The sequence below is a fragment of the Sphaeramia orbicularis genome, chromosome 21 (assembly GCF_902148855.1).
Source record: "Sphaeramia orbicularis chromosome 21, fSphaOr1.1, whole genome shotgun sequence".
In the NCBI taxonomy this organism is placed as follows: domain Eukaryota; kingdom Metazoa; phylum Chordata; class Actinopteri; order Kurtiformes; family Apogonidae; genus Sphaeramia; species Sphaeramia orbicularis.
The window spans coordinates 48,878,558-49,022,736 of record NC_043977.1 but is presented as its reverse complement, the minus strand read 5'-3'; the positions used below and the strand labels follow the sequence as shown (position 1 = coordinate 49,022,736).

Sequence of the window (144,179 nt, the reverse complement as noted above, 5' to 3'; positions counted from 1 at the left end):
TTATATGTTAACACATTTTTACCACCAGTCATTCCAATGTACTGTATTTACATGTAATTATGGCTCTTTTGCCAATTATTAGTCCATTAAAAATATCACTGTGTTAATAGATGGTTTTGATAACTGATTGTTTGATGACTGGCCTTGGCAGGCAGTTATGTGGCTTTCAGAGGGTTAATTAAACAGGAAGTGTGAACCTATGTCTTCTAAATGTCATTTAGCTTTTTTGGGGGGTTTGACAATTATACTTCCATTTAGTGTAAGCAGTAGCTCAACCACTACACTTAACTTTTCTACACCTTCTGGTCACTGGTCAAAATAGGCTCCAAAAATTGGCATTGGCGATCATATTGGCATTGGTGATCTATAAACCCACTTTGGTATGAATTAAACCAATAGTTTTGTTGTTAGAGTGTTAACCAACAAAGAAACAAACAAACTGAACCAAAAACATTACCTCTTGCCTCCTTTTGCAGGGCGGGGTAGTTATCACAATAGCTGGTCTGTCTGTATAACTTAGCTGATGTTTGCATTTATTACCTCGCCCCTTAAAGGGGAGGCAAGGGGTACTGTTTTGGGTTCAGTTTGTTTCTTTGTGTGTTTGTTTGTTCATTTACTTTTGCGGCAAAACTAGTGGTTGAATTCATACCAAATTGGGTTTACAGATTGCCAGTGACCCAGAATAGATGTGATTACATTTTGGCAAAAGTAGGTCAAAGTTCAAATTTTATTAATGAATTTTTAAAATCTTTTTTTTCCCCATTTACTTATAATGGCCGAAATTTGTCTATGCTGACATTAGCACCTGCACAGACATGATGACATCAGCTGGATCGATGCCAAAATAAGCTACAATATGTGGGAGGGGCGGGGTTTATTGTGCCTGGCTCCACTTTGGAATAGATTATAAGGTCTTTCATAACCCTTAGCCTGCTGATCAGTTCAGCTACTGCTAATTAATGTGTTCATAGATGGCCTAAGTTGACAAAGTTAATAAACACATGTGTTTGTGTTTCCATTTATCAAATGGCTAAAAAGACCTGATGGCCTTATACATGATGGCGCTGGTTTGTGTTATGGCCCGTGTTTTCACTTAGCATCATGAGTTTCATCCGACACGCTTCACTATTGTGAGTAACTCCACTCATTCCCCTTCCTCCTCCCCCACATCTTTCTTAGTTTGACTCCAGTGAGAAAAGAAAGACAAATATTGTGTGTTGTAAGAATGAATCAAACTCTTTGGGATCCATTATGCAGTAGATGCTGTGATCAATAATGTCACCAGATTTCCTGCTGAGTCACCTGCAACACTAGAGCCATCAAGCCAGTTGGATGAGTCACTGCATTCTCAAAGTAAAAGTCATGACATGTCAGAGTGGAGATCCAAAAAACTTCCCTTATTGGATCAAACAAAATACAATTCAACTACAGAAAAATTGTCAAAAATAAGCTTTTTAAATGTTGTGTGTAGCACATATGGGAAATAACAAGAAAAATTAATTTTCTATCACTTAGGATGATTTAAAGTGAAATGTTTTTGGTTTCCCAGTTACAATAGCAAGCCACTGAAAACACAAAATTTTAAATAATACAACATAAAACCCTGGTTTGACAATAAAACCACCATGTATCCTGCTTAAAATGAAACAGAACTAACATCAAGGTTGACATGGGTTCCTGCAGTGACTCAGTAAAGATGGATGGATTCTCCAACCGCTGAAAGAAGTCAGGTTAGTACATTTAAAATAATATACAACCCACCCTGGCTGTATGGAGGGAACAAAAGCTCAGGTTCCACATGGTGATGCAGGAATAAAGCCGTAGGTCATAACCTGCTTTTCATGAGGACTTGACCCTACAATCACCCCCCTTATGGGTAGGGGACGCCTAGCCTTACAACTTGGACACAAGGATGAGGGAGATAAAGCCAAACTGGCCAGAGACGCAGTGTTTTGGGGGCAATGAAAAATAATTTCCTCCTGAAAATGGGGCCCTTGGGATCCAACTCAGCCTAGAGCAGGGGAGTATGAGCCATGCAGGAGGAATTCCAAGGCGGGGTGACTGAGAACATCAAGGAAAATGTCAAAGACAGACAGTAGCGTCAGGCTGTTTATTCAATACCTGATTCAACCACACTATGAAGGAATCCAACATGCAAATTCAAAAACCCTGGAGAAAGTGGAGCATGAGTCATCAACAGGCATTAAATCCCTAATGAGTGCTGCAGAAATGGCAACTGGAGCAATGTTTTATCAAAATCTGTGGAAAAAAACAACTCAGGGAATATAATATAAAATACAAAAGCATTTTGAGACTTGAGAATTCTGCCAAAAATGAGTCAGCCCTGTAGCCTCTGTCTTAAAATGCACAACTTTACAGTAGAAATAAACCTGTTTACAACCCAGTACAAAAACCATTTGGGCCTTTACACTTAATTTCTCCATTCATGAAAACTGTATGGGTGGTACTTTTGTAGATAACTCATCTGATTATATTGCACTAAGGCTCACAAGTTACATAGAATTAAGGATGTGGACTCCATCTCCTGCTGAGTCAAAAATTCTACCAAAAGTGTAATAGATTTTGGAATGCAAATCTTCCGTGAAGTTTACTGGTACTTAAATGCAACTGCATGGTGTGGAATTATATCCACACTAGCTAATGTTAGCTTTGATTCGATTATCGGATACCACATTTGTTTATGTATTATTTGACATTACTGTTATAAAATACAAAACTGTATGAAATTACTTGTTGGCATTTAACATAATATAGAATGTTATTCAGGAATGTGTTTTTATAAGCAATTGTAGTTGAGTATAAGAGATTAATCCACTAAGACTATCAATGTATTTTGTTACTCAAATGTTTTATGACATTTAGTAGAACTTGATTAAAATCCCCAGTCATATATCTTATCTTAACATAGCTATGTTTGCCAGTGTTACAAACTTAGCAGTTTTCTTGATAGATTTGTCAGTTTTCCAGATCCTAGAGCTGACACTAAAACTCTGAGTAGCTGTGTGGTTTTAGTTCAGAGGTTCCACTAACATGAGTGTAAATCCACCAGTGCAGTGATGTTTTCCAGTTCATGGAGACGTTAAGCTGGTGTTTAGAATTAGCTGCTCCATGACCCCTCCCACCGGCTCTGAAGACTCCCATTCCTGCACCTCTGGCCCTTTTGTTCAAATATGGTCACTTCCAGCACCATAAAAGCAACCTGGGGATAGCCAAACTGCTAAGTACAAGTTTCAGACACCAACGGTTGACGGTTCGTTCTACCGTCACTACCATCCATGTAAGTGATGATGATATAAGCCTATAGGTCAGACATATGAAGGAGCTGTGAACTGCTGTACACAAAACCAATCATTCATTCAATTTATTTGCCAGGGAAGACCTTCTTCTTTGGCTTTTTCAAGGACAGGGCTTTTCCTGCTTTTATAAGTATAAAAATATAAGTATAAGCCAAAAGATGAGTGTCAAGGACCTGAAAACAAAGTGGATTTGATGGCAGGAACTCAATGGACTTGTTTAGCCAGTTTTATTTTTCAGTGGTAGGACTCTCTCTCTCTTTCTTTCCTTTACCCTCTGTCTTTAACCCCAGCTGGTTAAGGCAGACAACCATTCTCCAGGAGTTGTGTGTATATATATATATATATATAGCCTTGGTGTCAGTTTCATTCATGTAGTGCTGAATCCTGGAGCGTCTCAGAGCACCTTTCATACTGAACAGGCCTACACCATACACTACTTTATAGCCTATTTATTCTAATAATCTTCCCTCTATGAGCAGTCCTACCTGCCCACTCTGGACTTGTGGGCTCATGGCTGGTGTCTGGTGCTGGATCTGCTTTCTGACCCTGAGGAGCTACAAGACAAAGTTTCCCAGTTATGTGGCGTCACATCATACTATTATTTAAATTGCACCGTGACCTGACATAACATGTCCTTGCATACGGTTAGTAGCTCTGTACTGTAGCTGTGGAGCATATACCATCTGTGCTCTGTAGGCTGTGGATGGTCAGCTGTGTTCGCTGTTTGAAACATGGGTAATAGAAAGAGCAAGGGTGGCGCAGAGAAGGCAAGAATGAAAAAGAGGAAAGCTCTGGGAGCAAACGCAGCCAAATGTGCCAAAATCTGCAACTTTTTCACAAAAACGACCTCCCGGTTGGAAACTAATGAGGACGATGAACCGGTAAACCACCTTTCAAGTTAGTTAATTATCAAGTCAGTGAATTGTGTGGCATTGTGGCGTGTAACATAACGTTATGTCATTTAAATAATAGTATGATGCGACGGCACATAACTGGGAAACTTTGTCTTGTAGCTCCTCAGAGTCAGAAAGCAGATCCAGCAGCAGACACCAGCCATGAGCCCACAAGTCCAGAGTGGGCAGGTAGGACTGCTCATAGAGGGAAGATTATTAGAATAAATAGGCTCCAATGAAGAGGATGGTGTAGGCCTGTTCAATATGAATTGTGCTCTGAGATGCGCCATTATTCAGCACTACATGAAAGAAACTGACACCAAGGCTTTGCAAAATAGAAGATTTGTGCTGAGAATTCTGACCATTTTAAAATGTGCTTTAGTGTCAGAAGCAGAGCCAGGAGCCAGTAGTGATGAGGGGATTGTTCCTGTCAGGATGGAAGGAAAAGGTGAGCTGTTGGAACAGACTGTGTGAACAAGCATTAGTTCCAGTAAAACCACTTTCTAGACCCAAACCATTGTCCTGACCTATTTTATTTTTTATTATTAAAAGTGAGACAGTAAATACACAAAGCCCACAACTGAATGGCAATAGCATAAAGTAATATCAAATAAGCCTGCATATTTTGCCAGTGTAAATATCTTAATTAGTGAAGTAAGTCCAAATGTCTGTAGATATTATTTTTTATTGTGATCCAGGTGCAGGCGAGTCTAGGGAAACTGGAGGAAGTGTGAAAGGGAGAGCAGAGTCTACTGATGACAGAGGAGCAGCTCAGCAGCAGAACCCTGAACCACTAGGCACAAATGAGACAGATGAAGATGAGTCTGTTGTTAGCTGTGATTGCTTTGCTCGCCCTCAGTCACAGGATACACATATATTTTTTTCTTATCATCCTCATCAAACCCCTAATATCACTATACCAAAAGTTTTCAATAGCAACGATGGAACAAACTGCAAGTAAGTTGTGATGGAAATCTTTTGTTGCAGAGGATACAAAAATAATAGTTATTAGAAAAAGCAGCAAGCTTTTTTTTTTATTATTATTACTTTTTTATTCAATATTTTTATATATTCTTTTATTTCATTTCAAACATTTTAAAGGTTTGGAAAATGTTAACGCTTATAAGAACAAAAACATAGATTCTGTTGTTGTGTTGTGAGGAATAATAATGTTGGAGATGTTGATGTGCACTCACTGTTGAAATAAATCCACATTGTGAAGCAACCTTTACTTGCGCTGAATTGGAAATATTTTAGAAAATACACTGAATTACAAGGCTTTGCAGAACAGTGTGTAGACCTAACATGTAAGGTTATAATTCCATGATTTTAATAATAATTGGTCGTGATCTAAAGTGGGCGAGTCTGAGGTATGAAACTCCAGGGCTGAAAATGAGTCTCAGTCCGGCCCTGTACATATATACACACACACACACACACACACACACACACACACACACACACATATATATATATATATATATATATATATATATATATATATATATATATATATATATATATATATATATATATATATATATATATCTCCCCTGAATATGCAAGTAAAAACAGCTGAGGAAACATATGTTGTATAGTCAGGTATATATTTCTAATTGGACATACCCAGCTTTTATAAGACTATATTGTCATCTGGTCCTGTTTTCATGTTCTTCGCATTATATTTGTCAAGAACCTTGAGTCATTAAACTCCAGTTTATTTGCACAATGGCAAAAAACTGAACTAAGTGTCCACCATCTACACTGACATCCTGTTCTTGTATTCTTGTTAAATCAGACATTTGACACTTGGGGGGAAAAAGGCAACAATGGAAAACTATTCCTCCTTCCCATTGCTTTGTTAGGAGACAGTGATTGGTGTTTTTACTGGGCATTTGCTGTTTGAGGTCAGCAATTATCTGTACTGTTATTGTAGCTGAAAACATAACTGAGCAAAAGAGACTAAGAAAGAAAATGCAAATTATGTTCCCAGATGTTTTCACAGAAGAACATATGTATATTAACTACATGAACTGTTTTGATGCACTCATAATACTGTTTTCTCTAAAGGAGAAGAGACACAGAAAGATCCTGACCTTTACAGAAATCAGCACATCGTTCTATTTGTGCATAAAGTTTTCCACTTTCCCAGGCACTGTTTTCAGCCTTCAAAGAACACTTGAAAAGGTAGAGCTATCTCCCCATTTACACAAGGCCCAAAGTGGGGCAATGTGGTTCATATTATTTGATAAGCATCCCGTATTCTCAAAGGTATTTTAATGGCCTGTAGCTGGTGCTTTCATGGTCCTGGCGCTAAACTGGCCGGTGACACTTTGGGAGCATGCACATGGCTGATTCTGCTGGTTCTGGGCTAAAACGGCCCGGTGAGATCTTTATTGCAAAGTGACACCCAGCGTTTAGACATCACTCTGGAGGATGGAGAGGAGTTTTCCTTTGTCCCAGACCACTGGTATTCATTATGTATCTTCTTTTCCATGTGTGCGTTTATTTTGGGTTGTCTGTGGATCTCAATGTGAGGGTTTGTACGAGTGTGTACCGATGGCATTCGGCGGGGACACGTTGTGTATTGTTTTAGGCCGTGTGCTGAGCCAGCTGTCATGGACGGCCTTGGCCAACAGTTTCCTCAGGCCTCTGGGTTTCTCAATGCACAAATGCAGCCTGTGAGGTCTTTGGCAGCTACGTCAAACCATACACTGATAAGTTTAGACCAAAAACAGGGTCTCGCTACACAGGTTATTTCATAACACCAGCATAAAGATTCATGTGAAGTCCAAGGGCCACCCAAGCTCTGCTGTCAGTAAATGTACACAAAGAATAGCAAGAAAAAAAGACTTCCAGTGCTTAAAACTTCCATATTATATTTAAAGAAAAATGTTTTCAAAATGTGAATAAATCATGAATAAAACACAGAAGTTAAGCTGATAAAATACAGATACGAAAAGGACAGACTGGCTTTCAACAGAAAATTGTCTGAATTTAAGAAAATATAATAATAATTCCAGCTAACTGAGTTACATTTAACCAGTGATTTGTTAAAACAATGATTCATATTAAATCCCAGACACCACATGTGCAACTTCACTTTGCATTTTAAGAATATGAAGTCAGTCCGGAATAACTGTGATTTTGTTGTATAAAATAAGCACAGCCAGATAATGTAGGTGTACATATTAGGATATTTGGTGCATTGTTTTTTAATTGAAAAATTATTAAGATTTTGAAGACATAATAGTTTTGATTATCTACTGAAATTAGCAATTAGCATGTTACACAGGTAACCCTAATCCAATAGGTGGTATAGTACATTACTAACCATGTTTGCATTAAACCTCACGTAAAGTTGAACTGCTCTTTTGAGAAGTTTCCATGTGTTTCCATGGCTGCATAGTGCCATCAGAAACTGACACATGACCTTGATAAACAAAGACAAGCACAACTTTTTCATCTAAAATGGATGGGGTTTGGATTTTTTTTTTTTTTTTGGATGAGACAGAGGGATTATCTAGTCTCCTCATCCACAGACACCTGTTGTGCTACCAGACCTGTTTTAGGCCTGTATCTAAGAAGACATCAGAATTACATCAATAGCTTAGTAAAGTAAAAAGCTGCATAACATTACTGACAGTCTTAATATGTTTGCTAAGTTACCTCTTTGTTGATGAATTTACCAACATAAGCAGTTCTGGTAAAATATTGTCTTCTGTCGATACTGGAATTCAATTTTGCCAAAATAAATCTTCCAAACTGCTCCTTTAAATTACTTTCATACACAGTAAGATATGTTGCATCATAAAGTCAAGAATTCCAAAATAACATCCAGCAAGTGTCTATGCTAACACTCTACCTCAACATTTATTCACCACCATGAAGTTAAACTAAAGTAACTGCACAAATTCCCAGCAGCACCAATGGGTTATGACCAGTAAAACTTGCCTTAACACAAATTTCTCAAAACATTTGCTTTCTATGAAGCTTTGAAAGGTTTCACACCAGCATTGTCAGGTTTGGATGAACGTCTTTCCAGTCTCCTTTTCCCATCCTGTCTCCGGCGGCGTACAGCTGCGTTGTTTGCCTTCATCAAGCTACGCCACAAAAGCCAAGTCTCACCCTTCAGGGGTTTGAGTTCGGCTCATTTACAGACATCAGAGTTTGTTTGTGTGGATGAGTTATGGACTTTTGTGGTGATCACAAAGGCCTGTGTTGTGACTGTGAAGCTTCCACTAAACTGTCACACAGCAACTTCTTTGTTTCAGCAAAGATTTTCAGGAGGTGGTTCTTTACACAGCAAACACAGCGATGGTCCAGCGGTTGACTCCCCCCCTTCTGTAAACCTGCTGTTCCCCGTGGACATCCTGGCATTGGGACCGACTCAAAGAGAAACCCCGGATCCAAACACTAGGCTTTTATTGAGATCTGGAATATGTACTTCTCACTCTGGAGTCCCTGGTTGATATTGTGTATGTGTTGGGGAATAATTCTTCTGAGAATCCACATTTTCCTTTCCTCGGGGGAAATGCGAGGTTGGGGGGAGTAGGGAGGGGTGAGAAACAAGTCATGTTGCGGTTTTTCATGCAAAATCCTGATTTTCTTTGATGTGTTTCGAAACTGTGACAGTGCCCACTCTGAGTAGCTCCTCTGGTTTGATTTTGCCCAATGTCTGTCCATAATTTCCTTTTGTCTTTTATGTCTGAGAAAATGTGTTGTGGATTCCCAAGCTGTAACATATTGTAAATTGAGTGTAAAATGACAGAATCAGCTGAATTATGAGGATTGATGCATCATGATCTAAATATGCAGTTCGTGCAGAGTGCAGATTTGGCTAGCTTTTTTTTTTCTTCTTTTTTTTTTTTTTTACAGAAATCTCTGTTCCAACATGAGGAAGATGGAACCAGGCGGAGCACACTGCTGAAGTATTTAGGCCCACTTTTGATCTTTATACTAATGGATCAATGTGCTCAGTTCAATCCAATCTGATCCAGTCCAGATAAACTTTGTGAATAAATTCACCGCTTTGAATCTAAGGTCACAACTGATGGGAATGGTAGTTAAACATGGCAAACAATCTCCTTCAAACCAAATGCTAATTTAAATATTCCTACTTACTTGGTGAAAGATAGCATTTTTTTTTTTTAATTTGGATGATTCATTGACTAAAATTTCCTATGTGTAAACAGATCAGAATATACCTTGAAATTAGTATCTTGTGTCATTAAAAAAAAATCTTAGTCTATTTAGATAATATTTGTTTTGCTTATAATATTCTATAAGATAGTATAAGTATAAGATTTATATGCACTCATGCTGGAAGGTCATTTGTTGATGTTAGCTAATTTCATTTTCAAGCTAACAACTGCCTCAGTTGCATTCATCCATGATAACATCCAGCACAAAGGTCAACTCAAAAGGCACATTGACACCTACAGATTCAGACTGACCAGTTAAGCTATTAGTGCATTTCTTTGGATGAACAAACCAGGACAGAACCCATGCAGACAAAGGCTGCTGTTTTGAAGCCAGGAGTTTGTGCTAAGGTCACGGATACAGAAGAGACAGTATTAGGGAAAAGAAAGGTAGAGCTGTGCTAATGCTAGATGCTAACATACTGACATCCTACAGTAAGAGAGAATTTCATCAAACCTTTGCATAAAAAATTGTTTGATGATCTTGTTCATTTAATCCCAATTGGAGTCAAGCTGTTTGACAGGAAAAGTGTTTAATTCAATAAATGGAAGCTTGCAAAAGGAGGAATACTTAACAAGTAGACATGCGTTAGAGGGTCCAAATAGAACCCATCAGTCCTAAATGAGAAAACTGATGCAATGTCCTTGGAGATTAGTTTAATATCAGTCTGTGGGAGTCAGGGCTTTTGGAGCTGCCATCTAGAGCCCGTCAGTGGTTTTACACATTACATTACGAGCTGTGACCTTTGACCCTCAGTTTGAAGTAACCTGGATTTGACTACATTCTTTTATTTGTTTTTGTATATTTAGTTTCACAAACTGATATGTAAATCAACTTGTAACAAATTTAAAGTCAGTTTGACTAGTGTGAGTTAAGGATCTGTCGGCATAGCTGTTTGATCATACGCTCTGATTGTGGAGGGGGGTGGGGGGTGTTGGGGGTCATATGAAAGAGTGAAGAAGCTGGAAAGGCAGAACAGAGCATCAATCAAACAGCACACACCACTGATGACCCGCCCCCCCCAGTTCAGGACTCTGCCCCCCCCCCCCCCTCGCCCCAGCCATTTACCCTTTTATCCCATCCTTCCCGTTCAGTGCATTGCCCTGTCTGTCTTGTCTTTGACATTTTTGTTTCATGCGAAAGCCTCGGTGTCCAGAAGGAACAGATTTGCAGGACGGCTTTGATCCTTTTGTTATGATTCTTTTATTTGCCTCAGCCACATCCTTCCATCCTTCTCTCCACTGTATTCACCCACAACATGCTTTGAATTAGGCCACAGGATAGGATGGTAGGAGAGGAAAGGAGATAGGCAAGGGAGTGAAGGCTACAAGATGCACATATGAGGGTCCTTGGACCTGAATATGACCTGAGACACATCGATGGGTTTGTAAACACACAGAGGATGTGGATGTAGATGTGTGTGTATTCACTAGAACTTTACTGAGTGATGTACAGCATAATAGTTCCCATAAGTCTAATTAATCACATTTCTATTTAAGAAATGGCTAAACAAACTAAAAATTATCATCAGTATGAGGAGATAACAGTCCTTGACATTACCAGTGGGTGTCTGTGATCTTGTCTAATGTGAGTGAATTGAAAAACTCATTGGAAAACTCAGGTACAGGACACATCAGTTATGCCAGTATTGGTGGTGGCACCTTACAGTACATTACATATGGCTGTAAAAAGAGTAGAAGTCTAAACAGCTGTGATGTTTTTTATGGATAAGTCCACACTACCTGACTCAGACATGTTTTAGAAGAGCTGAGTGGACTGCATCCGTCAGGACATGTGGGATTCACATCACCAACATTGAACACAGGGACCTTGACATGTTTCACTACATTCTTTATGAACAAGGTGAAAAAATATTAACAGAGGAGGAAAACAAAGCAAGTAGAGGCATCAGCAGTGACATGGACAGAGACAGTTACACTTACATTTCTACATATTTTCACAGTCTAATACTTCAACTTTTAAATTGACAGTAATGATGTTTGTAAGTGATGGCTGGAATGTGCAATGGTTTTTCAAAAATCCACACACAACATTTCATTTTAAATTGAAGAAATGCATTTTCATTATTAATATAACATTACGCAATATAATAAATACATGCTACTGTACAACACTGGTATATAGTGCACCATACAGTATTGTAAGGATAGGACAGGAAAAAAACTTGATGACAAACCATTAATGGGAATCAAACCTCGTCCAGTGATGTGTCCTCTGATGTCCTGTTGGAACTGTAGAGACATATGTTCAATAGAAGTTACATATAATAATGATCATTACAGTGTTGGTGCTATTATCAGACTGTACATGAATACTTATCAAAAAAAAGAAGACAGATATTAAATGAAAATATGTTCTTGGGTCTGAGCTGTTCCCAGATCAGCAAGAAGTTTGTTCATGTTGACAGCAGTCACAATATTAATTTATCAGAAAAGTACATCATGTCAAAAAGTACTTTGTCTACTAAAGCTTAAAATTTCATCTTTAATGACAACAAGGTACAATAAAAACCTCCCATGTGTAAATCATACAGATAGAGGTTAATAATACATTGTTGGTTCAGCAGGAGCTGAATGTTGACCGTGTATTTTCTTATAATTACAATAACAGCATAGGGTGGGGTGGGGGGGTTTGTCCTTTCTGTTATGAATGCCTCATTTAGAGGAATAACTTGTTGTTGAGAGGGTGGTTGTTTCCCTTTTTGAACAGAGGCTATGGACAGTAGAAAACACAAAGCCACAGCTGGATGAGTCTTTCTATCCATGATTAGTGATGACAACGTTTCACCAGTTTCTATCTTTTAAAAACTCAGCTACACACTAAGCACAATGATGAAGGGCATTTTTTTTTCTTATGCCTTCTTTGTAACTTGTGTGTTCTGTTTTCAGTGTCTATAGATATGTATTGATATAAAACACGCACACCTGCAGCAACTGAAAACCCACACTTTGTGGAAGATAATGACAACTGGACACACTTAAGGGAGTATTTTTAAGGTTTCAGAGCAAAGAACAAAAACTTTATTGTTTTCTAAAACATATCTGTGTGGAAAAAAGTCATCCATCTGGAACCACAGTCATTTCTAAATTCCTCCAAAAAATGTATTTAAAGTGTGTTGAGGCTTAGACCTGAGCCACATGTGGGGCACATTGGATAAAGTAAACACATGTAATTCACACGTGCACACACTCTCACACACAATAATGCATATACAGTACACTCAAAGCCTTACAAACAGTCTGTATGGATGTTGTACACAGGATGGTCTCCCAGTACCAATCTTCATATTTGTGTGTATTTTTGTGTACACACATGTACACCCACATGTGAACACATACCCTTTCATCCTTGAAATGTGGCGCCCATTACCATAGGATGTGGATGTGAGCTGTGATAAATAAAGCAGGATCAGAATCTGAAAAGTTTATGTGGTGCTTTACAAAAAAAAATGAAACCAGAGCCAGCCTGTTTCTACCTCCTCCTTTCAACAAAGATCAAATGAAACAGACAAAAAAGCAATCATCACTCCAAACAATAGAGGCCTCGTTATCGCACACAAACACACATATCATCCAAGCACCTGCAAACGTGCAATTATGCAGCCATTATATATACTGTAGGTTGGAAATGAAAAACCATATAATTAATATTATCCACACCTGATTGCATATATTTACATAAAAGATACTTTTAACTCAATTTAAATAATTAAAATGCAGAGAAAACCTGACATGTAAATGAAGTTGAACCATTGAAACTAAACAAAATAGGAAATACAGAGGGTTAATATGACTCACATTAATATTTACTATCAGCCCTAACTTGATTTTTTTTTTTTTTTAAATCAAAGTGGCTATTGCCACAGTACTGTGGGACTACCCTCTCATTTGTTTATTACCACAGAGCCAATCAGTGTCCTCGTTATATCATGTGTGGTCTGGTAACTTGTAACCTGTCACCCTGCTGCCACAGCACTGTGGCAATAAGCATCACACCTGCCATGTGCCTAACCAGTTACAGGAAAAGGCTAGGGTAACCAGTTACCAGAAGCTGGTTTGTGTGCCTATTCACACTTTCAGTTTCAGTATACAGGCAAACAACATGAAACATAATGACTGTTTTGCCTCATATGAGGAACTAGCCTGGGTTTTTGATGAAGATCAATCAGCCATTGGGACACCAATCAGACTGCAGAATTCGGATCATTTGATTGGCTCTGTGGCAGTAGAAAAACCAATATTTCATGCTACAGTACTGTGGCAGTAGCCATTGCCTTTTTTAATAGTCTTGCATTAGCAAAAACAAATTATTTAAAATGTTTAATTAGTTCTGAAGCATTAATTCTACCAATACATGCAAATAATTGGTGTAAAGTACAGTTGTGACCCATTGAGACATTCAGAGGCTCTGTAGTGAATGTGGAAACACCATCATCTTGTACAACATTGTAAAACCTATGGAGTTTGGTAAATTACAGTGGATGGAGAGACTTGGTCTATGTTCAAGTTGTTGATATCTATTACTGAAGAAAATCCCCTTTGCTTCAGTTTTCTCTGCTGTGATATCATGGCCTTTGAACTTACAGCTGTGTAGTGGGAAAATATTTGCCTTTCACAGAACAACAGACATGATGAAAAGTTCTGATAAGTCACTTAGGAAAGGTATGATGTAGAGAACAATTCATTTGGAAGTCTCCTCAAAATAATTCCTGGTCTTTAAGGGTTTAATTAGTGCAAATGCATGTGTTCTTGTGTCAGAAGGCTTACCAGTGTATTTTAAAACCCCTGTTTGTTATGAAGGAAGTTCCACATGGCTGAGCATGTACAGCTATAGCATCTCTGATAGATGGTTTTAATCCATCACAGTTAACTTGGAACTTTTATTAACTTTACCAATGGGACACATATTTTGACACTGCAAAGCTCAGAAAAACAAACATCCAATGATCAAATCACACCCAGCAGACTGTGTTCTCTTTGTTCAAGTATTTCTATGTTTTGTTTTGTTTTTCATAAATTATTAAAATCATTTGATATGTTTAGTTTTAGACAAGTTTAGACTTGTTTATGGTGAAAGGTTTGTTTAACTATATGGTAAAATAAAAAGAAAAACCACTTGATATCAAGTCTGTTAGTGTCCTTAGGCCACATTAGTTTATTTAACATTTTCATATTGGATTATCAGTTAGCCTGATTATTAGCTTTGTGCATTTTTGTATTAAACAACATTATGTTAGCCTATATTAAGTAGCAGAAGTTACACTACACAGCTCAAAAAACGTCTCCACATTAACACAGCCAATATTCAGATCCTTCCACTGGATAATTACTACAGTGATTGATGTGTGAGATGCAACTAGTAGTTTAATCCTTTAACTGATGCAGTAGATTAAACATCAAGTGTGTTTAAAGGTGCAGGAGACTTTCGTGACCAATTTTTCATCAAATCTGTAAAACCTCAGTCATAGCCTAAGTATCACGAATCCGTAAGTCTTTCTGTGATTACTCACCTGAATCTCTTGCATTATGGTGAACAATTTCGAAGTGCCATTCACCATAAACAAACCCTTTGTTTACAAACAGAGCCAGGAGGTCACTCAGGCATCTTTGGAATTTTGTCGCAACGTGCATCGTGGGAAAGGGAGGTTCGCGCAGCCACCTCACAGCGGCAGCCGCTACAGACACAACATGGAAATGGTAGGAGCTCCCTTCCCTCTATGCATATTCCTCCAGCCATTTCTGCATTTCAGCCATTTCCGCGTCATGTTTGTTTCATCCATATAATACCATATGGTTTTGCTGCCGTAGCCAGACGACTGCGCGAACCTCCCTTTCCCACAATGCACCTCACGACAAAATTTCTATTCGAGGGGCTGTTCTTTCAGTGCTGAATAGACCAGGTTGTACCTCGTCCTTGTGTATTGTTTGGTGTGGATATAGGAACCCAGAGAGTGTTTGGGTTCGCTTCAAGGACCGACCTCTTGGACCACATAACATGGGTGATCCAGATGCAGTTGGATTCAGGGGATCCGTGTGGGTCACATTAAATCAGTGTTTCAGATTAGAGTACTGCAAACCGAAACCAGCCCGATGAGTCGGGCTGGGTTCAGACAAAAAGGAGTGCTGTTCTGGTTCGGTCCTTAATTTGCAGTGAACATTCGATGTTTTAAAAAATACTTATCAGATGAGCTAACATAGACCTACTTCATTTCATGGTGTCAGTTGCTTTTAAAATACATTTAAACCATAGAACGGTCTTTGGTTCTGTTTCTGTAGTGGTAGTGTGATGGAGTCATTTCATTCAGGTTCTGTTCACATACCACAAATGTGTAAACCAGTTCATTTAATGACAGTCTATAACACAAATATGGGAACAGCTGGATTTAACTGATCGGGTACGGACACCAACATTGAAATGTGGGTCGAGTTTGGACAGAAATTGAGAGACAGCAGCGGTATGTGGAGGCACAGGTGCTGTGGCTTCATGCCATGGTTCACAATGGTATGTAGCCGGAACCAGTGCCTCTGAACGGCACTCCTAAGTTTTTATCTGAACCCAGCCCAACCCGTCAGGTCCTGTCAGTCTTGGTTCGGTTTGCAGTAGTCTAATCTGGATCACGGATCTACTGAGAACCACACTGGATCCCCTGAATCCAACTGAATCTGGATCACCAGTGTTACGTGGTCCCAGAGGTTGGTCTGTGAAGCGAACCCAAACACTCTCTGGGTTCTTCTATCCACACCAAACAGTAAAGTTCTCAGTGACTGTGGGATTTCTGCAGCAGTAATCCTGCTGGTTTTCAAACAACACAGCTTCATGTCCCCCTACCAACACCACGTATTTCCTGGTCTATTCAGCACTGATAGCACAGCAGCCAAATACAAATTGACCAATAGGAGAAGAGCTGACCTAAGGACATGCCTTTAAAGACTGCCCCCCCCCCCCCCCCCCCCCCCCCCCCCCCCCCCCCCCCCCCCCCCCCATTTGCCATGAATGCATAAAGAAATAGAAAAAGGACAAGCAGAAATAAATATGCGAAACAGAAATAAATAGAGGAAGAAAATGCAAAAGAGGGAAAACTGAAGAGGTAAATATAACTGTGAATAAAAAAATGCCAATAAATTAATAAGATGTCAGATGAGATAAATATAGAAATAAATAAGGAAAGAGATAAAGAAAATGTAAATAAAAAGCCATGCAGAAATAAATGGGTGAAGCAGAAATAGAGGAAGAAAATGCAAAAGGGGGAATATTGAAGAAAATGTAAATGAAAAACAACGCAGAAATAAACAGGCAACGCAGAAATAAATAGAGGAAGAAAATGTAAAGAGAAAGCAATGCAGAAATAAATAGGCGATGCAGAAATAAAGGAAGAAAATGCAAAAGGGGAATACTGACGAAAATGTAAATAGAAAGCAATGCAGAAATAAATAGGTGATGCAGAAATAAATAGAGGAAGAAAATGCAAAAGGGGAATACTGAAGAGGTAAATATGACTATGAATAAAAAAAGACAATAAATTAATAAGATGTCAGATGAAAATAAAATACAGAAATAAACAAGAAAAGAGATGAAGAAAATGTAAATACCCCGTCTCATACGCCCCTCCAGGTCCTCACATTTATCTTTAAGCATTGCCACTTGTGTTTTGAGCTCAGTCACCATTTCTTGCATTTCCACCACCTCGTCTGACCATGTTGACAGCCCCTCATGAACCTCACTCATGTTAACCTTTACCAGTTCAAGTTCTGCCCGAACAGCATTGGTGTTGTTAGTGATTTCATTCTTCATGTCCCGCATTTCCTTCCTCAGATACTCAAAATCCTCTGAAAAGGCGTTTTTCATTTCTTCTTTAATCACAGATGAAATGTCCGCTTGCAGGGAGGCAAGGATGTCCTTTTTGATCGCTATGGGGTCCATGCTTGTAGCAGGCTGAGGCTGGTTATCGTTGTTCGAACTTTTTGCCGCTGCTGTGTTGGGCCTTGTGCTCAAGCAGGCCTCGTATTTGAACTTGCGCAATTTTGAAGTCATAGATGAGATTTTCCTCGAACTTCTTACTATGCTTCAGATAATAAGCAAGTTAGGAGAATCTTTCAAGCCAAGTAGGTAATGTAGTGTCCTTAATTAATGAAATTTAAACGAAAACGTGCAGGAGCTCTGAGAGGTGCATCTTCACTCCATCACGCTCATTAGTGCCCCCCCCAGGTTTTACAGATTTTTTGAAAAATTGGTCATGAAAGTCTCCTGCACCTTTAATGAATAAAGGTTATGTGGTCTGATGAGTCCAGACTGACCCTGTTTTAGAGGTGGATGAAGTGATTACCCATCATGCCTTGTACCTACAGTCCAAGCCTGCGGGGTCAGTGATTACCCATCATTCCTTGTGCCTTCAGTCCAAGCCTGTGAGGTCAGTGATTACCCATCATGCCTTGTGCCTACAGTCCAAGCCTGTGGGGTCAGTGATTACCCATATCATGACTAGTGCCTACAGTCCAAGCCTGTGAGGTCAGTCATTACCGATCATGCCTTGTGCCTACAGTCTATGTATTTGCCCTTTTTGCTTCTGCGGACTCAGCATTTCTTCATCAGCTGAAAGAGAAGCCAAACAGTTGTGTTTCTTCTACAGGTTTTTATCCATTTGAGAAAAGCAGAGCAAGGTCTCCTCAGAACAATCAGATCACTGACGTGTTGTACGTGACTATACACTGCGCTTTAAGTCTGTTTAGGTCAAACTGTGACTCTGATCAAACTCCAGACTCTGCAGCTGCTTTAACTGTTCAGACTAAAGCAGCTCACCCATCCAGAGTGAGTGTATGAGAATACATGAAGAGGACTTGGTGTGGTCTGTTCTCCAATGATCCCCTGATGCTGTTACAGCCTCCCCATTAGAGCAAAGTCCACTCATTTTGATTTGATCTGGAATATCCTCAAATATTAAAAATCTCTCCTTTAGCCCCATTTCTGTCACATACCCGAGAATAAATGAGGGCTGTGTAACTGAAGTCATTCATCAGTCACTGCATTTATTAAATTTCTGAGTTTTTCTGATGTCTCTAAAAACTGTAGCTGTGACGATACCCCCAGTCAGCATCATACTACTACTGCTTCTATTCAGAGAATGCCTGGATTCATTGTGTCCCTGAAAGACAATTCTTGTCCCAAACAGAGGATACAGTCAATAATATGCTTCAGAATATTTCCTCTGACTTGTGGATGCTGATCTCATATTTTCAGATGCACTACTGATATTATTTGATGTGCAGAGCCACAGTCATTCCATGTCCCCTTACTCCTTTTAAAAAGTAAACAGCCAGAGAAGTACTTGTGCTCAGTGTTAGCAGCTCATAGTTACTATCTTTGAAATGGCAAAATCTCTGCTGGCCCTTGTTAGAGGGTCTAGTTTGGGTGAAGGTTGTGGCCTCACCATCAGACATTACATAAGCTTATTGAAATAATACCACTGCTAATGTTTACCATAATCAAAGCAAAAGGTTAGAGGTAAATATTACAGCTGCATATACTAAATCAGAAGAATAAGAGTGTCAATGTGCAAGCTCAAATACTTTTCTTTGTGCATGTGATTTGGGTTGAACAAGTCCAAGACAAGGTAAGATAGAGTCTAGTTTTGAACCAAGAAATAACTTCTTAATTGTACACAACGGCTGCAGTTATAACATATCTGTCACAGTAGATTTCTTTAACATATTTTAGCTACTAAAAGATAAAATAAATTGGAATAAATACTGGTTTCCACAGGAAACATGTCTGTTTTGTGTAAGTTGTGGCCTGAATATGTTTTTTAAAAAAAACCTTTGTGCAAAATGGGAAAAAAGCTCATTATATTAAGTCTTATTTTCACTTGTTCAAAAATGGTTATTGCTAAGACTGTAATAAACTTAGTTTAATTTGAATTGATAAAAAATAATTGACCTCAATCATAAAATTATTCACACTATTTAAACCAATGCTCACATACATTTGCTCAAAGTTACAGAGAAATAAATATTTGTGTTCACATTTTGTCTGAGAGGATTCAGTGTGAACTAAAAATGAACTAAAAAAACCCAAAAAACTAAGAAATGGCTTTTGTCATTTTGACTTCAAATAAGTGCTTTTTATTTTTAACAATTTAAAAAGACAAACATTATACATCAGTTATTGCCAACTGTGGCTTTATACTCCATTTCATCCCACATGTGTGAACAGTAAAATAACTGCACAGTGTACTAGGTCCCTGAAACATTTGTTATAGAATTAATTCTTGAGTTTGTTTTTATATTTATAATTATTAATTATGTCTATTTTAAGGCAATTGTCATTTTAGGAAAAAATTATGCTCTTTATATCCTCTGCCTCAAAATAACCTTGACTAGGCATCAGAACGTGTAGGTAAATATACAAAATAAAAATTGCTTATGCATCAGTTCACTCATCATATGTAATATAGGATGGATAGTTTCATCAGGGAAGGAAACCCCCGGTTTACTGGCCTGACTCCCCACTCCAGTCTCTGCAGAATCGAACAGATGACTTCTAGAAACGTAAATCAAACTCCTCTACAAACACACACACTTGCACACACGCACACATACACACAGACACACACACCGGTTTGGTTTGGTTGTACTCTAGAAAAAGCTGTGTTGTCCTCTGTGGAATTCACTGAGGACAGGATGTTGGCTTCACGGTCACGCAACACTATGCTCATAACAGCCTACGCGATCTATTCCCATTCCACATGATATCATTGTGTATGTGTGTTGAGTGCTAAATGCTGCCAGGCCACAGTAATATCTGCAATATCAGAGGTTAATGACACATCCTCTGTGTACAACTGTTCATGTTCTGTCAGAATGACTTTTTTGCTCTGTAAAATCAAATTGTACATCGTTGTCACTTTGTTTATAGCAGTTGTATGCAATGAGATTTTTCTTTACATCTGAATTTCTTTGTCTTTGAGTTGATGAATGGAGTTGTGAGTGTGACACATTCGTGTGTCTACAAAGAGACACTGCTGCTTAAAGTGCTGATTCATTGTTTTTCAGATCATAGTTCACATACATAAGTATTGTGATGCAGTGCATGTTTAAATGTGTTATACACAGCCCAACTATACTGACTGGTGTGTGCACATTCTGTTCATATCTATTGTGATAAATCACATGGTAATATGTTCCATTACAATAAATCACAAAATGAAAACCAAAGAATCAAAAAGTGCACTGTAATCTAGAAACTCTTGAATCTGTGCAGTCTATTATTATCGTTACCAAAACCAGATCTTCAAGCATGTTTTTCAAGTTTTTTCTCTCTGCCTCTCTCTGCAGATGTGAGAAGCTGCTGATCAGTGGAGGAAATGGTCGATTTGATGTGGAGTTACACCGTGGCTTTCACATCTGAACCTGTACACCAAGGTTTAACACAGCAGCAGGTCACAGATTTTTTATTCAGTTGTATGCCCTGATGTGTATATTTTTGTTTTTTAAGCTACATGTTGGTCATAATTTCTAATATACTGTATCTCACAATGCCATTGTAGAATTTTTGTAGAACATTGGAAAGGCCAAGTGAGAATGTACAGAGAAAATCTAAAGAGCGATCTTTCAGAGACAAAGTTAGCAGAAATCGCAGATGATATTGAAAAGACTGTGAATGACATGGAAAAGGCTTATAGTGAATTCAGAGAGTATAATACGCCTTCCCCTCTAATAAGGCGCAAAATGGACTCTTGTGATGCAGTAACGAAGGACATTATGAAAATCATTAACGAGCGACTTGCAGCAATAGATGGTTATGATGCAGAAAGAGAAAAGCAGCGCCTCCATCAGCTGTTATCACATGAGTATGCAAGATCCATATACGGTACTGCATCACAGTCAGATTTCCACTCTGAAACATCCAGTATTGCTGCCAAAAGGACTGATGCAGCCACTGAACTAGCTGTAAAGGAGGTTCAATATAAAATGACACAAGAAGAAATTAAGCAAAGGGAAAAGATAAGAGACTTGGAGGAAAAACACAGGAGGGAATTGGATGTGCAAAAATCTGAATTAGAGCGTTTACAGGCTGAAAGGGAAAGGCAAGCTGCGCGTCCATAATTAGAAATTTACAACAAAGAAATGAAAACAGACATAAACTACATGACTTTTCCTATCAATGACAACCCTGCACACCTAGCACCAGTGCCTTCTACAGGATCTCATCACCCACTTGTGCAAACAAATAATGCATCCATTTCAATTATCAACCCTGCACACCAACCAAGTCCTCAAATGGTTATACCAGCACCACCTACAGACATTTCCCAGCTGACACAAGCTATCCAAGACAGCATAATCACAAACAGAGTTCCAGTGCGAATGCCCATGATGTTTAGTGGGGATCCAATCACCTACATTGAATGGAAAGCTTCCTTCATCTCACTTGTGGACTGTAAACGCATTTCACCCGCTGATAACTTACATTGGTTAAAGAGACATGTCACAGGCCCAGCACTCAAATGTTTAGAGGGCACATTTTATCACAGTGATACAGAAGCATACCAAGACGCATGGAAAAGACTTGACCAACGCTATGGTCAGCCCTTTATTATCCAAAGGGCTTTCAGAGACAAACTGTCAAAGTGGCCAAAAATCCACTCTAAGGATGCAGAAGGTTTAAGGACATTTTCGGATTTTTTAACAGCCTGTCTCCAAGCAATGCCACATGTAAAAGGTTTAGAGATACTTAGTGATTGCGAGGAGAACCAAAAGTTATTGCATAAAGTTCCAGAATGGTTGGCAGCACGTTGGAATCGCCAAGTCACAGTTGCTCTCAGGGAAGGTAAAGATTTCCCCTCTTTTGAAGATTTTGCCCAGTTTGTGGCTCTTGAGGCGGAAATTGTATGCGATCCAGTGACTTTTTCATATGCATTACAGTCATGCAGTTCATCATTAGATAAGGCAAAGACAAAGGAGATTAAGCCAAATAGATCTACAACGCAAGTCTTTACAACGCAAGCTACCATACACACAGATAAAACAAAACCAAATAATACAAAGTTAAAGGTACCCTGCATGTTTTGTAAAGATTAAAGGCATCAGTTGCCAAAGTGCACAAGCTTCTCAGATAAAACACTTGAAGACAAGCAAACATTTGTTAAAGACAATAAGCTGTGCTATGGATGCTAAAAGGTAGGCCACAATGCCAAAGACTGTCGCCATCGTCACACTTGTGGCATCTGCAAAGGACGGCATCCTACATGCCTGCACGTCGAAAATCATAAGACAAATAAAAGGAGCCAAAGCCCCACAAACACAACTCCAGCTACAACTAATGATGCTACAGCAGCCACAGCTCTAAATATGACAAAGGTGGGTCAATCAAATAGCACCTCTATGATTGTTCCAGTTTGGGTGTCTACAAGCCAAAGCCCATCTAAAGAACACTTAGTGTATGCATTATTAGACACACAAAGTGACAACACCTTCATCAGCGAAGAAATAAGCAACAAGCTTCAAGCAGACACTTATCCAATTAAGCAAAAACTAACAACAATGGCAGGAGTTCACACTGTGGTTAAAAGTCAAAGAGTGTCAGGGCTGCGTGTGAGGGGTTATAACTCAAGCATTTACATTGACCTTCCCCCATCATACACTAAGGACTATATTCCATTCAACTATGACAATATACCCACCAATGAGACGCCAAGGCAATGGCCTCACATGTCAGAAATTATTGATAAAATACCACCTCTCTTGAGCTGTGATGTTGGACTCCTCATTGGATTTAACTGCCCAAGAACTCTCGCTCCAAAGCAGGTTCTACTTGGAAAGGATAATGAGCCATTTGCAATCCAGACTGATCTAGGGTGGAGTATCGTCGGTGGCTCCACACCAGAACTCACTGAAACTGATACAAGCCTGTGCCACAAAGTTACAGTCAAGGAACTTCCTCTTGTAACACCCATAGACATCGTAAGTGTTCTTGAGTCAGATTTTAAAGACACTAAGACAAGTGACAAAACAGTCTCACAAGAGGATCTAATTTTTCTGGACAAACTAAAGGAAGGAATAAGGAAAAATGAACAAGGACACTGGGAAATGCCTTTACCATTCAAACAACGCCCACGCTTACCAGACAACAGAAAGGTAGCAGAAATTCGCCTTGAACATTTAAGGAGAAAGTTCAACAAAGATGACAAACACAAAAGAGACTACACAGCATACATGACTGACATAATTGAACGGGGACACGTTGAAGAAGCACAAGGTGAAGGAACATCATGGGATTTACCACCCCAAAAACCCCACAAAATTACGTGTCATATTTGACTGCTCACCAAAACACAATGGTATGAGTCTCAATGAGCATCTTCTCCAAGGGCCAGACCTAATTAACAATCTAACTGGCATCCTCCTCAGGTTCAGGCAACATAAGATTGCTCTTATGTGTGACAGAGAAAATGTTTCACCAGTTTCACATCCAAGTAAGTGACAGAGACTATCTATGGTTCCTGTGGTGGAAAAATGGTGAAACAAGTGCACAGCCCCAAACGTACAGAATGAAAGTACACCTGTTTGGTGCTGCATCATCTCCAGGGTGTGCAAATTACGGACTGAAATACTTAGCCAAGGAGCACTGTCACTCACACCCAGCAGGATCGCAGTTCATGGAAAGGGACTTTTATGTGGATGATGGAGTTACAAGCACAAACACAGTGGAAGAAGCAGTACAGTTGGCTCAGGAGGCCAGAGAGATATGTAGCAAAGGTAACCTCCGTCTACATAAGTTTATTTCAAACAGTCAAACTGTTCTGCAAAGTGTCCCTCCATCAGAATGTGCTGTTAGCACAAACACAAAAGATCTTACATTTAAAGACCTACCACAAGGGAGAGCTTTAGGCATTCAGTGGAACATTGACATGGACTGTTTCACCTTTGACAACACACAGAAAAACCAACCAGCAACATGCCGAGGTGTTCTATCCACCGTTGCATCAATTTATGACCCACTCGGATTCTTAGCACCTTATGTGTTAAATGCGAAAAGAATCCTTCAGGAAATGTGCCAACATGGGATTGGTTGGGACGACCCCCTACCAGATTCATTAAAACCAAGATGGGAGAGTTGGCAAAGTGACTTCATAAATCTTGAAAAGCTGAACATACCTCGATGCTATTTACCTGCAAATTTTGGGCAAGTTAAGGCAATGGAGTTCCACCACTTTTCAGATGTGAGCTCGAGTGGTTACAGGCAGTGTATTTATCTGAGAGCCAGCAATGCTAAGGGGGAAATGCATTGCTCTCTTGTAATAGCAAAAGCTCGTGTTGCTCCCACTAAACTGACCACAATCCCCAGGCTTGAACTGACCACAGCTGTGGTTTCAGTTGCAGTCAGTAACATGTTAAGAGAGGAACTGTGTCATGATGCAGTGAAGGAATATTTTTGGACTGATTCGAAAGTGGTGCTAGGCTACATAAACGATGCTCGTCGTTTCCATACTTTTGTAGCAAATCGAGTTCAAAGGATAAGACAAAGCACCTGTCCTCAGCAATGGTTTTACGTGCCCTCAGAAGTGAACCCAGCTGATGCTGCATCGAGGGGTAAGACAGTCAAAGAGTTAATGACTTCTAACTGGTTCACTGGCCCCACCTTCTTGTGGGAAAAGGAACTGCCCACACCTGGATATGTTGAACTGGATTTGGCCATAGGAGATCCAGAAATTAGAAAAACACAAACAATGTTAACTAAGGTCACAGATGCTGCTAGTCTTTCTGAACGCTCATGCAAGTTCTCCTCATGGTCTAAACTAGTTAGGGCTGTCGCACGTCTCCTAAGAAGGGCCAAACATAACAAGTCAAGTGCACCAGCTACTGTAAGTGAACAGGAAAGTGCTGAACGTGTAATAATCTGTGACATGCAAAGTCAAGCTTACGGAAAGGAAATAAAGCAGATAAGTAGAGGGAACCAACTCCCACGTCACAACAAACTGTACAAACTGGATATTTTCATTGATACAGATGGTCTCCTCAAGGTGGGAGGGAGACTTCAGCATCTACAGTACAGGCCAAAAGTTTGGACACACCTTCTCATTCTTCGCATTTTCTTTATTTTCATGACTATTTACATTGTAGATTCTCACTGAAGGCATCAAAACTATGAATGAACACATGTGGAATTATGTACTTAACAAAAAAGTGTGAAATAACTGAAAACATCTCTTATATTCTAGTTTCTTCAAAGTAGCCACCCTTAGCTCTGATGACTGCCTTGCACACCCTTGGCATTCTCTTGATGAGCTTCAAGAGGTAGTCACCTGAAATGGTTTTCACTTCATAGCTGTGCCTTGTCAGGGTTACTTAGTGGAATTTCTTGCCTTATTGATGGGGTTGGGACCATCAGTTGTGTTGTGCAGAAGTCAGGTTGATGCACAGCTGACAGCCCTATTGGACAACTGTTAGAATGCATATTATGGCAAGAACCAATCAGCTAAGTAAAGACAAACGAGTGGCCATCATTACTTTAAGAAATGAAGGTCAGTCAGTCTAGAAAATTTCAAAAACTTTGAATGTGTCCCCAAGTGCAGTCGCAAAAACCATCAAGCGCTACAACGAAACTGGCTCACATGAGGACCGCCCCAGGAAAGGAAGACCAAGAGTCACCTCTGATGCTGAAGATAAGTTCATCTGAGTCACCAGCCTCAGAAATTGCAAATTAACAGCAGCTCAGATTAGAGACCAGATGAATACCACACAGAGCTCTAGCAGCAGACACATCTCTACAACAACTGTTAAGAGGAGACTGCGTGAATCAGGCCTTCATGGTCAAATAGCTGCTAGGAAACCACTGCTCAGGAGAGGCAACAAACAGAAGAGATTTATTTGGGCCAAGAAACCCAAGGAATGGACATTAGACCAGTGGAAATCTGTGCTTTGGTCTGATGAGTCCAAATCTGAGATCTTTGGATCCAACCGCCGTGTCTTTGTGCGACGCAGAAAAGGTGAACGGATGGATGCTACATGCCTGGTTCCCACCGTGAAGCATGGAGGGGGAGGTGTGATGGTGTGGGGGTGCTTTGCTGGTGACGCTGTTGGGGATTTATTCAAGATTGAAGGCAACCTGAATCACCATGGCTACCACAGCATCCTGAAGTGACATGCCATTCCATCCGGTCTGCGTTTAGTTGGACCATCATTTATGTTTCAACAGGACAATGACCCCAAACACACCTCCAGGCTGTGTGAGGGATATTTGACCAAGAAGGAGAGTGATGGAGTGCTGCGCCAGATGACCTGGCCTCCACAGTCACCGGACCTGAACCCAGTCGAGATGGTTTGGGGTGAGCTGGACCGCAGAGTGAAGGCAAAAGGGCCAACAAGTGCTAAGCATCTCTGGGAACTTCTTCAAGACTGTTAGGAAACCATTTCAGGTGACTACCTCTTGAAGCTCATCAAGAGAATGCCAAGAGTGTGCAAAACAGTCATCAGAGCTAAGGGTGGCTACTTTGAAGAAACTAGAATATAAGATATGTTTTCAGTTATTTCACACTTTTTTGTTAAGTACATAATTCCACATGTGTTCATTCATAGTTTTGATGCCTTCAGTGAGAATCTACAATGTAAATAGTCATGAAAATAAAGAAAATGCAAAGAATGAGAAGGTGTGTCCAAACTTTTGGCCTGTACTGTACCTGCTAATGACTGTTTCAAACACCCTACTGTAATCCCAGAGGAACATTATATGACCAAACTCATAACATCCCACTGTCATGACAAAGTAAAACACCAAGGAAAGGTATTCACAATGAATGAAATTAGATCCAGTGGCTACTGGATCCCTGGAATGAGCAGAACTGTTGCTTCATTCATCCATCAATGTGTAGTCTGCCGCAGGCTTTGCAAAGCTGCAGAGGGCCAAAAGATGAGCGACTTACCTGCAGAACGCTTGAAACCCTCTCCGCCCTTCACATACTGTGGAATGGACTGTTTTGGTCCATTTGTGACCACAGAGGGAAGAAAACAACATAAAAGACATGGACTTTTATTTACATGTTTTTGTTCCCGTGCTGTTCACATAGAGCTATTAGAGGACTTGTCCACTGATACATTTATCAGTGCTTTAAGGTGTTTTATTACAATCAGAGGTGCAGTCCGCAAAATCCACTGTGACCAGGGAACAAATTTTGTTGGTGCTCACAATGAGTTTAAAGCAGCCTTACATGAACTAGACAATCAGAGACTAAGTACATTTCTGTCCCAACAACAATGTGACTTTGTGATGAATGCACCTCATTCTAGTCATGCAGGGGGAGTGTGGGAGCGTCAGATAAAAACTGTTAGAAGTGTACTGAATGCCACTTTGTCTCTTGGTCATGGTAGAATCAACGATGCATCATTAAGGACTTTGTTCTATGAAGCCATGGCCATTGTTAACAGCAGGCCTCTAACTGCAGACAACTTAAATAATCCGGACAGTTTAGAACCACTTACACCTAATCACCTGCTCCAAGTGAAATCGAATGCAGCACTACCCCCTCCTGGCTCATTTCCAAAAGAGGATCTCTATGGCAAAAAGATGGCGGCGGGTGCAGTTTCTCGCAGAGCAGTTCTGGTGCCGTTGGAAAAGGAAATATGTCCATAACATTATTTCAAGGCAAAAATGGCACACACCAAAGAGGAATCTTAAAGTTGGTGATGTCGTATTGGATGTGGATGAACTTTTACCCAGAGGTGAATGGAGACTTGGAAGAGTCTTAAAGACTGTCAGCGGAAAGGATGGACTTCTACGAAGAGCACAAATCTCCCTTGGAGATAAAAAACTGAATAGCAAAGGTCAACGCTCTTGTAAGCTCTCAGTTGTTGAGCGTCCAGTATAAAAACTAGTCCTACTGTTAGAAAGTTCTTAAGGTAATCACTACATATGGATCCTTTGTGTTGGTGAAAATTATTCATTGTTTTCTGATGTAAACTAACATTAATAATTTTGGTGGGAGTGTAAATAACCCTAAGTATAATTGTTGAATTCACTTCTGTCTTTGCGTTTTGGTGCATTGTTTGTGTTTTGACTACGTAAAGGGTAGCTTCCTGTTTCGACATTGTCGACTTTTATTTTAAAAAGTAACTTCCTGTTTTGATGGCGCAAAGAGAAAAAATGGTTTTATGTGTTAGCCGCCCCTCTGAAGAGGCACAAGCTCTTACGGTGGATTTAAGATTTACTGCTATTAAATCAAGAAAAAAATCACCAGTAAAGCGTCATTCTTCATTCGGGAGGGTATGCTACACACACCTTAAGCAGTGGAGCTACCCACAGAGCTATCCAGCCACCTGTGCAGATATATGTAGTATTACCTACCGAGCTATTTGCTGATTGCATTTCTGAGGAAGGTCTTGATTCTGTTCGGGATGTGATGTTTACTCCTGTGGGTGGTGCTTGGGCACAATTTTTTGCACCCTGAGGCTCTCCTGTCTTGTACTGCAGGGGGTCTACTGCACACATGCCATTTGTAAGGAGAGTCTGGTCGTTTCTCAATATCAAGGTCACAGAGTACGGTCTTGCGAACTCGGTGAGTATGGCCTTGGTAAGGACAGTCCTAGAGAATGGACTTCCTAAGAACGCGAGTCTCTCTGTAATTGGAATGGCTGTGTGCCTGTGACCTTTCCTCTCTGACTCTGCTGTATTTCTGCTATCGGCTCCCTAACATACTTCCCTCAATCCATCACAATGTTGCTTGATTTGATTTCAGTACATTTCACTAATATTCACATGTAATGCACATGTCATTTACATTTATTAAACATTTTGTATATTTTTCAAAACTGGAACAAATTTTGTTGTATCCCAGCTTATGATAATAAAGATGTATTTCTCACTATTCTGCCTCTCATGCGTGTTGCAACATTATATCACATAGTCTGGTGATGGTCATCTACTCAATAAAACATTCCTGAATTAAGATGCACAGAAGCCGCTGTTGCATTCAAGAGTAGCATGAGGTGCATCTTGGGATATTTGCCATCTGAGTCTACATGAGTCACCAACCAGTGCATTCTTGGTTTGAACTAGCAGACAAGAACAACATCCGGGTATTCCATGCCTTCTTGGTTTGTGTGAACTTTGAAATGGAACAATACCTGGGCCCTGACTGATGACGTTTCATGAGATCTGGAGAACAGAAGAATGGATAAGAATGTGCATTGAGAAACGGCCTCTATTACGGTAAATGGAGAGCCCTGGAGGCAGATCTTTGCGCCCCAAACAGGAAATGCGTCACTTGACTGTCACTAATGACCAAAAACATTTTTAAACTACACTTGAATGCAGATTATACACGGTACTCATATGCTGTATCATGTATAGCTCGTTTATTTAAATATTAATGTTTTAGTAAAATTATTTGAGGTGATTCCTATCGTCGTCTTCTTCATGTGAGACAGGTGGGGTGGCACCTTTACACCCTCAACTGACGAGCTGCCACCATAACTGAATGATATTTACTAAGAATTCTCAGGGTCAAAGTAAGTGACTTTTTTTCTTCACTGACCTTGTTTGTTCTTCTCCAAACAGATCTTTGGTGCAGCTATTGGCAGCACAAACCATACAGAAAATAGAAGTGATTTATGCTTTTTATCCCTTGGCCACCTCTGGCCAGAAGGGTATTGTAATCGCTTTGTCATCTGTCTGTCTGTCCATTCAATGACATGGACACATTTTCTGAAGAATTCATTGAGATATCTGCATCAAATTTATACTGTGGATGCATCTTAGCATGGAGCGGAAGCCCATCAAAAATAGGTCATCTTGACCTACTTTTTCAAGGTCAGTCACATAATTGCTATATTTGGCCAAGGGGTATCAAAAGTGTTGTGCATATTATTTTACTGTTTTTCATCTAGAAACAGAGCTAAGCTAACAGAGATAAAATGTAAACTATCAGCTGACGCAGAACGTGAACATTATAAAACACAGTTATATTGACTGACTGAGTTTGTGTTTGAAAGGGAAGTCTTGATGATTCTATATTAATCGAATATATACAGAGTGTCCCATAAGTCTCCATACATAGGAGACATAATACATTCCATACATATATGGTTCTAACATGTATTTCTTTATATTTCTTCTTTATAGTTCTTCAGCAGACACGCATTGAAATGTGTTCCCGACAAAATGGCTGTCATATAGAGCATATTATATAAATAAAAATGGTTTATGTCAAGAAACGTTTATTTTTCCTATGTATGGAGACTTATGGGACACCCTGTATATGCGTCTGATATGTGTGTGTGATATGTGAATAAATATGAACGGATCTGTGTGAAGTTTCAGTGACAATGTGTTGAGATGTAGCACTAACTCACTGCTGTTTGGTCACTTTAAGTTTGTCAACTGGCCTGTGCTGACAGTGTGAGATATGCAGGATAACCATCTCACTGTGAGCTTTCACCACTAAGGACCCAACAGAAACACAACATCAAAGGATTTACTGATCAGTGGGAGTTTATCTACTATTAATACTAATCTGAAGATTTCTGTGCACAGTCAACATAATTTCATTTCTCTTTCACTGAGGTCAACTTCTCTTCCTCATGGACTTAAATGTTCTGACAACAGTGAATCCATGAGTTTAGCTCAGTGTGCACTGATGAATCTTAATGCTTGTGCTTTACTTCCATTGTCAGTGATATTCAGTAGGTGTAAAATCACACAGTCCATAGATGTTGTTTGTTACAATCCTGTGTCATACTGTGGCTGTAATGTCTAGATTTTCTTCTCGAAATCTAATGTTCATTCTTTTCATAATCACTTCGACCAATTTAAACATGTAACACACAGCACATCAAGAATGTCTTTAAACAGAAACTTCAGTACATTTCACCCAAAAACCAGTCTCCTGATATTTATATTTTGCATTGTGTCGATAGAGAAAGTGCGTCACTGCTCCCCCACATCAAGTAATAGAGTGAGTTGGTCTACTACTGACATGTCGTCTCTCAGGGGAGGCCAGCCCATTTTCCATGCCCGCAGGTTTCAGCTCTGCTGTAAGGTTCCCAAGGCCTCAGGAAAATGCAGTTTACAACATTCCCACAGTGGTGGTCACCGAATCACTGTCTTCCTCTTCTCCCCTCGTCTCTCCAACTGGGGTTTCTTTTAGACCATGTTGTTGTCAGGCAGAGGTTTGGGAAGCTGCCCAGTGGTCCTGGTTAGGAGGAGGAGGATGGGACCCCACATCCCACTCACCCACCCCCCTAATCCCACAGCGCCTCCATCCCGCTGTCCATGACAGCTCTGCAGCTTTGTTCCCGGTCCAGGACCCCCAGCCCCCAACCCCCAACCCCCAACCCCTAACCCCCCCACCCCAAGCCCCACCCCCACCCTGACCATAGGCTCATCTCAGAGGCGGAAAATCCTTCCCATGAGCAGCAAGCCACTGAGGAAGTAATTAAACATGGCTAGTTTGGTGTAATGGACGTTCTGTCATCCTGCAATTAACTGATATCTAGACTCTAGGCTCTCGCATGATGTTCTGGCAAAATAAGACTAGTTTGTTCCTAAATAATTGTGTTTTAAAGTCAGAAGGCCAGGCAAGGCAGGTTTATTTATATAGCACATTTCATGTACAAGACAATTCAAAGTGCTTTACATAAAACATCAAAAGCATTATAGCATGGAAGCAATAAAAAGTACAGGCATGAGAAAAACAAACAAACAAACAAAAACAAAATAAAACAAAATCAGATAAATAGATAGAACAGACAAACAGATAAAACAGATAAGCAGATAAAACAGATTAAAACTTTTAGCTCAAAAGGAACAGTGCAGATATGAACTGATGAATAAAAACTCTATTCAAATGCAGCTGCGAACAGGTAGGTCTTTAACTTGGATTTAAATAAACTGAGTGTTTCAGCTGATCTGAGGTTTTCTGGAAGTTTGTTCCAGACATGTGGAGCATAGAAGCTGAACCAACTTCTCCATGTGTGGTTCAGTAAAGTAGTAATGGATGCATTATGTATTTTTTGCACCACACCTAATTGTGTTCATAAACATCCAGTTTAACTGGGGAGAAAGGCTTCAAAATCTCAGATCTGAAATAACCAGCAACAACTGCCTCAAACAACACATTTAAACACTGAAGTCACAGAGACACTGACAAATCAACCCCCGCAGCAGCACATGCATCAGTAACTCCTGTGTTTTATAAGTTAAAGTTACTGTTTTTGTCAAAGGGGTCTGACGGGCTTTGACGAGAACATTAAAACAAACTGGAGTTTATTTGGAGAGAGCCATCTGGTGGCACGAGTTGGGAAAACTGTCTAAATACAGTGAACATATGTTGATTTCTCTATGTGGATCTTTTCCAGAAGCAATAGCTAAAATACATTTTGATTTCCAATACATTGTTTAATTTTGTAAATGCTCTTGTGTTTTGTAACGGGCAGAGTCTGGTCAATGAGATATTATTGAAATACCAAATCATACCACTAGGTGGTACCTCCATTTGTTTTGTGGTTACTTTCAGTGAGCGTGGTGTTGTACCTGCATGTGTACACACTCTGTAGAAACAGGTGTGTGTAGGTTCTGCTTTACTCTACTGTTCATGTATGACATGTACACGTGTGACTGTAGTCAAAGCTGAATCCAGTTTGGAAACAACCACTAAACTAATCTAAACCTGATCTTCACCTACATCTAACATGAAGCTTGTGTAGGAGTTGTGTTATCCAGGGACCGACAACTATTTCAGCAATTATTTTCTAGCAAATATTAATTTGGGAATTTCTTTCACACAGACGTTAACATATAGCAGAAAAGCCGTCAGGTGGAAGCAGATGTCCATTATTTATTTAGTATTTCTCAAACCTGTTTCAATATCGTTAATATTTTACAGGCTCATTCCTATTTGTGGAACCACTACATTTGTCATTATAATTTGATTCCACTGCTCTGGTCATAATGGACTGCTGATGTTTTGCGCTGGTTAATTAGTAGAATATTAAGTACAATATTGTGATCTTTTCCACAGCAGACCCACAGTCCTTTGCTCATTTCCCATCACCAGCATCACTCAAACCTGGTTGACCGGTGGTGGGTAAGTCTATCTGAACTAGTGACTGATACTGACACAAATGGCATCAGTATCATAACTTAAGTGCAATAACAGGTCAAAAAGACCAAAGCTTAGAAGAAATAACAGGTATGACAAACAGAGGTAATGAGGTGAATGAACAGGTTTTCTGTTGCTCTTTAGTCGCTCTTGGAACAGACTCTTACTTTGGATCATGACATGTTTTCTTAAAAGATTACTGCACAAACACAGACAATCTATTTATCCAACATTAGCTTGTAAAAGTCCATTAAATGTTGAACATTAACATTTGCTTATGTGCTGGCAGTATGTTTGCATTGGCCTTAGTTGACAGTGAAAACCTCAGTTTCTAAACTCATCTAATCTGAGCTGTCTACATCTATGTTAACAGCCTATTCACTAAATTCTATGTAGAGGACTCATTTTATTTCTCTGTGAAAACCCTGATCTGAAGTCCTGCCTCTTCCAATTGTGCCACATGGGACCTTATTCTGTAAAAAAGAAATGCATTTCAGTCAGTGGTGAAAGGCATGAGATTTTTTATCCCCCTTAAATTATTTCATCATTTACATGTATGATGTTTGTCAGTTTAAAAGTCACAGTTTGTTGTAAAACTGTTGAAGTATCAGTCTGCAAAAATACATAAATAGAAAAAAAACATACCTGAAAGTATGTTGCTCCATGAGTCTCTGAAGATGTCTCTGGAGCTTCTACAGGACAAGACTGTTGTTATTTTCACTCTTTTTAAAACTTTTTAATCTCCCTCTTAAAGAATAAGATGAAATACTCTGAAGTAACAGTCGTTTGGTTGGTGACATTTATCACATATGACAAGACATGCAGTTCATTAGCTGTTTAATACAAAAACAGATTCTTCCATACTATCTTTACTATAAATTTCCTTGGCTCATAAAATTCTCTTTAAATTATTTTGAACTGATAACATGAGGTGTGTAAACAGTGTCAGTGGCTTGCAGCACTAGCAGCATTTAGCTCTGAGGTGGAGTTAGCTAATACTGTATGACCCAGCACATCCTATATTCAAACACAAATGAACAACCCTTACATACTTTAACTTTAAGTTACCAATAAATTATTTATCAGAGGGGTAGTGTTAAATCTGTATGGAGTTATTTGTAGATTGTAACAGCCATGGCATTGAAAAAGACAGACCTTCAATGGTGGACTTTCAGTATATATTATTGCTTTTATGATTCTTATAACGTGCACCATTTTTACTGTTAATTGTGTATATATATTTCCAATGCACTGTTCTCCTTTTTGTCTAAAACTGTTTTCAAAGCCTCCTTTCAGTTTCTTTAGTGTTGTTGAAGGAGAAAGCCATAGTCCACCCAGTAACAGAACATCACTCAAATGAGAAGCATCTAATTAAGAGCCAAGTTACAGACTGTGACAGTAATTACAGAAGTAATCACTTCACATCCTTCCTGCCTTTGCCACATTTCATGACTACCGGATTCTTTGGAAAACAGTCAAATTAAACCTCATTAAGCCCCTCCGAGGTTTTTAATTAAAACACACTTTTATGAGTAAGACTCTTTCGATATTTCCAACCATATAGCTGTTAACTATATCAATAAAGCTTAAGAAATTCCCTGCATGTGTGTATGCTCTGCACTGATGGAGTGGTTTATAAGGACAGACGGCTTTAATGGAGGAAAAATGCTTCCGGACGTACAGTTGTAATCCACATGCGTCTGGTTAGAGTATGACACAAAGATGAAAAATGATCAATATTTTGTGGCTCGTTCATCCACACCCAGGCTTTCCTGTTCAGTTGACGTGAGCTAAAATGGAAAAGGCTGCTTTTCTTGGACCATGAAACTCCGAACTCATCTCCCCCTTTAGATGTGAGTCATTCTAAGCCTCTTTATGTTTTGACAAATTCCACTGCACTTGTTGTGTGGTAGAACACTTCAAATGGCTGAATACCTGTTAGTGTGTGTGTGGCAGCTGTAAACACACACTGATGTGGTCACTGTAGGAAACTTAAGAGTTCTGGAACGCTTTTGCAATGAGCTCACTCAAATTAAACCGAGGGCTAATTATCAAACGGCAGCAGGAGAAATGCCAGGGCTAGTGCAGGAGAGCAGGCAGCCTGATAAAAAGGTTGATGCCGTGGTGGTGGAACCGTCAAACAACTTACAGGGGAGTTTGGATCGAAACACAAATCTATTTACCACTTTCTCTTTTATACATATAAACAAACATGTTCAGAAAACCCAAATAACAAATTAATGGCACTAGTACGCATGGACGGCAACATGGAAAAACCTTTTTAAAAAAACACTAAAACACTGTGGTCGCTCATGAAAACATCAGCATCCGCACAAAGCTCTGCAGTTCCCATCACTTTGAGCCCTGGTGGCAGCAGAACACTGGTGATTTTAGCAGAAGCTGTTCAGATTTGGAGTTTGTGGGTTCAAATAAAGTCAGGAATGAACAACACTCAGCATTTTACAGCAGACTCCCACTTATTTTAATGAGAAACAAACTACCATAATTTTTTACATTTCCATACAGTAAGTCTTCAAATCCAAGCATTAACATAACACTTGATGAAATATGTCATTTCATGTATTATTTTCTTTTTATCAGCAGTCACCTAATCACTTGGTGTATTGATATGTGTTAAGCTGTACAAAAAAGGAAAGAAATAACTATAAATATATAAAGTGATAAGCTGTCTGAGGTTCACCTTGGTTTATCTTGGAAAACCATGGTTTAAACTTCCTACCTGGTTGAAGTTGGCTCAGTTTGTTCAGTATTATCTGTATTAATAGTATCATATTGTGTAAAATCAATAAACCAATGTATTATTTCATGAAATTATTGCTTTTTTAACAAACAAAAAAAAACAACTTGCTGACAAGATAATTTTTGTCTTTTTAGGAAGACTAATTTCTTGCTGATCAACAGCAATAGCTTGTGTTGCTGCTGTAGAAGAGCAGAGGAGGAACTGAACCCAAATCCAGCATAAAATTCCCTGTCTGGGCTGTTATCGTGGATGTAGAAAACTAATACTAGGAAGAGAAAAGATTCTGTGTCTTTCAATGCTGGAACAGTATTTTCCCACTGAGATCAGAAAATGGCTCAAACATCACTGACTATTGGTTTAAATTCTACATCTTGGGACTTTACAGCTAAAACATAAAAAACTGGGAAAGAGCTTTTATTAGGCAAAAATAGATAATATTGTCTGTGTCTTCAACAACAAATTTGTGAATTTTGTAACTCTTTTCTTCCTCCAAACTGAGGCATCGTCTGTATTTATGCAATTACATTGAATTATTTGAAAGTCTTTACTTTAAGTTTAAGACAAGGCTTTAAAATAAGCGAAGAAACCTCCCTAAAACACAAACTCCATCAAAAATGGCTCAAATGTGAGTCTAAGTGTTTGACAGTTCGTCTTTGCCGTGGCATTGGTCTAATTGGTTGTGTGCATTGACTAAGCTCATGCATGTGTTATGTTTTTATTTTGTGAAGGAGAGTTGTTCTACCATGTACCATGTCTATGACTCTTTACTCTTTTTGGTTGTATGATATTGTGCTGTCTTTCAACAACAAGTTATTTCTCTTTGCTGCTGAAATTAGAATCGTTCCATTACTTATTACATTTCATTAAGTAAACTAAATGTTAATTCTAAAGATCGTGCCACCATCATGGCCATGAGGGCAGTGCCATCCCAAACCAAATATGACATGAAGCTTGACTTAAAAGAGGATGGTTGTGTGGTGGAAACTCCCCACAGGAAGATGGTGGTTTACCAATAATGCAAACGGTCATTGTGTGTCATGTGTGTCATATGTGTTCTCATCATGAAACGCTGGCTTCAATGAGAGGATGAGGGTGTTTGAGGACAAACGCCGACGTCCACAGCTGTGGCAAAACCAGGACATAAGAGTGAAAAGAATGAAGGTGGGCAAAGAGGAAGACATGAGAAAACAGTAACAGTGAAGCAGAGGAGCTGAGCTGCTTCAAAGGAACACAGCGCCATCTACAGACCATCATGTAACAGTTAAGTTTAGGGATTTTATGACAGTCTGGAGAAAGTGATACATACACAACAATATGGAACACATTTGTAGAAAACATCTGATTCCATGTGTGTTGTTTTTTACTCTGTTCTTTAGATTCGTCCCTGTCCTCATCTTTCTGCCTCCACCCACCCACCAACACCCACCCACCCAGGATTCCCATGGTCCTGCCTTTTCCATAATTTTGGCCTCTAAAAAAACACTATATGTGTTTCTCAAGCATTCTGACATCCTGGCCCATGAATCAGCTCCACAATGATACCAGCAGAACGCCCCCGCCCCACGCTTTCACTTTGGATTTTAGATTTCATGACTTCCTCTGGAGGATGGACACAAGTCAGAAGACAAAAGACACAATCAGTCAGAACCGGTATCAGAAACACAATAAATGCTGCTGCAACACACTGGGACCATTCAACAAACAACAATGCCACATGACAATCTAAACCAGTAGTGGCTCATCAATAGAGGGTGCTAGGACGCCGCCCCATCTGTCTCACATGAAGAAGAAGATAATAAGAATTGCCTAAAATAATTTTACAAAAACATTAATATTTAAATAAACGAGCTATACATGACACACCCAGTGAGTACTGTGTATAATCTGCATTCAAGTATAGTTTAAAAATGTTTTTGGTCATTTAATGAGCAGTCGAGTCCTGTGTTTCCTGTTTGAAGAACCCCCATGAACCCTGTCGACTTTCGTTATAAATGGCGTGTGTGCAGTGGACCCCCATCCAGTACAAGGGATAGGAGAGCTTCAGTACAACTTCAGAATAACAGATCTTAAAACATCTTGGAGGAGCATTGAAAATTTGGAAAAGAAAAACAATACATCAATCAAAACAATTAAGTTATTTCATAATTTTAACTTTAACGTGCAGCAGACCCCTGAGTGTTGTTGATTTTTATTATTTTCTTTTTGTTTGTCTTTTATTCTTTTCTCTTTTTTTATGGATCTGATTTATAAATTTGTCAGTTGACTGTTTCTTTTGATTGTGTTTGTTTTAGGATTATAGGTTTTTCTATTAAGAAATGTTAATAAAACTTTGTCATTAAAAAAAAAAAAAAAAAAAAAAAAAAGATAGGAGAGCCTCGGGGCACAAAAAATTGCGTCCAAGCCCCACCCACAGGCGTAAAAATCACATCCTGAAAAGAATCAAGACCTTCCTCAGAAATGAAATCACCAAGTAGGTCTGTTAGGCCCCGTCCATATGACGACCGTTTCAGTTGTATCTGCAAAAGTTTTGTATTGATAGGACTTTCATCCACATGAAATCTGCGTTTTCAGTCACCAAAATCGCAACTTTTTGTACCCGGGTCCCATAAATTTGCGAACGCCAGTTTTGCTTCTTTGTCTGTTTAACAAAACTTAAACTTTTCTAAAATGATGACGTCGTAACCCCACCTCTCTAACCTTTCATCCCGGAAGCAAGATGCCACTTCACAACAACAACAATGGCGGACTACAGTGTAGTGCTAATGCTACAACAGCTATTGAACTTATTGGAAATATTGAATCAAACACATATCACACACATATCAAAGTACACAAAGCCTTCTTACAATTTGTACAAGATGTCATTTTTACATTGAAACAGAGGCAAAATCTACAAACGCAGTTTGTTTAGCTATGTTGACATATTTCTGTTTTATCACATTGGGAGGTACAGGAAGATGTGCAAAAGATTACAGTATTTACAAAGTTTGAGGGGAAAAGAGAATTCATTCATTTTCTGAGCGGATGAATCCTCAGGGTGGGGGGTGGGGGTTCATGGGTAGCTGAAGCTTACCAGCAGGTGAAGGAGGGGTTTGTCTGGGACATTTCGCCACTTCATCACAGGACAGATAACATACAGATGAGAAACCATTCACTCTCACATCTATGAGTGGGTTAGATTAGAGGGGGCACCCTGGAGGAGAACACTGCTGGAAACGTGGCATTTAAATGAAGAAATTCTCTACCATATGATAACAAAATAGATCTGTATTAGGTCTACAGTCAGTTTTTAGTCTTGGTCTCATGACGACATAAATCCATCTTCTTTCTTGTTTGTTTTTCTCATGGCTATACTCTTTTTTTTTTTTTTTTTCTTTGCTTAAATGCTGTAATGCTTCTAATGTTTTATGTAAAGCACTTTGAATTGTCTTGTACATGAAATGTGCTATGTGCCTGCCTTGCCTTTCAGTCTGACAAAAATGTGTGTAATCTCACTGGGCAGTGGGTTAGGGGATCATAACTGAACTTCCGTTGACCAGAAATTGATTCGACAGGAAACTATAATATAATAATATGAATATGAATATTTAACTCAACTAGCCAGAGTGGAAACAATCGCTGTCTGCCATTTAAATAAATCGAGGCATGACATGCTCAATTTGATCCAAACATTGTTTCAGTGAAAGGTTGTATTGGGGGTTTTCATTGATAATCCTCCAAGCAACAACATGCAACATATCATATTTTAATACTTCAGAATTTTGGAAGGAAATCCAGCTCCATTTTCTTCCCGGCAGGAAACTTAAGACGATGACAACTGTTTTAGTTCTTAAACTGAGGACTAAGACAACATTTTAAAAGATGATCATTAACATGATTATTATTACTATTTTTTCTTTTTAGGTCACCTGTCGATAGGCCATGAGTTGTTGTGGAGGTGCTGTGTCCGGCGTCACCTTCGTCATCACTGTAGTCCTTATTAGATCTTCAAACATTTTCTCTGTTGAAACTATTAGTCTTACTCATTTCAAATTTCATTTGTAGTTTGCTTGGGACAATGGCTACGAAGTTTGTACAGTTTTGAAAAATTTGGATTTCTGAATTTTATTTTATTTTTTTTTTATAACCTTTTGTAGTATTACAAATTTGCCTTTACTTATAATGGTCCATATTTTGATGACTTATAACATGGATATGGTTTGAGATATCAATATAGTTACTATTAAGCACTGATAGGAAGTAATATATAGACTTTCATTTATAATTCAGTTAACCTCCAGTGAAAGTGAAGTCAGGGATACGACTTCATGTGATGTTTATGTTGAAGTTAAATCAGAATATAAACTCAAAAAATATCTGTTATGTGAAAACCTTGGCTACAGGCAAGCAATTTGTAACTTTAGAAAAAACAACAAAAGGATCCCTTAGGTCACCGGCTGGTACACAGGTTTGGAAAGAAGTCTGAGAGTCTGTCATTTGTGCTGTAATGGTTGTGTGGGAGATAAACTCCATGTTTTATTTGAATGTACTAATGTACAGTTTGTTGAATTAGGACAAAAGTATTTGCCAAAATACTACTTGCAGCATCCATCAATGTATAAACTTATAACGCTTCTTCAGTCCGAACAACCTAAGACAATACATAAATTGGGTGCCTTTCTGAAAAGGGTTTTACCTCTTTTTCAATGAATTTTGTTATTGTTGAATGTACTGTATATTGTTCTTTTTTTCTGTTATAATATGGTGTTTGTGCTTCATACCATGTATTTGGTGATGAGCAAAATAAAATAAAATGAAGTGAATGAAAGTACCACCAACTTCTATTGGGAGATTGATCTCCTGCATCAAAACCATAGGACTCTAACATAGCGGCAGAACCTGACAACCTCACAAATTCAACTCATTAATTTTTGATAGAACATGCCAGTGAAATACAGGGACATTGGGCCTTTTTTGGATTATATTTTGTTGTGATTGTATCATAATGTAAGCTCAACAACACTGTTAAACTCAGGGGTATCAATCCATCAAACTGGCAAGAAGGAAGCTGAAACAAGAAGAAATAACTGTCTCCCGCTCAGTAAGATGACAAATGGAACAGGAAGTGCGGACGTTGATCTTACTTTGAAAGAACCATTGTGCTTTTTGGTGGAAAAAGCCTCTGTGAAAAAAACACATCTACAGGAGAAAATATAGACTTATAATACATTTACTGTATGCAAATAAAAATAAACAAAGCCAATCTGCATTGACATTTTAACAAGGTAAACAGTACAAGTGTATGAGACAAAGGCTGTGCAACATATGTACAGAAGAACAGAAGGTGCAACAGACTTAGAGAAGGCAGCTTTATGGCTAATAAATACACTTTTACACTTCAATTTATTCTACATATTCCCTTCAATTTTAACAGATTGTCAGTGCTACAACAAAACAAGGTTTGTTCATTTTGATTAAACAGTTGTAGGTTCCTTCTAGGCAGTAATTATACACAAAATGTAAACTTTACTCTTACCAGAAATGGCTCATTGAAGAGTTTTTTTCTCTTTGAAAACATCAGGATTTCCACTTAAATATTCTACAAGTAGGACTGCACTATTTAACATAAAGACAGTGGGTGACAGTGCAGTAGCATTTATCCCAGTGATCTACAGTGTGAATTTAATTCTAGTGATTGTTCACAATGTCTGAGTGGTCATGAAAGGCTGAAACAGCTGAGTTAACACTGACCATATTCTCAATTGAATACACAGCATATTTTTGGTCTTTGTACCTAAATACTCAATGTCAATGTGGTTCTTAAGATGGAGAGTGTGATTTAATAAAGGGCCACAACACCTCTAGTGATATAGGATGTAAAATATCACATTTAGAAGACACAAACCAAAACAAGCTGACACACTGATAAGATGAAAAGCATTTCAGTACATTACAATACTGACATTAAACTACTGTTAGCTTCCAAATGCGGTTAAGTTATTCTGATAATGATTCATTTAGGAAATAATCAGGATCAGTTTTGATGAAGCAGGAAGTTCTTGATGGGTTGTGGTAGAGGTAATGAGGGTATGTGGTTCAGACGGTGTTTGCCCATTACTCGGCGGATCTTGATTCGACAAAGATTTGTCAACCTGCGAGGACATCCTGGAAACAACAAGAATCACACAGGGTTTCCATGACAACATGTCATCACACAAAAAGACTTCACATGACCAAACAGAATGGTACACTATACAAACTATAGAGCGCACATAGTGTGATTCATAAATTTCAGTTCTTCAACCCTTTAAGTGATGCAGTTGCTTCTCATTCCTTACACATCCATCAGTTTGATAGAAGCATAAAGATTGAACTGTGTTTAATGGATAAAGGTCATGTGGTCTGATGAGTCCAGACTGACCCTGTCACAGAGGAGGATGAAGTGATTATCCATCATGCCTAGTGCCTACAGTCCAAGCCTGTGGGGTCAGTGGTCTGATCTGGGGTTTGGACAGATGTTCAGGTCTGGTTCAGTAATGTTCTGTGTCTAAAACATTAGGACAGATGAACCTGAATAAACTGAAAGAGCAGGTGTGAATATCAGTGGGTTTTTCTTAATGACACAAACGTGAAACAAAGCCAAGATTCAATGACCTCAAATTGTTGAAGAGGTTCAGGAGTCCACAGGAGACCACAGCCTGTCCAGACCTGAACCACGTTTAGGATGTGATGGTGAAAACTTTACACAGTGGTCTGACTCATTATCTTCAGTACAAGACCTTGACACAAATTAATGCAGCGCTGGATGGAAACAAATGCTTGTATTAGTTTTGCATTTCAGGAATGACGCCATGGCCAATGTGTCCTGTAATCAAAGCAAAGTTTAATGAAATACTGTGTCTGAGCAGTGTCATCACTGTCACCATGTGTTTGGTCCTGGAGAATTTTGTTAGGTTTCTGTAAATTGACTCAAGAGTCTGGTTTCAACCGGCTCTATATGTAAAGTGTCATGAGATAACTTATGTTATGATTTGGCCCAATATAAATAAAATGTGATTAATTTAATAAACGATAATCAAAGAAATATAAATAGAAGAGTAAACAGAGACTTGTGTTGCTACTTTTGCCTTGACAGGATAGTTTAAGTTTGCATTAACAGAAATACTGATGGCTACACATGAATTTTGGTTTGGGAGAATCTCTACAACTTCAAAAGTTTGTAAACATTACTATTTTTTGCCAGAAATCCAATTTCTTTCTCAGGAAACCAGATGTGTAATGAACTGTTGACAGTGTTGTCACCATGTGCTAAAGTATCATGAACCACTGTTACCTTCTGAATTAAGAACATCAACACAGGGCTTCATATCTCATGAATTGGTTTCAACTCATGTATGAGACCCTGGGGTTTTGAATGAGTTTTGAAGATCAAAGCCTTCACAAATGCATGACTTATGCAAATGCATCCACCTACTGTCGTGTTGCTTCATCTTCACTTACAAAATACAGGAGTCAAACTGAGATATTGCAGCGTTAAGACTGGTGAGGGCAACAGGCTCAACAAACTAGTGAGGAAAGCCTGTTCTGTGGTGGGACTGGACCTGGCAGAGACTGTACAACAGCAGCTTGACTTGAATTACATCCTGCTGTAAACAGACTTCTTGCATCTTGGCAAAGTCACCTACTGCACACTGGCTACTTTGTATATTTTATTATTATTATTATTATTATTATTATTATTATTGCTACTACTATTTATGTCATTTTTAGTCACTTTAACACATTTTTACCTCCGCTAGGAGGTATTGTGATTGCTTTGCTTTGTGTGTTTGTGTGTTTGTTTGTTAGCAGAATAACTCAAAAAGTTAAGGACGAATTTTCATGAAATTTTTAGGAAATGTTGATACTGGCACAAGGAAGAAATGATTACATTTTGGTGGTGATGGGCAAAGATCTGTCTTCGAGGAGGTCTGTGCTCTCCGAGTGCTTTTCTTGTTTTCTGTTGAAATTGTTCATCATTATTTTATATTATATTTAATTCAACTACTTTTCTCTTGCTTTGTAAAGTGAATAATACTTTAGTTTATTACCTCCGCCAAGGAGGTTATGTTTTCATCTCGGTTTGTCTGTTTGTTTGTTACCTCCACCAGGAGGTATTGTGATCACTTTGCTTTGTGTGTTTGCGTGTTTGTTTGTTAGCAAGATAACTCAAAAAGTTATGGATGGATTTTCATGAAATTTTCATGAAATGTTGACACTGGCACACTGGGGGGGGGGCAGATCTGTCTTGGTGGAGGTCTGTGCTCTCTGAGAGCTTTTCTTGTTATATTTTATGTTCTCTTTACTTTGTAATTGTATTTATGCCTCTTGTTTTATGCTGCTGCACATTGGAATTTACCCATTTCATTTAGCAGATGAAATACTTGCAGAAACTACACAGATACCTTCCTGGTAATTCTTCTTGGTTCAGCTGGACAGGTGTAGATACCCCACAGATACTCCGAACTGTTTTTTGTACCACGTAATAAGAATGTTTCTTCTTCTGGCACTTTTTTTCAATGATATTACAACTCCTCTAAATCATTTCACAATCACACAGGACATGTTGTCTTCAACAGTTTGTTCTTAAACAGCCAACAATGAATAAAGAAGCTCCTCCTGTAAGCAGCTGAATGCAGTACTGATGATCTATGAAATGGCTTTATTTGAGCCTGTTGTACTCACTTCTAGCTTGGAGGAAGACACCAAGTGCCTCGGGATCCACCTTCCTCCGGTTGGAAGCCTCCAGCTGTGACTCATTCCAGGGCACGAGGGCCGGGTTGGCCCCGTGGTCAAGCAGCAGGTGGACAAAGGCCACCTCACATCCGTGTCGCAGGACAGCATCCAGCAGGCAGGATGCCAGGCCGCGGGTCAGAGCCTCATGGCAGACGGGCCCGGTGTAGTTGAAATCAGGCTGAGCGCCGGCCTGGAGCAGCAGCCGGAAGCAGTGGAGGTGGTGATAGGCAGCACTGATGTACAGTGGACAGACCACCAACGTGTTGAGGGTCCGCGCACTTAAAAGGAGGCGGGGACCCAGCTGGTGGTCCATGTCTACGTCAGCATTGTACCTGCAACCACCAAACTCTGGTTAAGGGTTATCTTTACTCAGTGGTGGGCCGTCAGGGCCTGCAAGGCCTTCTCTGCTGGCCTAAAAAATATCTGAATCACAGACTAATGTTAATTATATTTTGTCCATGAATACTTATTAAATAATTCCAAATGGTCTGTCTGCTTCCTTTCATTGCTTTTCCCCTGGTTGTGCTACTTGCTGACATGTATTTTCATATTAAAGCATTTAACCAATCACATTTCAGCCATCATTTGTTGCCAGGCAGGGTCAAAGTCAAAGAAATCTGCCTGGAGGCCTTCACAATCAGTTCTGCATGCCCTCTGGCAAAGCATAAGTGTCGATGAAACTGCTGCTTCAACCAATCAGATTTTGAGCTGGCAACACCAAGGCCCTCTAGCAGGCGTACAGTAAAGTCAGCGTATTCACACCCTTTGATTGGATAGTCAGAGAGTGTACCAGCCCAAGTTAGCAAACCGCATCTGCAGGGAGCTGCACGGACAGAAATACAGTTGTGTTGGTTTAATAGCTGTTTTGTCAAAACACAATGGCTGAAGGAGGAGAAGAAATGGATTTGGTTGTAGATTTATTGTCAAACCCATTTTCAAGACAGACTTTTCAAGAAAAGCTGGACATTGTTAAGAAAGGTCGCACAATTCCGAAGCTAGCAGAGCTGGTCACAACCAGGAAAAGGATTTGTCCTTCACTTTCACTCCACTAACTAAGACTGGGACCCCCGGTACCTGCATGGATAATCTGTACAACAGAGTAGTTGAACTCTTTTTGAGGAAAAAAAAAAGAGGATGGATTTTGTGTACAAATAATCAGAATTTTTGGTGAGTAAAATGTTGCTATTTTCCTAAATAATATTGCAAGTTAATGAGGTTATTATTGATGCTTCTTTAAGCCTCAGTCACAAAGCATCGTTCGTACGAATCTCCCGGTTCGTACGAGTTCTGGAGTTCGTAGACATTCGTAGACATACATGGATGGAGCAGTAGTTTCTTACAGCCGTCTTACAAAGTCAGTACAGCTGCCATTCAAAACACAAGAGCATCTTGAGGCTGCCGTGAGAAAATGACGTAATTTTGAGTCGTACTAACACTGCATACAGTTGTCACGGTCTTCCTAAGGGTGCCTTGAGACATTCCTACGTAGGACCTACAGCCACTTCATGAATTATTTTGTCGTAATGTCAATGTACGTCAGCCCTACATGAAACTCATGGTGCTCCCAAGTCGACGGCAGGAAGATCTTACAATGTTTCAGTCCGACAACAGCGGAAGAAGAGGGACGTTCTAAAGCGCTTAATAAAAAACAACTTAACGTAGTTTAATGCCCCAGAACAGTGATCAATCATCACCAAAGTTTGTGTGGATATCTGTAGTCATGTCCACTTTCACCTCTGTAAAAAAAACTTAACATAGTTTAATCTTAGAGTATTGTTCATTCATTATTTCATTCATTCATTTATTTTCTGAACCGCTTCATCCTCCAGATGGTTGTGGAGGTGCTGGAGCCTATCCCAGCATTAGAGATGTCAACGTATAATTTGGTGATTATAGATGCTCTTTTCAGACATTAAACGATGTTAACTTATTTTTACGTTAAGGCTTTTGTGAACGTGCGTTTTCTGTGTTTGGGGATCGAGCGCTGTCCGTGGTGCTGAAATCACACATTACTATGGGAAAACTGACCTGTACTGAAATTAGGAGTCATAATAAGACATCAAATTAAGAAATTTGAAGTAGAAGGTATAAGAAGAAAACAAGGATACACATGAATAATGGAGAAGTGAACGTTAAAAACTAACTGTCCGACACACACATCCATCACCCTGATCATAAATCGTTCGCACGGTGTTCATAGCCATTCGTAACAGCATTTGTGACTGAGGCTTCATGTGTGTCGCAGCTGTAGCTGCAGTAGTAGGAGACTTGTGCACCCCGGGTTTGTATATTCAGCAAAGGCATTTATTCTGGCTACATGAGTTATCTATCTGCGATGCAACGGCTCTTTATACAGCATTTCTGCATAATAAGATGGTTTTTATAACCATAAAATAGTTATTGAGGGATGGATTAAATCAGACAGAGCACTACTGAAGGCCTAGGTGTGAAATGCACGGTCTGCCACTGTTTTTACTGCACCATAGGTGATGATGTTTGCCTGTTTGCACTGTAAATATGCGACTTACACCATCAGCAGGTTCAAGAAGAAACAGTTTTCCCCATTCAGAAAATAACTGCAGCCTGATAATGAGCCTGTTAACATGCACACTAATAATGTAGGAGCCATAAGCACTGTGTGGTTTTTTTGGTTTTTCTCTTATTTGTGTGACGTCATGATATTGGCACCTGTTACGTGTGGCACTGTGGGTGTGGTGTTGTCTATTAAGTCTCTGCGCTCACCTGGGTGTGTATGTGGCCTGGATCATGGCGGCGGGGTGAGCCTGGGGAGAAACTTTCTGTTGACCGTCATTATCATCGTTATCACCGTCACCGTTGTCTTTGTCACTGGCCATGAGGGTATCTTTGCACAACTTTGAATATACAACGATTGAAGTAAGTGCTTGTTTCCTATGCTTGTGATATGGATAATAAACCTCAAGAACATTTGTAATGGTGAGTCTGACGCGTCTTCAGTGTAAACCCCCATGTCTTAGCCTGCCGCAGCGTTTGGGTTGTTTTTTAAGCTTATACGCCGCAATATTTTGTCAACAGAAAATCTTTGTTGAAGCGTGGATCGCCGTACTTTCGTACAACATTTTGTCAGATGCTTGATAACGTGGTGTCTGTAGTAAGTTGTAAATGAAAGACAGGGACGCACATGGGATCCTTGTTCACGTCATTCATTCACAAATCTGCTGCTACGATTCACATTTCATTATTCCACTTGCCTCTACAATAAGGCATTGTATGTTTTGATACATGTTCAGCGTGTTTGTCAATAAAGAGCGCTATTCCCTGGCTAGGCTCAGTAGTACTTTCACACAAGGTGATCGTACTGGTTTTGTTTCTTTTGGGACTTTGGCTAATGTTTTGGTTCGTGTGTCAAGCGGGTCTGCAGATTTTTGATGGAGATCCTCTGCAATATCAAACTTTCAGAAAAGCTTTTGAACATAACATTGAAGGAAGAACTCAAAACCATAAGGACTGTTTGTATTACCTTGAACAGTACACTAGAGGTCAGCCCAGGGATATGGTCCGAAGCTGCCAACATCTGCCTGCTGTCCGTGGATACGCCAGAGCCAGAGCACTGCTTTTAGAGCATTTTGGAGATCCATTCAAAGTAGCCTCCGCCTACATGGATAAAGTGTTGTCCTGGCCCATGATTAAAGGAGAAGACATTAAGGCTTTGAAGGCTTACAGTCTTATGCTACAGGAGTGTTGTAACTCAATGGGAGATTCTGTGAGTGATCTCAATGTGCCAATTAATATGCAAACTATTGTGAAGAAACTGCCTTATAAGCTGCAGGATCACTGGAGAAGTGTGGCCTGTGAGGTACAGGAGAAGTTTTGCCGTACAGCTACTTTTTGCGATATTGTTGACTTTGTGGAGAGGCAAGTTAAAGTAGCAAGTGACCTTCTATTTGGAGATATACAAGATTCACCAGGAACAGCAAGAAAGGACTCTAAAATGGTTAAGTCACGAATAAGTCCAAGGCCCAGAGGAAGTAGTTTTGCCACAACGATTGCACCTGTGGAGAGAAGAGTGGAACCTGTGAAAAGAGAGAAGAACTCACCTGTAAAAATCTGCCTATTTTGTGGAGCTGGTCATTCTTTGGATGTTTGTGTCCTTTTTTCCAACAGAAGGCAAAGTGAGAAGATGTCTTTTTTGAAGGAACATAAGATGTGCTTTGGCTGCTTGTGCATTGGCACATGAGCAAAGATTGCAGAAAATGTTTGGTTTGTCGATTATGCAGTCTCAAGCACCCTACATTGTTGCATGACCACTCTAAGGTTATAGACAGAAGAGTTCAGTGCAGGCTAGTGATGGCTCAGAAATGGACAGAGGAGGTGCTGTGGTGTCTGTTCAGACTAGTGGTTTGACTGGGGCCGGTAAGATGGACTGTGCGTAATTGATTCTGCCTGTTCAGGTGAAGTCCAAAAGGGGACATGAGACCCTGGTCACTTACGCGTTCTTGGATCCAGGGAGCACTGCCTTGTTTTGTATAGAGCGACTCATGAACCGCCTGAATCTGTCCGGTAGGAAACTTGGAATTCTGCTTAGAACAATGGGCCAAGAAAAGGTTGTGGACAGCTACTTGCTCTCAGATTTGGAAGTTGCAGGATTGGATTCGAATGATTACATCGATTTACCAGAAATCTTCACTCAAGGTTGCATGCCTGTTCATCGTGGTAATATTCCACAGTCAAAGGATCTCCAAAGATGGCCGCACCTGAGATACATAAAAACACTGGAGATTGATGCTGATGTGAACCTTCTGATTGGCACAAACATTCCTAAAGCACTAGAGCCCTGGGACATGGTTCGAGCTGTGGATGGTGGCCCATATGCCATCCTGGGTTGGACAGTGAATGGACCACTCCATGGTGAATGCCAGATCAGCACTAATGGTTCTCAGCCTGATGTTACAGTGAACCGGATTTCGGTAGCAAAGCTTGATGAGCTTTGGGAAAAGCAGTTAAAGGTGGATTTCCCTGAAACTGTGCTGGATGAACAGCCTGGTCTGTCCAGGGAGGATCAGCGCTTTACGGAGTCGGTATCAGAGTCATCCAAGCTTATTGATGGGCATTACACAATTGGATTGCCAATAAGACAAGGAAATCTTAAAATGCCAAACAATAAGAGAGTTGCAGAACAACGTGCACAAAGTCTGAAAAGGTGCTTAAAGACCAGTCCTTTCGCTCTGATTATGTTGCTTTTATGTCTCGGATGCTTGCTAGTGGTTATGCAGAAAGGGTTCCATTTGAGCAGTTACATCGTTCCGATGGTAAGGTGTGGTACATACCACATCATGGTGTGTATCACCCTAGAAGGAAAAAACTAAGGGTTGTGTTTGACTGTGGTGCCACATTCCAGGGAACCTCTTTGAACTCCCAGCTTCTTCAAGGTCCAGATTTAACGAGCTCACTGGTAGGAGTCCTCACAAGGTTTTGTAAAGAACCTGTGGTGCTCATGGCGGATATTGAGGCCATGTCTCATCAGGTCAGGGTGCCAGCTGAAGACTGTGACCTGTTGAGATTTTTGTGGTGGCCTGATGGAGACTGTGTGCAAGAGGTGGTTGAGTACAGAATGAGGGCACATCTGTTTGGTTCTACGTCCTCCCCTAGTTGTGCCTGTTTTGCCCTGAGGAAGTGTGCTGAAGACAATCAGGAGCACTTTAGTCCTTTGGTCGTTAATGTTCTACTTCACCATTTCTATGTTGACGATCGTCTGGTGTCCGTTGGCTCTGAGGAGGAAGCAGTGTCTTTGTGCCAAGAGCTTCATGCCCTGCGCGCTGAAGGTGGTTTCAAGCTCACAAAATGGATCAGTAACCGGCGCACAGTGCTGGCTGCTATTCCTCTAGAGGAAAGGGCCAAGGAAGTGAAAGACCTGGATTTGGACAGTGATGCCTTACCTGTGGAGCATGTCTTGGGTGTTCAGTGGTGTGTCCAGTCCGACTCGTTCAAATTTAAGATCATACTCAGGAATCGTCCGACTACAAGGCGAGGAATTCTGTCTGTTATTAGCTCCATCTATGACCCACTTGGTTTCTTGGCATCTGTTGTTTTGTCCGCCAAGAAAATCCTCCATGACCTTTGCAGGAGACATTTGGGATGGGATGATCCTCTGCCTTCTTCTGTTGCCAGGGAGTGGATGGCTTGGTTGGAAGACCTCCACCATCTCGAACATTGGGAGGTTGTAAGATGTTTAAAACCCTTGGATTTTGGTGACCTTGCTACTGCTCAGCTCCACCATTTCGCAGATGCGAGTGAGGAAGGTTTTGGGACAGTGACCTACCTGTTACTTTATGACAAAGGTGGCAGAGTTCACTGTGCATTTGAAATGGGTAAGGCACGTGTCACTCCGTTAAAACCTGTCACCATTCCTCGTATGGAGTTGACTGCTGCAGTAGTGGCTAGTAGGATGGATAAGTTGTGGAGGAAGGAGCTGCAAATGGAACTTAAAGAGTCTGTGTTTTGGACAGATAGCACTTCTGTTCTGAAATACATAAAAAACGAGACCTCACGTTTTAAGATCTTTGTGGCAAACAGAGTGTCAGAAATACTCAAGCTGTCAAACGTATCTCAGTGGAGGTATGTTAATACATCTAACAACCCTGCAGATCTAGCTTCCAGAGATGTGAAAGTAGAGCTATTTCTAAAGTCTGGTGCATGGCTCAGTGGTCCTGACTTTGTTCTGGAACCTGAGTGCAGGTGGCCTACAAATACAGAAATCTTGGAAGACCCTTTTGTTGTGGATCCAGAGGTTAAGGTTATGACAGTGAACACAGTACAAGTTAAGCAGATGAGTCCATTTGAGGGGTTCATGGGCTACTTTTCTTCCTGGCTCAGTCTCAAAAGGTCTGTTGGTTGGTTTTTGAAGCTTAGGACTTTGCTGCTGTCTCTAGCACAACAGAGAAAACATTTGAAAGGGACTTTGTCCAAGTCAGAGCTCAGTGGTGAGCAGTTGGAGAAAGAACTTAAGCTCCAGATGGAAAATGTTAAAGGTCAACTGCTGAACAGTGTTCTGTCGGTGGAGGACTTGGATGAAGCTGAAATGGCTGTGATTCGTTTCTGTCAAAAGATTAGATTTTAAGAAGAGTTTGATAATTTGGAGAAAGGAGAGTTGGTGAAAAGAACAAGTCATCTCTACAAGCTGGACCCAATCCTTGATGATGGTTTGTTAAGGGTTGGAGGTAGACTCAGCAGAGCTGCTATGCCAGTTGAAACAAAACATCCAGTTATCCTGGCTAAAGACCTTCACATCTCCCATCTTATTCTCAGTCATGTACATCAAGAGACAGGTCATGGTGGACGTGATCACATGCTTTCCCACCTGCGGCAGAAATATTGGATTCCTGGTGCTTGTGCAGCTATTAGAAAGATTTTGGCAAAATGTGTCATCTGTCGTAGATTGTCTGCTACACCTGGATGGCAGAAAATGGCTGATCTACCTCAGAGTAGAATAACTCGTGACGAGCCTCCATTTAGCAGAGTTGGTTGTGACTGTTTTGGTCCATTTGAGGTCAAGTGTGGTCGATCTGTGGTCAAGAGGTATGGGCTTATTTTCATGTGCTTGGCAATACGAGCCACACACCTTGAAGTTTTGTCATTTTTTGACACCGATTCCTTCATCAATGGTCTGAGAAGATGTGTTGCAAGACGTGGTCAAGTTCTGGAAATCCGTCCAGATAATGGTACCAACTTTGTGGGTGCTGAACATGAATTGCGAGAGGCCATTGAGAAGTGGAACCATAGTCTCATAAATGACACACTGTTGCAAAAAGGTGTGAAATGGGTTTTCAATCCCCCAGTTGCATCACACCATAGAGGTGCATGGGAGAGGTTGATTAGGTCGGTGCGTAAAGTGCTAAACTCTGTTTTGAAGACTCAGACTTTGGATGAAGAGGGTTTGGTAACTGTGCTCTGTGAAGCTGAGGCAATCGTGAACAGCCGTCCAATAACAAAGGCTTCTACAGACCCTAATGACTTGGAGGCGTTGACCCCTAACCATCTACTACTCCTCAAGTCAAGGCCGTCGTTGCCACCTGGAGTGTTCAACAAAGACGAAATATATGCTCGCCGTCGTTGGAAGCAGGTGCAGTATATGTCAGGTTTGTTCTGGAAGCGCTGGGTCAAAGAATATCTTCTCGGACTTCAAGAGCACCAGAAATGGAATAATATTAGAAGAAACTTCGTTCCTGGAGATGTCGTAACGCTTGTGGGTGATATGGCACCACGAAATTCTTGGATTACAGGAAAGGTTCTGGATACTGTTCTGGACAAAAATGGCCTGGTGCGTATTGTACGGATTAAAACCCGAACAAGCGTTTTGGATTGACCGATCACCAAAGTCTGCCTTCTGCGGGAAGCAGAGGGGCAGTGAAGATCCTTTGGGTTATAACTATGGACATGATCTTTTTCCCTTTGTGGAATATGAGCTCTTTTGGACATATTTTGTCAATTTGGACTCTGATTGGACTATCTTAGTATTTGTCATGGTGTCTGTCTCCTACAGTTAATGGTGGTGGTTAATTATTGCTGTGTAATAATTATGGGGCCGGAATGTAGGAGCCATAAGCACTGTGTGTTTTTTTTGGTTTTTCTCTTATTTGTGTTACGTCATGATATTGGCACCTGTTACGTGTGGCACTGTGGGTGTGGTGTTGTCTATTAAGTCTCTGCGCTCACCTGGGTGTGTATGTGGCCTGGATCATGGCGGCGGGGTGAGCCTGGGGAGAAACTTTCTGTTGACCGTCATTATCATCGTTATCACCGTCACCGTTGTCTTTGTCACTGGCCATGAGGGTATCTTTGCACAGCTTTGAATATACGACGATTGAAGTAAGTGCTTGTTTCCTATGCTTGTGATATGGATAATAAACCTCATGAACGTTTGTAATGGTGAGTGACGCGTCTTCAGTGTAAACCCCCATGTCTTAGCCTGCCGCAGCGTTTGGATTGTTTTTTATACGCCGCAATAAATACTCCAATCATTACCTGATTTCTGGAGTTATCAGATTATTAGTGATAATGTGAACAGTATAATCTGATCTGTTTTATCAGATAACAGCAGTAATCTGATAATGAGAAATCAGATTAACACACCTGGATTTCTCCCCAAGACACCAATGTCTTCCTGCATGTATACAAGTTAATCTGATTTATTTCGTGCATTTACATCTCCACACAATTAAAATAATAAAAAACGGAAGTTACGTAGTCAACATGAGCAGAAGACAATAACAGGAAGTTTAAGTCTACCATCACTATGTACATATGTACGCTGAAAGAAATCCAATATGGACTGAAATGTCTAAACCGGGGTTTTCGATTATCGCATTTCTTAAGTGCATGTAAACACGTCAGATCTGATTATTACAATACTCTCATTACACCCAGTTATTTTATGGTCATGTAAATGGGCTCAATGACAAGACATCATTGATCAGATTACAGTTAAAACATTAACTCGTAGTGTGAGGAAGTCTGTGGGTTACACTGGTGAGTAAGTACCAGTAGAAGTGTAACCTGCATGCCTTACTTAGCACATTCTGATGAGGAACTGAAGCCCAGTACCTCAATTCAATGATAAAAGTAGGGTGGTGGTGAGTAGCAAAAAACTAACAGTGGCAAAGTGTAATTAAATGTGGTCAAAATACTGCTGTTGTCAACAGAGTCTGATGGTTTTGAATAAACCAATACATTTCATTCAGCTGAGGTTTTACTGTAATATCAACAGTGTTTGGAATATTAGACATATCACAACCTGAAGAAGGTCAGTGTGTCTGTGTATTTCTGCACAGCTTCATCATGTTGTCACGTGTTAAAGTGAGATGCTAATGGTGATTAGCATATCAGGGCATTTACAGTGTACTGTAAACCATCTGATTATTTTCAGTTACCGTACTTTTACAGTATGGTAATTCAACACAGGATGCTATGAAACTAGGTGGTTTGCATGTTAACTGCAGTTACTGTCTCTGCAACACTGACATCTTCAACATAACCTTAAAACTGTTATTTCTTTATATTTTGAACATAATTTGAGTTATTTTGTTAATGTTATTCTTTTAACCTCATTCTGAAACAAATCATAACTATTCGCTTCTATACCTTGTCACAACTCAGGTGGTTCTGTTAAAAATCAGTCACTTAATATAAATTGTGTTCGGTCACATACCTCAATGTAAAAACACCACTAAGAGAATTCACACTGGTAATAACATATAACTAGAAATCTGTTACCACTTTTGAGTCTAAATACAAGAAATGGTGTTTGTTTAAGATGCTCATTGACCCCAGACCGTGAACCTCCAGACTTCAGACAGTTCTACTGAATTCCCCGGATGAGGTCGAGTTCCCTACCTGATGAGTTCCTGCAGGATGTCTAGTCGACCCACTCGGGCGGCATGGTACAGTGGCGTACTGCGGTGGTGGCGGCTTCCATTCGGGTCAGCTCCGGCTTCGAGGAGTATGCGGACACAGTCCAGGTGACCATTAACAACTGCGACGTAGAGGGCAGTTTGACCTTTGACATCGACCAGGTCAACCTCTGCCCCCTGAGCGATCAGGTAGGCGACACAGGCAGCGTGTCCTGCTGTGGCTGCGATCCTCAAGGGGGTGCAGGGCAGACACCCACAACACCACACTGACTTCTCATTGATCCGCCTGCACCAAGAACACAGAGTATTTATCAGTCAGATCCACAGAACTGGTTCCACACTGTGCATTTAATAGTTACGTTAATGAAAGTGCATGTATTTTTTCAACAGTCAGGGCCCATCAACAGTCATACTGTGTTGATGACAGGTTTCCAGAGGTTTAGGAACATCACTGCTGTGTGAGATTCATTTAATTTACAACTGTAGCTGGTGTTGGTCACAGTAGAACAGTGTCAAAGTCATTTTAGTTCATTTTAGTTCAGTGGATTTTTGTGGGTCTATTGTGACTCAGTGTCATCTTATTCACTGTGTTTGTCTTTGCAAATTGCCTCACTGTCTGAAGCTGTCCTCCTGCAGCAGGTTCCTGACGGTGTCCAGGTCTCCGACGTAGGCAGCATTGTGCAGACGCATGTCATCCTGCTCCAGGGGTTTATCACAGAACTGCTCCTGAAGCCATTCCTTCAGGTTTCGACCTGGACAGAACACACAGACAACAGTTCCATCAAAGCCCTTTAATGAACCTGAAGAAATAATTTAGATTGGACACAAAACAACCTATTATTTAAAAACATTAACGTCAGGGTGCAGCTTTATACTGGTTTATCAAAGTTTAAATGGTCACAAAGGTTTTCCAAATAGCTGAGAACTAGCAGACCAGGGCTTTGATTTACTCTGTTTACTCTCCTGGGAGTAAAACCTTCACCTAAAAACTTAACTGTGATTTTACAGGCTGATCTTAACTTGGAGTCATAGGTTATGTGACAAAGAAGCCAAGAGAAAAACAGCTTTTTCCACAAAAAAAAAAAAAAAAAAAAAAACTGAAATAAAATAGAACGACTACAGTCCAATGAACAGAAATGCATTTTGTTTTTCCGGTGCAATAATAATATTAGTTACATATTATATATCAAATGTTTGATTCCTAATATGCTGGTATTCAGGCTCTGTGTGTGAATAGAAGACGGGAGTTTTTTTCAACATATTCCATGTGACTTCAAATCCATGTATAAATGTAATACAACGCTGAAGAAATGTGCTCCTTCTATCTTATTTTAGTACTTTCATTTAAAAACAAACGTTTCTTTTCCCCAATAGATTACATTCTTTGTTGAACTAGGCTTCTCAATCAATCAATCCATCAATCAATCAAATTTTATTTATATAGCGTCACATCATAACAAAAGTTATCTCATGACACTTTACATTTCGAGCTGGTCTAAACCAGACTCTTTTGATGTCATAACTACAAAATAAGGTGTCTATTTTTTCATTACATTTATTTTTTTCAGTTAAAGCTACAGCGTTTGACAGTTTTTCACATCGTTGAACAATGCCTGCGTACTGTGATCCAAACTGAAAGGATGGATGTTTATGCATGTATTCCTTTCCGGTGTCAGGTTGTAGAAAACGTTCTCCATTGTTCCCTGATTTTGTCCAATCACAGGTGTCTTCAGACACCTGGCAGGTCATCTGTGGTTGTAAGATGTAATTATTAATCACTGATCAGATTGTGTCTGACTTTCAGCCCCTATCTAAAAAGGATGCTTAGAAAAGTGGCTTCACTTTCCAATACTATCATGATCTGACATCAGACTGATGTGTCTTTATATTTAGTCTTTAGTCTGATTTAGGTACAGAGGACAGAACTGAAGGGCTGATTTAGTCCAATTTCAGCTTCTGTAGCTTTAAATAAAAGTTCAAGTAAATGAACAAATCACAGATTTTGGTTTGTATTAAAGAAAAACTTCCAGGTATCCTGGAAATAGTGTTTATATATTTTTACTGATTCTCCTCTATTTTTTTAATGTGAATTTCGATAAATGAACTTGACTTAAACATCACATAACTTTTGAAAAATAACAAACTAGTCCTGGGTTTAACTGTGTTTAAATATTAGATCTAAGCTCCAGGTGTCACCTTATACTGGATCATATGAGCCTGTAACTACCTGATAGGGTGGAATCATCTGTCCACAGTCTGAGTGGACAGGATGGAGTTGTCTGTGCAAGGTCTGAGTGGACAGGGTGGAGTCATCTCTGGGTAGACAGGGTGGAGTCATCTGTCCAAGGTCTGAGTGGATAGCTGGAGTCCTGGTGTCCACTGAGTGGACAAGGTGGAGTCATCTGTCTATGGTCTGAGTAGATAGCTGGAGTCCTGGTGTCCACTGAGTGGACTGGGTGGGGTCCTGGTCTTGACAGTCTGAGTGGACAGGGTGGAGTCATCTGTCCACGGTCTGATTGGACAGGGTAGAGTCATCTGTCCACGGTCTGAGTGGACAGGGTGGAGTCATCTGTCTACGGTCTGAGTAGATAGCTGAGGTCTGGGTGTCCACTAAGTGGACAGGGTGCGGTCCTGGTATCGACAGTCTGAGTGGACAGGGTGGGGTCATCTGTCCACGGTCTAAGTGGACAGGGTGGAGTCATTGGGTGGCTGTGACTCAGGAGGTAAAGCGGGTTATCCAGTAACCTAAGGATTGGCAGTTTGAATCCCGCTCTGTCCTAGTCATGTGCCGTTGTGTCCTTGGGCAAGACACTTCACTCACCTTGCCTCCAGTGTCATCCACACCAGTGTATGTGTATGAATGTTCGATGGTGGTCGGAGGGGCCATCTGGCGTGGAATGGCAGCCCCGCCCCAGGGCTGCTCTGGCTACAGATATAGTTTAGCACCATCAGAGTGTAACATGTGAGAGCGAATGAATAATGGAGTAATAATGTAAAGTGCTTCGGGTACCTTGAAAAGAGCTACAGAAATCTAATCCGTTATTATCTGTCCACTGTCTGAGTGGACAGGGTGGAGTCATCTGTCCACGGTCTGAGTGGACAGTGAGGAGTCACGGTGTCCACTGTCTGAGTACAAAGGGTGGAGTCATCTTTCTGCTGTGAGTGGACAGGGTGTAGTCATCTGTCCACGATCTGAGTGGACAGCTGGGGTCCTGGTGTTTACTGAGTGGACAGGGCGGGGTTCTGGTATCAACAGTCTGAGTGGATAAGGTGGGGTCATCTGTGCACGGTCTGAGTGGACAGGGTGGAGTCAGTTATCCATAGTCTGAGTGGACAGAATGGAGTCATCTTTCCACTGTCTGAGTTAGGGTGTGTGTGTATGGGGGGATTGGGGTGTTTACCTGCAGCCGTGGCCCCTGGCAGGTCGGACACGGTGATGAGCGGAGGGAGGCTGATACTGGGAGGTTCGTCCACATCCGCCTCCGGACCCTCCGCCATGGCCCCTAAACCCTGAACCGTCCACCTAAATAACACTAGTTAACAACTAACCAGCCAACCAGCTAACTAAAACAGCGTTTAGGCAGATTACACCCGCACCACTTCACCCACGGAAAGGCTCCACCGACACCGAACAGACGGACACGGACGTAAACAACCGGCCGCTGCCCACCGCACTGCGCTGCTTCCGGGATAGTTTAAAGGGACCGCACATATCCACTGAGAAATCCACGGACCGACCCGGTGTTGGTTGTATCTGTGTGCGTTTTGTGCTGAAGGGTCCAATATCAGATCATTCTGTCCTGAACAGAGTCACAGTATTCACATTAAGACCCGTTAGTAAAACTGCTAATAGGCCTATACACAGTACACACTGTATCTATACACTGTACTTACACACTGTATTTAACAGATATTTGTGACTGCATTTAGTTAATAATATAATTGACAGATACATCCGCATGATCAGATTATTATCAAATATAGATTAATACCCTGAAAAACACCCAGAACATCCTTAAAATGAAAGGACTTCAATTAGGAAAGATTAGATGGTCAGAAAAATCCTCTGGAAGCTGAAAACAGTAAATTTCTTCAGAGTTTGAGTTTTAACTACAGTAAAATGATCTGTTCTCAGAAAAAGAAAATGTCAAATGTGGACAGGATGAAATTTAGCAGTCTTCTAAATCAAAGACAACTGATGTGGACGGATAGAAAATGATAGAAAAACTGACTGAAAATGGTAGAAATCTGACAGAAAGTGATAGAAAAACTGGCAGATAGAAAAAGACAGTAAATGCAGAGGCCGAGGTGTGGAACAGTGTTCTGGGCTCTTCAGAGTTAAAAGTGTAATAGCAGGTATTGTGAGTTCTCACTGTGCAATAAAATATAAATATTTTAACATCATATTTGATATTTTGGATCATTTCTAAATGGTGTAATTTGCTTATAAAACTTTCCAACATAGAATATAATATCATACATAGTGTATTGTTCAGAATACACAATAGTCCTTCACAGGACATTTCATTTCATTTATTTATTTATTACATGGAATACTTTTTCTTAGTCCTGATATGTAAGAGCATATGAACTAATTCACTCACCTACAAAAACGTGTTTACATTAAATTAACCCTTTCATGCACTGTCCACTTCAGTGGACAGTTCTTCTCCAGCTGTTCTCTTGTATATTCATGGGTTTTGTTGTTTTAGTTCCATATCAGCCAACACAGTGGACGCTTATACACCATCCCATACACTGTAATTCAAATCATTACTGTAACTTTACTGTTCTTGATGAACCTGATCTGCGTTAACATGTTTAAGTGTAAATCAATTGTTATTTGTTAGACAAGAAAGGGTTTTTTTGCATATTATCTCCATGAAGTGAGTAATTACTAGCATTAGAATATGTTAAAATGTGAGAAGACATCAGATTAGCAGCATTAAAAATGTTTTTATTTCATTGTTTTCATATCACTTTCTGATATTGGGTTTTAAACACGTTTCTTTACTTCAAAAATTAAATGCATGGATATTTTTGTGACTCCATAGAAAAAAAACAAACTCGATCGCATTGTGTTTTTTCATGGCTAAACACTGAAGAAAAAAAATCTTGACTAAGGTTCTCATAATTCGTGCATGAAAGGGTTAATAAACGGTTACATGCAGACACTGACTGATATTTATGATAGAACCACTGTTTCCCAGGAACATTTACTGATGGTTTGACTTCTTATTTACACTGAAAGTCTGTTGTTAAATGTAAAGGAATTTCGACTGTAAAATTTAAAAATCAGGCTAATGACACTCACTGCAATAAATGAATAAACTACGTGAAACTACTCACTTCTGTTACTGCTTCTCTGTATGCGAGTAACAGGACTGAGTTTTTAGCATAAGATTATTATAAACATGAAAACTAAATAACCTCATTCTGCACGTGGACACTGAACAGACTTTAGTCATTTCCAGGAAAGTCTTGTTAAAGTAAAAAGAAATAATGTAAGTAATCTAAGTCATAGTTAAAAAAAAATAATTAGAAAAATACAGCAAAGGTGATAAAAATTAAATAATAAAGCTCACTTTTACTAGCTCACTATGGCCTTCAGAAGATCCAGGTGATGTCACTTCCTGCTGATCATGTGACTTATAGAATATTGAAAATATGAAAATGGACTGAATAAAAACCCAAAGATATCACTAAAATGTGAACTTAACTGAAATATTAGGGATTTCTCATCGAAGAAACACATATTTAAAGCAGAATTTGGACATAGCAGCATAACAACATAAAAACAGTAGTGTGGAGGAGCTGGTGATGAGGTCTGCAGGCCCCTGTGTAATCCACACCAGAGGCCTGGAGCTGTAGATCTGTTCTAGTCAATGACAGATGAAGCAGAGACACAGAGTCCGTCCTCTTAAAATAGACGTTGGACCGGTGTCGTTTGACCTCTGACGTGGACGAGTCTCTCACATGAGTCAGTTTCATGGCAGGAGATCACATATAACGAGTAAATGTTCATCAACTTTTCACTGTCAAAACACATTCTCAAAGTCTCTGGAGTCATCACTGACGTGCTTTATGTGTTTTTGTTGTGTCTCATATTTTTGTCTTGTTATGTCTTTTTATATTATTTTTGTCTTTGACTTCATTTTCGCTTTTTTGCATCTTTTATACCACTTTTGTGCTTTATGTTGTTTTCACCATGTTACAATTTATACATTGTTTTTGTCTTGTTGCACCTTGTTATGTCTTTGACATAATTTTTGCCGTTTGGTCTTTATTAAGCAAGGCGTCTCCGCTACATGCTAGATTAGATTAGATGATTATACAAGATTAAATTAGATTAGATTGAGATTAGATCAAATATAGATTAGACTAGACTAGATTAAATTAGATTAAATCACATTTAGATTACATTTTATTAGACCACATTTAGATAATACTAGATTAAATTACATTAAGATTACATCAAATTTAGATTAGAGTAGACTAGATTGAATTAAATTAGATCAAATTTAGATTAGGTTAGTTATGTCATATGGTTTTGGTGTGGTCACCACCTCCGGAGACACTTTTCTTCTCTTTTACTAATAAATTGAGATGTCATTCCAATAGTCAAAACAGTTCCACAGCCTATTCTGGATCCCGAGTCTAAGTTTGGGAAACACAATGTTCCACCACTAATGTGTGTTACAGTTGTAGGATGTTTGGACACATCGGCCTTTGAACAGCTGGATTCAACTGTGGATACAGAATCTTTCCACTGGTCAGTGTTAATGAATCAAAATATGATCACAAGGTTCATGCTGTGTCAGAATAAAACAAGGAATATGAGTAAATGACAAAAATGAGCCACGTTACAGAGACCAAAAAAACCCAAAGGCTGATAAAAATGTGTGGGCCTTTAGGATTTTAGGATTAGTGGGTTCATACAGACCCTAACCCAGTGAACAGAACAGACCCTGTGGTCAGTCATTAGTTGAAACCATTGTCCAAGTCCAAATCCAACATCAACTGAGGCTTTTTACCAGTAAAGAGGCGCTTGTGTCTTATGTCACTTGTTCCTGGTGGAAGAACAGCACAGGAAAACCTAATGACAGACAACAATAGAGCAGCCTTTTCCCTGAACCTGCTGTGGTTTTAATCCACCTGTGAGTCTGAGACCTGCAGCTTTTGTTATCAGCAGGTGGACAAAATCCTGTTAAATACTAGTTAAAAGGAGCCCCTGATACGACTAATACGCAGCTGTTTAATACACCCTCTAATTTAGGGCTCTTAAACACAAAGTGAAAGTTTAGAAGAACAAACAGGCGTCCTTCAATGTGATGTCGCTGTTTGAGTCCAACACAACAGTCTTAACCCCAACTCCTCATTACACCTAAAATATCAAAACACAAAAACACACTGGTTTATTGCAATATAACCATTTATTTCACTCCACTACAAAAGTATAGAATTATTCAAGCTATTATACAATTTATGAATATACATAATATACAGTTTAAAGACATATTGAGGTGTACTAGTTACCTCTTCTTTCCTTTGCCAGCTTTCCTGTGAATTGTAGTAAATGTTCTATATTTACACCCAGTGGACCAAGTATAATACTGACAAAACAATGGATTATCAGCGGATCACATGACAGAACATTTCGATTGGTTGGGTAGTTTTTGTGAATCTAAATGAACAGATTTACAACAAAAAAACATCATCTAACACGTATTTAGAACATAACACGATGTAGACATGTGGTTTTTCAAAAGATGTGATATTGTTATTATTATTATTATATTTATTATCATTAACAGTAAAGTCACACTTGGCAGAAATCTGGAACAAGATAACGTCAAAGTAAAAAAAAAAAGCACATTGGAAGAATGATGTGCATTTAATAAAAATCATTTGAATCTACTACCAGAGTTAGCTTTTTATTCAAAAACCAGAAACAGCAAGTTCATCACTGTGATTGGTCACTGGAATTGGATGAAAACAGAGGAGGTGTAGTTTCTAGTAGGATTTATTGAATTCCAACATAATAAAATGTAAAGTACTATGGAACTTTTTCCCAATGATCCAAAATACTGTGTATTGAAGCTTTGATTCAGATTTTGGTGAAGCTTAAATGTCTGGACTTTGTTTCTTGTGGCCTATTTATTCCAGAGGTAAATATTGATGGTGTGCATGCATTAAGGTAAATGCTTCATTACATTTAATTCAAAAGTTACTCAATATTTTCATTTTTATTCATAGGCCACAGTGTAAGGATTCACAGGTAATTCTCCAGCTCCTGATGTTAATATTCAATTCCATCAGGTCTACATGGACATGTCATTCTACTGCCATTTTAATCCACTATTCCTTCACATTAAATACATGTACAAAGACATTGACTAGCCATTAATATGTTTTCTAATAATTCATTTTTCCACATCTCTACAGAAATTAAGGTTCACACAAGACGTTGCCTTAAAACGTAACAACAATTTGATCCCAAAAGGAAAGGTTAGGCAAATCCTAGCATACAAATAAAATGGAGCAACCACCACCATAAAGAGCTGCACAAATCATCTTAAAAACACAAAAGCATTTTGAGCTTCCACATTCCCTCATCTTGACGTCAGTGCACTTTTTTTTTTTTTTAAGGGATTTTGGTTTCTTCTTGTCTGAAATAAGATTATGGCAAGTGATTTTGATGGTTATTTTCGACCACATAAAATGTGATTAATAGGTCATGTGAATTTTGAAGCTTTTATGTCTTGAAAAAAGAGGTGATAAGTGGATAAATGAGACTAAAGAGGTTGTTTACAATATATCCCACAAATGATCCAGTCACTATTTCACCTTTACAGCCTTGTTGTTAAGAGAACAATCAAATTAAAGTAGAGCGTTGTCACTGGAACAATGGTGAAGCATGTGACTGCTGTAGATCAGCGTGTCAGTGTATAAGCCCATGAGGAGGACCCAGGCATTCTAACACTTAGTTTTCTTTCTGCAAATGGTTTTCCTAAGTAATTCAAAGGTTTTCTTTTCATATACTTGTCAAAGTGCAGCGGTGCATTGTGAAACTGTGAATGAAATATTAGTGTGTATATGAACAAACTGTGAACATGGGTTTTGTGAAATGGTAATGACAGACAAAGTTCCTGAAAACTGTCATTTGTATTGTTTTTTTGTTTTTTTTTAACAGATATAGCACAACATAACACAAATTTGTCCTCTATACAAACACTCATTAGTGCGCTCAGTAATTCACCTCCACAACAGTAGGTGGTGCTGTGGGTCAAACTGCAGACAATATGGCATGTTCTTCCAAATCATTTGTGCCAAATCGACAGCCCGTTTTAAATGTAATTTCAGACATTAAATTAAATAAAACGACACATTGAACGCTGGGCTCTTTCCCACATCTGATTCAGCCCAGTTGCTTTTGTACATGGCGATGATGTATATTTACACTCCTCACTGGTGATCATTAAATAAATAAACTTAAGAGGTACAACACCAACACTCTGTCAGTAATTGCAACCAACTCCAGTGGTCACTGGCAGTACTGCAGACCCCCCCCCCAAAAAAAACAATCATCAAAAAGCATTTTCCCCACTGAGCACAAAGAGATCTCTCAAAACAGCTATTATCATTATGATGACGATGATGATTATTATTATTATTTTTATTGGTAGTAGTAGTAGTAGTAGTAGTAGTAGCGGTAGTGCTGTAAGGGGCCACAGGTAAATGCTTGTCCAGGTGTGGTGGCCGCATTAATATGAAGGAACAAAGAAGTCAAAGCTTTTCCACCAATGAGTAACTTTCCAGTTGCATTCACATTCATGGGAACTTTTATTTGGAAGTGGTGATTCCGGCAGAACTCGGTACAATACCAATACTTTTATGATGACTCATGGCGTCTTCTACTGTTGTGGACGGTGAACTACTGACGATATTTGGGAGACAATGGTTGGTACAAACGTGGTCATTTTTTTCTTTTCTTCGTTCAGTGTGTGGTTTTTGTACATGCTGATGTTGATTGTGAGTCATGCCACATTAGAAATGTGTAGTGTAGAAGTGTATGTCATGTTTTTGCAGTATATTTGTAGAACATGTTCAGTCCTATGTTCAGCTGGAATCACCATTTACTGACGACAAAAGATGAATGTGAACACAGGGAACATGAACATGAACTACACTTCAATCCAACTAATGATCTTGTGAACATCACAAACATTCATGATGTGTAAAAGTCAGGTAGGAAAAACACCAAGTAAATCTGCAGTAATTGTTCTTTGTGGAATGTGTTTAGTAGTTTTGATGAACGAACTTATCATTAAACACAACTATTGACAGTCAGTTCAGCTCTTTGAGAAAAAGGCACCATTACAGACCAGCAGTAAGCAAAGGCCTGAGGTCAGAGTTCACACCACGCACATGCTCTTATTTCCATGTATATATGTATTTATCTGTCAGTCACAGTAGCCTCATCTGTGGAAACACCACCCAACCTCCAAACCACTGATGGAGCTATAATTTACATTGCACTGATGATGTTTATTTCCAACCTGGCATTATTTCTTCATTTCTGACATAAATCCAGAAAAGTGCATCGTTTGGTTCTATCCTGTCATGTCATAGTAAAAATGTCTTCCCCAGGACTCCAAACAGGAAACCGGTCACCCCTAAACCTTCAGTGTATTTAGAAAAGCCTGTCTACAGAGCCATGTGTTCTCACTTTAGGTTTTGGTTGAGAAGTTGATTCCAGAGACCATTTTGTGAATCTTGTCTTCGTTCCTCAGTATGTTTGCTCTGACTGCACAGATCTTATCCTGCTGGTCCTTGATCAGCTGATCCAGTTCAGCCAGTTCGGACCTCAGAGGCTCCACCACCCGGTCGGTGGCTCTGGACAGTAGAAGTACAAAGAGCTCAGGATTATTACACATGGAAACGTCTAAACAGAACTTCAGAAATTACCTACAGCCACCCAGCAGAGGTACTGACATATATGAAGACTATACGGACATCCAGACAAAAAATCATCATGTAAAAATCTTACTGTTAACTCCTCCTACCAACAAATCAGATGACATGCAAAAACAGGCATTTAACCACAGGATAAGCTGGTCTACTTCTGCCTCTGTCTGTTCGTTTCTATGTGTTATTGTATGACTATAGTGTTGTAACACCTATGTTCACATCCAGACAAACAGAACACACTAACCCAGCAGTAAATCAGTAACTCCCATGTTCAGAGTGGGTCAATTACAATTCTTATCAAACAAGTAGGAGCATTTAAGACAATATGCTAAGCTCAGTTTTAAGCAGAATTTGATTATGACAAACATATTAGAAATATGGTATTTTGTAATACTGCATATTGTAATCATCACTACTCATCCAAGGTTCAAGGTGACTTTATTTATACCCGTGGGTATCTTTCATCCTTCACTTCCACTTGCTAATATATATTCAGTCATTTAACCTGGATGCATTTGGTAAAGACGCCCTCTTCTTTACAAAAACAGAACCTTTCTTTACTTGGTGATGTGTTTTGCAGTTGAGCAGACTAAACAGAAAGTCTAATGTTAACATGACAAAGATGATATATGTGGGTTTGTGAGTGATTCATGGTGATAATATGGTGTAAGAAGGGGGGGGGGGGGTCTCTACTTAAGAATAACACAACCATCTACTTCTTCTTCTCATGTTGGACTGAGGACAGTGTGGATACGACATTAGGTGTTTTTCTACAAAAAAAATTTAAAAGAAATGAAATTTCAATCTGAATTTTTTTTTATGAACACAGCAAATTTTGAATAAACTTCACACAGTTCTTCAAAAAAGTTTGGTTGCTTGAGGTGGCATTAGCACATAATGCGCACAGAAGAAATGGGAATACGTTTTATGAAAAACCTCTAAGGTTGTGAACTCTGTTTGCCACACCTTCCCTGATATTCAGATAAAATGTGTCATCTGTAAATAAGACACAGGTATTTTAAATGTAAAACACCATAATTATTTGCATCTCTGCTTTTTAGAGCCTTATGTGATGTAGCCTACAGCGCCACCTGCTTATAACACAATGCACAGAACAATGGAAATACACAGAACTCACAACCTTGTTTTTGTCACTTCTCTGGAGATCACTTCAAATTTGCTTTACATTTTATGGAAACACAGCTACTGGCATCTTTAATGTGAAGTCAAAAACATGATTTCTTCACATCACTTCTGTCATTTAAAAGTAGCAGTATAAACAATTAAATCATGAAAATAATTGTAATAATATACAAAGTGACAGTGTTTCAAGTGCATTTACCACCCACCTCTGCTCGTCCACCAGGGCTTGTGCATGCTCCTTGTTCTCCCGACGCCAGGTCAGCAGCTCCGCCTGCATGGCATCCATGTCTTCTTGGATATAGTCCATGATCTTCCCCAGAGGCAGCGTACTGCGACACACTGTCTGGATTGATGAACGCAGACGCTCAATCTCCCGCGTCACCAGGTCTCGCTCCTTCTTCTTCGCTGCTTCAGAAACCAGGTTCTACCAGAGAAGGGGTGGGTAAGATAAGATAAGATAAGATAAAAGGAGAAGTAGTAGTAGTAATAATAGTAGTAAATGAAGACTGCTTTTTATGACACTGAAGAGATTCATTTGTATAACCCATTACAAGGAAAGCCTTCACAGACAGTAATGAACAATGACAGATTCACAGTCACCACTTAGAGGTAAAATATATTAACCTCCTAAGACCCAGCTATGGGTTTTCTGTTCACATTTGTGGACAAGAGTTTCACAACTTTATACAAAAAAAAAATAGAAAACTGTCCACTGCAAAGGACATTCCATAAAAATTTTAAAAACTGCATCTGAAAAAACTGTTGCATCATGATGTTTCCAATATAGGCACTTACTTAATAAAAAAACAAAAAAAGCTGGTACTTTGCTGACATTTCCTGGGTCTCAGGAGGTTAAGGACATTTTTTTTGACTCCAGACATATTTTTTCCTTTGAAATTTCTGTCCAGAAATGTTTCTATAAATAGCAACCCATGGGTTAGGGGATAAAAATAATGTCATTGTCAAGCACACCTACAAATTGCAATAGCTCCAGATGAATTATTCCACCAGACTTTAAGATGGAAACTTTATTAGGGCCAAGTCTGAATGTGATTTAGAAATGACAAGTGATCAATAAATAATATTATGATGTTTTTAGACACCAGTGACTTATGAAGATCACTGCTGCTTGACAACAGTAAACACATACAAGAAAAGAAAAGCCCAACAAGGCAATGTCAGTCCATAGCAAGACAAAGTCCAAACCTGAGTTTTTTCATACTAAATTAGATGTATGGTTACTATCTTTAGATAGTGACCAAACTACAGACTAAATATTACATTTTTGTTGAGACTTTTTAAGGTGGTTAAAAGGGGTAAGTATAAATGTGTGATACCATTGACGACTACTAGATGCTGTTCTATAGGTCATGGCCCCCGTAGATTTACATTAAACTTCTCTCTAAAAACAGTCAGATACAAAAAGGCAACACTCTATTATTTTTTCCTAGGAGTCATTCTGGTGTCATTAATTTTATGAAAATTCTCTAACAATTGTGCTAGTTGTCCATCTTTAAATTATTTCTCCATGAAAGAGCGAATACAAGGCCTTTACTTTTTTCCTAACAGTAAATTATTTTGTTCCATAAATGTTTGACTGTTTTACTGTGTCAGTACGCTAGCATTAGCTTTTAGCTACCACCTTACGCTCTCCCATTTGCACTGTTTTATCCAGATATGGTCAAATTTCGTTTCCAACACTTCTTATTCTTCAAGGCTAACATGGTGAAAACCAAAAGGTAAAGGTTTGGATTCAGAAATGACAGATGAAAAGGACTGAATCCCAGAGCGGTTGATTTATATTCAGTCTAGGGTTGACAGATGTTCCTCCTCTGAGGACCTGCCTCTAGCATGTCAGACAAGAGGATACTGCTGTTTTATGGATCACAAAACTCATTTTATGCTCGGCAGTTGTTTTTAATAATCCACTTTGACTGGGTGGTTAATAACTTTTTTTCTGTCATGTGACAAATGCATCACTTATTTCTGCTTTAGTTACTAGTGAAGCAGAGTGTTACTGGGTAATATTATTATAGTAAAGTTCATCAGGGTCAAAGCCTTAATGGGCCAAGACAGAAACTCAAATGTTTTAATATACTCTGTATGATTTAATAGGCGGGCAGTCTTGTATTAAACATGCTGCCTGTTAAACACACACACACAAAAATCACTTGAGTGTCTATAGACCAAAACATAATAAACCCACTTCAGGAATTCTACCTTTGCCAGCAAAGTCTCAGATTCCCAGAGCTGGAGCAAGGCTGCAGTTAGTGGTTTGGGATTTCAAGGCTAAAAATGTTGGGCAGGAATTCTACCGACCTCGCTGTATATATAAAGATCAAACAGGGCAGGGGGACCGGTGGGTTGGATGGAGAGGGCCTCCAGTGGCCGGGATGAGGCCGGTGGGGGTGGGGGGTAGCTGATGGGGTGGGGGAGTTCCCGATTCCACTCCCTTGATGGCAAAAAGGAGGGGAAGGTATCGGAGAAGAAACTCCCTTGGCAAGAAGCAAACCCAAGGATGTTTGCTCAGCTGGGCTTCACCAGGCTTGAGTGTGACTCTGTGTGTGTGTGTGTGTGTGTGTGTGTGTGTGTGTGCGTGTGTCGACATAAACACACTCCCACACACGTACACATCCACACACAAACACTAAAGTGGAGGATGAGGTGAATGCATGCACACACACCGCCCCCGCCCACACACTTGGTGTCAGTGGTGTTTATTTTAGTAACAGGCTGTGGCAGAGGCTTATTTTACTACAGTATTGAGTAACAACTACTACACTTATGCCTCCTTTCAACTTCAACTCTGGGCCCAGTTTATGCTCGATGCTTCCATGCATCGCAGCACTTGCTTCCATGAAGCAGCAGACATAATGCAAGCAACTCAATGACAGTTTCCTCTTGAAAACACACAAAATGGCAAAAATGTATAGAGCCGTCATATATACACAGGCGGAGAGTGACAAAGTACAAATACTACCAAAATGTACTTAAGGGTACTTTTACCATTTACTCAAATATAAATATCTTTAATTTCTACCTCTTAGATTTTCAGAACACGCTTTAATGAAGTTGAGGAATTATGAAGTACTTTTTATTTCATACAATTACAACACGTTTACAACATCAAGATTAAGATTTCAGCCAAAATGGCAGAAACAAGTGAAGAAGTAAGCAGAAATTGCTAATACGCCTACCCGGTCACACAACACTTTGCCCCTCCTGCTCACTGATATCTTGCCTACCCAGGGATTAATTCTGAGTCTTAACTTTCAGTCTTTTCAAAAAGTTTTTGAAAATTTGTAAAAAAAAAAAAAAAAAAAAAAAATGCAAAAATTGAGAGAAAGGTACATGTAAAGAACATGGGTGTGAAATTTGAAAGGAGTTGGGTCCATGGTCTTTGAGAAATTGGTTGGACAAATTTTCTTAGTTGAAATTAAAAAAAAAAAAAAAAAAAAATCTAAAAATTGACATTCAGACATTAAACTGCACACTGCACATCTCCTAGTGGTAAAGAACGTGTGTCAAATTTGAAAAGAATCGGGTGAATACTGTCTAAGAAATTGGTTGGACAAAAATCTCGGACGAAATTCCTAGTGTATCTATACATCCCTGCATAAAATAAATATCACACATGACAAATATAAGACCAACATGATGTAAAAGGTAAAACAAGATGAAACATTCTGTAAAGCCAGGCTGGAATAACCTTAAAAACTGATTTACAAGCTGAAGTAAAGTTAATGTTCACTATTTTCACTCGTTAGTTTCAGATTTGATTTGAGATCAGAATAATTTAATGATCTTCACATGACGTTAACCCGACATGAAGTTCAGTTCAATTTGCACAAACAACCACTAGAAATGTCCCAGACTTCTTCATTTTCAATGCACTGCAATGTTTCATCATCACGTGGCTGTGCCCGTTGACCCCCCCTTTAGGAAAGTAGTGGCAGACTCTAAATGCTGAACTCAGTTTTCACAGGCCATGTACCCTCTGAATATCCTGATGTTTACATGACATTTTTCAGACACAAATAGAGATGAAATGGAATTTGTGGTCTGCATTTTTGCCATGGTCTATAAGATGTCGCAACACAAAGCTTGTCTAAAGGACATGGAAATGAGCAGGAAAATACTGCAAATGATAATTATGATGAATTAATGTTAGCTGGAAGCCAATGATATTATATTAGTATATGACTATTTTATTTAGGCCTTATTAATATATGTTTATTCAGGATGTGTGCAGTTTCATATTATTTGTGCTATATACTGTGGATGGTCTCTGAAAAAACACCCTCCAACAACTGACAAAAACACAAATTTCAAGCAAACATACTCACATTTCATTAATGAACTCTACGTTGATGTTTAAGTATTTTTATAAATGCCAAATACTGAAGTGAAGGGGAGCTACATGTAGTACCTGAACACCACTATATGACCCAACTAAGACAAGGTACTTTAGTGTTCGTCATCTTGAAAACACAAAAAAATGATAAGACCTTCCACACTCAGGGACATAAAGTCATTTTGCATTCAATTAAGTGCTTCCTTGGATTTTAATGTCCCCTATGAAGGATGTGTAGCTAGCTAGAGGTTCTGGGTCATTGTGGGTTGTTCTGGGTCATTCCTTACTCCATAGGTGAAGTTGACCAATCAGGAGGGGGAGGGGCCTTGCCTCCCTTGTTTTATGGATTGGCTTTTACAGAGAACACATAAATATGCAAGGCCCAATTGCACTCAACCATGCATTTTAAGGGAACTTTAAACAAACCAAAGTGCTTGGTAAGTAATTCTAATTGTAAGCGGCATCTTGCCTGGACAGAATGCCACTCCACAGATGACTTCAAAAATCATTGTTGACTAGTACAAATTTCAGACAACCTCACTCTTTTGCCCGTTTGTGGTGGGTGTGATGGTTGAAACATGTTGGATGGCTGGTCCCTCAACAGTGTGGGTGGTTTTCCACTGGGTGATGTGAGTCCTGCAGCTACACAAACACTGTATGGCTCATTCAGGGCTGGCTGTGGTTTGGTCTACGCTGTGCACACAGGACCCACACTTTCATTCTATTTGCCATCCCGCTGCTACCAAAGGTCCCACCTGCCCCTCCTCCTCCTTCTCTGGTGGAAAATAAAAAAAACTGAAATGAAAACATGACCCCTGGTTCATGTGGACTCTGTCTGGGTGGATATAAATCACAGCTTTATAGGGGTCTCCGTCAGGGTCGACAAGACCTGTGCGCTCTGACTTTTTCTTTTTCTCACCCAGATCACAGAAAAAATATTTAGACATTGTGACCACAGAGCAATGAAAGGTGGCAGAAGGGGAATGGGGACAGGTTTTCCCATTATCTCAGTCAGACAGCGTTGAATGCCACACATTGATAGGGATGACAGCAACTGCAGCTGTTTTTGTACAAAGGAAAGGAGTTTGACTTTAGCATTTAGAGAATTTAGAAACAAAAGAACATTTATTTGATTTGAAAGGGAACATAATCCAGTTTCTGTATTTAACAGTTTCCAGAATATGGAAAAAGCTTGACTGATTACAATTTTGTAAAAGCCAGAGCCTAGATCACAAATTTGAGTAGATTTAGAAGTTCACAAAATCGAATGTTCCATTATCACTACACAAATGTGATCAAGAGATAGAGAGGGAACAGAACGTTACACACTAAAGACAGGAAAATGATCTTGAATATCAACTTTCTTATCTACCAGTGTCCATTTGGAGACAGTGGCGCACATGCCGACAGTCTTTGCAACGCAAAAATACAAAATGATCCTCGAGGTGAGTCAGGGATCAATGCAAAAATGTACACCTTGCAAACATTATACAAATGACTTGAATTCAGTGAAGTATTGAGACATGTTCATGGCCACAGGAATTGAATCTTTCAACAGGACAGCACGTTCTCTAAAGACATAAAATAGGGATGCATCAATTTCAAAATGACAAAAGTCCAAAAAGAACTGCATGACGAAAAAGTCTGAGAGTACAAAGATCAGTCATTGGTGTTCATTAAACAAATACCAATAAAATAAACCCTTCAGTATGTACTGAGTCGGTGTGTAAGAGATGTGGGTGTTCTAAATGTTTCAGTATCAGTTGACCGACCTGATTCTTTACACTGGTCAACATGTCTATTATTCCTGCTTCCTGTTGCATCTCTGTATATTTTTATACTGATCCATCATTTCTTTTCTGCTCATCATTCATATCACCAGGCAACTTTCAGGTAGATGGTTGTTACGTGGTTTTCTATAAGATGTAGACTGATAGTGGATTTTTAAAGGTTAATATTATGATCAGCCTTTGTTGGGAGTCACCACTGATACATCTATTCTGAAAGATCCATCACCTCAACACTCAAATATCCCACAGCTCTGAATATGTACTGCACATCTGAAAGTAATGAGGAAAAAACAAAGAAACAACAAAAAAAGTTTTTCAAGAGTATGGTGTGATACTTGAAGCGGATACTCCTCATAACTCCGACCATATTCCACTAAATACGACAATATGACCTCTGCAAAAGTAATATGACTAATGGAACGCCACAGGGTCATTTCCTTCTGTTTCCACATAAAAACACTAGATGTTTATGAAGACACCAGGGCCAACAGAGAACACTATTTATTTTCATGACAGTTCTGCAGAGAGTATTCTGGCCCTTCTCCTCCATGACTCTCACTCAACAGCCGTCCATTTGTGGCCCACAGGGTTTATTTATACATTACAAACCTTCATCAAGGCTAATTTGATGGGGGTAAAGAAAAAGGGGGAAAGAGTACACAAGAATTCTTATGAAAACGCAGCTGCTGCACAGGGCAGAATCTGTCTAAATAAAAAGGGAAGTATCTTAGAATAATATACAACGCAGCCCAAGGGTCATGACCAGGGTCATACCTACAAATATACAGAAAATTATTTGGACACACATACTGTAGTGAAAAAAATACAGTCACTGTACCATTGCAATATTCCTGTTATTTACATGAGCATATGTATGGAAGGAAGTATTAAAATTAATTTTGGAAAAACAACACGGATACATTAGATAAAGGCTGTCATAAATACAACAAAGCAGGTGTGGAATCCATCCAGGCCCACTTTTGACGAGCATCAGCATTTAATAAGAGGAAAAGCAACAGCTGAAATTTCAGACTTGTCATCCTAACACTAGAATGAGGAAGTTCAATATTTACATTTTTGACCCACTGCATTTTACCATGATTGCCAGAAAAAAAGCAGCTCTATTAGGCTGACCTCTACACCCTTTCATGTGAGGAAGGAAGTCATTATAGTTCTTTATGCAGTTGACGAGGTGAGGGCAGTAATGACGGAGGACTGGACGGAGCAGCAGACATACGTGCACTACCGACCTTCAACACCATACAGGATACCATGAAAGGAAGCTCTGAAACCCCTGGAAACTCAGGAGGTGGATTTAAGAAAATGAGGATAAACCCTACTGCTCACATTACACATACACCTGTTTTCTTTCATTCGTTTGATGTGTGTACATGTCTCTGTTTGGACGCACATTTACTTTAGTTGAAACACTTTAGAATATGGCCACAGTAGCTGTGATTGTATAAAATGACTTTGAAGCAAATGTTTGAAAACTCAAAAAAGCTTAAAGTGTACCAGTACTAGTCATGCTTACGACATTAATTGAGCTTTGACTATAACTTATAAACAAGAGAGGTGCAAATTCAGTAAAATAAATAAATACATACATACATGCGTACATACATAAATAAATAAATAAATCAGCATAAATGTATCACACAGGACCTTTTTATTACATAAATTATGAGTGGGGGCAGAGCCTATGGGGAACAGCCATTGCCGGCCAGAAGGGACGTACCCACGTTGTTTCCGGGTGATCAAGTGCGAGTAAACAAGCAGCAGTCAGTAAGCGAGATTGACTGGTAATGGGACATTGTTATAAGGTCACTATAGGTTTTTTTTATTCATGGAAAACACATATTAACTAGTATGTTGATCTTAACTAAGGTATCAATATACATTAATTGCGTAATTTAACGTTAGATGCTGTGCTAATAGGCACCAGCAGTTAAAGAAGACTAATTTAACTCTCTAATACAGAGATAAGCACTATTTATCAGGTAATTAATGTTTACCTGGCTGCTTTACTAATGGTGTTCGTGTTAATTATTGTATTAATATGCATATCATTTACATTATTTAGTATTATTTAATACAATAATTAACTAACCTAAGTATGGTTTTCTCACTTGCATACCAGTGGTGCTCACTTTAACTTAAATATAGATTGATGCATTATTTATATTCAATAAGTCAGTAATAACCACTACCAGTTAATGTTAAGTGATGTGCATATTTTACATTTAATGTGTTCACTTTAACTACGATATTAATGCATACAATATTTACCATAACACTAGGTAAAGCAATTATAAGCACCTTTTAATTGAGAGTTTACCCCGTATCTATTAACCATTTGCTAATGTGGCTGTGTTAAGTATTAACTGGTACATTACTTGAATTACTTGACATTTTGTTAATGCTTTAATACACACTAACAAACAGTTACAGTTACAAATGCCATTCATGTTAACTGTATTAACTTATAATTCTATAAAAGTTTATGAAGATGACATCAATAATAGTTAAGATAGTGGGTAATACATCATACTTGATAAGTGTCAAGTGGCATACATCACACTTTCAACATGGATAAGTGATTTCAGTGAAGGTGTTTAGGTGTAGTATCTAGTTAATTCAGTTACCTTTACTGTCATAAGTAAAACTGGGCCAAAAGCTGAAGCTTCTGTCAGGCTCTTTAGTGGATAAACAATGGTGAATTCAGGTGTGAGTTATGAGGGCTGACGTGTACAGCTACTGCTAGTAGTGGGATAAATGTGGGGGGGGTGAGGGGGTGAGGGGGGTTATGCACGGGTGACAGCCCAAAACAGTGCATCAATCAGAGTCAGGGTGGCCAGTGAGGGAAGGGATGGAGGGAGAGTATGGATGAATGGAGAAGACCACCCACCCAACACAGACGGTGTCCACCACCTCCCAGCACGGAAAAAAACGTTGGAACCCAACTGGAAGAGTCACAGCGATTCAGACTCATGAGAGAACCAGGAGAAAAACATCAGAGAACCATGACGGAACCATGAAAGAACTGTGAGAAAACCATGACACAACCATGAGAGAACAATCAGAGAACCATGACAGAACCATAATTAAACCAGGAGAGAACCAACAGAGAATCATGACAGAACCAGGAGAGAACCATGACAAAACCATTAGAGAACCACGAGAGAACCCGGAAAGAACCAGGACAGAACCATGAAAGAACCATGACAGAACATTTTGAGAATCATGACAGAACCATGAGAGAACCAGGAAAGAACCAGGACAGAACCAGGACAGAACCATGAGAGAACCATGGAAGTTTCAGGAGTTTTCCAGGCCTGGAAAGTGAGACTTTAAAATTCCATGGCTTTCCTGGGTTTGTCATGACCATGAGAACCCTATAAAAAACTGACATTCATATGGATATTGTTTTATTTTTTAAATTAACCAAATCAGCAGAGGATGGACTGAAAGCACTTTGAGTGAAAACTGTTTGTAGAAATGACAGAATTAATCAGTCTACAGGTTTGTTTGTCAAAAGTTAGATTTCAAGATTGTTGGTTGACACCTCAAATTGTAGAAAAGAACAAATATAATCAGATAAATAGATGAACACATGCATACCTCCACAGCTCACTTTACTCAACACATGTTGATGTGTGTGTATTAATTGTGTGAGGTCTGTTAAAGCTCATATTTGCTTGTCTGGCCAACATTTTTGTGGTTCTAAGGCAGTGTAATTACACTTCTACACTGTTTATATCTTACTTTGGATAATAACCATAGCAGCACTGGGCTTTTAGTGTGGTCAAAACACTTGCCCTGGGGACCATGGTTAAAAAAAAAAAAAACAGAACGGCCAACAAAACTGATGGGGAGTCTCAGAAATTAGGCTGACACTGCCCTCCAGTGGAGAAGAAAAAGAACTACTAACACAAGCATACCTGTTCCTTTGACTTGGGGGAAGATGATGACGATTCATAGTCTTTCTTGGTCTCTAGGATCTTTTTCACGAGGCCACCTATGATGACAAACCAATGAAAGGGAATGTGAATGATCTCCTAGAGCCACCATTAACCTTGACTCAGCCACAAAACCTACTGAACCCTTCAATAAACCCACCTGAGGATAATCAGTAACCAGGCTGAATGCTGTCAAACGGTAAGAACTTGTAAAAGAAGTAGAAGTACTGAAACAGTTGGTCAGTTTGACTTCGTAGAAGTTAACACTGTTGGAATATTCACTTAATGAAGCCATACGTTCAGGAGGACAACTGTGACCTATGGGTTGAACAGTAGCGCTCATCCACAGCTGAATCCATTAATGTTACTGATATTAAAAACTGAAGTTGATTACTGAAAATGGAAACATAAACTGGAAGCCTCATGTGTTTGTGTGTGTATTTCATTCTGTGAGAACCTATGATGAGATTTTGACATAATTTTAGTGACCAATCTGAATAACATATCATAGTTAATAACTGTTCTAAAATATCAGATAGACCAAGATAGAAAAGCTTACAATATCCATTAAAGAGCTGCATTCACAAAATTAAGGCTGTGCCTAGTCAAAACAAATGCATTTGAATCTGAAGATGTGATCACTGCTACCTTTTCATTTATTTACTCAGATCTTCGATCAGAAAGCCAACAAACACTATGGAGCACACCCAGAGCATAGTTTTGAGCTGTCCCAGACCAATTAATAAAAAGAAAATCTAAATTTACAGTAAAAAAACTGAATTCAAATCCACCAAAGATCAAAGAGGCCCCACATTTCCACGTTTGTTTCACCACTTTGTAAAATAGGGGTTTTTCATAAATGTATTTAATGCACATTTTAGAATTACACACTCAAAAATCATTATGGAAACAGCGAAACAAACAGCAAAATTCTTCATATAGGAAGCTTGCTGTTTTTCACCCCAGGGTAAATGCACACAGAGGAAATGGAAACACCTTTATTAAATAAATTCTGACAGAGGGAATATTTAACTGATGTGATTGATCAGCTGACTGATCAGATGTTTGCTGTGTTTTCTGAGATTAAGTGTGAAAACACATCTGGCATCAGTCCTTTAAGATGAAAACAAAAGAGTTCTCTGCTTTTTCGACTGTTGTTCATCTGAGCCATGTGTAACAGCCTGCAGTGCCACCTGCTGGTCACACAACATACCCTACATTGGGGTGTCAAACTCAGATCCCTGAGGGCCGGTATCCTGCATGTTTTAAATGTTTCCCTCTTCCAACACACCTGATTCAAATGATAAGGCTATCATCAAGCTTTGCAGAAGCTTGATAATGACCGTCAGGTGTGCTGGAAGAGGGAAACATCTAAAACATGCAGGATACTGGCCCTCGAGGATCTGAGTTTGACACCCCTGCCCTACATTATTCACTCCAATCCGATTTAAGGAAATAAACATCATTCACAATTTCATTTTTGCAACTATTCCAAAGTTCACGCCAAATCTGTCACTTATAGTTTTCCTTCCACAGTGAAAGTTCCTCCACTGAATCAGATGGCAAAACTATCTTTAGGACAGTGAATCAGCAATGAACCTAGTTCCCTCACTGAGCCTGTTTACGACCATAGAATTCCAATAACTGGGAGTAATCACATAATTATAATAATCAGATCTGATATGTTTAGATGCACTTAAGAAATGTGATATCTGAAAACCCTGGTTTGGACGTTCAAGTCAAATACTGGATTTCTTTCGGAGTACACACGAACATAGTGATGATAGACTCAAACTTCCTGATATTGTCTTCCACTCACGTTCGACTATGTAAGTTCTGTTTTCTACAATTTTAATAGTTTTTACTCAGTGCAGATGTAAAAGAACGAAACAAAAAAGTAGGCAGAGCTTACTAATACCCCCGCAAAAAACTTTGCCCTTCCTGCTCACTGATATCCTGCCTACCCAGCGATTCATTTTGAGTTTTAACTTTCAATCTTTTTTAAAACTTTTCAAAAACTTGTAAAAAAAAAAAAAAAAAAAGCAAAAACTGAGAGAAAGGTACATGTAAAGAACAAGTGTGTGAATCAGGTGAATAGTGTCAGAGAAATCGGTCGGACAAAAATCCCGGATGGACAGACAGAATTACTGTTACCCTCTGAGGCGGGTGGGTGTATAATAAATCTGATTAGCCGATAAAAATTGGATAATGATCAGAGAATTAGTGTGAATGTAAACGGGCTCACTATCACTAAAATCAAAAGGGTATATGTGTCACATGACCACACAGCACCCTAGAGGACAAAAACCCCACAGAAGGGTCTACACTGGACACCAAGTGCTTTGAAACACCTCATAAGAGTTCATTAGTTCACATTAGTTTGCAAACATTTGTTAACATCAGACTTCATCCACTTTCTCTGCTCTACATCATCACATGGACAGTGTTAGATGAACTGGATGGGTTTTATGAAATCAGGGACACAGGACTGTATTAGACTGAATACAGATAAATAAATGAACCTGGACCTGGAAGGAAGTGATCTCTCAACTTATCACTAATCAAAGAGCAAAGGGTCAATAACTCTTCTCAAAACAAGACAGACATAAGATAAAGCCATGTGAGTGCATACCATGTTTCTCTTCACCGTCCAGTTCTGCTGCAGGCATCTGTTACAGAGAAAACACAAAACACCAAATCATCATCTCATGTTTGGGGCACTGCTGAAATACAAGGTTTTCTTAACAGTGGCTACATATTCACAAAGGTCAATATAATTCAGAACACTGAGCCCGTTTACATGTGCACTGATAATCAGATCATTATCCAGTTTCTGGAGTTATCAGATTATTAGTGATCATGTAAACCCTATAATCTGATCTGTTATATCAGATAACAGCAGTAATCTGATCATGAGAAATCAGATAAACACATCTGGATTTCTCCCCAATTCTTTGATGTCTTCCTGTATGTACATAAGATAATCTGATTTATTTATAGAAAACAGAAGTTAGCCCTAGGATGAACTGGCGACACATTCAGCGTGAACCCCATCTTCACCCATGGGTAGCTGAGATAGGCTCCAGCATCCCCGTGACCCTCTCGAGGATAAAGCAGTTCAGAAAATGGATGGATGGATGGATGGATGGATGGAAAACAGAAGTTATGAAGTCAAACTGAAGACAACGACAGGAAGTTTGTTTGCTATGTACATATGTACTCCAAAGGAAATCCGATGATGGACTGGCGTGTCTAAACCACGGTTTTTGATTATCGCATTTCTGAAGTGCATGTAAACATGGCAGATTTGATACAATTATCTGATTACTCCAAGATATTGGATTTTTATGGTCATGTAAACAGGCTCAATTTCTTTTCAACTCAACAGTAACTGATACTCTTACCATGTCCATTTCATGAGCGTCTGTGGAAGGAAGGGCTGCCTCCTCCACTAGAAACTGCTTGTCTTCATCCTCCTCGTCCTCAGACAGCTTCTTCCCATCCATAATCACCTGTGCTGTGGCCTTGGCACTAGAAAGTCTGTGAACAGAGTTGGACTGGTGATGGAAGTGGATACTTACTTCACAAAAAGCATTGTTTCTTCCCAGTAGAAATGATTTTGTTTGATCTTTCACAGGGTTTAGATGTCAGTGTGTTACATGGAAAACTTCTTAAGACCTAATTAAGACCCAAGAATCAAACAAACAAAAACCAAAGCAGTCATTAAAACATTTTAACATCTAAAATCCACATTACTGGATTGTAGTCTTTTTAAGGACCTACAGAAAACCTGTTTCAGACTAAACTTTTTTTTATAAAGCAGAGGAATGAGGGCACTTGTAAAGTGTGCTGACCTGTCAACTGGAGTCACATCAACATGACTGTCCTGACTCTTGACTCTGGGGGGGGCTGGACGAGCACTGCTGGGCCGGGGGGGTCGTCTGATACTGCACAAAACAAAAAACAAGCAAAGACATCTAGTACTGAAATGCACAGAAACAGTTGAGCTGACAGACATGAGTTTGGAATAGATGTTTCACAGACATGTTACGGTTTGGGGCTGAATGTTGTATTAAGCCTGTTTCAGAAAGTAGGTTTAACACACTCTAAAGGACAACATCCACACCAACAACTACCATAAATGTCCGGGGCACTGCTGAAATACAAGATTCTCCAAACAGTGGTTATGTATTTACAAATGGCCAAAACAATTCACAACACTGAGCCTGTTAACATGCACACCCATACTCAGATCACTATCTGAGTTCTGGAGTTATCAGATTATTCAAGGGATCATGTAAACAGCATGATCTGATATTTGATGTTTTATCAGATAACAGTGGTAATCTGATTATGACAAATCGGATTAACATGCCTGGATTTGTCCCCAATACTCCGATGTCTTCCTGCATGTTAATCTGATTTATTTCGTTTTTACATCTGTGCATATGTAAATACAATTAAAATCATAGAAAACATGTTACATAGTCAAACAAGAGCAGAAGACAATAACAGGAAGCTTGAGTCTACCATCACTATGTACGTACATACTCAGAGAAATTCAATAATGAACTGGAGCATCTAAACCAGGGTTTTCGATTTTCCCATTTCTCAAGTGCATGTAAACGCGTCAGATCTGATTATTACAATTATCTGATTACTAACAGTTCTTGGATTTTCATGGTCATGTAAACAGGCACAGTGTTGGAAAACTGACACAACGCTGTCAGATTCTGTATTTATGAACTTAACTACTGCACATCAGAGTCGTATGATACAATGATTTTCTTCTTTTTTTATCATTGATATTATCAATAGGAATTGTAAATTAATAAAATATTGTTGTGGACTCTAACATCCTGGATGCTCGGACACAGTAGTGTTTGGCTCTCAGTAGCTTTCAGAATCAGAATCACTCTTGTTCTTGTCATAATTTTAATGTAGACACCAAGTTTCAAAACAGCAGATCAGAGTTCATTTATTACATGTTTTCATTTAGTGGAGGGAACGGTGTGGATGCAACAATACATGGATTCATATATTTGAGCATTTTCGAAAAAGAATAAACCCAGAACAATCAGCACCCACATAGAGTGAGAGTATCGTGAATTATTAACACGAATAACTTATGTTGGTCGTCTCTACATTGACCATGAACCTCCTTAATGGATGGTCTCTGGTTCAAAGTCATCATGGGCTCCATATCTTTACATATAACTGAGTGGACAATGCAAATCTAAGATACACTCACAGCCTGGCATCATTAAATAATAGGCAACTGTCAATGTCTGAGATGTGGTTGTTCACTGATTCGACTAAAAATGCACATAAGTGAATCTATGATGTGTGAATGTGTGGACAGAGATCACAGTTCAAATTAACAACCACAATATATTGTGATGATAAAGATGAGACACACTGAAACGGTGGGTTTGCTGAACTTAACCTGAGAGAGTACACGTAATAGTAGAACCCAGAGGTGGAGTCACACATGTACAAGAAACAAGTAGGACTGGAGTCTGAACCCTCAAGTCTCAAGGAAACCCTAAAAACCAAGCAAGGCCAGTAACTGCTAAAGCCAAGACAAGACTAGTCATTGTTCAGGTCGTGCAAGTGACAAATCAATTATTGATTGATTACAAATGAAAACAAAAGTGAGTGGCCCTTTGATATTCAATTATAGCTCTACAGGTCTTAACAGTTCTCAAATCAAAACACAAGTGATAGTTTCTATGTGTTTCTTCACATAAAAAATATTAAATCAGAGCTAAAAGACACAGAATAGAAGCCAAAAACATGTACATTATTGATAGTCGAGGAATATGATTGAGCACTTGTACCTACAGACCATAATGAACACTCACTTAAATTAAAACACTTGGGCCCAATCCCAATTCACCCCTTGGCCCTACCCCTTACCTCTACCCCTCCATTTTGAGCGTTCATGTGAAGGGGTAGGGGTGTCCCGATTCTCGATAAGTCAGAGGGGAAGGGCTAAGGGGGAGGGCTGTTTGGCCCTTTAAACTTAGATGTTTCAGGACCACACTACACACAGAGGGGTATGAGAAATTTCCTATAATTCTGGTCGAATCATCAGCAACATGGAGGTAAACACAGTCAAAAAGCGCAGCACTGTGATGAAAGAAACATACAAATGTATGTATTTTCTTCATAAATAACTTAATCATTTGATCATCAGTTTAATGCAGTTTCAATGATAATAGACTGCATTCCTGCGGTTTGCAGCTGATAGATGCAAAAAGATGCCCAAAGCCTGTGCAACAGAGACAGTTACAGCTGGTGACAGCATGGTGAATTCTTTCACAGAGCTGTTACATCTGGTTATAGCAGCATCGATGACAGCTGATGATGTAACAGGTCTCGAAGGGTTGTTTCATTTTGTAGGGGAATGTTTCAACCTCTACCCCTTACAACTCCATTTCAAGGTGTGGTGCTAAGTGCAAGGGCCAAGCAATAGGGCCAAGGGGTGAATTGGGTTTGGGCCTTTAACTACATTTGGATAAATATGCTTAGTATATAACCTACTATTAATGGACTAAGTTTCTAAATACAGCACTTTTACTTGTGGTGGAGTGTCTATTAGTAATTTAATTAAAGTAACTGGTGTAATAGTTCCTCCACCCACTGTTTTCCTTACTATTACATGCAGCCATGAAAATGTATTAGTCTCCTCCAGTAGTTTTAGTGTCAGTAAATACTGGCCTCTTGTTTCTTGCTTTTTGTTGAAGTTTCTGAGCAGGATGCATTGTCAAATATTTTACCATAAGCCGAAGTGGAGTTGAATTGGGTGAATACTGGGTCGAAGTGGAATTAGGTCTTTCATCAGTGTGAGTGAAGTGAGTCTAATCCTGCCTTCACATGCTATCAGAATTTAGTATGTAAATACTAGTTACAAACTAAAAAACTGCACATGAACACCTCCTCTTGTCATATTTTCCACTGGAGAACTTGCAAAAAAATTTTGATACACAAACCGCTGAGATGAAAATAACCTTTGAACTTTTCAACATGCAGTTTTCAAAAGAACTTGAACACAATGCACTCATAATTTCAAATTTTAATTTCAAAACAAATGGAAAAAGGATCATCTTTCCGATAGCATATGAAGGCAGCGCAAGTCCTAAAACATCTGACTCAAGTCAAGTCATGTAACTGAACTCCCCCTCTAGCGGTATCTGAGTCAGAGTTCGGCTAAACTTTCACTGAGAGACTGAAAATACAGTTTCCTAATTTCAGGGTAACCAAACTCAGGTGTTCTTGGTAGTTCTTCAAGGTCCAACTGGACTGCTTTAGCTCTTTTGAAAACGTTTCGTTCCTCATCCAAGAGACTTCTTCAGTTTTAAGAACTGGTGGGGGAAACTGGACTTATAAACCTGTGGGGGGAGTGGTCTGTGCAGGTGTTATTCCATATGCTAATTGAATTTCAGGGACTCAGGAGTTTTCACTAAACCCACTTTCTGCAGAGGGGCCCTGGACTACAGTATTTCCATATACAAGTACAGGTGAATTAGTTTCTTTATAGTGTTCATACAGTGACTGTTTAGTGCATCCTGTACAAACCTGGAGGCAAGGTCAGATGGCACTGAAGGTCCTGCAATGTCTCCGTTTTCATGTGGAAGAGGTTTCTGAGCATCTCCATCTGTGACAGAATAACAGTCTATAATAAAGCAGTGTTTAACTCCAGTAGTTTAAACAACTAAACACTGGAGACATGATTTATACTCACCTAACACTGACAAACCAGGACTCGTACATTTTTTTTTTCCAATTACTTTTTTTGTACAGTGGGTTTATATGTACTACACTACAACAAATCCAGAAAATGCTAGTTACTTCAAAACATTCAACCCTGAATGAGTCACATGTACATGATGAATATCACTAGTGGTTCCTACGTGAACCACTAGTAACCACCACCACGAGCCCATTACATCTTTGTCACAAATTTCTAAAAATGTCCATTTTCTTGCTTTAATTTGTGACATGTAACTTATGGCAAATACGTATGGACTGGGGGTCTGGAGGGACTGGATGTCCCAGGGCCAAGATGGGAGACACCCCCAAAGGTGATAGAGAACAAACATGCCAAGATCCTGAGGGACTTCCAGATCCAGACTGACAAGGTGGTGATGGCCAATCAACCTGACACAGTGGTGGTCGATAAACATCGGAAGACAGTGGTAAAGAAAGATGTGGCAATCCCAAGTGATTGCAACATCAGAAAGACAGAACACAAGAAGCTTGAGAAATACCAAGGGCTGAAAGAGGCGATCGAGAAAATGTGGGGTGTGAAGGACACAGTGGTGCCAGTAGTGATCAGGGCACTAGGGGCAGTAACCCCCAAACTGAGAGGATGGCCCCTGCAGATACAAGGAACAACATGAGAAATGTCTGTCCAAAAGAGCGCAGTTCTAGGAACAGCTAAGATCCTGCTCAGGCTCCCAGGCCTCTGGTAGAGGACCCCAGTTTGAAGGAGGCACCATCCAGGTGGGCGAGAACACAGATTATGTTTTATATATATATATATTTATGTTACATACATATATATATATATATACATATATATATATATACATATACATACATATATATATATATATATATATACACACACACATATATATATATACACATATATATATATATATACATATATATACATATATACATATATATATATATACATACATATATATATATATACATACATATATATATATACATACATATATATATATATATATACATATATATATATATACATATATATATATATACATATATATATATACATATATATATATATATATATATATATATATATATATATATATATATATATATGTATACACACACACACACACACATATATATATAAATAAAGAGAGAGAGAGACATAAAGACAGATATATAGATAGATAGGTAGATAGATATAGATATGTATATATATATATATATATATATATATATATATATATATATATATATATATTTATATGTGTTTGTGTGTTTGTGTATGTATGTGTGTGTGTGCGTTTGTGTGTATTTTTCTTTTCTTTCCAAGATGCCTTCTTTTGTTCTCTTCTAACTTGCTTATAAGTGAAGGATTTGAAGGGAGGGGTTGGCATTTTTTTCTCTGGGGAGTTTGGGCTAGGTCAAGAAATTGTGTTCTAGCATGTCTGGAAAAACTGCTCCAACAACATAACTAATACCAATTATAGAAATAAACTGGACTGACAAGGAAATGGTTTAAAACAGAATATCTTTGTGCTTAATCCCTAACTGAGTCACTTACAGAGGGAGTAGTCTCTGGTTTTTAAGAGAAACTCTGAATCAAATATTATCCTTGAAATGTAGATACTGTTGTCACACTAGGGATGCACCGATCCAACTTTTTCAGTTCTGATGCTGATACTGATTCTGAGACTTTGCGTACCCAATATCAATCTGGCATCATTGTTGATTTAGAGCAGAGGTCCTCAACTGGGGGGCATGGAGCGATGTCTGTGTAAATGAAATGGTGGGATCATTTGGTCCCACCTCTGTCACAGCTCTGTACGCCTCTGGAGGTAGTAACAGAGTCGTGATAAAGGTGGAATCATGATTCCGGAACCCTATATAATAGGAACACCTCTCGTTCCACAACCAAGGTGTGACATTTTGATGACGTATTGTTTGCGTGATCCCCACACTGGGGGGATTTAAAAATGAGTGCAGGCAGTGTACAGTAAACAAACATATCAACACGATTAGAAAGATGTTGAACTGGGGAGACACCGAAATCTGTGAGCTGTTGTCACTACAGGCGGAGGACCATGCTAACATCTGTGAAATGCTGAAAGATGGGCCAGCTCTGGAGAGGTTAGCTCAGAAGCTATGCTCAGGGTATTTCCGATGTGAAAGTTATACATCACACTATACGCTGCATCACCGCCCCTTTGATTCCAGAACACAGGTTGGCTGTGTAAAAGTCCAGCCCATCTCACCTCTGTTACTCCTTTGACTTGGCTGTGTAAATCGGTCAGTGGTGGCAAAAAGGTGGGATCATCATCTCACCTTTTTTCCGGGATCTCTTTGTAGAAGTGGCTGACAATAAGGTGAGCTTACTTTCACTTTCTCACAGCTTTATCTACCGAGCTATTTAAACCCACCACGTCCTCCACAGGTCTGTTGCGTTACTTTTAGAATTACGTTTGGCATGCACGTAGCCCATGTCGCCAAAATTTAAAGGGGAAGGATCGGTCTTACAGATCTGTTGCTTATACGGATCCCCGATAAAATATTGATATCAGGGCTGATGAGATCGGTGCAACCTTACCTCACACATTGGTTTGTAAGCAACCATACTGATGATCGGAGTTTGGCATTTTGGTCAATGCCATCTTGTTTTATTTTAGAGACAAGTGACCATATATCAGTAATATGGTGGTGGCCAATAACACTGTTAATCTGAACCAAGTCGTTTCAGCTACAAGATGAATATTAACACATAACACTAGTGATTGATCCCAGTAAAGTTACCTTTATGTAATATTCACAGCCTGGACAAAAAAAGTCTTGCACTCTAATATTTCATTTACTATTTATTATAGTACACTTTAATTATGCAGTGTCACAACATTAATTTCCATCATTCTTTGGACACATAACGCTGTTGAACCTAGACCTGACCAACTGAACTAACCTCAGGTCATAACACTGTCCCTAGAGGTTTGGACTGTAGGCACCAGGGATGATGGGTAATCAGTTCATCCACCCATCACTCTGTAACAGGGTCAGTCTGTACTGAATTACACCTGCATCAATTATGGTTAAACTGTTGCAGCTCAAAGATACTAATCAGCGCAGTAATTATTCAGTGGGAGGGTTTGGTTACAAACAAGCGGTGAATTTTCATTGGCCTCACTGCTAATTACTGCTAGCTGGGCTAATTAGCAGGCTAGCTGACATAACATATAACTCAAAACCAAATTTGTGCTAACATTAGCTAAAGTAGCTAAATTACTCTAAGAGCCCAAGAACATCCTCATTTCAAAGTATTTTTAGTTTAACTTCGTAATGGGAAGTCGCAGGTAGCCTAGATGCCTGGAGAGTCAGCTTGTGGCTTAAGGGTCGCTGGTGTGACTCCCTAGACCAGCGGAAAGTTGTTGGCTGATGTGCCCTTAACCCCCCATTTCCTCCCCAGGTGCCTGATATAGTCTGATATGGCAAGCCCACTGCTCCAAGTATGCAGTGTGTGATGCATGCATGATCTAGTGATGGGTTAAATGCAGGAGACCAATTTCAGTGAGTGGTGCATGTGTATTTCTACATGTGTGAACCCTACTGACAAATAAAGATTCTGAATTAATCACGATAACTATCTAATAAAGAAAACATTAGTTATGTAGTACATTAGAGGAGGTCCTTGTTTTGGCACTTTAGCATTGGTCTCATTTTACAGCCTCTGATTTCACCACTTTATATTATATAATATAATATATGATATAATATATGTTTATATTTACACGTTCAGAAGTCAGACACTCATAGAAAAGAGCAGTCTAAATAAAGTGTACTGTGCTGTAAATTAAACAGCAATTTTAGACATTATTTGTTTATTTCTTTCCTGGTATGTGTCAGCTTACTGTAAATGGAAAAATAAGACCAATGGCCCTGTAGCTTACCGGCCAAATTAAAAGCTTTGGGAAATGTATCCAGATGCCATTTATTATCACCCAGTTATGTGTATTTATTATATCACAGAAATAGCCCATGTTTTGGTCCTATTCCAATCAGATCTGTAAAAATTTCAAATTCCAATTTGATATCATTGATACTTACTGATTTATTGTGTAAATCCACTTCCTATCGGTTATAATGGGAAAATTTTTCAAAGTTGCACCAAATCCAGAATCAGATCCGGATCAAAATAATTTCAATACCTTGTGTTGACATCATCATAAAGAAGCTGTATACCAAGTTTGAAGTCAATCAGAACTGGAGTTTCGGAGAAGAAGACGATTGAAATTTTTTCCCCATAAGAGCCCATGTTAAATTTTCCTTAAGTTCCCAGATCCAGAAGAAGATCCTGATCAGCATGTGGCCATTACGTTTTGGTCATCTCCCCATCAGGGCTTTACTGTAGAAATTTACACTTGATATCGTTTATATTTACTGAGTTCTTGCATCGATCCACTTCCTATCTGTTTTAATGGGGAAATTTTTCAAAGTCGTACCAAATCCAGAATCAGATCCGGATCCAAATAATTTCACTAACTTTTGTTGACATCATCATAAAGAAGCTGTATACCAAGTTTGAAGTCAATCAGAATTGTAGTTTCGGAGAAGACGACGATTGAAATTTTTGTAACGGATGACTACAGACGACGACGACAGACAACAGACGACAACGACGACAGATGACACCGCCGGACGCCGCATGATGACAATAGCTTACGGCCTGTCGGCTGGTAAGCTAAAAACACAGTACCATTTAGTCTAGCTGCACCAGATTAAAAGGTCTCAGGTATTTTTTGCTCATTTATGGTAGTGTCCAAATTTAAAACTCTCCTTTATAAATAAATACAGGGTGAGTCAGAAAAAAACGCTCTTTTCATTTAATGAAATTGTACCACTGAAATGGAAATGCTTATTTTTCTTTTGATTATACAGTCATATTGATGTGGTTATTGAGCATGTCTGGCGATTGAATCATTGATTTATGGCATAGCATAACAGAGGGAATGTCCATTGTTTATTGTGCACCGAAATATCTGCCAACACGGTTTATGCCACCATGAATGAAATTGAAATTGTCAACCATTACAGCATGTTTACTCGCCATCAAAATGTCTTGACTCAACGAAGTCGTCCGGCACAACCTTCAACCTGGCTACCATTCAGATTGATGCAAATCTGTGCTCGTTGTCGCATCTCTAACACAGCTCTTCTCGCCATTCGTGTTTGTCGTAGGGCTTGGATTTCAGCCGTGATGCGATTTCGGAGTTCCTGAAGAGTTTGTGGAACAGTCTGATACACACGGTTTTTAAGATACCCCCACAAGAAAAAATCAAGGGGGGTCAAGTCCGGGGATCTAGGTGGCCACTCTCTCTCCTGACCCAAACAGACAACTCGATGAGGAAATAATACCTGCAATCGCTGTGGTCTTGCCATGATGAAAACTCCCTGGGCACTGTCATGTAGGCCTATGTCCTGAGTGTGAAAGCAAAGCCCCGACTCCTGTAATTGTTGTCAATTTCAAGTTTGTTCACTGTGGCATACATTGTGTTGGCAGGTATTTCAGTGCCCAATAAACAATGGACCTTCTCTCTCTTATGCAATGCAATAAATCTATGACTACATCACCAGACATGCTCAATAACCACATCAATATGACTGTATGGTCAAAAGAAAAATCAGTGTTTCCGTTTTAGCAGTACAATTTCTTTAAATGGAAAGAGCGTTTTTTCTGACTCACCCTGTATAACGCATACGACGTCATACTACTACGACAGAGCACTTACCCTCACTGTCAGATTCATCTGTAGAGAAGAGAAACAGAGTCAACATTAGGTTCCACTCTGACTACTGCAATGAGACACACCAAGTATACCCACATAGGGAAAAAAGACTGTTAACGAACAACAAACTCACCTACATAAACTTTTTAATATCAAATGTTGGTTGACAATAGGCTAAACAATATCAGAAAAATACTTTCAATTATTCAGTCAGTTATCAAAACATGGTTTCATGGGAGGAAAGGTGGGCATTTTACCTTGACTTCCAATTTTGGGTTTCTGCCTCTGGCCTTTGGCAGATGAAGGCCTGGGTATTCTAGCTGGACTGTCCGACTATGTGAGATGTGAGGGGAAAACACAAACAGGGAGAGGTGAGAGCTAAAACACATTATACAATGAAATCAAGCACCTCACGCCCTAACTGTTGATATCATTGAAAATATCCTTCCAAGTTTAGAGCCCTTAAAACCTTCTGTGGCAGCAGTGCGTCTGTATCTTATCTTATCTTGTCTTATCTTATCATTTAGACCAGTGTTTCCCAACCTTTTACAGCCACGGCACATATTTTACATTACAAAAATCACAAAGCACACCACCAAACAAAAATGTCACAAAAAGTATATTTATTGAAATCTAATGCAAATCTAGTCTCAATTTACTTACTCAGTGTGAAATCTGGGCCTGTTTAGTTGAACACAAAGCTGATATTCATGCAGGAATTGAAGAAAGACACACACAAATCTTCCTCAAAAGCTCTGAGTCTCTGTGTTTTTTCAAGGGGGCCCACATCGAGGGTGCACGATCGACATTGTCGCGGGCGTTTGGGTCAAAAAAGCTGAGAGGGGTGCGTCAACGACCCCTCGGACAGATCCCCGGATTGAGGTCCTTTGTATAATAGTATGGAAGGCATATCTCCACCGCACCAACCCCGATACCCGGGGTTTGCGGGTAACTCGTTAATCCGTGCAGCACTAGTGAGGGGGGCTTTATCAACCTAATACACCAGATAGGGGCCGGTCCACTTTCACTTTTATTTTGCAAATGTTAGCAGGAGACCATTGTAGAGTGGATCATTGGTGCGTGCAGTCATATGTATCTATATCATGCTGCTTGTTTACAGTACCAATCAGGTGAAATTGGATAATTTTCCACGGCAAATATGATGATTTCTCATGGCACATTAATGTGCCGTGGCACAGCGGTTGGAATCCCAAGGTCACAGACATCCTTTAATTAAAATATACATAACATTATTTCTTAGTGTGTATATATAATATGTGTCCATGGTACAGTCCTTCTGTAAAAAACAAACAGACAGAATCAGCTGTGACTGAGCTTGAACACACTGTTTAGTCCGATGTGGGATCTCTCCTCTTAAGTTTTTGACATCTCAAAGGCAAATATGCGAGTCCTGCCACTATGTTTTAAGGATATTGACTGTCTTACATGGTCCTGTATCTAATTATTGCTGCCAACCTATGAGTAAACTGTGGCCAATCATAAGAGAAGCTTTGGGAAGGGTTACATAGACATATATGGGTTAGTAGGAGAAACATATTGATTCATTTATTCCAATAAAAAATAGGAAGCTGTTACCTGGTTCTCAACTGCTTCTGCAGGCTGTACACCCCCAGAAAAACAAGAATTAGGCCATGGACTTAAAACAGGTATTAAGTCATGACGTCTACATCTCATTATTAGCCAGAGTTCAAAGATTACTTGTATGTATACATAAAAGAAGGAAAGATGAACTAGAACTGCTAGTAGTTCAATCTGGGTACAAGGAAGCCCATGCAAAGCCATGCCAGCCCCTATACCAAGCAGCCAGTCCCAAAACAACTGAGACAACACTGAAATAAAACCAAAGCAGCTGCAACCTACAGTCAGTCATTAGTATTCTACTGATTTATTGAGTTTAATACCTCGTCAGTTAGATCTGGCTCCTTAAATGAAACAAACATGCATAAAAGTTAATGTTGAGAGTTGAAATGGATGATTTTACAAACAGAAATGTCTGCTTGGACACGAAGACAGGACATACCACTGGCACAGGTTTGGCAGATTTGCTGTGTTCTTCGGTTGTGGACTTTTGTTGTGTGTCCTCTGATACTCTGACCTGAACACAGACATGCATCACCTGTTAATGACAACACTCAGCATTACCATGGTAACTGTGTAGGAGATGTATGACACACCTTGCTGCTGTCATTCTCAGTAGTTTTGTTTCTGTCTTCCCCGTCTCTGTGCCTCTGTCTGTCTTTGTCCCGCTCTTTGTCCCTTCGTTTTTCTCTTTCCCGGTCCCTGTGAGATTCCCGACCTTTCTCCCTATCCTTCTCTCTGTCCTTGTCCCGGTCTTTGACACGTCCTTTGTCTTTATCTTTGTCTCTGTCCCGGTCTCGGCTCTTGTCTTTGTCTCGGTCTTGTTGGCCGCGGTGCTGTTTGTCTGGATGTTCTCTGTCCCGATGGGGGTCTTTGTCCCCATCTCGGCGTCGGCTCTCGGGCTCCTTGGACTGTTCCAGGTCCTTTTGGTCTCGACTTCCACTGCGCTCTGTGATCTTTTTCTCCTGAAATTGTCCAAACATACACATAACTTATAAGAGACAAAAGACAGACCACATACAGTAGCCCAGAGAATCTACCAAACACCACAGAGTAGAATCTGTCCAAATGCCAGGCTTTTACCTCTCTGTCCAGTCCGTCCCTGTTCTCCTTGTCCTGGGATCTGGATGTGCTGGCCTTGGACTTTGAATCAAACTTTTCTCCTGCAAGCACTCGCTTTACTGCATCATCACTGGACATCTACCAAACAAATGCAGGAGAATATAACGCAAATGCACTGATTTGAATAAAGCTTTAACATCAGTGATCCAGTTGTGGTGCCACATATTCAGTAAAAAGGTCAAGGTAAAAATTTGCAGTAATTGATCTCTTGTTGACGAAAAACTGAACATGATCCCACAATGTGATTAAAAACTACAATAATAGATTGGATTTCTAGTGCGCTTTTTGAGACACCCAAAGCGTTTTACATGATTGACCCATTATTTATTCGCTCTCACATCCCCCCTCTGGTGGTAAACTACATATATAGCCACAGCTGCCCTGGGGCAGGCTGACAGAAGCGTGGCTGCCAATTCACACCTACGGCCCCTCCGACCACCACTGAACATTCATAGGCCAGTGTGAGTGGCACTGGAGGCAAGGAGGGTATAGTATCTTGCCCAAGGACACAACACACTAACTAGGATTCAAGGATCGACTGGTGGGATTTGAACTGCCAACCCTTCAGTTATTGGATGAACCGCCAACCCTTCAGTTATTGGATGACCCGCTCTACCACCTGAGCCATGGCTGCCCCAAATACCATTGATAACCACTGAGTACATACAACAAATCTGATTAACATATCTCATCAGTTGCTTTTGTAATACATTTTCTAAATTATAAGAAGACTTTGTGGACACCCTGTATTGTAAAGGCCATTTTACAGTTGAAAGAACAAACAACCCTGAGGCACCAGCCTCTGTTTATGCTCATTCTCCAGGGTTCAATTAAAAAACCTCAAAGGTCTCCCTTCACAGCTACACAATGTTCTCTAGAGTATCATATTTACATGTGAAACATAACACAGACTCTATTACATTGCTAAAATCAGGCAAATGTTAACACAGAATGATGCAGGAAAAAAATAATCAATTACATCCAGACCAGCTTATTGCAATTCATTTTTCTCATGCTGTCCCAAAAAGTCTTTAAATACCCTTCAGTTATTCCAGAATGCTGTTGTCTGTGTACTGACTAGAAACAGTACCAAAGACCATATTTCTCCTGTGTTAGCTTCTCTGCAGTGGCTCCCTGTAAAAGCTACTTTAAAATACTCCTCATTTACAAATTCCCTTCATGGCCAGGCACCTATATCTAAAAGACCTCTTAGGTCCTACAATCCATCTAGAGCACTACGCTCTCAACATGCAGGCTTACTGGTGGTTCCTAGAATCTCCAAAAGTAGGATGGGAGCTAGAGGAACCACCTCCTTCCTTCGGTCTGAGAAGACTGACTAACAGGATTCTCTAAACATAGAAAGGAGACAACCTCTCTATGTTTAAGAGTAGGGTTAAAACTTTCCTTTTTGATGAAGCTTACAGTTAGGGGAGTTCAGGCTGCTCTTAGTTATGCTGATAAAGGCCTAGCCTGCTGGGAGACATGTTATGATACACTGCCCTCCCCTCTCCTCTATTCACAAACCAGCAAATACATGTTACTGACTTGACTTCTTCCCCAGAGTCTCTGCGCTTTATGTCCTCACAGGTTTTCCCTGGATCATCTCTGGATCTGCCGCTGCAGTCCTGCCTCTCTCCTGCTTCCATCATTATAATTCATTTATCCATATAGTTTTGATAGTATTTATTATACAGTTACATAGATGGTAGAGGTTTCCACTATTGGTGCTAACAGCTGCAGCAGTAGTCCATCCACTGTTAGTACTTGTATTTGGAGTAGTAGTATTAAGAGTTATGGACATCTGTTCTGGCTATTGGTAAGTATACTAGCAACAGCAGTTGTAGTATTTAACAGTTGTTCAGTTTGCTGTGCATCCATGTGTCTCCCCCTATTTCTACCCTTTTCCCCCAATCTCTGTCTCTGTCTCTGTTTCTATTTGTCTCTCACTCTCTCTCTCATAACATAAGTTTTGTTATGATGTGGCACTGTATAAATAGAATTTGACTGACTGATCGATTGATCGATTGACTGACATCAATAAATAAACTCCCCCATTAGTCTCCAACTAATGGGGGAGTTTATGTCATTGCTGACAGAGTCTGAGACTCTTTTCAGATGCAGGATACCATATTGAATATCGCATTCAGCTTTCATTATGTTAAGATTTGGGCTTAGTGTGGGCCTGCTGTGGTTGTGGATAAGGTTAGACTAGGTCAGTGCAACGTCCCCTAAGCTGAAGGAAACAGGACTGTTAGTGTGTTTGTAATCCCCTTTAGGACATACCTTGTGTAGGCAGCACCTGGCGATGGCCTGCAGCAGCTCATTGGTCTTTTCAGGCTCATGTCCAGCCACAATACGAGCTGGCTTTGCTGCCAGGGCTTCACCGCTCACCAGCATCACAACATCTATTGCTTTCTGGAGGAAGGTGATCTTTGAATCCTTATCCTATAAACAGAAACAACACTGTTACTGACTGATGCACACGAGTTGAAATAAAGACACTCTGCTAGTGGAAAGTAAAAGAAGTCCAGTGTGAATTATAGCCCAACACTATTTAGAAGAGTTAAACCCCTAAGAAACACAACTATTCTCTAATATCGTCTGGTCACGCTTACAGAACAGTCTGAATACATGCTATAGTTCACATCACTTGAGGTTGAATGGATTTTCTTATTCTGAAGTTAATCACCTTATTCTTGGCCTAAACTACTTCCACACCTGAGCTGGTCAAGGTACATAAACCTTAAAATCACTGATAAAACTGAGTCTTAGATTTACAGATAGCTTATCGACAGTGAATTACTGACATAATGGCTTTTTTTTTTTTTAATTATAAATGAATATGCAGGGTAGGGCTGCACGATTAATCGATTTTAAATCGAAATTGGATTTTTTCATTAGGACGATTTTTGAAAAAAGGGAAATCCTAAAATCGATTTCATCTCTCTTGTGCCTCCCGGCAGCGTGCCTTCAGGCTACCGTAGGCTGTGATAACGATCTTTCACAGAAGTCCGTGTAATGACGACGGACGTTAAATCTGTTAATGAGCCCACAGTAGTGATACCAATGTAAGCCGATGTTTCACGCACAGATCCCGCAACTGAAATATAGCTGTATGGGGATCACTCATCTTACATCGTCCCGGATCCATACCATACTGTCTTCTTTTGATCCGGGTCCGGATCACCGGGTCAGCAGCCTCAACAGAGGAGCCCAGACAGCCCTCTGCCCAGCCATATCCACCAGCTCTGAGGATATAATCCCTCCAGCATGTCCTGGGTCGGTCTCTTCCACGCATGGATCCCCCAATTTAAATATAACCACATGGGGATCACTCATATTACGTGGTCCATGCATGCACAACTGATACCTGTCACTGACTTACATTGGTATCACTTCTGTGGGCCCAGATACCCCAAAAAAGGAAAAAAAAAAAATAATAATTTTTTACAATTAATTTCTCTTACTTGCTAAATTTTTCATTCACAAATGTAAGTTTGTGAATGAAACCAAATATTTTTTTTATTTTTTGAAAGATGTTGAACTTTATTTAAAGCTGTTAGATAAATCTGGAACCAAAGAGGCTATAAAAACTATCAGTATTTGCTCTGATTTGGACATTGTATTGTAGTGTATTCCCCCTGGCAAACTTATGTTATTTTCTTGTTGTACACATTGTTCGTATACTCTACTTAATTCAATAAAGATTTAACGCAAAAAAAAATATATATATATAAAACTTCTGTGGGCCCATCATGTGATACCATCACAGATTTGAGGTAGGGAGCAGTGCCTTTTATTGCGGGCTGCTCATAAAAATGACAGGCTGACTTCTGCTGTCTTTTGTAGTTTAACCCAAAAATCAAATTCAAAAATTGAGTTTTTAGAGGAAAAAAAAAAAAAAAAAAAAAAAAAAAAATCGGGATTTTTTTTTTTTTTGCCAAAATCATGCAGCTCTAATGCAGGGACATCATTCTACACTCATATGTGTGGTTTGTGAATGTCAGGTCAGACATCGCAGTTTAGATTTACTACTACAGTGCATGTCAATGCTAATATTAGTAATAAGTTAGCTAGTAACAGACTGTTGACCTGAATGTCATCCTTATCTATTAAACTCTACAATAATGAATTTTCTCTGCAATATTGTCTGTATGATTTAAGAAATGTTTCAGTGAGGAGCAAAAACACAAACTCTGGGTTTTTTAAGTAAATTTGGCAGTGGGCGGGTTAAAACTGTTGGCTTCTTAGACAGAAAACCCAGACTTTTCTTAGGGGTCAACATAGTTTTCATGTTGAACTTTCACTAACCATGTTCTGAAACAGGACAGCATGTCACAGTTTATTTCTAAATGTTCCCAAATTTCATTCACTGTGAACAATGATTAATTAATTAAAAGCACTAAATACGAGGATAGCCTGAAGAGTAAAACTGTGCAGAGCAGCAGAGGGTGAATAGCTGACCCATTTGTGGACAAATCACCAAGATAAACACTCAGACTCATCCATTATCTGTTGCTCATGGGAAACCTGCCCAGGGTGTAACATCAGAACATGGAGGCAGTTCAGCCTGCACCAGGTTCCACTGAGTCACAGCTGATAAACTCTACCAGCAGAGTTCATAGTGTTTTCTACAACACTCAATACCATCCTCTGAACTGGGGCTATGGAGACGTTTACTTAACCATTTAGACCTGACACATCAGAGACACATGGATACATGATCAATAATTACGGACATGAGTACAGTCCCTGTCCTGAATGTTTCTGACCAGAGTCACATTACAACTGTGTCATTCTCGTGTGTTGTTTGTTGTGCTTATGAGGTAAATGACTCTTCAGTATCTTTAAATTTTAACCTTAGTGTTTCGTCGTGTAGTTATCTGTCTCTGCATAGGTGGTTCACATGAATGACAAAAATGCATAGCATTTTAAACCATTTCTAGTTGAATTTAATATAATTTAAGCTCTGGGATATCTAAGAAAAATCTAAAGAAACTGTATTAAATAAAAACTCAACACAAAAACAATGCATTACCATTACTTGTTGAGACGTGTTAAAAAGCCATGTAAGCTGTCTGAGGTCAGAGCTCTCTGGTTTCCCCTTGTGCAGTATTACATGGACATCAGGCCTTAAACAGTGGACCTGAGTTCTGACACCTCGATGGACTCTTTCACTTATGTGATGCCAGATCCTCTCACTCAGTGTGTGTCACACAAGGCAGGTATAGTGTTACAATGCACAAACACCAGGCAACACACACAAGCAACGCTGCAGTTTAAGAACAAACAATGAAAATATTCAAGCAAGTACATGAACAGACACAGGGCTGTAAATGGACAAAAATGGAACTATACGCAAAAAGGACAACGTCACAGAACCAGGGGAAAAAAATGGGTGCTTTACCTTCCAGTATCCCACCCAGAGAGGTCCTTCTAACCACCAAAAATGTGTAATCTGCACAGTGCTGAAGTAACGTCAAAATATTTTTTCTCTAATTAGTTTTTTACTTTTTACATTTTGTATTTCATCAACTTGTGCCATAAACACAAAGAGCAAATACTCAGTAACTGTCATATTTTGAACCCTTTAAATTCCATGCTTGTAATGTAAAAAAACCATACTTTTTGATGCAAAAAAACAACTTTTTTCAATGTACTATATTAAAAATTGGATTATTTATTTTTGCAGCCTGGCATATGTCAGTGATTAACAGCAACATTGGTTAATATGCCTTATTATTTTTTGTACTAGGTCAGATGTCCCAAAAATGTGTCAACGTGCATTTTTTACTCACTTTGGAGAAGGGTGCTAGTGCAGTAATTTTCCATTGATTACAATATGCTGATTTTAGTGGCTGGGTCAGAATATTAAAAATCGTGCAAAAATTAACAACTTTGGAATTCTGACCTAATACAAATTGTGAAAAATAATATGACCTTTTATAACATGAAGTGCAAAATGTCCAGAATTTGCTCACCAAGATACCAGAAAGTTAAATATATTTAACCACAAAGATTTACCTTGACATTATCTGACTTCATTTCATTCTCTCCATATAGGCCTTTCATAAATCCAGTGCTCCTGATGACCTAAAAGTGGACAGAAAGAAAGAAAACAAAACACTTAGAAGACAGTCCGCATATTAACCATTTAATTCTATTAAAATTCAAATATGGATCAAACTCAAACTTGGGGAAAACAGTGAGAAGTCTGAAATGATTTGAAAATTAATGCACAGTTTTTTTTGTGCATCTCCAACACTCATGACCACATCATCCATCCAACAAAAACACAGACACTAAATGTCTCACAAACCCAGGAAATAGACTGATTAGATGCAAATGAGAATTTATCAGAATGTTACAGACATCTGTTATGATCTAACTCAAACTTAATTTTTGTAAACTAACACATTTACTAGACAAAGTCTGAGATGGATTGTCACTGTTAACTAGATATAGATAAACATGCACAGTAAACGCACCCCAAAAGAAAAACACTATCACAGTCAGGATGCTAATGCTTGGTAAATCAAACAAAGCCCTAGCCCAGGGGTGACCAACCCTGGTCCTGGAGAGCCACTATCCTGCATGTTTTGGATGTTTCCCTCTTCCAACACAACTGACAGTCATTATAAGGCTTCTGCAGAGCTTGATGAGAGGCTTATCATTTGAATCAAGTGTGTTGGAAGAGGGATACATCTAAAACATGCAGGATAGCGGCTCTCCAGGACCAGGGTTGGCCACCCTTGCCCTAGCCTGTGGCTCCACTCAGAGTAGCTACCACCAAACTGGTAATGAATGCAAACTTATCTTATTTTGTCTCAAATTACATCACAAGTGCAATATCTGAAAATGCTATTACTCATCATACAAACTGTACTTTAATATAAAGTCCCGGGTTTTGGTCTCATTTCTGTCAGTGCAGATAAGAAATATGTCTTTTTGAAGGTAAAAAGATGTTATTGAGTAACAGTTCTGTATTCATTTTTCATTAACTCTGTGATTTTTATTTTTAAATGTAAATTATTTCAAGTTTATTTCAAGGTCTTGAGAAGAAAAAAATCCAATTAATTGTAATTAATCATAGTGAATGATCTGATTAGCTCATTTTTTATTGATTGGCCCTAATGTTTTGTTGTTTTACTTAATTTTATTCATACATATCTTTGATTTTATCAGTATATCGGTGCAATAGTTTCGAGTGTTTTTCCAAAAGGTTTCTTTGGAAAGTGTTTGTTATGTTCTGACTAAAAATAAAAATTTAAGACCGCATATAACCATTTGTTTTTTTCTTTCATTCAGGACCAAAATTTTCTTTTAAACTGGGAAGAAATAAGGATCTGACATTTAGTGTGATAGCTATCAATATAAACTAATATGAACATTTTATTTTAATTAAAAAACAGGCCCATTTAAAGAGTCTGACTGGGATATCATACAGTAGCTACATGCGTTTCAACCATTTCAAACCACATGGATAAGGTCTTGGACTTTAATGTAAGTTATTTAATTACTGTCAAATCATCACTGGTCTCCTGTTTTTGTACAGATGTCTATTACTCTAACTGTGTTTTTACATGAAACTAATGCATTAAATGACCCTCAAACTCCACTCAAACATTACAATATACACCAATATCTATTGCAAAAAATCAATTGAGCAACAGACAATAAATCATCTCCAACAAACTGCTAACTATAAAAAAGGGGTTCCACATGTCAACACTCCTGCCTTTATCAAATATAAATGAGTCAACAGTGAAATATGAACCCAACCAATGGACTGAGGATGAGCATCACACCTCTGTCTGCAAAACAAACCATTTCCTCAAAGGACTTAGTTGTTTTTCACACCTCTACTACCTTTTTACAGTTACTGTTGCTCAATTATTTTACTCACTTTTTAGATTTGTTCCAGGGAAATACCATGTGTACAAATACTCCAATGTTTCAAACCATACACAAACAAATACTGTAATGACAGAAGATTAAAAGTATGTTCAAGTTTGGACTTCAACCCCCACAATCCCCTAGCGTATCCACAGCACAAACCACTGTGAAACCTGAGGAAAACAACTAAGTTAATGTAATGTCCTTGACCTTTCATTCTAGTGCTGTTTGTGCTGTTCAGTTGTTGAGTTAGTTCAGTTTACCAACGTCATATACATTAGTCAAGATGACCTGGGCCAGATTTAAGGTGATATGTTCAGTTTTTCATAAAATATTTCATAAAACAAGCATAGTAACATCAGGGTGGACATAATCTAACCTATGTTTTGATGGTCAGGGATTTCATGTTCAGTTCTAGGAACAGACTGATTATCACCTATAACCAATAATCACAAATTACTATATATTTATAGGTTGACGCATTTAGACACCAAAATATGGCTTTAACAATGGCTGATTGATGTTTATTGTCTGTGAATAAACAAACAAATAAACAGCATCCACAACACTGTCTAACTGGTAACGTTAGGTAACATATCAATGTTGAAATGAGGACATATGGATTCTTTCATGTGCTCACATTAAAACTGCAACAAATTGTTGATTTATCAAGATGCAGACTATTAATTTACAACTATTTTGATAATCAGTTTGAGTAATTACTCATGCAAACATAGTCAACACTTTTTGAGTCCAGCTTCTTATATGTGAAGGTTTTTTTTCTGTTCTTCCTACTATAACTGAAAATCTCTGCATTGTGGAACAAACAAGACATCATTTTGAGCTTTGTTAAAACTCAGTTTGATGACAATAGTTGAGACAGTTGAGTTCTCAGACTGTATGGACCAAACAGGTAATTAGTTAATCAAGACAATACAGGATGGATTTATTGATGGTGAATATAATCACTGTCTATAATCAATTATTTAGAATACCTGTGGAATCCATTGTTAAAGCTGACAATAAATATTGTTGAGATATTACTGAATTAGACCGTATTTATTGGATTTGAGAGTCAGCTTGGAGGACAGTGTACTGTTAGTATTGTCCTTCTGTCAGGGATTATCTAGCCTTGGCTTGGACTGTACCTGACCTCCACCTGACCTATGACTCCACAGCTTCTAAAGGCTGCCAGGCTCATCCTAGCCAGCCGGCAGGGGACATCTTTTTGATGCTCATTATTACACTTCATAGATTTTCAGAATCATCCAGTCAAGGTTAGTTATTTTGCATTTAGCTAAAAAATAACACGACTCAAATAGTGCATAAAAGGCGTCTACTCCTTGCTTCAGAAACATAACAGGTTATTTAAAGCTCAGCTGTGTTCAGCATTACTGAAGTCAACATGACGGATCCGTAGAAAGACACCAATGTTTCCAACTTTGTCCCCAGTGGTGTCACTGTCCACCGGTGCTGTCATCTGTGTTACCCCGGTTTACTGGTTCCTGTCCGTACTGAGGACATGCTTAGCAACGGGAGACGCTGGTGACACATCCACCTACAAACTAATGTCAGCTACCCCATACTAGCATCCTAAAAGACGACGTATCTTAAAGGGATACATCCATTCTCTTTGTCCTGTTGGTGAATAGCCACAGTGAGATAATAAAGTGCCTGGACAGTCGTAATCCTACATGTGTTGACAGTTTGGTGGATTGGACTGGCTAAACTCCGAAAGCAGCAGGGCTAACGTTAGCTAGATGGTTAGCTTGTTTGCTGTATGCTAGTCTAAGTGCTAGCATGTTTTCTACGTCAAAGACATCAAACTGACAATGTTTGTTAAACACGTGCATTCTTATAAAAAACAAAAACATCCTTATAAAACCGTCAGTGGTGATGGTAACGTCATCAGACCAAACTTACCTCACTGAAAATGTCGTGTAGGTATCGAAACGGGGGTTTGCTTAGCAGTTTTTCCGTCAGTGGAGGTTTCTTTATAACTTTGCCCAGTGTGTCCTGCGTCTTTTTTATCACCGCCCCGTTCATCGCAGAGGTCCGACGGAACACAAATATGACGAGTGGAAACGGAAAAATAACCAAAATATCAATACAAAGTGAATAAACTGGGGAATCAGTCACCGGGTTCTATGTTAGTACTCAATCCCAAACTGCATCATGAATGCATACTGCGCATGCTCTCAACTACTAGGCTGCGTGTCCATAGCAACAGATAACAATCCAGAACTCTCTCTCTCTCTCTCTCTCTCTCTCTCTCTCTCTCTCTCTCTCTCTCTCTCTCTCTAGATAGATAGATAGATAGATAGATAGATAGATAGATAGATAGATAGATAGATAGATGCATGGGTTCTCATCCTCCAAATGTCCAAAGGCATGAATTTCATGTGTTGACTGATCTAAATCAAAAAGCATCTTAATTAAATTTTTTCCTCCATTCTCTTTGTCTATACTCTTTTTACCTGTCAGACATAAGAAGTTACCCCCCCAATAGTTTAACATAAGATATTCTTTATTATCCCCCAAGGATAACAAAATTCAAAGCAGCAAGACAATAGGCATCAAATACAATAGAAAAATAAAGGGAAGATTAAAAAGTATTTTTAAAAAATTTTAAAGTGACTAAAATGACAAAAAATAGTAGTAGTAGTAGTAGTAGTAGTAGTAGTAGTAGTAATAATAATAATAATAATAATAATAATAATAATAATAATAACTAAAGTAACAAGTGTGCAGTGAGTGACACTGATAGATGCAGAAAGTCTGTTCAGAGCAGGATATACTTTAAGAAGTCAGACAGTTGGTAAAAAGGAGCATCTTCAGTCCTGCACCTGGGTGGGATACCCATGCTGGCTGAATGAGCTGCCCATCATCCACAGGTCATCATGCAAAAGGTGAGAAGAATTGTCCAGAACTGCACAGATTTTGTCCTTCACCCTCCTCTCAGACACTGTTTAAGATTAGTTTTCAAAACCTAAATGTGACTAGTTCACAGCTAAGTAACAGCTTCTGGATGGTTTTGTTACAAGTCTTCAAGTTATGCCACTAAAACAACTGAACTAGATCACCTCTTTGAATTATTTTACAGCTGTTTTACAAATAAGCATCAGGATGTTTTAATGAAACAGACTGAACTTTCCGTCACTGTGTTGTGTTAGAGCCCCTGCTCTTATATGGATCAAATAAAAAAAATGGGAATTTATACCTTAATACCTAATTTACTTTGACATAAATGCATTGAAGTTTGACTAGTTTATCGATATTTAAACCTCATAAGGTGCCAGACAACTGCCTTAGTTTGTGTGTGATCTAATAACTATGTAAACAACAGATCTATGGACCAAATGCAAATATATAAATATTTTCCTGTAAAACCTGCTTCCATTGTCATTTTAGGCCAATATGTACTGAGGGCAATGCAAAGTCATGAGTGGTTGGTATTAAAATTACACCACATGCCTAAAAAGTAAGTGGGAAGTACACAAATCTCATACATTAACGTAATACATTTGTAGGTACTACAAACAGGGTAACCAGTAACACAGGGACATTTTCCCCTTAGGTAGGGTCAGGAATGTAATGTTGGATGAATAAATGAAGTTAAACTGTCATCACCCAAACTAACCTGAATGACAAGTTGAACGCAGTACAGACAATCAGCAACTGACTGTTGTTGTGTTTCTTTTAGAGGAAAATGTATATGAAGCAGATTATAGTAATCTGTAGTAGTTTAAGTAGTCTGTAGTAGTCTGTAGTAGCCTTTCGTAGTCTGTTGGATTCTGTACTATTCTGCAGAATTCTGTAGCAGTCTGTAGTATTCTGGTAGAAGTTGCTGTGATCAGTCAGTATTTACTATGTACTACTTTAGTCAGTATAGTATTTGCTGTGTAATACTGTGTATGACCTGGGTCAGTATTTACTGTGTACTACTTCAGTCAGTATAGTATTTGCTGTGTAGTACTGTGTATGACCTCAGTTAGTATTTACCGTGTACTACTTCAGTCAGTATAGTATTTGCCGTGTAGTACTGTGTATGACCTCAGTTAGTATTTACTGCGTACTTCAGACAAACCTGTTTGGTGAGTCAGGTTCAGAAACACCTAAACTCAGGCATTTGTGCAGATGCTTCACACGTGCTGTAAAGGTAAGACATGCACCAACTATAAGAATAGTTTATTTATTATGTCGTGTCATGTGTGCTTTTGTCTCTAGAAACAAACTTATTTCATTATTATACACTTGTTTTTGATGACCTTTGAACAATATTTAAATTTTTCCTTTCTTACTTCAGAAATAAATATCTGTGTTTACATACATGAACCAAATATGATATATTTATATATTCGAGTATGATGATACATCATTGAAAGCAGACATACAATGACCTGGAATATTATGTGACAAAATACATTTACAGTTTATTAATTACCCTTTTAAGCATTAAAGTGGTAAAAGCTTCATAATAATGAAACCTCTGTGTAAACTAAGTGTTTATGGCATTTCTTATGGCTGCTGTTGTCATCATTCGACATCAATAATCTGTAACATAATCTGTTGACTGTAGCTCCTAAATGTTTGAGCTTTAGGGTCATTTATTAAAGACTGCATTGGGTTTGTTATAGTTTCACAACTAGTAATAACTGCCAGTTTGTTTGGTGAGTCAACATTGTGTACTAGGTAATCTGTGAATAGTTTATCACACGTAGTGACTGCAGTGAGAGGCTGAGTTCTCATTCTGCTGATGTTTTCAATCTGCTATAACTGTCAACTTCCTTCAGTTGAGTGATCATGATGCTTCGCTGGCTCCTGTTTGCTGTTTTCTTTGTTTTCTGTGCTGGTGCCGGAGAACAAAAGGCAAAGCAAACCAAGAACATGTCCAGAGGTGAGAGATAAACCAACCACTGGGACGCTGAATGGATTATATCAGTCAAATATATGTCAGACCAATATTCAATCATCAGACATGATCAGAATGAAATACAGTTACCCAGGATTTTGTGTATGCAGCATGAAATAGCATAAAATAATAAATAAAAAATAGATAAAAGCCAAATAGAATAGAATAAAAGCTACATAAAATCTGCTAAAATATAATAAATTAAACCTCTGAATATGTACAATATTGCCCAATATACAGCAACAACAGCAGATTAAGGTGGTGGTGCATGTAAGAAGCAACATGAACAGCAGTAACAGTTTACTGGTGGAAACAAAGTGACAATAGCGACTGTAATGTAGCAGCAACTTGACCTCTTATTAAGGTTCAAGGTGGTCAGTTTATAGGGGGTGGAGCAGTTCATCAAAACTGCTTAAAACTGAGTAAAAGTAAATGAAAAATCAATGTCAAGTTCTCTAAAGATATCTTTTTCATTCAGGAAAGTACAATTGAAAAATATTAAGGAAACATTATTTTATCCTTGTTTTAAGGTTTGTTATAGTTTTTTAGTGGACAGACTTTTGTTGTGGTTGTAAGAAACCTACCCTCTAAAAACTGTTGTGAGGGAAAATAAACCAGTATTTAGTCGTCCGATGTCTACCTCTGATGGTAGAACAATGAACGCAGAGAATAGAATATGCTAATGGAGACCCACGTTATGGCCACGCTGGCCAATACTACAGTGGGTCAGCTCACAAGCTGATTTTAGCCAGTGTCAGTTAGCCACTTGGTTTTTATGAACTTAAAAATGAAAAATTAATTATTACTATGACTTTTTCCAACTGGTAGATATTGTTTTAGTCTGGTTTTACTGACTTATTGTCTCCTGGTGATGGCTGAGGAATAATCTCAGGTCACATGTCTAGTCATTTTAAGACACAACCTGCAGCACGGCCGCCAAGAATTCACATGTTTTTGTTCTTAAAATAAACCACCATTGTTCAGTGTGTAGCCTAACCCTTCCCTTCATGGGTGCTGTGTTGTGCAGGATGGGGGAACAGCATCAGCTGGGTGAAGAGTTATGAAGAGGCACTGTCAAAGATGGTCAAGAGGTAAACAACACATGAGGATTACTTGTGTAAATATGTGCAGTATTTGGATTGAGTACTGATGGTAATCATCTGAATACAAATATGTCCTATACATAATTGATGCTCTTTGTTTTTTCCATATTTGTACTTTCTGTGAGTAGGAATATGTGTTCTGTGAGTAGGAATACTCTGGGATAAAATGTACTTTTATAACTCTGTGTGCTAAGTCAGTTAATATGTCTGCAATTCAGACATTTGAGGTTTTATTTGTTCTAATTCATCAGACCGAATCCACACCCATCATTATTCTTGTTGAGCTCAGGAATGTGTTATTGTTTTCATAGCAACAAACCTCTGATGGTGATCCATCACAGAGAGGAATGCCCCTACTGCCAAGGTACTGCATCAGATACTCAATGTAAAATATACATTCTACACAAGACACGCAAAAACTGGGCTTTTATTTTCTAACCTCATCGAGCCAGAGGGAAAAAGCTGTATTTAAGTTATTTATTTGATTTACATACTGAAAGTTTAGTAAGTGTTGCCAGTCAGTTATTTCTCAGTCATAATATAAGACAACCATAGTACTATGGAATTCATCCTCTTGCATATTATCATTATTATTATTATTATTATTATTATTATTATTGGAAAAGTCTGAAATTACAGGCCACGTGTTTCTGAACATGGTCTCTATGGAGCTAAAAAACCTAACAAAGACAAGATGCCTTTCTTAAACAAATTTTAACAATGTTTTTCATAGACCTGAAAAAGGTATTTGTTGCTGAAAAATCCATCCAGACAATGGCCAAAGAGGATTTCATCATGCTCAACTTGGTGGTAACTAAACATATTTCTTTTTAAATGCTGACTCAGTTAAAGTAACTTTGTACAAAATACAGCATGAAATACATGAAACACACCCATACATTAAATATAATCTATACTTCCATTTAGGTTAGTTTCACTGAATAACGAGAAGGGTGAGGGGGACGGGTTCCTAATCCAGGGTCAGGGTGGAGGAACTGCTTTCCTGATCCAGGGTCGGGGGGGGGGGGGGGGGGGGGGGGGGGGGGGGACACGGACTGGGTCCTTTTGAATTACTTAGTTTGACCTTTAACCTTGAAAACCAAACCAGGGGAAAACTAGCCCTGACAATAATATTATTATCATTCAAACATGGCACGTCAATGATGAACAAATATAGCATGTGTAAAAAATTTGAAATTCTGAATGCAGCTTTAAAACTATATTACAAATCGTTATGTATATTATAACAAACTTTCATTTGTGATGTCACACAGGAGGAGACTTCAGACCCAAACATGGCACCTGATGGTTATTATGTTCCCAGAATCATCTTTGTTGGTAAGAACTTATATGATTTAACATAGTTTTAATTTTATTATTGTTTTCTCTCCTATTCTTTTCCCCTTTAAAGCAGAGGACATAATAGATATAAATATTGCTCATTTCTAAGCTTTGTCTTCTGGACTCTAACTTCCATGTTCAGTCCTTGTTCATTGCTTTCTTCATGTTTCCTCAAACACACTGGCTCCTAATGAAGCCAATGTGGGCATACCTTAAAATGTACTTCAGATACATTGTAAACAAGGTGTAGCTGATTTTCATGTATTGGTATCTCAAAGTGACAGTCTGAGAAGTGGAGGACTTAACTTTTGAGTATCACTATCCCAGTTTAGGTAGCCCACCCTATAAAACATTATTAATGACCTAGATCTAATTTATTCCAACAGAGTTTGAGATTGAACCACGAATGTTTTCAGATTCTAATATTTTTTTTGCACCAGTGCGTCTGTGTTAATCAGACACATTGGATGCAGCCCTTCAGAAAACAGACCAGATCACAGAATTTAAGTAAATTATCTTTGTCGTTCATTTTCAAATTAAAATACCGTTACTACTAGTAGACTATATATTGAAACATTCAACAAACATAGTCTTTGGACTGTATCTGAGGTATTCTTTTTGTCAAATTTCTACACTGTTCTATTTGTAAATGTCATATTTTAACTTTATTACCAACTGGGTTAAACGAGGATTATTTGGCCTCCTTGTGTTGTATTTAAAGGCATCTGTATGAATTCCATGTGTCTGTGTCGTGTTCTTCTGTAGATCCATCTAAAACTGTTCGTGCAGATATTTCTGGGATTCATCCTGAAAACCTGTATACCTACAGCCCTGCTGACATCCAGTCCTGTGAGTAACCACCCCGCCTTTAATGACAGGATGTGGGTGGATGTTAATGCTCAGCCACTCCAGCCTGTTTGTAACCCATTTAATGACTGGTGGAATACATACAAAGTAATATTTTGGTGAGGCTTATAAGATAGATACTTTATTGATCCTTTGCAGGAAATTGCTTTGTTACAACAGCAGCAGTACAAGAAGAAAAACACTCTGACCCATCGCATGAACATCCCACAAACAGTCATCAATGGAACAAGAAAATACATCATTAAAATTATCTTAAAATAGTTTATGCCTAGAAACAAAAGACTACACCATTATTAATGATGATGATGATGATGATGATGATGATGATTAATAATAACAATAATAATAATAATAATAATAATAATAATAATAATAATAATAGTAATAATAATAATAATAATAATAATAATAATAATAATAATAATAATAATAATATAGAAGAAGAAATTGTATCTATTACCTAGACCAAAGCCTGTGCTGTGCATCAGAAACACCTTTGTTTTTTCTTACTGTTATTACTTGTTTTCTTTCAACAGTGGTCAACAACATGAAGAAAGCCAAAAGCCTGATCCATACAGAGCTCTGAGATGGCTCTAGTTTTTCATGTTTGTCCATCTCCACAGTCAACACTGCTATAAGTTTGTTCAGAACTTGGAAATAAAAGTGAACAAAGAGGAAAGTGTTCAAGTGTCATTTTCACAAACTCTGTGATAAATCAAGGATGGTGATTAATATTTTGTACAGAGACAGTGTCTCTACCAGTATTGCTATGCATTTGTTTCAGATGGTGAAGCCTGTTGGAGGGATGTAACATCAAAGAACTGGAAAATTTCATCTCCCTGATTAGTATTATCAATATCATGATCTATAATATAATACTGTAAGGTCTCAGAGCGTGTGTGTGTGTGTGTGTGTGTGTGTGTGTGTGTGCGTGCGTGCGTGCGTGCGTGTGTGTGTGTGTGTGTGAGAGTGTGTGTGTGTGTGTATCTGCACATTTCCTGAGAAATGATCTCCACATTACATATCTCGGCAAGTTGACCAATATTTTGGGAGATATTAGTCATGGAACCACAGTACCATGCTGTATGACGAGAAATGACGTTAAAAACAGGAACAAAGCATTTACTAGCTCCAGTCCCTAGATATTGGTATTAATTTGACCCGTGGTTCCCCACGGGTCAACGTGCTACTTCTATATGTAACACTAATTGTAAAGAAGTAGTAATACACCAATATCTAGAATCCAGGTTCTAAAAGGAGGATAGTAAGCAAAACACAACAACGACTATACGATAACTGGGTGTATTTATTCACAACCCAAAAAAAAAAATAACAAAAGCACTTCTTAAAAATAACTGTGCCGATTCATCTCTGTTATTCTCATGAAAAAAATAATAAACCAAAAACACAATATACATAACCCCAATTGAAATTTGTATTTTTCCCAGAGCTCTCTAAGTTCAACACTTAAAGAAAAAATAAAATAAACTTAATTGGCAAATCTCAAACAATTGTACCCAGGTACCTGAATTGTTAACAGTTTTTTTTATGGTAAAGTAGGATCTTTTTTTGTCAAAAATTATTTCAAGTTCAGTTCAGTCAAGTCAATAGTTTCCTTGTTTTTTTTTCCTTAGTCACTTTGGTTCCTTTTCCTTCTCTTTTAGTTCAGTCTTAGCTTTTAGTTAATTAGGGGCCCCTTATAGTTATTTCTCTTTTCTAAATCTTATCTGGAATCCACGTGGAAAGCTGATGAATCCAAATCCATGGACTGTCTCTGTGACTCCTCTGCGTGCAGCAGCAGTGATGAGCGGCCTGGTTCCCGCTGACTGGAACACCTCAGATTGCAGTCGTCCTCTTTCAGAAATCGACCATAAAAAAACAAAAAAACAAAAAAAAACAACCTGCATAGCGTACAATTTAACCTCAGTTAAAGTCCAGTATTCTTCACACTATGCAGCATTAGCAGGATCTTAAACACTCATTTCAAACTTATATCAGCTTATTGCTTGCACAAATGCTCAAAATCGTAGAACATTAACATGCCTTTAGCTTAAATAAAATTATTCAAAGCTATTGTTTCTGCTAAGAAAACAGTTCACATGTCAACTTCTCAAAATTCACATATCATGAATTCAACAGTACTGAGTTTTTTTTGTTTTTTTTTTTTTTTAAAAACATCTCACGTTTCTCCGATTGGTTTTTTTAAAAACAAAATATCATTTGCATTTATCAATCTAGCAAGAGCTAGCATCATTCTCTTTAAGTTAAATGAAAGAAAAGCACACTCACCGGAGAACTGTCATGAAACACACTGAATAGTGGTCCTCCTTAATCCTCTGGTAACAAAAAAATATTTAGGAACAAACTTGCTTCCTCTGAATTAACATTTACTTTGAACTTATGTAGGTATAAACAACAAAAAAAAACTCCACTCTGCTCACAGAAAACTGTACACGCATTTTTTTCCATGCGGTCCTCCTTATTTTTTTAATTTTTTTTTGGTTACTTTTGATTTCTTTCTCCCCTCTTCGATACTTCACTGTCATTTGTAAAGAATATGCACCACCTTGTGGATTTTCAGTGTAACTGCATGCATAATCTTAGCTTAAAATCAAACAATTGCCTGTTAAATTCATTGGGGTTACATATATATTACTACTAGTATTTTCCTTTATTTTGTACATTGTACAGAATTTAAAAGGCTTGTTCAAACCAGGCATTAAAGCAGTGTTTCCCAACCTTCTTTGGGTCATGACCCCATTTTAACATTGCCAATATCTGGCGACCCCAGACATTCAAAATGGAGCCTTTTTTTTTTTTTTTTTTTGCTAAAATTTATTTGTTTTTGATCATGTAATAGTTTGCCATACTATGTTGTAAATAAACGCTAATTTTAGACAACATTTAGGCAAGATAATGTGTATTATTACGGACAGAGGCAGAAAAGCCAGGTTGAGATTACTGCACGAAGTGAGAATTTCGTTTTCCTTGGTCAGGATATGTACAGCCAGTACAGCTTGCATTTACAAGGCTGACAATTAATACTGAACAAACAATATCTCAAATTATGAATTATGAAAGATCTGCAGCATCTGAAACTGACCACAATGAACATTTGAAAGATAAACAGTACCACAGTGCTTCAGTTTCAGCTTCAGACTTTGTCATGTCTTTTATGTATTGTGATTGTCTCTCTCAACTCACCATATTTTTTTTTTATGAGTAATTTTTTTTTTTTTTTTTTTTTTTTTAATCAGTTACTACAAATTTCAGGCAACCCCAGTTGAATTCCAGGACCCCCATGTGGGGTCCCAACCCCAAGGTTGAAAAACACTGCATTAAGGGATCAGTGTGGTATATTTACTGTCATCTTGTGTCAAAATTGTAAAGACACAGACATCTCTCATTGGAGTCTTTGTTTTGTATAGTTGAAGCTTTTTATTTGAGGGAATAATTCTTCTGGTCCTCGCTCAGACATAATAGATAATAGTCATAGATCCACCCCTAAGCCCCAGTGAAATCATGTGTAGGCCATAGAAACTGGAGGAGGAAAGACAGAAAATATATACAGACCTACAAAACTCTAAACATGGTGGTTGTATCAGAGTATATACACAAAACATCTTTTACTTTTTCAATAAATGAGGTCCAAATATTGCTGGTTGTTTCTTTGACATGGTGCATGCGCTGACTGTGTCCAGTAGAGATTGTGGCCAATGGTGGGATAATGCATGAGGAGGCTGATTGTGCAAGACTAACATCCTTCCATCTGTGTCAATGGGTCTGTATTTTAACATTTTATGTATTGAAAAAGAGTTTATATCAAATGTTTCAGTGTAACCAAAGTTATAATGAATATCTCCCACAGTGGCACATCATAAACACTAGAGGGCAGTGTCATACGCATAACCCTCATGATATAATCCTAATGACAAAAACTGTTAATAATATGCTGGAATGCATATCAGTTGAAATATACAATAAATAAATGAATAAATACACCAATAATCATTACTTGTGCATGTATGTGTGTGTGTATAGACAGACAGACAGACAGACAGACAGACAGACAGACAGACAGATAGACAGATAGATAGATAGATAGATAGATAGATAGATAGATAGATAGATAGATAGATAGATAGATAGATAGATAGATAGATAGATAGATAGATAGATGGATGGATGGATGGATGGATGGATGGATGGATGGATGGATGGATGGATGTTTGCAGCAAAACACCTAAGAAGGAAGGTGCCCACTTGATAACCCAGAGGATGCCCTCACTCACTTGACCATCCCACTGTCTCAGTGGTGTGTCAAGTAGAAGGGATGGTAACATCTAGTTCTACACAACAGATCTTTAACTTAACATTTCAAACTGGTACATTTCCAAACCAAATGAAAGCTGCAAAAAACATACCTCCTAGTAAATCTGGGAACAAACACCATTTCACTAACTACAGATCTGTTTCTACGGAGGTTCGTGCAGCCACCTGCAGCGGCAGTGACAGAGCAAGCCTCCGTTTCCCACAATGCACGTTGCTACAAAAAATTCCGAAGATGTCAAAGTTACCTTCCGGCTCTGAATGTAAACACACAGGTTTGTTTATGGTGGATGGCACTTCGAAATTGTTCACCGTGATGCAAGAGATTCAGGTGAGTAATGACAGAAAGACTTACAGATTTGTGATACTTCGGCTATGACTGAGGTTTTACAGATTTGATGAAAAAGTCATCACGAAAGTCTCCCGCACCTTTAACTTCAAAACCTTAAAAGTAAGAACGACAACTAAAAGTTTCTGTTTCTATATGTGAGTAAAAATATGGAACAGACTGATGACCGTTCAAACATCCATAAATTTAAAAAGAGGAATAAAGAGATGGTTTATAGACTGTGGACTAGTCACATTTACTGTTCTTAAGGTTTTGAAAACTGATCTTGAACAATGCTTTCAAATGTCTTCTAAGGCAGATGCAGGACAATTCATCTGAAACTCTTGCCATTTCTTCAGTACTCTGTTTTCCAGAAACAGAAACACGTTTCATAGGTGAACACTCCTGGGTTCAGAACAAATGTGTTTTCGACTTCTATCTGTGTTGTTTTACAGCTCTGTTAAAAAAATCCAAGATTTCATGTCTCCAAAACATAATTTCTCAATGTAATATTAAATTGGATTTTATGTATAAACCACTGTGTGAAAACTATGACAAGCTGTTTACTTAAATGGAACAATAATGTAAAAACCCTAAATTAAACATTTTACGCTGTATGATGTATATTTATATTCAATATATTTCATTCTGGCACTTTTCTAAATAAAGCACATAATTGAAAACCTTTTGTGTGTACACATTTATTTATTGATTGATTTAATATGCATTACATAATTAACTGAAAAACATTTAAACTAAAGCATATAATGTAAATAATATGTATGCTTTAGTGTGGAAGGGTACAGCAGTGGTTGACATTAACCTCATCAGTGCTGGAGTGCCACCTGCTGTTTTCAGCCTCCAACCTTATACCTTTCCAATAAATGGAAACTCGTGTGCTCTCTTGTTTTATTTTGAATCATATGTCCTCAGGTTGGTTTCACGTTTTGTATTTTACATCATTTGTTATGTGTGCTGTGTATGATTTACACTGATACATATGTAACAGGTCTTCATGAAGCTCTCTGTGTAGTTTTTCATTTGCCAAGGTCATCGTTCTATGAACTGAACTGAACTAAACTGAAGAAGTCTCTTGGATGAGAGACAAAACGTTTTCAAAAGAGCTAAACCAGTCCAGCTGAACCGAGAAGCACTACCAAGAAAAAGTCTTTGTGAAGCATTTTTGTCCCAGTTCAGCCTCATAGGTTGAAGCTCCAATATTGATATTGATATTGTGAAGGTCCTGATGTTGTGTCGAAGTTGCACAGTGCTGCAAAATGAAAATATTCAAGTCCCTACAAATGCACTAATAATTAGAATAACAAGGCTGTGTTGAAACCATAGCGAAACCATAGTGAGTGAGCTGACATTGAAGCACCACTGGAACAACTCCAGATCTACTTTCAGTGCCATGGAAAGGACTATTACTTGTATTACTACTACTACTACTACTACTATTACTACTACTACTACTATTACTATTATGTCTTGTACTTCTTCTCCTTCTGCTGTTTCCTATATCTCATCAGGGCCAAAACATTTTAACCTGGGCCTTGACCAATCTGGTTTGGAAGCCATGTTTGTGATTTACGTGGTTAGTTTTGCAGACATTTTACACCGGATACCCCTCCTGACGCAACCCTATAACTAGAAACCAGAACTTGAACTAGATCAGGCTTAAACCTGGAACCGGTGGGTGGTTTAGCACAGAGGAGAATGAACCTATATGTACCTGTTTTGAGAGAACAGGTAAACTCCTGGGGCCTCATGTATAAAGACTTGCGTGGATTTCATACTGAAACCTGGTGTACGCCCAAATCCAGAAAAGTCCGAACGCACAAAAAAATCCAGATGTATGAAACTGAGCGTATGCCCGAATCCAAGTACACTTCCTTTATTCATCCCAGTCAGCGTGGAATTGACCGCATATGTTGGAACACCTGACTCCTCCCTCTCCACGCCCATATTTAAATATGCAAATTAGTATAAACGGGGTCTGCAGGTGGGATTCCCTCTGGGATTCCCCTGTCTGCGTGATCAGATGATGACGTCAAGGTGGACGCGAAGCGGAGGCCGAAACAGGCGGAAGAAGAAAAGAGATGAACTGAGACTGAGCAAAAAGTTGACGATATTGTAGGTGACACTTTTCTCACAGGGCTGACGTGGATCACCCCCAAGGTAAATATATATTTAGTATTTGTGTAAGTCACACATTAGTTTATTCTACGGGTCATACAATAGTCTGATCACAGCCAAACAAGAAAAAGGTTTATGTGAAATCATGTCAGGATATCAAAGAGGAAATCAAAGACTTTGACTCATGTTTAATCACTCAAATTATTAATTTCCAACAATGAGGCAGAAGACAGTCAGACGCAGTATCATCCTCCTGTCACAGAGGCTTGGAATTTGCGCATGCGCGAGCGCAGCCTTACCGGATGTCAGGTTCCCTAACCCTAACCCTATCCCTAACCCTAACCCAAACCCTATCCCTATCCCTAACCCTAACCCAACCCAAAAGCGTACAATTCTACTCGCAAGGTACTTATTTCATAAGCCTCGCTGAACCTGACATCCGGTAAGGCTGCGCTCGCGCGTGCGCAAATTCCAAATAGGTCCAAATTTTACAAGGTCCGTATTTTATGCCACACCTGGTCCTCCGATCCGCCACAGCCCACCGCTGATGCCCGTCCGACCGGTGTCCAGAACACTGGCATGGGTCCGTGCTGACCCGAGTCACAAGAGGACATCGTGAGGACAATCAGTGGAGTCAATGAGCGACTGGACCGACTAATAAATGTTCTCACAGACATGAAGACAACATTAAATGCATTTATCAACCAGTGAATTTTGGGTCCTTGTCTCTTTATATATTGTTGTTGCTTAATGTCTTCCCAGGCACGATTGGTATTGTTGGATACAGGGTCTAATTGGTTCTGGTTCTGGTGGTGGATGTGCTGCTCTGACAAGGATGACGTGTCGGTGTGTTCATTGTTCTTCTGTGTATCTCCGATGTGCCCATCAATCGGAGGAATGATCTTTTTCACATTATTAACAGTTTTTCAGTGTCACCTCTAAGTGTCGCCAAAGGTTCCAAAGCACTAGAAACGTGCGTTCGCCAGCTATGGACTTGGCGTGAAGGACCGCACATTTCCATGATCATTTCAGTCTTTATACATCTGAACGTGAGCGTGGAAAAGGGTGTACGCCAGGTTTTTGTGCGTACGCACACTTTATACATGAGGCCTCTGTTGGGTTACAAGTGCTTAACCACTATGCCCCTGCACTGCCCATGAAACAATAGAAAATACTGATAGGATATTTGTGTTTAAATATAAGGACCAAAGATGGACAGAACTGTCTGAAAAGTAAACACAGTAAATCACACCGCTGAATAAACAAGTAAGTTAAATACAGTGGCAGTGTAGTTTATTTTGGACTCTGGATTATGTTTGGAACAAATACTTTTGCAGTTGTCAATTGTGAATGTGATGCAGACATGTATCAAACTGACAGGAGAGAAGCAGAATGATGACTGAAGCCCAGTTCCTCAGATGTGTTTTGTGGTGGAGGCTGTTCTGCAGGTTTGATCCACTGTTTGTCAGACGAAGCTATTAAAACTATCGTGGATCTTTGGGGAAGGGAGGCAGAGGTTTATCAGTGGTGAGACTGAAGTTGGTAGGTGTTTCTGTGTGAGGCACAAGGGAATGAACATTATCAGAAGTTTTTACATAATTACATGATATATATTTATCCTCTATATGATATTTATCTTCTATGATATTTATATGTGATATTTATCTTATATATTATATTTACTAAATATAGGATATTTATATTGCATATATATGCATATGTGGGTTCTCTCTCTGACAGGATTCTGTAGAAACTAATCCCAGGATAGCTTCCTTATCAGTGAGAACTATCTTACATTTTAGCTAAAAAAAAAAATGTAGTAAAATAATTGGTGGCAGAGGAAGAAAGTCCTGTTTTGCCCTTCAGCTGGATGCTCATTTACAGTAGATGAGGGTAGATGTGGTTGAGGGTGAGAATACTGAGGTGACTAGTATGAGATTAACACAAATGTTTTAATATTTATACACCTGAAGGATCTTTGGCTCGACTTTGGCAGCGTCTGGTACAAGGACACAGGGATATTAGTTGTCGTTTGTTCACTGCTTCAACCATTTGACTATTCAAATAGAGTCCGCTTGCTAGAAAATAGCTCCTAAATGAAGAGATGGCTGGGTAATATGCCCGAAATCTACTTTTTATTCTTTCACACAAACTCATAAATACACATGGCCTCTACGCATAAACAACCGTTACACATGTGCACACTAGCAACACACACGCATGCACACGCACGCACGCACGCGCACGCACACACACACACAAGGGCAGAGTAATGTTTAACTGTGTTCTTGGAAGAAATTGGAAGCAATTTTTGCAACATAACTCAAAAAGGTCAAAATGCAAATGTCAGCTTTTCCTCATTCCTTTTTAATTATTCTGTCAGCTTCAAAGAGTCTGATCAGAAAAAAGCTGCTCTGACAAAGGACGGTGTTGAGTTCACAGATAAGGCCAATCTGTCTCCGTTGATTCCATACTCAACCTCCACTCATACATTTGGAAACGAGGACATAAATGACCATGAATTACTACCACCAGGATGTAATGAGGTGGGTTAACATCACCAAATAACTGTCGATGGCCGGCATGTTTGATAAACATTAAAATGTATTCATAATTAGGTTGTAAGCATTAAAATGAGTCATAAATTCTTGTAACACATTAAAAAATATGGAACATATTTAGCTTGCATTTAACTTTGCTGTTAAACTTGATTTTGCCTTAGGTTTCTCTGTCTTGTCCATAAGCAGCATTTGCACCTGTCAGCATCATTTGACATTTTATTGGTTACTTATGTTCTAACCACTGTCAGCGTGAAGAAGACATAACATAAAACATCAACAAGTTTCATTTCAGTGATTAATAGTAGTGAATAAAAGGTGTCCTGTCATAACAGCTCATGGTGTTGAACTGGAGTTGAGATAGTTCATGTTAGTTCCATGCGTGTTCAGTTAGTAGTTTACAATTCATTTTGTGTGTGTATTCTGTGTTTACCTAAATCAGCTGATTTATGGTGATTCCAAATCTGAAATGGAGACTTCTCCGGCATGTCAGAAATCTGAGTTATTCACAAGTCAATATGTATATTATATATAGCAGCATAGCATGTAATGGTCTGAGTACGGAAACTGAACCCAATTGCAAGACCCGGAGACAGACGTAAAAGTTCACTGTGTTTATTAAACACAATAATAAAAGACAATTCACAGGCAATATTGATAAGCAGATCCTTGAAGGCAATGGTTCCTAGACTCTTCACAGGATCCAGAGACAGGACCGGAGATAGGGCTTCACAGCCCGGACCGGTAACACGCATCAGTAACCCAACTAGGGAAAAGCAGAGAATAGTCAGAGTCCAAACCAGGTCATACACGGGAAAGCAAATGGATAGGCAACAGGACATAAGGAACAGGCAGGCTCACGTACCAGTAATTCAGGCAGAAGGTCAAACTAGTGATGGGACATTTGAAGCCGAGGCTTCGAGGTGTGCACCGAGTAGAAAGGGGCGTGTCAGACAAGGCCCCGCTTTGATGCTTGTGTCAGTTTGCTGAAAACCAAGTGATTGGTTCATTTTACATGTCACTTTTCAAAATAAAAGCGGGAAGAACTGCGGCGCTTCGTGGGTTGTAGTAGGTTGGAGTGTGGTCAGCGCATTGTCAGTGGCAGAGATTGTAGCAGTAGTAGTAGTAGTTGTAGTAGTAGTAGGAGTAGTAGGAGTAGTCGTGGTAATAGTAGTAGTAGTAGTAGTAGTAGTAGTAGTAGTAGTAGTAGTAGTCGTGGTAGTGATAGTGATACAAGAAGTAGCATTACTGAAAATGGAGCCATCAAGAAAGAGGAAAACCTCTCCTGTCTGGGAATACTTTGAAATGGCTGCTCACAACAAGGTTTGTATAATGTTTGTGTACATTGTTATTTAATTGTATGTGAATCATCAGATGACTGTGTTAATTATAGTGCACATTCATGTTTGTTAGGTGAGGTGTTTGCTGTGTGACAGAGAGCTCGTGTACAACAACAATACCTCATCAGTGCTCAGGCATTATCGAGTAATACATGAGAATGCACAGTCTGCAAACACACCAAACACCAGCCAAAGTATTATCTGTTTTTCATTATTCAAATCATAGTGTGTGTACCATATATTACTACAATAAATTATTACCATAAATACATGGAAGACACTAACATCCTCATGGTGCATTTCTTCATCATTTCTTTAGCTGTGACAGCATTTATACAGGCAGGTCTGCTAGTGCAGTGTATTAAAGATTCAGTATATGAACAGATGTCAGCGATTCAACTCATTGTAACTGTACAGACTAATGTTAGGCTCTTTGTTACACATTTAGGATTTTATCTTTAATAGAACTTATACATTCTTCAGCTTAATGGTTATAGTTTTCCTTTTACAAACTCTCATCTACATAAAAACGCTCTTGATTTTCGACCTTGGGTTCACTGACAGTGAGTGTGATGGTATCATACACACACACACACACACACACATACACACACACACACACACACACACACACACACACACACACACACACACACACACAAGGTCAGGGTGGTACTAACCCAGTGAATAACAGGGGGCCAGCATCAGTCCAGGTGGAGACTGGTTTTACCATGTGATTTGACACATACATCAACTCTGTTGAGCAGAAAATTGAAATGGAAATGTGGGCCTTGACAGACTGAGGCTCCCATTTACCCCTGGACCAACTAATGATGTGTCATTTCTCTCAGGGGCAGCTGCTCCTGCACTAAAGGTGGGGGGGCACACTCACGACACTAACAAGAAAGATGGGACGAGCTAACGTCAGTTACTGTGGGGAGTTAAACATTAACACCAGAGGTGGAATAGAAACTAAGCTGGCCTCACCTTGACTCTGACTCACACTGAACAGGTTTGCATTATTTGGATGCTCAGTCAGATAAAGAAGTAATACAAACAAACATGGAATGTGATTATCACTGGTAAAGTATGGCATTTTGTCAGTCACAATCAATATTTGTGTATTCTATGTAGTGTATATACTTCACACTTAACATTTGCTTAAGTGTGACATATATTGTGTATATATTAATGAGCAATACAGTGGATAAATAATGCTAAACCATTTATACTTAAATCCTTCTTAAGGACTTAAATAGTCCATAAATAGGTCATAAGTGCTTTATAAATAATTAAAAAAGCTGTTAAAACAGATTAGAAAAAGGTCAACAGGGACTCTCTGCTTCCTAATAAACATTTACCTTAAAGCTGCATGTGACTTTCGTCATCAATTTTTCATCAAATCTGTAAAGCCCGAGTCATAGGTTGAGTGTCACGAATCTGTGATACTCCTGCGTGGAGCTCCGCTTCCAACAATGCAGTGAAGTTGTGGTGTTGGTTTTATAATAAATACACAATAAGGCTAATAATGACAAATACAGTACACATCCAAAAATACACAAATACACACACACACATATAAATATATATATATGATCCACTGCTGCTCCGTCTGTGTCGATATTTTATTTCAGATCCAAACTAACTAAAGTTGGTTTTATAAATTGATCAACTTGATCTCTCTCATTATCAGTATAAAATAATAAAGCTCTGTCGAATTTTTAGTAATTAACCAAATTATGCAAAATAAACAAACAAATCAATTAAAAGTCATTTTGTAACTTCTCCAAAAATGGTTCATACAGATATCACACACTCTTAACTAGCATTCCCTGTTTGGTGAAAACAGACTCCGCCCTTTTTCTCTACTCAATAAAAGAGTCAAAGCAATGATGTTTTTTCTGAGTGCAGTGACAGTGAAGTGCAGAGCACTGGCAAAACCAGTCTCCACCTGGATTTAACTCTACTGTCTACAACTACAGCATCTACAATGGCTACAACTATTGTAATCATTCATATGTTTGAGCTTTAACCCTTTAACTGCAGTTGCTTCCCATTTCTAAAACAACCATCAATTTGATAGAAGCATAAAGAAAAAGACTGTTTATAACATTGAGTTGTATGGTTCTGCAGAGTGGGTATCTTGGTTATTTTTAACTGTGGCTTCTATAATAAATCTGCCTGTGTGACTGGTCCACGGTTCAGCTTCACAACCAACTGTAGAACTGTCTTAAATAGGCCTTACCTGACGCAACATCTGGAAGTGTCACCCATCTCACAGAATGTAGACTAGAAGGTATCTGATGGTTATAGAACCAATAGTTTTCTCAAAATTCTTGTTTATATACTAAACTAAGGTGCTTTTCCCATGATCTTCTGGTGTCCCTTTTACCCCATAGATGTGATGTGTTTACACCTGGGGATTGAGAAAACTATTGGTTAACTCATATTACCACTCCCATGATCACTTCAGGCTTCAAAACCAATGAACAACGCAGGATATTAGAAAGTCAGTTAAGCCCTTCTTTCTTATATTCTGTATGTTTGTGACTGCTGGCCCATATATCATATCATGTTATCACCTCAGCTGTCCCATGTATTCAGTTTTGTGTGTATTCCATTAATCAAAGGTGTTAAATGTCCTCTATGTAGACACAAGGATATTGGTGTTTATGTCGGTAATAGTGAGCACTTGAGAGTTCATCCAGCTTTTGGGTTGAATTTACTGAATTTCTCCTGTCTTGACTGAAAATGTGCTTTTTTTATGGGCTTTTATCATGTGGGGTGAATCACAGGCATTGAAAGAACAGCCTTACGTGTGATTGATTACTGATTTAATGAGGGTATCTGCTAGGATACCAAACAGACACTCACACCATGTTTGGAAAATATTCTCTATTGACTGGACATCTGCTCTGATCTCTGTTTTCTATTCCATATTCCAGACTTCTCCTCAGATGTAAATGTATTGACTGTAGACTGGTTGAAGGTTGGGACTCAGAGATCTGAATTCCAAACATGATGGGGGTGCTGATTAAAATGTGGCATCATGGTTAACGTTGAGATCGTTTGAATGCAATGATGAGGCCTTGGCTGTAGTTTGTAAATTCAGTTACACTTTGCCTCAACCTGACATCATACACCACATTTAAAGAACAAACACACAGAGGTCCTTAGAGGAATGGAACACACTAACAAGATGTGATGAGCTGACTTCAGTCACTGTGGGGAGTTAAAGATAAACACCGGAGGTGGAACAGAAACTAATCTAGCCTCACCTTGACTCTGACTCACACTGAACAGGTTTGCATTATTTGAATGCTCAGTCAAATAAAGACACAATTTAGCAATCAAAGAATATAATTTTGTCTGTCACGATCTGTCACGATAAATATTTGTGTATTATGTGTAGTGTATATACTTCACACAACATTTGTTTAAGTGTGTCGTACATTGTGTATATACTGTATTAGTGAGAAAGACAGTGGATAAATAATCCTCAACCATTTATATTTAGATCCTTCTGAAGGACTTAAATAGTTAATAAATAGGTCGAAAGTGCTTTATAAATAATTAAAGAAGTTGTTACACAAGATTAGAAAAGGTCAATATGGACCCTCTGGGCCGGATCTACTAAAGGTTTACATGTATTAAAATGTGTACAAACTCACTGCACACGCAAAAAAATGTACAAACTGATTTACTAACAGTGCACACTAAGGGTTGCGTCTTTCAAAGTTGCAAAATAGTGCGTCTGCATCCAGTTAGTACATTTGCCACAATGAATATGCAATATGGGGTGTTTACATGCAATACATGCAATTGTGCGTGTGGTGGGATAATTTAGCACACGCAAAGTGATTTATCAAATCCAAAAGCAATTTTGCTCATAGAAACTGCGTCTATATTTACCATGTGTCAAAAGGAGGTGAAAATGGTTTGGATGCGTAATTGCGCGCACATGACTGCGGTCAGGAGACACTGAAATGATGAAACGAGATGCAGAGAATGCATTTTTCACCCTCAAGTGAACATTTTTGGGGTGACGGAAGAAAAATTAATTGAGACGTGTGTGTATATATGTGTATATATATATATATATATATGTACACACACACACACACACATATATATATATATATATATATATATATATATATATATATATATATATATATATATATATATATATATATATATATATATATATATATATGCACACACACACACATATATATATGTCTCCTTCAGATTCAGGTCCTCTACCAGAGACCTGGGAGCCTGAGGTTTCTGCGCAGGATCTTAGTTGTTCCTAGGACTGCGCTCTTTTGGACAGAGATCCCTGATGTTGTTCCTGGTATCTGCTGGAGCCATCCTCTCAGTTTGGGGGTCACTGCCCCTAGTGCCCCGATCACTACTGGTACCATTGTTGCCTTCACACCCCACATTTTCTCTGTCTCCTCTTTCAGCCCTTGGTATTTCTTGACACAGATGGAGCTGCTCCATCTATATCGACATGTTATTTCAGATCCAAACTAACTGACACATTTGTCATCAATAGTTGGTCATATAAATTTGTCAAACTGTTCTGTCTCATTATCAGTATAAAATAATAAATCTCGGTCCAAATGTTAGTAATTAACTAAATTGTCCAAAATAAGCAAACAAATCAATTACAAGTCATTTTGTGACTTCTTCAAAATGGTCCCTACACATATCACACTCTTGACTCCTCCTTGACTCCTCTTTGGTGGAAACAGACTCTGCCTCTTTTTTTCCACTTAACAAAATTGAAAAAAAAAAACTCTCTCTCAGGTTTTCTGTTCTAAAGCACAAATAAATACACAACGTCACTGCAAAAACAGAGAATACAACTACAGCACACACTCCCTCCTGTCTGTTTGAGAGGATAATGTGTGTGTGTTTTCTCTCAGACAGAATTGAACACTATCAGCAAGGGAGAAGAGCAGCATCAACCACAGTCACTTTGATTTCATTAATCCTGATGGTGTCATAGGCTGGAGGTGCAAACTGACCAAAATTCCATGTGGAAAACATTTGGGTTACAGGACAAAACAAATTTTACAGTCAGGGGGTAGGATCTCTGCAGGTCACCATTATAACAATAATGGAGAGGGTTATTATTGTAAATATCATAAATATACTGTTTAGAGGGAACTGTTTGTGAGGAAAATGTTTTATCTTTAACAAAGTAGATGTGGAGGAACTCAGAAATGCAACATACCCAATTATTTTTCTAAATAACAAAATCACAATCATAAGATGAAAATACATGAACTATAATATATATGTAATTTCACCTGAAATGGTGGTTGGTATTAGTTAATGAGTTTCTGACTCACAAAGGGACAAGAAAAAATACGGAAAACAAGATCTGACGCTGAAAAGAGTAGAAAGATAAAGGTATGAAGTATCTGACATAAAATGGCTTTAGCCCAATCAACCGGGTGATTCTGTAAATGTATAAATCCTCTGTAATCCTCATTTAACCCACCCTCACTGTGGAAGCAGCTCAGGATTTAAAACAAGATGTAACTTTTCTCACTCCAAACTAGGTTAAATATACTTACAAGATACAATAATGTTGAAGACAGACAGTTTAAAGCATCTTTACATCAACCATCCAATGTTTGGACTGTACTGATTCTTTTTTCTCCTTTATTTTGCTGCTGTTTTCATTTCATATATGGATGTTAGACAGACAGACAGACAGATAGACAGACAGAAACACACAGTATATGATCTGAAAGAATCTCAACCATGTGCAAAAGTAAACTAGGAACTCTTTTATTCTTTTATGTTCATTTTAAATATCTATCTTTAGCTTTTTTTTTTCTTCACGAGTCCTTTAAAAGTTTGTTATCATGCTAGGTGCAGCTTCAGTGTTGGTAGTACATGCAAGGTTGTGGATTTTGGTTGTGGGAGTTTTCACACCTCACATTGAAGAAAAAAAGACAGTGGGGGTTTGGGGGTGGGAGGTGGACAGGGAGTAGCTCTGAATCTCCGAGTGGACAGACACTGACCACTCAGGAGTTACTGAAATGAAAGAGAAATAAAAACCACAACAAACCCACTACAGATACAGCTGCAGGGATCAGCACTGAGGGTTTACAACGGTGAAGCAGAAGCAGTTCAGTTCAGTTCAGTTCAGTTCAGTTCTCGCTGATAGTTTCCATCCGATCCACAAACAGGGACGGTTTTTTAAATCATGACATCATTAGTTGACATCTTTAGTGCAGTTGAAAGAAACATGAAGCAGGCAGTCTTTAGGGAAGAACAAAACTCTGACAGCTTTAGAATAGGGTTTAGAGATGGGGGTGCATAGGGGGAGGCAAACGTCACCCATACTCCTGTTTATGACTGTGATGTTAAAGGAGACATCAGGGCTATTGCTGTGGCTTTGGTCTGAGTCTAGGGGGCGCTGTCCTCCTCTGTTTTCACAGACAGGCACCACATTTAAAAAGGGATTCAGGTTTTTTTTTTCCCCCTTGAGTCAACTTCAAGATTCCCTTTTTCCTACATTTACTAAGGCTACACACACACTAATACATTTTTGTTTTAAAACCATATCCACACAAGCATTTTTCATAAATATTCTGCATAAATGTGTGACGTATGAGTAGAGGAGCCAACGGCAACTACAGCCCTGGTTGATTTCCAGTCTGCCCACATTTGTAGACAATAAATACTGTTGCATTTAATTTAGGTCAGTGTTCCATGGAGGTCATTGTGGTTACGGTTGAGTTTAGGCACAATGACAGTAGAAGTCATGAAGTGTTTTCAAAAGTCATGTTAAGGATCCGAAAATGCACAAATAATGTGGACGCTACGTGGAAAGACTTTAAACCCAAAATGTATTAGTGTGGCCTAATGCGGACTCACAGACTTTAAAAGGACTTAGAGCAAGTACATATGTGAAAAGGTACATATATGACATCACACGTGCCATGTGGCATCCACCGTGCCTGGTGGACACCACTTTCAGCTGAGGCACCTTCCAGTGCATAATTTGTTTTAAACATGGGCGGCTACGAAGAGGATGAAGCCTGTAACAGCTCCGGCAGTGTCGGTGTCGGTGCCCAGTGAGTCACAAAGAAACACTTACAGGAACATTAACGTCATACAGACGTCCACCTCTAAACCAGTTTTCAGGGGTTGGGGTAATTTGATTGTTGAGTCTTTTTGTTCTTTATGTACACAGAACTACTACACTGCAGCAATACTGATCATAGATCACAATATACAAGTGGCCACTGATGGCTACAGATGCACTGAAGAAGCCTGACAAGTCCCCTGTAAGGACCCAAACACATATTTGGACACAACGGTTTTGTACAAAGGATCTACAAAACAGTACAAGGTTAATGCCAAAAACATCATATGAGAACTTTTAGAAAAGAAACAGTAGCACATTACCTTACACCTTGGTAATAACCTGGTGAATTATGTATAACAGTAGATACTCATTAAAGGTCTTCAATGGAACATTTACAGGAATTTGAGAAGATATTAGTATAATATTTGTAATTCTGTTTTCATTACTGCATACACATTTTTGTTTCGTTGGACTGAATTTAGTATCCAACATGTGACAGGAGCAGTCTACAAGAGCTCAGGATTTCTATTTGATAGCAGGTGTTGTCCAGCATTAATGTGCATTACTATCAACTAAATGACTGCATGTGAATTGGAGTCCACAAACTTGAAAACACACTGGCCCTAGCAGACTGTGGGTGTGGGGAGTGTGATGCAATTGTTTCACCACTTTGTCAATAAATATTACACACTAAAGCTTTCACTAATGATATGTAAGTACCATGAAATAAAAAAAAAAAAAAGAAACACTAGATAATAGCTCAGTATTGACAACAGGTACATTTACTGAATTGTATGAAACAGGGTCAAAATAAAAGGGGACATACTTAAAGTTACCAACAACTGTTGTGGTAACTTTATGTTAACCTGCTAACACAAGAAAGTCACAATACATTCTGTTGAACATTTTCTTTGAAATGATTGTAAAAGGGTAATTATAATGAATGAATGTTGTAATGATGCAATGAAAAGGCTGAAATTGAGGCCAATGTGGAAGTCTCCTAAAGTGTAATACCACTGGGAACCACTAGTGTACACTAAATCAGGGAAAGCCTGGCTCTGATTTCGAGTATATTCTTTCTTTATAGAAATAGTCTTTTTTTTTTTTTTTTTTTTTCTTACCATAGCTTCTGCTTTCACTCACTTTAATGAATGTGCATTAATGAATGTGATGAAGTACATCCCTGGAAAGTCACAATCCCACCATTTGCAAACGATGATGATTCGGTCCACTGATACATGCACTGGTACATTATTGTTACGGTCAATAGACTTAAGGGCTAATGAAAGCTGTGGATGTCCGCCATGGAGGTTTTATATGTACAATTAATGTTGTCAATGAGTTACACTAATATGTCACAGGATTCTGTAATATTAAGGTTTCATGAAACATTTATCTAGGCCGTTTTAGTGTTAGCATTTGCAATAGCAGTTCACTAATATTAGCACCAATTCAGGATTGGATTATTACTAGCAGAATTGGAATGTGTATGCATGATACAAAGGTAATACTATATCATTTATTAAACAGCTGAAATGACTGCCTGACCTTTAACATGTTAACATTGTGGTTGGTATTTTCTGTACAATAGCAGTAGCTGTAGCTTTTAATGGTTTCTATGGTTTTTCTGCAGTGTCAACCTTTAATTGTCCCAGGTTCAACAAAGCTGAATATGAACAAAAAGTAAAACACTTGTCAAAAACTAATAGGTAGCAATGTCCATTTCTTATTAACAGCTTACAATAATAATCTGTTAAGAACGAAGGAATAAAGCTTGACCTTTTGTCTGTATCATGAGTATAACTGCTTAAAAATCACATAAAAACTCTTCAAAATGTGTTCTTATTACCATGCTACCATATACATGTAGTTACATGGTAATTACATGCTGATTAGGGAGTTACTACCCTATTTTTACCCAGTTGTAATGTAATGTGCTACCAGGAAAAAAGTCTTTATAAGGGGTAGAACACATGGACATCATAATCTTTGGTGAAGATTCAACAGAGTGTGTTAAAAGACGCCTGAGCTCACACAGATTACACAGACACACATTTCCTACATCCAGGAACAAGAATTCACTGCACTTACTTGGAAATACGTTCTGTTTTTACCATTTAAACCACAGATTGAGGACATGTTGCAACATCAGAGTGTGAGGATGGAAGGTTAGGTTGGAACTAACATGTTTCTCAAGTCCAACTCCCACTGGATCGTAACGGTCCTGTCACTGCTCAGTGGATGTTTTCCACGTCTACATCTACAGTCCTGTGTGAGTTCAGATGCTGTGTAGAACTAAACTACATGGATCATGCTGGGCTGCTGTCATGAATCCTTGCCACACAGTGACATAGTTTTCAGTGTCTATGAAGTCTGGTTCTACTGTCACTTTTTTCATTGCAGTATTTTCCAAGTATTCTCAAACGCCTAATCTCAGGAACACAAAAAAGTGCCCTGGTCCCTCCCTCCCCTCCCCCCGAAAACAAATCATCACAACAAGAAATCTAGAAAATAGAGACAAAGATTGAAAGCTGCCTGTGGAGGAAGATGCTGGCATTCATTCAGAATCATTCAGTTGAAGGACGCACCGCGGCGTCTTCTGCTCTGCAGGCTTCCCAAGTTTTAAGTTCCCATGCAAAGCCATGGCTTAGATCAAGAAACAAAATCAAAAAATTAAAATACAACGTGCAGCACCTCCCAAAACTTGTCCCAAGACCCAGGCGAAGGGGGGGTCGGGGGAACTCAGCACCCCCCGACCCCCATTTTCAAGTATGAAATGAGGATGACACAAGATTGAGTGTATGTGTGAATAAATGAAAATGATAACAAAATCAACCAAAAAATCTGTGACAGGTTCTATGGAGCATATTCTCACCATGACTTGTTTCTGGCATGTCACTCTCAGGGTGTGAAGATACAATGTTCACATTAGAACTCATGTAGGAAATCTGACAAATCTTTATCATTTCTCCTCTTCCAGATTGACTAGGGACTGCGAAGACCCCAGGTGGAGATAATCCAGGTGTCGTGGGGAGAACCAGGTGACCAAGGAGAGACCAATGAACTAACATCAGACAACAGCTAACATTAACACTCAGCATTTTCCTTGCTAGTGTTTCAAGATATAATATGGAACGGGTAACTCATTTCTGATAAATTAACATATTCTAACATTAGTTGTATTAGAAAGGAAATGGTTGAGTAACGCTAGCACCTTTTTTACGACTAGCTAATGATCAATGGTCTAACATTTTGTGTGGTATGTACGTAACTATACTTAGGTAATAAAATATATTTAATAGTCATTAACAAGCGCTAGACAATACCTTAGCACTCAACCATTTTCCTGCGAAAAATATTAATATCAGATAGTGTTGTAAAGTAATTTTCATGATCAATTTGTTGTTAATTAGCTAATAATATCAGCTCTTGTCAAGATGTGGTGAATGGGTATTAAAGATTCAAATTCACTAAACGTTGTCTGTTAAGTTGCTGATCACTTCATACGGGGTGAAATAATCCTTCCTACATTTCTATAAATTGAACACAGCCATAGCAGTATGACATTAAACACCTTGAGGTGATAGTCAGAGGAAAACGTCTGCTGTGAGAAAATGGTCCAATATTGTTTCCAGTGAGGGAATAAAACAGGGCCACGGGGTTTAGCCACATTCGTAACTTTAATCCAGGGTCTAAGACCATGAAGTCTCATCAAAGATTCAACCAAATAACACACATTAAAGGCTACAACTACTTTATGTACTGTTTCTCCTTGGAACTAGATTTACATCTTTAAGATTCATATGTATTTAAATAAATTTTTCATTATTATTACCAAGTACATTTTTAGATCCATATTTACCACATTGCTTCTCTAGGCTACATGTTACCTGAAACTGGCTACACCTATGATTCAATAAGACAGATAGACTTTACAATATCTACTTGTGTGGCATAAAAACATGTTTTCTCCAGGAAACAAGAACAAACACAAAACAACTTACTCCAGTTTAAAAATAAAAGACAATTAAATGACAAACACCAACAGTCAGAATAAAAATAAGAGCAAACATTATGAGACCAGACATAATGAGACTGAGGTTTTCTGAGGAATGAGTGATGGTTTTATGGATGGTTTGTGAAACTACGCACATTTATTTTGACAGTTACAAAGTGCACACATGTCGACACTCGGGACGGAGGTAAGTGTCTGTCTGCGGCTGGTTGCTGTTGTTGATAGGGGACGCTCTTTCTTTCCTTCTTTGATTGAGGAGGCCTGGGTCAGGGGTAAAGGACTGGGGGGTTTGGAGGACTTCCTCAGTCCCTGGACTCCGTCTCAGGAGCTCAGGGTGAACTGGTCTTGCTCTATGGGCTTTTTGACCCAGGCTCCAAGGCCAGCCTTGTGGAAGGCCTTGATGAGCGCCTGCTTGGCCGAGTGGTACTCAGTGGTCGCCTGCTTGGCTTCGTGGTACGAGCTGGGCTTGGGAACCTTGGTCCGTAAGATGGATGAGAGCTGAGGAAGAGAGGAGAGGAAGGAAATGACCAATGACGAAGGAGGCAGGAAGTACATATGAAGCCCAACAAACAATACACGGTTCACAGGAGGACATGTGTTTTAACTTAAAGCCTATGGATGCAACATTTAGTGACATCTAGGGGTGAAGATGCACATTGCCACCAACTAACAACCCTGCTCACCCTCCCCTATAGCGACCAAAAACTATGGAAGTCCCTTGTGTTTTTATCTGTTTTAGGCATTTTCAGCTCACTGGCTGATAGGCCATGAGGCTATTGAGAAGGCACTGCGTCTGGCGTTGTCTTCAATGTCATCTTTGTTAGTAATTTCTTCAAACATTTTCTCTGATGAAACTACTGGTCATTCATTCAAATTTCACATATAACTTCCTTGGGACAATGTCTACAAAGTTTGTTCAAAGTTTTGAGATATTTAGATTTTTACATTTTTGCAGAATTTCTGAAATATAAAAAATTTGCCTTTACCTATAATGGTCCATATTTTAATGGCTTATAATATGAAAATGGTTACAAATATCAATGTAGTTACTATTGAGCACTGATAGGTGTGGTTGCATGTAATGCAAGGCACAAGGTACTATTGTTTGTATCATTATTACAGAAAAACCTTGAAAAAAGAATGTGGCCCAGAGCGTTTGAAATAGACCCAAACATTATTGTTAAAATGTGCAGCCTGATCTTGAAAGATATGCTATTACACTTGTGTTAATGGGCCAACAAATGGATTTTGTGTGAAAAACCGGCTGGGACCCCTGCCCAGGGGGACGGGTGGCTCCTGGGCTTGTGGGGCTTGGGGACCAGTGCCTTGTTTGCCCCTGGGTGGCTGGCCCCCAGCGGGGGTTTGGCAGCTGGCATCCGGCGTCCCTGGCACCCTGGGGCCTGTGCTCGGCTGCTGTGAGGCCTCTGGCTGGGGCGTCCCTTGACCATCTTCGGGACAGGTGCACTGTCGCCTCTCGGGGGGGCGGGCTGGATCCCCCTTCTCTGTGGTGTCTGCTGGTTGGCTGGGGCTTGGGGCCCTCTTTGTTGGCCCCTGGTCCTTGGAGGGGGCATGGTTGCGGTTGCATGGCTGTGTTCATCACTGAGTGCACCTCAGTCTCTTTGCCTTGTTCTCTTTGCTTTACTCTGCTGCAGTCACTCCGTCACAGTAGATTAATGTGAACAACTAATGTTGTGTGGATTGGTTACTAGTATTTTTATGTTGTATATTTATATTGTATGTATTACTGTATGTATTGTATGTATTATTATTGTATATGTTTTTTTATATGTATTATATATGTATCGTATGTATTATTATATTGTATATGTATATTACTGGTATTATTACGTTGGTATAATTGCGTATTACGTTATTATACATGTTGTTTATGATATTCTGTTCATGCTTTCTTTTCTTATATTCATCATTTAATAGGTCTTATGTATTTTATTTTATTTCAATTTTGTTTGTTTTGCTTTTTTTCTTTCTCTTCTGCCCGGTTTACTCAGTTGTGGTTGAAGTTATTGTTACCATTATAATTATCACCATGGTTGTTATTGTTTGTATTGTTGATATTTTCTTGTGAGGGTCTTTGCCACCTTTTTCTTTCTTTTTTTTAATAAACTTTACACAACAACTCTTCATAACTCTCATATTTCAGGGAATTCAGCACCAAATTGAACATCAAATTGTTGGAAAAACTCTTTTCTTTCAACGACTATTCACATGTTAATCTTAAAACCTTTAATTTTCGATCTACAGGCCTCTAGGGGCAGAGAGTGCTGATTTTTTTTATTTTTTTTTGTTCATTTACTCCAATGTTAAATTTCTGTCACTAACATGTTTGACTAACTCCACTTTCCACACTCACTGCTTATTCGGGTTTGACTTTTTTCCCCCACATTTTTTATACTGATACATTCAGAAGACTCACCACAAGCCTCACCTTCAAGAATTTTTGAGATAGGATGTACAATTATGGATTGACATCAGTTTGTGTGACAGGTGGTTTCATAGTTAATTTAACATGGATGCCCATGTCTCCTCCGTAAGGAGGAATGTTTATAAACAGGTTTTCATTAACTGTGTGTTTTGTCTTTTCCAGAAAATTCTAAAATGACACATGGTAGAGGGGTGGGCAAGAGATAGGCTTGCTGTCAAGTATTATTATTTATATACAGATCTTATGAATTTACATTTTTTCAGTGTCATTTGTCGCAACCACAAATACCACAATTGTTTTCTTTTTTGGTTGGATCTCGTCCACAGTGTTAGTGGTTATCAGGTGCACCTGCCATGTTCCTCCTCACCTGGCAGTATGTTTTTTTTTGTTTTGTTTTGTTTTAGGGGGGGAAACATGCGTTACAATTATCTTTTCAACATTTTCAAGCAAAGTACAAATTCTGCTAATAATCTCATGTGATTTCTACATTAAAGTGTTGAAAAACAGTCAATAATTCAGCTGATCTATATTTTTTGTCTTTCCTGTTGTGCTGTTGCACAGTTTTAGCAAATGCTTAATAAATAACTTGTACTTACAAATGCAATGTGGAACAACATAACTTTCATCAATATATATGCAGTATATGCAGCAGGCAAGCACACGGACTACATTTCCTTCAGGAAATGTGCTCATGTCTCGTTCGCTGAGTTCTCCTCCAGTGAAAGTACCACCCACTTCTATTGGGTGATTGATCTCCTGCATCAAGACCAAAGGACTCTAACATAAAGGCAGAACCTGACAACCTTCCCAATTCAACTTGTTATTGATTCTTGATGGAACATACCGGTGAGATACAGGGACATTGGTCCTATTTTTATTATGTGCTCACATGGAACCAGTTACACTAAAACATGGAAAACAAGGAGAAGAGGGACTGTAATCTGGTGATAAACAGTGACCAAATGGATGAAATCATGTTACTGAGTAGTATTATCCTCCTAAACCCCCCCTCAATCTTACCCATTGGACATTTAGCATTAGTATAATTATTAGTAAAATTATCAAGTGGAAAATTTCAAAGTGTTGTAAAGAGTAGACGTCACGGTCATAGCAGACTACTTTTCCATATGAAATGATTGGGATGTTTTGTTTTGTTTTTCATAAATAAGGCTGAGGATCTCATTAGCATTTCATGTGAATATCAAGGAAGATGTCGGACAGAGCAAATCGGTCCTTGAAGTTTAATGTTTACCAGAATTTAGCAAAAAGAAAGGCACTATGAATCACACTTCTAGAGCAACTCATCTGCTGTGGTGGGCGGTGAATTATTCAAGACACTTCAGGGAAAATCATCAGCACAAACAAGGTCAAAAAAGTGGCGAAAGTCATGTACTTTTTGTGTTTGTGGGATGATTTTACACTGACATGCAGTAGTTGATGTATTAGAAATATTTTGTGGATTTGTTTGATAGGACCAGCATTTAAAAAACCTTTCTGTTTATTAAGTTTGGCCTGGAATTAGCTCTGCCCTGCGGTTCATGAGGCAAGTGGATGAAGCTATTGCAGTATTTGTGTACCTTGGCATGTAGGCGCACCCAGCGACTGTAGAGGGCGTGCTTGCATAGGCGTGAAGCTCGACCCATGTCGTCCTTGCCCGTGGTTGCGTTGATAACCTCCAGAGCCTGGTCACCCGCTGTCCAGTTGACACTGAAGTTGGGTGCTTTTCCCGGCTGCCGGGCCTCGGCATTACTGATACCTGTCAAAGAGAGACCAGCACTGTCAAAACCAGACCGAACACTTAAGCATTTGTAGAGTTTACATACTGGTAAGAATGAGGAGTCTGCAATATGGTCAAAAAGGTGAATATTAACTCAGCACTGTTGTTCAACATGTGCCTCCATAATCCTTAGTTTTAAAATATTAGAAATGCTAGTGAAACAATGGGCGGCATGGTGGTGCAGTGGATAGCACTGTTGCCTCACAGCAAGATCGTCTTAGGTTTGATTCCAGCACCAGGGACCTTTCTGTGTGGAGTCTGCATATTCTTCCCATGTTTACGTGGGTTCTCTCTGGGTACTCCAGCTTCCTCCCACCATCCAAAGACATGCACCTGATAGGTTAACTGGTCAAGCTAAAATAGCTCATGGATGTGAATGTGAGAATGACTGGTTGTTTGTCTCTACATGTCAGCCCTGTGATGAACTGGTGACAATGTCCAGTGTGTACCCCACTTACACCCATAGGTAGATGGGATAGGCTCCGTGACCCTCTCAATGATAAAGTGGTTCAGAAGATGACTGACTGATTCTCATTTTTAGAATCTTCCATTTCATCTTCAAAAGGTGGCAGTAGGAAAAAAAACACCTGCTGCACATATTTGGAATTTGCAATTTAATGTACCAAGCAATTCAGATTAAAGAGTTTACAAAACGAGACCAAAATACAGTAAAAAAAAACACACAAACAAACAAACAAAAAAACAACACTGTTTTATTGCATGATAACTCTGCCATAAACTTTGCCCACTGGTGTGTTGGATCAGCAAATGGAAAACGAAGCAGCATGGTAAATTTCAGACCCTGTCTATTACTGTTTAATACTTTCACTCAAACAAAATTGTAATATTCATCAGCATATATTATTTATATTGATAACTGATGGAACATGTTTGCAGCAGGTTGTGATGACGACTCTGCCCATCTCTATCATCTACCATTTATGCCTTCACAACCTTCATGTCAAAGGTGGATGTTGGGGATTCCTAAATCATCCCTCACAGTTGTCTTTAAGGTAGTTTCAGTACAAAAAGAATTACAATTAATTCAGTCAGATACATCCACCATAAATGCATCAGTTCATCAAGTTTATCAGTTCATCCTTGAACCCAAGTTAAACCCAAATTTGGGGAAAAACCCCTTACGGCATTCCTAGGACAACATGTTCACAAGAGAGCAGTTGACCTTTGACCTTTTGGACATCAAATATAAAATACAATTTTATTTATATAGCACCAAATCATAACACAAGTTATCTCATGACACTTAACATGTAGAGCTGGTGTATACCAGACTCTGATTAAGCCTCATGTCAGTGTCATCATATCATTACAGTGTCCCACTACATAATTCTCTTAATTCTTTGTGAGCTGTGAAGTCATATTGTCCTTGACATTTGACCACCTATGTCCAATCAGTTCATCCTAGAATCTAAGGGAGTATTTATACCAAATTTAAATCCTGAAGGCATTTCTAACATTTTACATTTACAAGAATAGGCAGCTATGAGGCGGTAATGACCTGGACTTTTGGCCACATAGATGTTTTCAGTTCATTCTAAAGACAAAACAGAGAATTTCGACCAGACATTGAAGACACTGAAGACATCGAAAACATTAAGTCGGGCCTTCACTGCAACCCAACGATTGGACAGAAGAAAAAGACAAACAAAAAACAAACACAGAGATGTGGTGACATGGTTAAAAAAAAATCTGAATCCTAAAAAAATAATCATGTAAATGTTTCTTATTTCATGCTGTTAAGAAGAATTTGTGAACATAATATCACTGGTGATCAAATGGATTCAAACATGGCAGCCCATTTGTTGAAGAACAACAGGTCCAATAACAGCACCAATAACTCCACAGAGTTGAATTTGAGATAAGTGTAAGAGCACTTCTTATTTATTTATGTCTTTACTGTATCATTCACTGAAGGGATTCTGAGGACAGAGGGTCTGTTGGAACACACCACGGGGCTTTGGCTTCCACTGTATCTGGGCCCAAATGGGAGATATATCGATGCCATAAATCCTGCTGTGAGTATGTGAGAGTGGGTATTAAGCTCCTTGGTTCCATTTGGCAGCACATGTAGGAGAAGATGATTTAAAGGGATGAAATGCTCAGTGCTCCTTCACCGCTAAAAACTCTCTAAAGCGGAAAAGGTTAATAACCCTCTACTATTATCTCAGACACCGACCACTTAGAGACCAAACAGAGGCTGCACCTACATGTAGCCTCTGACAGGACACCATGTCTATATCATCCTCCACCACCTAAATACACATACAAACTCTCAGCAGTCAATACAGGAACTGTTCCAGCTTTTTCACAGGTGCATTTTTCACATTGTTATCGGTTTAAACCATGAACTTTTGTTTAAATCAGGCGTGTCAAACTGATTTTAGTTCAGGGGCCACATTCAGCGCAATATGATCTTAAGTGGGCCAAATCAGTAAAATAATAACCTAATAACCTATAAATAATGTCAACTCCAACTTCTGTCTATGTTTTACAATGAAAAAAAGTAAAATTCTGTTATGAAAATGTTTACATCTACAAACTATCCTTTAAAAATAGGACCAATGGCCCTGTAGCTTACCGGCCAAATTAAAAGCTTTGGGAAATGTATCCAGATGCCATTTATTATCACCCAGTTATGTGTATTTATTATATTACAGAAATAGCTGTTTTGTGTTGTTTTGGTCATATTCCAATCAGATCTGTAAAAAATTGAAATTCCAACTTGATATCATTGATACTTACTGACTGATTGTATCAATCCACTTCCTATCTGTTATATTGGGAAAATTTTTCAAAGTTGCACCAAATCCAGAATGAGATCCGGATCGAAATAATTTCAATACCTTGTGGTGACATTATCATAAAGAAGCTGTATACCAAGTTTGAAGTCAATCAGAACTGCAGTTTGGGAGAAGAAGACGATTGAAATTTTTTCCCCATAAGAGCCCATGTTAAATTTTCCATAAGTTCCTGGATCCAGAAGAAGATCCTGATCAGCATGTGGTCATTATGTTTTGGTCATCTCCCCATCAGGGCTTTACTGTAGAAATTTACACTTGATATCATTTATATTTACTGAGTTATTGCATCGATCCACTTCCTATCTCTTATAATGGGGAAATTATTCAAAGTTGCACCAAATCCAGAATCAGATCCGGATCCAAATAATTTCACTAACGTTTGTTGACATCATCAGAAAGAAGCTGTATACCAAGTTTGAAGTAAATCAGAATTATAGTTTGGGAGAAGAAGATGATTGAAAGTTTTGTAATGGACAACAGACGACAGATGACAGACGATGACAGATGACGACAGATGCTGCCGCCGGACGCCGCATGACGACAATAGCTTACAGCCTCTCAGCAGGTAAGCTAAAGATGTGAACAACATGAACCTGGAATTTCTATTTAAGAAATATAAGTGCAATTTAACATTGTACCTCAGTTTATCATTTATATGTGCATTAGAACTTACAGATCACAGTGGATCTACAAATACACCAAACATTTTGGAACAGGCAAGACATTTCATGTTGTTCATATTTGTTCAGGTTATTCACATTTTTTTGTGAAAGGATAGTTTGTAAATGTAAACATTTTCATGAAATTTTACTTCAATTAGTAATAATGAGAAAAAATTGGAGATGTCATTGTTTATAGGTCATTATGATAGTATTTTACGCATTTGCGATCAAATCGTGCGGTATGTGGCCCCTGAACAAAAATGATTTTGACACCTTTGATTGTTAATATTTTCGGTGTAATTTTTGCATTTTGAGAATTCATCTCACAGGGCCAGATTCAGCCCCTTAGAGAGTCAGTTTTAGCGCATGGGCTATATATGTTTGACACCCCTGATTTAAAGGTTAATTTGCTAACCGTAATACATACACAGTGCCTAGCATTTAGCATCAGCAGCACACACACATTAGTATCAGTGAGCTGCCACTGAAGGCACTTGGGGACTATGTCCAGATTATCATCAGCACCGTGGTCAAAGGCACCAACAGGAGAATTAACTTATATGTACCTGTTTTTAGCGCTGGGGGAAACCAGAAAGAGAAAAAGGTAAACTCAACACAGAAAGGCTCTGGTGTGACTGAGAGTTAAATCTGGAACCTGGAGGCAGTGCTAACCACTACACCACTGTGCCGCCCAGGTTTACATAACATAAGTGTAAAGCCAAAAAATGCACATATTAGATTGCATTTGAAAGGGAAGTCATGTGGGGCAGTATTTTTTCCAACTGAAATTGATGATGAGTTTCATTGCTCTGGTACAACACTTTCAAAGTCAGTCTGTCAACTTTTCAGTTTACGTTTGTATGATACGCAAATTGTGAAGACATTGTCTTTCCAGAATTAACACACACTAACAGAAGGTGACAAAGATGACAAATTTCAGCTGACTGTCCACCACACAAGACATTAAGTGTCTATACCAGGGATTAAAGCAAAAATTTTTCATCTGACTGAAAATTTTCTTCTGGTTAAAATCATTGGCCACTATTAAAAATGATGCAATACAATACTACTATAGCGTACAAGTTTATATAGTCAAATTTGGCAATACTGTAAAACACACTGAATGGGAGAGTGTACAGGTGTAGAAGATTAGTAACATGGATAGAAAAAATGTCATGAGTGGTATTGGTGGAGGGTCTGGGGGTCCTCCCCCAGAAAATTTTTAAAGCTTCAGGTCAATTTTGGTGTTCTCTGGTTAATTTTAAAGGGTATGAAAACCTTTGAAGCAAGTGAAAATAATAACTAGAAGAAAACCTTACAGCAAAAAATGAGTGAAAAATTTTTTATTTAACAATTTAGGAACTCCTAAAACATAACTCCAACTCCAACAGCACATTAATTTTGGGGAAAATGTCTGTGTAAATGTAACCCTAACCAACTAATCTTTTATTTTTTCTGCTTTTTGGCACTGCAAATACCAAGGGTGTTACTCATTCATTCAATTTTATCTTCGTACTGTACCACACAGATAGAAATAAGATGCTAAACGGGTCAAAATAAAGCACTTATGCAGTCGGGCGCGTAACCGCGTAAGGCCGTGGCGCGCACAGCCGCACCCGCGGGAAGGGCACATACACACAAACACACACACTAGTCATATACCGGCAAGAGGAGATAAGCTATTAACCCAAACATGAAGGTACATGTAGATCAGTTCTGTCTTCTTACCTTTTCGCTGTGGTTCTTTCATAATGAAAGCTACTTGTTAGCACTAAACTAAAGTTAGCGTCTGGAGGCTGAACTTCGGTAAAGCTTAACTTGTCCATGTGTTTCTGAGGCACATAATGAGCAGTGTTTCCTTCCAAAGATAAATAGTAATCAATCTCTCCTCCCGACATAAAAATAAAGAAGTCATCTTATTATCATCACCGTTAAACCTATCAGCCCCCTGTGCCTGTGTTAAACACCTGCAGACCGGAGCGCTGCAGATTGAGGACCGCAGACCCAGGACAGGATCACGGTGCCGACTGGACTCCGCGAAACACGTGGGGAAGTTACTTCAATATGACTTTTTTTCCCCACTCAGTTTTTCCATTTGATGGAAATCTGTCGTGGTGACGGAGAACTTTAATCCCTGGTCTATACAAAATTGAAAATGGAAATAATAATGGAGAGAGAGGAAAAAAAACAGCTGAGAATCTGTGTTGTGCTTTGGTATCACTTACAGATGCGCAGATAAGATCTACATCACCTTGTACATGAAAACACAAGGCCATCTGGGACACCATAGCCTTCATAGACTCATATTTTAAAAAAAGTTAAATTTCTATTTGTCTTATTTGGTTTGGGTTAAATACCTAGACCTTCATCTGTTATCCCTTTCTTGTTCTACAACATTTTACAATAATAATACTTCAGCTAAAATCATAATATATTCGATTAAAACACCAGCTCCTAAAGTACCTCTGGGATCATTCTCAGCATTTTAAAAAAAAATGCCCAATACGTTCTTTGGTCAGTGGATTTTTTCCCTCTACCTTTTAGACCAGGGGTGTCAAACATATGGATGGTGGACCAAAGCCGGCCCTCCAAAGGGTTCAGTCCGACTCACAGGATGAATTTGCACAGTCCAAAAATTACACGGAAGACATGGACAGTCAAGGCTGTCACAGAGTCTTGATAAGTTGGATTGATCATTAAGTTTAAATGCTATATTTTTCAGTTCCAGATGCCAGTTTATAAATGTTTTGTGTATTTGTAGATCCACTGTGATCTTCAATTCAGTTCAATTACACTTAATTCACTTAAATTCAGAGTGCAGAGGGCGAGTGCTGTCAGACATGATGGATTTGGATTTCTTTGACCCCAGTTATTGTACAGTTCTGAAAGGGATTTTTGCTGAGTACAAATGATTTTACTGCTGAATTTAATTATCCTGGTTAATGAGGGTTTTTTTGTTTCAGAATGATAGATGCAAACCAGCAAATGAAAGAGAATGTGATAATGGACTGAATAAAAGATCTATAAAACAAGGTCACATTAAAGATCTGTCAACCTGGAACTTAGCTAGCTTCCTCTGGCCAAACAGATGATGTTGACCCTCTTGACCAACGGTGTTGTTGAATGACAGTTTGTCATCAATTATGGTGCTCAGAAGATACTTACAAGACTCTACAATTTCAACAGTCTTGTCCCTGATTTTGGTATATGCAGGTTCAGGGTGGTGTCATCTAAAATCAATGCACATGTCCTTGGTTCTAGTGACATTTAACTGTAAAAAGGCTTCAGTGGATCAGTTTCAAAAATTGTTTAAAACTGGATCGTGGGAAGTTTCAGTGTCTGTTAACAAGATCACAATAACTGTGTCATCTGCAAAGTTGTATAAATTATAAACTGAGGCATAATATTGTTAAAATTACATGTATTTCTCTTTGATGGATGATGAGGTTATTTGCATGTTTTGTGAAAGGATAGTTTGTAAATGTAGACATTTTCATACTGTAATTTAATTTTTTTGAACTAAAACAAAGAAGAAAAATTTGGAGTTGTCATTATTTATAGATTATTATATTATTGGTTTACTGGTCCTGGCCAATTGAGATCAAAGTGGGCTGAATCTTGCCCCTGAACTAAAATGAATTTGACACCCATGCTTTAGATTGTGAGAAGTTAATATCAGAAAAGGGAAGATGTCAAATTTATCTTTTGGTTATTGAGCTGATGAGAATGAGGAAAGAGGAAGGCAAGCAAGAGAGGAAATAATAGATAATATTGACAGGAGGAGGTGATGAAGAAAGGATGAACACAAGGAAAGAAGACATGAGTCTAGGAGGGAACGTGATGGGTAGTTCAACTACAACATAATAAGGGGAACAATGAGTTAAGACCAATCTGTAGCTTGGATTAAAAATATAAAGCAAAGTATCTGACAAGGATGTATCACAATATTGTTTTAAAAAGCTCTTTGAAGACAAAAGATGGAATGTTACTGCTAAAAATGGAAACTAACAAAAAGACAACTGGAGAGGTCTTGGTCTATATGGCCTTTTGAAAAGGTCAAGCAAATGCTGAAAATTTACACAAAATGATAAATCTATTCAAATTCCACAGGAACTGGGTAAATGTCAACTCAGATTAAACAGAGGAAAGCAGTAATGGTGTTCCGGCCATGGACTGACCACTAAGGTGGATAAATGGGTTTATCCACCCAAGGATTAGTGTGGTCTTCCTTGCTATTTAGACAGCTGCATACACACAGTTTGACTGGAAAAGATTAACATGGAGATCCCTTCACATCAACAACACAGGAGCACAATCTCATCATGACATCAGCCCAGAAATGCCAACATCATTTTTACACTAGTCCAAGTCTAGTCTCAGGTCTTTGAACTCAAGACCAAATTGATTCTCAAGTCTTTAGTCATAGAGTCCAAATGCTGGCTTTGAGTTTAAAGCTACAACATGTTTTTGATCTGTAAACAGAAACATGTGACTCAATTATCACTTCCTGTTTGGAGAAGTATTTGATCCTTCCTTCCTCCACGATGATGTTGTGCTTTCTGTGCCGTTTTAGTACGACTACGTTACCATGTTCAAGTGTTCAGTTCACCTGTCCTCAGTCAGATTCTGCCAAACCTAATTCATTTTCAGAAAG

The 144,179-nt window shown here is 38.9% G+C and overlaps 4 protein-coding genes and 1 long non-coding RNA gene across 9 annotated transcripts in view; 2 read left to right on the top strand and 3 right to left on the bottom strand.

The window, feature by feature from the left end:
* Positions 1 to 41,472: 41,472 nt before the first annotated feature.
* On the bottom strand, positions 41,473 to 59,096 carry asb1 (ankyrin repeat and SOCS box containing 1). The gene is made up of 5 exons (XM_030124423.1): positions 58,820 to 59,096; positions 56,032 to 56,170; positions 55,402 to 55,704; positions 44,983 to 45,365; positions 41,473 to 42,423 (listed from the first exon to the last, which is right to left on the bottom strand). The coding sequence occupies exons 1-5, from the start codon at positions 58,914 to 58,916 to the stop codon at positions 42,293 to 42,295; spliced, it is 1,053 nt and encodes a 350-aa protein (XP_029980283.1). The 5' UTR covers positions 58,917 to 59,096; the 3' UTR covers positions 41,473 to 42,292.
* A 3,864-nt stretch (positions 59,097 to 62,960) lies between these two features.
* On the bottom strand, positions 62,961 to 103,953 carry traf3ip1 (TNF receptor-associated factor 3 interacting protein 1). Of its 4 annotated transcripts, none has more exons than XM_030124420.1 (17): positions 103,699 to 103,953; positions 99,904 to 99,972; positions 96,163 to 96,324; positions 93,841 to 93,957; positions 93,354 to 93,722; positions 93,200 to 93,274; positions 93,081 to 93,101; positions 92,755 to 92,778; positions 91,416 to 91,491; positions 91,162 to 91,179; positions 85,217 to 85,295; positions 81,490 to 81,582; positions 81,037 to 81,175; positions 80,268 to 80,301; positions 77,618 to 77,694; positions 67,739 to 67,956; positions 62,961 to 66,314 (listed from the first exon to the last, which is right to left on the bottom strand). In XM_030124420.1, exons 1-17 carry the CDS (start codon positions 103,819 to 103,821, stop codon positions 66,149 to 66,151), a joined length of 1,860 nt encoding a protein of 619 aa, XP_029980280.1. In that variant the 5' UTR covers positions 103,822 to 103,953; the 3' UTR covers positions 62,961 to 66,148. The 4 variants fall into 4 exon arrangements, with proteins under 4 accessions (XP_029980280.1, XP_029980279.1, XP_029980281.1 ...); XM_030124419.1 differs by having other exon boundaries at positions 80,268 to 80,304; positions 81,040 to 81,175; XM_030124421.1 differs by lacking the exon at positions 93,081 to 93,101 and having other exon boundaries at positions 80,268 to 80,304; positions 81,040 to 81,175.
* A 1,652-nt stretch (positions 103,954 to 105,605) lies between these two features.
* On the top strand, positions 105,606 to 110,692 carry LOC115412120 (anterior gradient protein 3-like). 2 transcript variants are annotated; one of them, XM_030124429.1, is made up of 9 exons: positions 105,606 to 105,724; positions 105,857 to 105,934; positions 106,559 to 106,672; positions 107,715 to 107,778; positions 108,102 to 108,154; positions 108,524 to 108,600; positions 109,065 to 109,128; positions 109,897 to 109,980; positions 110,535 to 110,692. In XM_030124429.1, exons 3-9 carry the CDS (start codon positions 106,579 to 106,581, stop codon positions 110,582 to 110,584), a joined length of 486 nt encoding a protein of 161 aa, XP_029980289.1. In that variant the 5' UTR covers positions 105,606 to 105,724; positions 105,857 to 105,934; positions 106,559 to 106,578; the 3' UTR covers positions 110,585 to 110,692. The 2 variants fall into 2 exon arrangements, with proteins under 2 accessions (XP_029980289.1, XP_029980288.1); XM_030124428.1 differs by having other exon boundaries at positions 105,606 to 105,934; positions 106,569 to 106,672.
* An 893-nt stretch (positions 110,693 to 111,585) lies between these two features.
* On the top strand, positions 111,586 to 127,349 carry LOC115412121 (uncharacterized). The gene is made up of 3 exons (XR_003934296.1): positions 111,586 to 111,596; positions 119,410 to 119,412; positions 126,839 to 127,349. It is a non-coding gene; the product is annotated as an uncharacterized LOC115412121 (long non-coding RNA).
* A 2,571-nt stretch (positions 127,350 to 129,920) lies between these two features.
* adarb1b (adenosine deaminase RNA specific B1b) overlaps positions 129,921 to 144,179 on the bottom strand; it is a 236,061-nt gene continuing 221,802 nt past the window's right edge. The window contains exons 11-12 of the mRNA XM_030124418.1: positions 135,842 to 136,020; positions 129,921 to 132,319 (exon numbers count right to left, since the gene is read on the bottom strand). Of these exons, the coding sequence (XP_029980278.1) occupies positions 132,143 to 132,319; positions 135,842 to 136,020 (356 nt within the window). The 3' untranslated portion in view covers positions 129,921 to 132,142. The remainder of the gene's footprint in view (positions 132,320 to 135,841; positions 136,021 to 144,179) is intronic.

Excerpts from the sequence above, each read along its gene's own strand:
- asb1 (XM_030124423.1), bottom strand. The coding sequence starts at position 58,916 with ATGGCGGAGGGTCCGGAGGCGGATGTGGACGAACCTCCCAGTATCAGC. Across the intron at positions 56,171-58,819 it reads GCCAGGGGCCACGGCTGCAG|GTCGAAACCTGAAGGAATGG; the intron begins GTAAACACCCCA and ends TGTTCTGTCCAG. Across the intron at positions 45,366-55,401 it reads ATCCTGCAGGAACTCATCAG|GTACAATGCTGACGTAGACA; the intron begins GTAGGGAACTCG and ends TGGTGGTTGCAG.
- traf3ip1 (XM_030124420.1), bottom strand. The coding sequence starts at position 103,821 with ATGAACGGGGCGGTGATAAAAAAGACGCAGGACACACTGGGCAAAGTT. Across the intron at positions 93,958-96,162 it reads CCAGGTGCTGCCTACACAAG|ATGTCCAGTGATGATGCAGT; the intron begins GTATGTCCTAAA and ends TTTGTTTGGTAG. Across the intron at positions 77,695-80,267 it reads GGACGGTGAAGAGAAACATG|GTGGCCTCGTGAAAAAGATC; the intron begins GTATGCACTCAC and ends TTGTCATCATAG.
- LOC115412120 (XM_030124429.1), top strand. The coding sequence starts at position 106,579 with ATGATGCTTCGCTGGCTCCTGTTTGCTGTTTTCTTTGTTTTCTGTGCT. Across the intron at positions 108,601-109,064 it reads TCATCATGCTCAACTTGGTG|GAGGAGACTTCAGACCCAAA; the intron begins GTAACTAAACAT and ends GATGTCACACAG. Across the intron at positions 109,981-110,534 it reads CCCTGCTGACATCCAGTCCT|TGGTCAACAACATGAAGAAA; the intron begins GTGAGTAACCAC and ends TTCTTTCAACAG.